The sequence below is a fragment of the Eubalaena glacialis genome, chromosome 8, assembly GCF_028564815.1.
Source record: "Eubalaena glacialis isolate mEubGla1 chromosome 8, mEubGla1.1.hap2.+ XY, whole genome shotgun sequence".
Taxonomy (NCBI): domain Eukaryota; kingdom Metazoa; phylum Chordata; class Mammalia; order Artiodactyla; family Balaenidae; genus Eubalaena; species Eubalaena glacialis.
Window position 1 is genome coordinate 24,454,629 of NC_083723.1, and position 126,477 is coordinate 24,581,105.

General features: G+C 35.6%; 1 protein-coding gene across 1 annotated transcript; it reads left to right on the forward strand.

The window, feature by feature from the left end:
* Positions 1–23,212: 23,212 nt before the first annotated feature.
* On the forward strand, positions 23,213–96,436 carry LOC133096166 (platelet glycoprotein 4). The gene is made up of 15 exons (XM_061197649.1): positions 23,213–23,444; positions 69,356–69,444; positions 69,954–70,161; positions 76,286–76,446; positions 80,575–80,722; positions 81,474–81,653; positions 82,901–82,992; positions 85,095–85,141; positions 87,869–87,938; positions 89,059–89,246; positions 90,275–90,393; positions 91,375–91,448; positions 92,001–92,055; positions 92,877–93,041; positions 95,551–96,436. The coding sequence occupies exons 3-14, from the start codon at positions 70,042–70,044 to the stop codon at positions 93,039–93,041; spliced, it is 1,419 nt and encodes a 472-aa protein (XP_061053632.1). The 5' UTR covers positions 23,213–23,444; positions 69,356–69,444; positions 69,954–70,041; the 3' UTR covers positions 95,551–96,436.
* Positions 96,437–126,477: the final 30,041 nt, after the last annotated feature.

Sequence of the window (126,477 nt, forward strand, 5' to 3'; positions counted from 1 at the left end):
GATATGGACAGAATAGTGTGGTTGGTTGGATCAGAACAATTCTAGAGATGTCGGTTAATGGTCAAGTCTAGATACTTACATATTTCCCAATTGCCACAGTAATGCTGATGAAGGCACCAATCCCCATTTTTAAAATTTTTATCATAAAAAAGAAAAAAAAGCCCAAGAATAAGAATACTCTAGATACACTCAGTGCTGATGACATAATTCGGAGTTAAAATAGAGAGTATAAACCATTTGGAGGGCTTCCCTGGTGGTGCAGTGGTTAAGAATCTGCCTGCCAAGGAAGGGAACACGGGTTCAAGCACTGGTCCAGGAAGATCCCACATGCCACAGAGCAACTAAGCCCCTGCGCCACAGGAACTGATCCTGCACTCTAGAGCCCGTGAGCCACAACTACTGAGCCCTCGTGCCATGACAACTGAAGCCTGTGCGCCTAGAGCCCGTGCTCCGCAACAAGAGAAGCCACTGCAATGAGAAGCCCTGCACTGCAACGAAGAGTAGCCCCCGCTCGCAGCAACTTAGAGAAAGCCCGCGCGCAGCAACGAAGACCCAGTGCAGCCAAAAATAAATAAGTTAAATAAATAAATAAAAATTTAAAAAAATAAAAACAATTTGGATGCCAATGAAGCTATAAGTTCCTAGATGGGACATGTCAAAGAGGAAGGGAGATCAGACTGGTAAATATCAGTCTTTAGGCTTGCTGTCACATGTGTGCGTCTAACACTGACCCCCACCACAAGAGGCCACAGGAAACACTCATTTAGGCTTTGAATGGCATTTGGTGGATAATATCAAGTTTTCTAGATGAAGTGGCCTATGTAAGCACCTTCATGTCTGGTGCAAATAGATAAATCAATATTCTTATATTAGGTACAATAATGTATCAGGGGATATCGATAGCAGCTGCCCAAGGCCCAATTAGGAGAAAACAAGTTTGGGGACTTTAGTTCATTCAAAGCGATTTTTGTGGTTAAAAAATTTAATCCCTAAAAGGATTTATGAAGACAAAATTATGGACTCAATTATTCAAGAACCAGGGAGCCACAGTATATACTATGCCTGTCTTCCTTACCAGACTTTGAACTTCTTAAGGTCCTGGAATATATATATTGCATCTTCCATGCCTGGAATGTAGAATGTACTAAATAAGTGTTTCTAGAATAAATGTACGGTTTCTTTTTCACTTCGCTTATTGCAGTAATGTTGTCCATTTTTCTCCGTTTTCCCCTATTTCCCAAGCACCTTTTGCCCCTTGGCCTTGATATTGAATATGTTTCATCATATTTTAAATAGACCCAGTCAGAGGTTCCCATGATAATCTCTGCCATAAGCATGTTGGCCAAGGTGCCAGGACGTCAGGAGGCGTGCCAGCACATTGCATGTGTGCCAGCACGTTGCCTAAGTGCCTGGATCATGTAATCAGATACTGTGACATGGGATAAAGTGAGCGGGGGGAGCCAAAGAAGTAAGACAGAGTGAAAGGGGAAAGGAGAAAACCAGAGAACCATTGCTACCACAACGCACTAGAAGCAGGGGAGGCTGTCGGCTCCTTCTGCAGCCATGCTGTCAGAGAGCTTACTGATAGAGAAAGGTGGAAATAAAATCCAGAATCTAACTGTGAGAAGAGTTATTAGACCACTTGATCAATGATCAAAGACAAGAAATAGACATATCCTTTTGCGGCCTAGAGCTTGTGATCTCCCTAGTATAGCTGGGACACGCAAAGCTATGGTAGAGGCCGGGATCACTCACTAATACTGTTTGTACTTCATTTTTCTCTGAAATTTGTTACAGATTTTGTTCCAAGGGATTATAGGAGAAATAAGAAAAGTTTTAGAATGTATTTTAATGCAATCTCTGAAATGTCATTTGTTTTAAAAATCTGAAAGGAAAAGGATTTCACTTCATAGCGCATTTTCCCCATTTTAGGCACTATTGTTTTCTGCTTACCCTCAAATGATTGTTTTCTAATACTCTTGCATATTTGGCAAAAAATGGATAACCAATACACTGTAATTTTATATACAGTAAAGATTAGAAAATGATTGTGGTAAGGGATGCCTGGTGAAGACACTAACATCTCTACGTGTTCCTGTAAAAGAGCCTTAAGATGATATTTTTTCAAATCATCTTGTTCAAACTTTGCTCTCAGAAACCTTAATGTCACCACTTACCTGTACCCGAGATTTTCTAAATAGATTTTCTAACATTACAGAAAGAAACGTTCTGGGAGCAGGTGTGTAAGAGATGTCTGGATGTCAGATAATTTAGGATCTGAGCTCATTCTGCTTATTTACGGCTTGATTTCTCTAGGGAGGAAATGTATTCCCTTTTTATTTACAAGATCTCCCAGGTAGAAGACAATTGTTCTTAAGTCGTTCTCCCAGCTCTTTCAATCAAAGTTCTTGGACTTAAAACAGAATTTTTTTTTTTCCCCAATGCTGTATATATCTTGGAGGAGGTAGATGATTTTGGGGAAGAAGGTACAAGATAGAAAAAAGGGTACACAGGCTATGAAGTGATTTGACATGCTATTTCTTGTAAAAGTCCTTAAGGAATCTTCACTTGCATGATCAACTTCCCCAAACTGAATGAATACTAATTTTATACTGAATTAATACTCATAAAGTAGTTATAAAAAAACCATAGAATATTGTTTATGAGGCACTGTTGGTTCTATTTCTTATTCTACTACAAGTAAATAAACATTTATATTTTTATTTCTTAGATTCTTACATAAACTAAGAATATAAGTGTAATTCTGGCAGGTAGCATAAAGTGACATTTCCTTAGAAAAATATTTAAACCATAGCATTCATACTGTCTTTTCATATTTTTTATTTTTTAATGTAATTAGGGAAATACTTAAAAATGAAAAACATATATATCTATTATTTGTTCCACTAACTAAAGGTGACCACTCTAAAGGTTTTGTACATTTTCTTCCAATGAAAAGCCTATTTCTTATTGCTTAAGAGTAGCACTTAATGAAGATCAATTACTGTAAAGTATCAAAAAATTAAGAAATCCAGTGTTACTAATTAGGATTTGAAAGAAATGATAGAAATACAATAGTCTTACTTAACTAAATTTATCATGACAACTTAGTTCTCATTCATTTAGGCTTTGCGTCCATTGGATTCATTTTTTTTTTCTGATTGGAATATTTTCTGATGTTCTAAATATCTGTTATTATGGTTCATTTTGACCACTATTCCTAGATATTATCATAGCAAATATCTATAGAGCATAGTAAAACAAACAAAACAAAACAAGACAAAAAAACAAAAAACACCCTTGATTCTGATTTCAGGCCCTTCACACATCTCAATTTCAAATTTATATAGTGATAAGTCCAAGGCCAAATTTAGAATCCATGTAACCCACAATCTAACCTTCAAGGGCCCAGGATTCATAGCTCTTGCTCATAGCTGAGGAAAAGTGGTCCTTGGTTTTAAAAGAAGGTGGGTTGGGGCAGCTGAGTATTGGGAAATCACCCAAGTGACTGTTTGGAAAACATAGATTCATGGGTGATCCATTAAAAATTCATTTCCTGTTCCAGAACTGTAGTTGTAAGGGTAAAGACAATAAGAACTGACTACCAGGATAAGGAAGGATGTTATTATCAAACTAGATTTTGACACCTAATGAGTAGCTCTTCTAATAGCAATGGTAATGAGCAATGTCTGGCTAATATATAGGATAGTTTCCTCATCTCATAGATTACCTGCACTATAGTGTTCTTTTCAAAGGAGACTTCATGAGGCTTAAATGAGATGGTTAATGCGTTAGTTCTGTGACTGCTAAGTAACTTAAAGGTGGGGTGTAGCAGCAGGGGTAGGAGTGGTAAAAGAGTAGTTATAAACTGCACATTGAAGGAACATCAGTCCTAAGTTATACCTTGAGACATAAACTCAGCGTAGTGTAGAGACCAGGAGTTTGTGATGGAGTTGTCCACTCATAGCTGTGGAACCTTGAGGAAGGCATTTAAGTTTCCTCCTCTGCCATATGTGTGACTTGAGTTTGCACTATTAATATGCATTCACCATGAATAAATTGCTTTACGTATATGTGTCAGCCAGTCTGGATTTTATGGTCACAAGTCATCAGAAGAGTTTTTCTTAAAATTCAGCCTTACTCTGCAAAGTGCAAACATAAGAAGTCACTAAGAATGGCTTGACATTGGAGAGAATTCTGAGATCCAAGGGGAGAGATCGTTTAGCTTGATCTTAAAGCTAAACTTTAAAATTGCTTGATTGTGCAATAGGAAATCCTTATACATGAGGGAGACCCACTGTACAGGATTCTGATAGAACAGAGGATCAGGATTCAAAGTATTGATTGATAATTGATTATTCCCTTAAAGTATTGATGAATCCATGTATTCAAAAATATTATTGAGCATCCACTCTGTTCTAGACACAGTGACGACTATGAAGCCACAATCACTTCCTTCCAGAGGCTTCTAATTTAGTGGATAATGATAATTAATAACACAAAACAGCATTCATTAATTTTCACATGAGTGTCACTGACAGTACATTCTCCAGGAGTTCATCAGAAGAAACAATCTCTTTGAATAGAGGGGCTCATAAAGTTTCTCTGCTTCCTGACAGTATTTTGTCCAGCCTCATGGGAAGCGAAATGTTCAGCCAAATGTAATTCTTCCCCAAGGAAAACCAGCTGGTGTTTATATAGAATTCCTTTTGGCTTTATTATTGCCATAAGCAACTTATTCTTTATTTGTGTTTTATAACATGGCTGGGAGCAGCAACAAACAAATGAAGACATTAGTAATATTCCCTGAACATATTTCATTTGTGTCTTTTAAAAACATATTTTTTAAGCCATGATGCAAAATTACTAGAAGTTTCTATTACCTGACTAAATGTGAAAAATTTTCTTGAAAAGGAAACTCTTACATCTCATAAGAAATACAGAAAAACAACAAGCCTACTGATAAACTAAATAATGTGAAGGTTTATCTAGGACCTAGGTTCTTGGTGAAAGAAAAAAGAAGTTGCTTTGATAATACATCTTGATCATTCTCTTACATTGCAGTTGTATAAATACATTAAAAAAATTTTTTTTAAGCCACCAGAACAGATAACCTAACTGTCCTTCCTGAGGGAAACCACGATAGAAAAGCATATGTGTCATGCTGTTTGTAAGGTAGTTATTCAAAGAACTGCAAAAGAAAGTTTGTGAATTCATAGAATGATGAATGGAAAGTTAGATGATGGCAATAATCTTCATTGACTCCATGAAATCATTCAAAGGCATACACTGAGATACCTCACATAATGTCGGGATATAATATCTTTTCTAATTTTTATGTACCATACCTAAATGCTTCTTCTTATAGTTTCTAGAGGATATCTAAGTGTTGATCAGTGATTCAAGACAAGTGACACAAGTGTTGAAACTCTCCTCAGGATATTTGCAAGCTCCTTACACATTAGATTGCTGTGCAAGTTACTGATTTTCTCTAGTTTCTTCCTGTGAAGTTGGGAATGAAATCCTCAGCATGGGAAAAGGAGGAAAGGGATCTAGAAATCTGATTCAGTTGTATGGTCTGGAAAGATTTTCAAAGATGGGGAAGGGAGGCTGGGTTTAGGTAGGAGAAAAGGAAGATGGAGAGTCACTGGTCACATACACCTTTTGTTCTTAGGGCTTCTATAATGCTCATTGGAGTGTGGGAAGGTTTGCTAATGTCATTGGGTGAGCTCAGCTACTTCACTCATAGAGCCAGTGCTGACATGGCTCAAAAATGTAAAGTGGGTGACTTTTGTCCTCAGAGTATGACCAGCCTTCCCTTTAATGGCTCTTGTCACCTTGGTAGCACATTAATCTCTCAATTGCCTATTCTGTTACCCAGGAACACGTTTTCTTACATGGCTCATTGAACTAATTTGTGCAGTAAATTTTCATGGAAAGCTTTCAGGGTGACAGGCTCTGTGCTAAACAAGGGTAAACTCACTAACGCTGGCAAAAAAAACTGAACCAAACCTCCAAGGGAATTTGTATTACAATGTGACAAACCCCTAGGTGACATTAAGGCAGTGGAATAGAATTCTCATTTGAGGTATCATCAAGAAAAGTAGAATTGCCATTTTTAGGTTCAGTGATTTATATCATCTCTCTGATCCTACAGATTTCTTAACACTATAGCATACTATTGTGAAATAGATCTACAGTGTCTTCTGGCTTGTGGATTGACATGCATACAAAACCAACATTACAGTTTATAACTGTTTTTTCCTGGTGACTCCAGACCTTGGTCTTTGTGACTTTAATCTAATCTCTGACTTAGCTACCAACTCCCAGTATTTACATAACCATTTATTTTGTGTGAGTCCTCCACGTTTCCTTTCGTTTTCGTCAAGGCCTTTAGGACTGAAGATCCAAAATTATTCGCTGTCCAAATGGTGAAATGTTGATAAACATTGAAGCTGGGGGATGGTCATACAAGGTCGTTATACCCTTATTTCCACTTTTGAAAAGTTCAAGAGAAAGTTAAAAGACAAAGAAAACCATAATATAAGTGATTTTCAGATATTGTGTATGAGAACCAGATGAGTATGAAATTGATGTTTAACTTTACAGGAAGAAGTTTAGAGAAAGACTCACAGGCCTAACTGTGCTACCTCTGTCTATCAAAAACCGCAAGGATTTTCTGCTTTAAGAAGTTTGTGTGCAATCAAGTCTTTACGTGAAAGACTATCAGTCTCTAATCGTTTCGAAGTTTCCTTGATGGAGTGGTGTCATATAAATCTTGGTCAACAGGCCTTGGAATCTTAACTGCTAAATTCACCAATTTCTATGTTGTGGTCGTTGTTGTTAACTTACATTTAAAATTATACAGGTCTGCATTTCTTTTTTAACATATCACTAACGTTAGGGACCAGATGTTTCCTCTAGATCAGGGTAGGGCGTCTTAGTTGCTTCCCTTGTTTTTCTTATAATATACATCTTCCACGAGGTTGTTTTAGAGACATTACAGTGTAGAGTCCTTGAGCTGGAAGCTTGGAATAGTGTCTCAGGGACAAGGAAGGAAGCTCTAAAAGAAAAATGTGGTGGAAAAGGAAGGGAAAAAAAAGGAAACAAGCACAGTGTATGGATATACCAGATGAAGCTAAGAAAAAAACATTCTCACAACTTGTTTGTGATCTTAATGTAGAAGGAAAAAAAAAAACCTTATGGGGAAACATTCCAATCTGCTTTCTTAGGTTACTTTAATATTCAGATAAACTTTTAATAATTTTCTTTTAGAATATGACTATTTCCATGGCTTAATATTCTCATTGCATCATTAAATTTTATATTATATATCATTTAGTGGGAAAAACAAAATACTGACAATGTTGTTCACTATGCTTCTTTTGATGTAACTTTTGTTCCATGTGATAAAATAGAATATATGCACCATCAAAAGGCATTCAGGATTATACTGGCTACTACAAAACCAAGTTCCTCAGGTCCTGTAAGTTATTATCTTTCTCCGCATTTTACAATTGATAAAATTAACATTTAGAGAGGGTAAGTAGCCTATGCTCACACATCTCAAAGTTGGAGAATCATACTCCCATTATAAGCACTCCCAGATCTCCTGATTCAGAACTGTTTAATTTTCAAGGGATGCCATTAATGAAAAGCACTTTTGTTTCCTTTGACAATAAAAGAAACATAGCATTTAAAAATGTATATTCCAGGTTTTTTTCCCCAGCTTTTCAAAAGTCTTCTACAGAAGATGTAAATGAATCACAACCAGGTTGTCATTTGATTTTCAAATGTGTTGAATGGTTGAGTGCTGAATTTTATCTAATCTCATTGCAAGTGGTTACATAATGTTTTTGCCTAAAAAACTACATTATTTCTTAAGAACCTATTAGATTTAGAAACAGGAAATTTCCAAAAGAAAAAAATGACAAGACAGTATCTTTTTTTTTTTTTTTTAAAGTAGATGCTATATTTTATGGATGAAGGCTAACTTAAAGTCTCATTGAAACTGTGATAAGGAATCACGTCACTAGGAAAAAACAGTCATTAAATTTTGTTTGTTTTGCATACATGCCAATTCACAACTCAGAGGAAACTGATTGGATTTATTTTGCTATCAAGTAACTTTATAGACACATACACAGTATATAAACAGATTCTTAAAACGCCTTTAAATACTCAAATATCTTTTTTTTTTTTATAAATTTATTTATTTATTTATTTATTTTTAGCTGTGTTGGGTCTTCGTTTCTGTGCGAGGGCTTTCTCCAGTTGCGGCAAGCGGGGGCCATTCTTCATCGCGGTGCGCGGGCCTCTCACTATCGCGGCCTCTCTTGTTGCGGAGCACGGGCTCCAGACGCGCAGGCTCAGTAGTTGTGGCTCACGGGCCTAGTTGCTCCACGGCATGTGGGATCTTCCCAGACCAGGGCTCGAACCCATGTCCCCTGCATTGGCAGGCAGATTCTCAACCACTGCGCCACCAGGGAAGCCCTCAAATATCTCTTTTGAAATGCATTTTAATAGGTGATAAATGAATTCAGGAGACCTATCTAGACTTTATTTTTAACCCCCAGACTGTACACAAGCTGGTCATTTGAAGCACCATCTGAGTGTCGAGAAAGAAGACTGATTTTTCCAAGGTCCAAGAACCTCATTGAAAATATCCCACTCAGAAATCTGGGAAACCCTATTTGCCAATGGCATGAACCTAAGCAAAGACCATAAGATAAAGCTGAGATCAATATTCCAGGCAAAGCACCTATGAACACCACATCCAGTGATGAAGCTTAAAGTTAAAATCAGAGAAGTATTCAGAGCTGGATGAGAGAATGTCATGAACACAGATTGGAAATGAGCAAACAGACTGGAAATGAGCAATGTCATGAACACACATTGGAAAGGAGCAAACAGGTCTGAGTTTCACAGGCTGTCTGAGCTGAGCAGCAGAGTTCAGATGCCAATGATGCAGACTAATTTCTCCCATTTTCTGAATGGAAATCTATGCTAGCGATTAGATGCAGTGATTTAGCAAAATTCTCTTTGCTTACTGCTGGGCTTTTTTTCCATCAGGAATAATAACCTATGTTCTCAATGAAGGCCTCAGACCCCCTAACTGCCCCCCCCCACCTCCACCCCACACACAAATCAGACCATTTAAAATGGAAGTAAAAGGAAAGAAATTACATTATTGCATGTTCAACAATTTCTTAACATCTGCCTGCTGGAAGGTTTGTGACAGTTACATCAGGCATATCACATAAAGTTTATATTCAATTATTTCTAGTGTCTTCAGTCACTGAAAAATGCATGGTAGGTCCCCACTGAGTGTATTGCACTCTCTGTGCTAGCTGTTGAAATATTATTTGGGGGAACATTAAAGAAAAAATATTCTCAAGTTTCAGAGTCATGATGTATCTCAGAACAAAAAGTCACCCAAGGAAAAGTTGCAGGGATCCAGGGTTAAAAAACTAGTGATTCACAACCAATGCACAGCAAAATGAGCCATCATGGGAAGGATACATTAACAAAACTGATAGGATCACAAAAAAATGTTTCCACGGTTCCATGGCTACAGTGGATCCATTTAGTTTTCAGACCTTTGACCTTTGCTCAAACGATGACCTAGTTAGTCATCTATGCTTTGGCCTTTATATTTTGTCTCTTTGGACTAACAGACATGTAGTAAATCTACAGTCATTCCATAAAGTTTCCCATTTATATCTGTGCACTTTCAAATATAATTTGACATGGCCTCCGTTCAGGCAGAATGATCACTGCTTCATTATGCCATTTTAGCCACCATCAGCAATTGTAGACAACAGTGTCCTTTGAGTACTGTGTATAAGTTAGTCAATCTATCTATTTGCACATGAAAAGGCAAAAAAAACACAAAGCAAATAACTTCTAGAAAAAAAGCAAAATAAAAACCTCATCAGAGATACATGAAATAAAGAACAGAAAACTGTTATTGGTGTCATATACCCTGAAAGGTATCTTATCTACAAATGAACAGGCAAAAGTTAAAACTGAATTTAGCTCACATCTTTCAGGAATGTATTACTGGAGTGCCAAAATTCGATAATAAACAAGTATGATCAGCAAACATACAGGCTTTCATTATCATCTAATAAAAGAGACTATTGTGATATGTTATGTAATTATTAAACAGTTACTTGACATTTACCTCATACAAAAATATAAAAACATCCTCTTATATAATATTATTATTAGGTCTTTAGGCTTTATGGCAAAACTGTTTCTCTTTCTTATACACTTATAGTTATGACTGATTTCTGGCTACTTGTTGAGTCTCCAGCTGAATCATGGACAGGACCAGTGATATGACCTGAACTCAGTAATAAGGTACATAGACTTCCCCTGGCTATCCCTTAGCTCCCTCTAGTAGTAAGTTGTTATAAACTATTTACTAAAATAAAAATACTCTTTACATGTACGTAGGTGATACTCAGAAAATGGTGTGGCAAAGAATATTCAATTTATATGCTTAGAGTTCTAAGGTAAAAAACAGAAATTTGGTACTTGAATGCCAATATGTGATTAAGGAAATAGACTATCATGGAGAGTAATGGATCGCAAAATTTAGGATAATAATAACAGCAATATCAGGGCAAAAGGTAGTATAGGCATCTTGAATATCATTCTAATGTTCTTTATTACTGTCCTGAGATACTTATAATTTTCAAGGAGAATAATGGGAGTTAAAAATAGCAAAGCAAAAAAAAAAAGGAAAGCAAAGGGAACATATGAGCCAAGATAATGCAGAGATTAAATTCTACCAACTTCTTTCATAAATCTTTGATATCTCCACAGTCCCTGAATGGATACTTTGGCCAAGCATTGAGCTGCTTCTGTGATCAGCAAACATACAGACTTTCTTTTCCTTTTTTTCCCTATTTAAAAATTATCTCCTACTTCTTGAGTTGGCAGAACTTCAGGCAAATTGATTGCCCATCTATTTTCTGCACACATCCCACACCTTTAAGGACCTCAGAAGTTTTCTTAACATTGTGTGCCCTACCTAGAAGCCCTTTTTTTTTGCCTCTTCCACTTGTTCAAATCCTACTCATTTTTCAAACCTTAACATAATAACCTGCTATCTCTGCATTTCCTTATCTCTCTCTGAGGTCTCAAAGCAAATTAGTTATGCATATCTTATGATTGTAAAACTAGCTACCTATCTATTACTGTAAAGCACTTTTTCCAACCACTGATTTAAAATACTCATGGATTAACAATGATAAAGATGGTAAATGTGTCCATTTCAATTGCAATTTTAAAATCAATTTGAAATATAACTGTTTAAAAGAGAAAAAAAAAAACAGTTTGAGGTCTCAAACACTGTCAAATGAATACCCATTCAGTTTATCAAAACTGAACAATGCCAGCTGAAAGGAAGAGCTTTAAACTCTATTCAGTTTTAAACTGCCATTATTCTTATTTTTAAAACTATTTTATAAATCATTGATTAAAGACATTGAGAGACCTAAGGGTATTGAAAACCAGAGGTGAAAGTAGAAGTAAGGAAGTTTGTATATCTGCAAATTTGCACCAACACCATCTTTATCAGGTTTGAAAAGTGCATTCAGGCAATTCACATTTCAGTAAAGAAGAAAGAGTTGTGTCTGGAAATTCAAGATCAGTAACCAAAGAAAATATATGTGTCACATATATTTAATCTTTTACTTGTTAGGTACAAAAGCAAGTCACATCCAAATAGTGTTATTGATGTAGAAGTGTTTTCATAAAGCAGCCTCTAACCTTCTTTCTTATCCCCTAATTAAGAAATTAAATAATAGAAATAAAAAAAATAGTATGATATAGTTTAAAAGTATGAAATACAAAAAGTCAAATATCAATTAAGGAAACGTTTTTGTCCATATTTGATGACAAAAAATTGTTAAATTTCAGGTCACCTTTCACTATATATTTGGTACTGAAACAATACATTAAAACTTTAGTTTATGCATTAACAAATTAAGCTTCTTATTACTTAATTATTTGGAGGGAAAATTTCCTTTTTTAGTAGAAAAAATCAAATTTAGTTTTCTATTATGGCTATATTAAAGAATACACAATCCTTAATAATTTCCTAATATAATTAGAAATCTGACTCTTCATATCATTAAAAATGAATAAAATTTTTTAACATGACAGGCTATAGATATAACTATGAAAATGGGTCACAGGTCTGAAAAGGTTTGGAAATGTTAGTTGATAAATAAAAATAATTAAAAACTGAATATAACAAATTAATACTTTACATTCACTTAGAAATGTGATATATAAATAAATCAATAGATGAATAAATACATGAATTAGAAGGAGGGAAGAGCAAGATTTGTTAGAGAAGAAATTGATTGTAAAGCCAGACAGCCCTGGTTTGAATTTTTAAAACTGCCACTTATGAGCTGTAGGTCCTTAGGAAAGATATCCCACCAAAAGTCTTTGAGCACAAGTTAATTATAAAAATAATAGATATGACAGTTCCAGTAATATACCTACCTATGTAGTAGTCCTTATGCAAAGTTTTTATCCCATTCTTTTCTTGCTCTACTTTGAGTGTAGTTTCAGCCTGCATGTGGTATACACATGGCTTCAACCTGTGTTGAAATGTTCAGGAGAAAGACACAAATCCTAGAAGTTAGTATTTCTTCCCAGCTTTCTTCTGTGTAATCCTCATTTATCCAAATTCAATTGCATTTTTTCCCACTGTTCTTTGATATCATCCATTACTTTCCTAGATGAGATGGAAGACTAAAAGACTAAGACTAATCTTTTAGTCTTCCATCTCATCTACCTTTTATAATACATTGTACCAAACTTTAAAAAAAATTTATAAAATTCAATCTAATAAACAATAATCATTCATCTAATTAAGGGAGGGAATTAGATATTATCACCTAGATATTTTTCATAAGCTCAGATAATCTTCTTAATTTTCTCATGCCTAAACCTCAAAGTCAGCAGCACCATTCTAGTTTCTTCTGTTATATTTGGCTGGATAGATCTATGGATTGGCCAAGAGATAGTAGAAGTCTTAGTTCTCTCTGTTCTTCTCCATTATTTCCCACAAACATGTCTGAGAATGCTGTTCTAAAAAGAGGAAATGGATTGAAATTACATTTAAATGTTGACTATCAAATAACAAAATATATCTATAATGACTGGAACTTTAGGATCAAAAGTTTCATTAGAATAAGAACGTATGTCTTAAAATTATGCAGTATGAGAGACTCTCCTGCTGGCTTTCAAGTAGTCATCTGCCATGTTTTGAGAGGATCACATATAGCTAGGACCTGAAGGCAGCCTCTAGTAGCTGTGGACAACACCTAGTCAACAGCAAGCAAGGAAGCAGGAATCCCAGTCCTACAACCACAAGGAACTCACTTTCTCCAGTAAACATACAAGTGTAGAAGATGACCTCAAGCCTCAAACGAGAAAGTAGCCCAGCAGAAACTGTGTGAAACTGTGAGAAGAGAATTCAGCCGCTCTATGCTCGAACTTTTTACATACAGAAGTGTGAGATAATAAATGGGTGTTATTTTAAGCCACTAAGTTTGTTATGAAGCAATAGAAAATTAATATGATAGGGTTTTTTGTTTTGTTTTGGTTTATTTTTTTGTTGCATTAATTCCCATTGTTTCTTATATCAAAACAAATAACCTGAAAGCTATTTCTGGGACTAAAGACTTTCCATTCCCCACAGAAATTCTTTCATGGAATTAAGGGTTCCATGTTAAATCTTAAACATTTTAGTTGCAGGTTAATGCCATAAATAAATATATAAAAATAGTTTATTCAACTAGTCAGCAAATATTTCTGGTATGCCTTCTACGTGTTGGGTACTCTTCTAAGCAATGTGGAATATGGCAGTGAACAAGACAGTGAAAATTCCCTGGCCCCAAGGACTTTACATCTTCATATAATATATATTAAAGATTTTAAAAATACCAAAGAAATATATGAGAAAATCAAGTAGCATAATAAATGCAACAAAGTGGAGTTAGAAGATAGAGTATGATGAGAGATTGCTGTTTTAAATACATTGGACACTAGAGAGATAACATTTGAGCAGAAAAGCTGAATAAAGAGGGGCAACAGAACCAACACACAAATATCTGGGAGAAGAGGGTTTCAGGTCTAGGGAGCAGCCGGTGGAAGGTCCAGAGGTAGGATGTATTTTGGCGTGTTCCAGAAAGGCCAGTATGGTGTGAGCAGAGTGAATGAAGTAGAACATAGTAAGAGTTAAAGATGGAGGAGAGGTCAATGGCCAACCATATGAGGTCTTTTAGATTCTGAACCTTTGAAGATATTTTCTACTTCTGAGCCTTTTGTTAGAACTCTTTGATGACACTGTCCATTTTAATGTATATCTCTTTTAAAGATCTAGTAATCAAGTTATCTTAAAATTTGGTTCATGAAGAAATTTGATGCCTTCTGAAGGACTGCTAAGTTTTCTTTTATGATGAGAGTTTTAAAACACATAACAGTACCCTTGTAGTCATGGCTGCCAGGAGACACCAAGCTTGGGCTTGAGTGAATTAATGTTCCTCAGCTAAGGTTTTGGGGTAAACTCATCTCTGCTCCTTCACGATTTTTTTTATTTGTCTCACATCTTCATTAATTTTCTGTTGTTTATTGTTGCTTTAAATACCTTTTGGAAATAGGTATAATACAAAAAAGACCAAATCTGTCAATCAGAGATCTTTCTATCTAAACCTATGATTCATATGACATCCATTTATTAAACAATTCATTAGTATTTAGAGACTATGGATTAAATTAAATGAATAAGCCCTTGATTCCATCAAAGAGATAAATTTGTATGCTAAGTATAATAAAATAAGATTTAAATTTACAGGAAATTAAAGTCTCATATATAACACTACAGGAGGTCAGTTCATGAAGAGCTTTTGTTGGCTAAGGGGAACTGAAGAAGAAACGACAGAGAGGAGGTGCTTAAAGGAAGACTCCTGCTGAATATGGTAAGACTCATTATACACTGAACAATACTAAATGGTGTCATTCATATTGTATATGTGATATTACATATATATGTGATATATATGATATAATATATGTACATATATAATGGAAATTTTCTTGTAGGGTACTTCAAAGTATTTTGAAGAAGTGGTTCCTTTCATTTGCACAAAGTAACCACATAGGCCAATAGTAGCATAAACAGTAATTTTTAAACATGAAAGTATCCATTAATTCCAGTTCAATATTTCTGGGATGAAGAATGAACATGTTATGTTTTTTAAAGCTTTCAGTGTCCACACCATGTTAAGGATCATTGAATTTGGAGAGTAACATTTAGGTAGAGAATTGAAAATTCTAGATAGAGGAAATATTTAAAGCAGTGAAAAATGCAACAAAAAAATGCAGAGAATATTTCATTGAAGAATAGACTTCATGCAGGAATAGGAATAATAGTTGAGAAACTTCCATACTGGTCTAAGGAGTTTAAAGTTCATTCTCTAGGAAATGGGTACTATTAATGTTTTATTTTAAATAAATAAATCATAAAATCAAATTTGGGTTTTAGAAAGATTACCCTGAAAGCAGTGAGAAGGATAAATGAGAGAGGAGTATTTCTTCATGCAGAAAAATCAATCAGGAGACCATGACAATGGTTAAAGGTAGGTGGTGATTGAAACCTGACTTAGGTAGAGGCAGTGAAAATAAAACACAGGAGACAAATGGAAAATATATGGTGACGTTAGAGTTGTTAGGAATTGGAAGATGATTGGGTGTATGGGGAACAGTTTTAGGCTGGGTAACAGGAGGTATGGTGATGTAATTTTACAGAGATGAAGAACACAGACATAAAGGTAGGAAAGGGGAGATGTGTTTAAGGCAGCGGGGTAGAGATGTGCACGGAAGGTTGACGTGCAGTTATATCACAGTGGGTCAATGAAAACACGGTGTTTAAGAGCTTAAGACCTGGAGCCATGGAGATCTGGGCCCAAATCCGGCTACTTGGAGCACTGTAACAGTGAAGTAAGTTATTTAACTTTACTAAACTTTCATTTAAATGTGTAAAATGGTAAATATTAGTTTTATATCCAGAATTTTAAAAACATGAGTTAATAGAGACACTTTAGTAGTGTATAGAGAATTCTCAAAAATGCTAAGTAAATTTACTATTAGGGTAGAATTTAGGGGTAAAAAATAGATTTGGGGATTAACTGTGCAGAGGTGCTAAATCGAGCCCATAGAGTAGTATACGTTGCCCAGGAAGAGAAGATACAGGAAGAAAAGAGAATGGATAGGACTAGAACATAGAAGATACCTATTTTTTAGAATGCAGATAGAGCAAGGGGAACACAAAAATGGACAGGGAAAGGACATGGGTATGAAGAATTTATGCAGAAACAGAGGAATCCTATTTGAAGTATGATCTAAGGACTGGAAATCTTGGTTCTAGAGCTTTGTTAGTACGTTTTGATTGGCCTCAGTATCCTCCTACTTAATCTTCCCCTGTCTCTCCCAAAGAAAACAGAGCTACAGCACACTAGATAGTGTTTTGTACAATTGCTCACCAAAAAAGTACATAAGAACTGTCTGATTATTAGCTGATTATCATGTGATAACATCAAAACAAAATTTCATAAACAGAAAGTGCTACAACATGTAAGTAATAATTATAAAAAACCAAAGCTGTGTCTGATTTAAAAACCAGTGGGACATCTGCTTGGTTGCTACCATAATTGGCCACCAGCCTGTTGTTTTGTTGTGCTAGAAGGACTATATGTCCTGTGGATATTATTTGCTCTTGGTCCAGGGGGACTCAAGTTTCCATTAGATTACAAGCTCTATACACAGAGCCAGATGTGTGCAAGACTCTTGCACAACTTCTAAGTCACTTAAAATTTTTTTGCTTTTAGTATTAGGTTCATTCAGTTTCCTTTGGTCCTTCCTCCGTGAGAATTAATCATCTCCCTGGACTTCCAGTCTCTAAGGTGTCACTTGTGTTGTGAATCTCCCTGCGACAGTCTTGTGAAAGCTTTGTAGGATAACCCAAACAAAAAAGATAAATTGACGTTGCAATAAGCGTTCACTCCTGTTCACATTGTACTCAGTTCCACTCAGTCACTCATTCATTTATATAATCTGTCATTCAAGAAATGTTGTTTCAGCACCAGCTGAAATATGCCAGTCATTGAGCTAGACATGTTCTCATATGTTAACTGAAGAATAAGTGTTCATGTTAGGGTGTAGAATAATTTCTAGAATAGCTTCAATTTAAACAGTTTATCAATTATTCTTCTTCCTCTTTCCTCACATACCACAACAGCAAACTCCGTTGATTTTACCTTCTAAATATTTCACAAATCCATGTTTTTTCCTCCATTTTTTTCAATCATTTTAGGACGTTACCATTAAAGTCAGTAATAGTTGCCTTGATGGTTTCCCCACATCCATCCTTACTTCTCTTTAATCCATTAACCATGAAGCTATCAGAGAGCTTGTTTTTAAATGTTATTGAGATCCAATCATGTATTTCTCTTGATTAAAATTTTTCAAAGGCTTCCCATTGTTCTTAGGATAAATCCCTACAAATCCCTGTGACATCTGGTTCTTCCCCAACTCTTCTGCCTCATCTCATATTACTCTTCCCTGTCCTCTTTCATCCAGTCACATTGGTCTTCTACCTTAGAGTTGCTGGACCCCTACCTTTGAATGTTTTCCTAATTCTTTGCCACTTAAAAGCAACTCATTTTTAGATATTTGTGTGTGTGTGTGTGTGTGTATGATATATATGATATACATATAAATATATGTCAATATTTATATATGGTTGAACTAAATGGTAAATAAAGGGCCAAGGTTAATGCTCTCAAGTATCTTATTGTTTAGACAAGCAGTATTTAAGACATCTTAATATATTATAATAAACTGAGATAAACAAGGATAAATTTTGAAGGAATTTACACTGTGATAAGCTGAGAGGTCAGAGACTTCCCTAATATATCTATATATAGGCTTCCCTATATAATATGTATATTTATATACATATATATACATAAACAATCAATATCTGCATATAGCCATATAGATATATACACACATACATATAAACAAATGCATACAATATATAGATGTATACATATATGCACATGTATATACATATATAAACAAATACATACAATGTATATATACATATACATATATGCACACATATATATACATTAAATGTATATGTATATTACGGAAAACTCTCTGCTCTTTTAGCTTAGCTTATCACAATAAAACTTTCCTTCATTATTTATCCCACTTTATGATAATACATTATGATTTGTGAAATACTGCTTGTGTCCCTTCACTAAACAATAAGATGCTGAGAGCACAAACTTTGGCCCTTTATTCACCATTTTTTCTCAAAGGAGTAACACAATACCATACACATAAACAGAATCTCAATGTGTTTTGCTGTTGGATGGATGAATGATTAAATGATCAACCATCCACCTTAGAAGGGAAGAATGTTGCTTTGGCGCTATAATATTTCATTGCAAATTATATTTTAAATTAATTTTTATTGGAGTATCCTTCACACTGCAAATTATTGGTAAGGCTTTTAGAACTAATGAAGATGAGATTGGAAGGGAGAAAAAAAATAAAGATATACAACTGAGCAATAATTTTAGACTTCAAAGACTTAAGAGGACTACTCCATTAGATCATTTTTAATAGTATAGATTTCCATCAATCCTCATTACTTTTGTTTTTTTAAAAAATATTTCTTTCTTTCTTGTTGGCTGCGTTGGGTCTTCGTTGCTGCACGCGGGCTTTCTCTAGTTGCCTCGAGTGGGGTCTATTCGTCGTTGCAGTGTGCGGGCTTCTCATTGCAGTGGCTTCTCTTGTTGTGGAGCACGGGCTCTAGGTGTGCGGGCTTCAGTAGTTGTGGCATGTGGGCTCAGTAGTTGTGGCTCGCGGGCTCCAGAGCGCAGGCTCAGTAGTTGTGACCCACGGGCTTAGTTCCTCCGCGGCATGTGGGATCTTCCCAGACCAGGGCTTGAACCCATGTCCCCTGCATTGGCAGGCGGATTCCCTGCAACACCAGCGAAGTCCCAATCCTCATTACTTTGGATGACAAACATAAAGCCAGCACTCGCCTCTAAAGTCAGCTTTGAGAGGAAATGGTGGTAAAACCTTTACCTCAGGCTGATGTTTGGAATAAAGACATTTCACACACGTATAGATTTGAGGAGAGCAAGGTAAGCAGAGAAGATTAATATTAAGACTTTTTCTCCATTGTATATTCTTTTCTCCTTTGTCACAGATTAGGTAAGTCAGAAAGAGGAAAACAAATATCGTATATTAACACATATATGTGGAATCTAGAAAAAATGGTACAGATGAACTTATTTGCAGGAATAGAGATGCAGACGTAGAGAATGGACGTGTGGACATGGAGGGGGGTAAGGATGGTGGGATGAATTGGGAGATTGGAATTGACATACATACACTACCATGTGCAAAACAGATAGCTAGTGGGAACCTGCCGTATAGCACAGGGAGCTCAGCTCGGTGCTCTGTGGTGACCTAGATGGGTGGGATGCGGGGAGGTGGGAGGTCCAAGAGGGAGTGGATATATGTATACATATAGCTGATTCACTTTGTTGTACAGCAGAAACTAAACACAATATTGTAGAGCAACTATACCCCAATTTTTTAATAAAAAGACTTTTCCCCAGCTTTTCTGCAAGAAAATGGTCCTTACAAAGAATGTCTGAGTGAAATTATTTATTCCATGCTAACATGGGAAAGCAAACAGACAAACAAACAGAAAAGCCTAGAAAGAAGGGTGTGTTACTGGAATCAGTGAAAAATTAGTCCTCAAAATGTCTTTCAGATCCTAAATATATACTTTACACAAGCTGATGATAATCCAAGGGTGTTTTTCAAATGTGTTTTTCCTAAAAACAAGTTAGCAAGGTTCACATGTTAAAATATATTGGTGAATATTCTCATTGTTTTCAAGTGTGTACAGGGGTTTATGCCAAAATCTCCTGACTAAGGCCACAACCATTCCTTCCCTGTTATGTTACAGAGCCAGGGACTCAAGAACAGATTGCAGTTAACACTTATACAGTGGACAGGAATATAAACAAAGGGGTGAATCACTGATTTAAAACTTGAATTTTTCTGAAGGGAATTTTTTTTTTTTTTTTTGGCTGCATTGGGTCTTCGTTGCTGCACACGGGATTTTCTCTAGTTGTGGCAAGCGGGGGCTACTCTTCATTGTGGTGCGCGGGCTTCTCATTGCGGTGGCTTCTCTTCGTTGCAGAGCATGGGCTCTAGGCACGTGGGCTTCAGTAGTTGTGGCATGCGGGCTCAGTAGTTGTGGATCGCGGGCTCTAGAGCGCAGGCTCAGTAGTTGTGGCACACAGGCTTAGTTGCTCCATGGCATGTGAGATCTTCCTGGACCAGGGCTCGAACCCGTGTCCCCTGCCTTGGCAGGCAGATTCTTAACCACTGCACTACCAGGGAAGTCCTGAAGGGAATTTTTAAAAAGCATCATATTATTAATTGAAAAGGCCTAAACACGTTCAGCAGGACATGGTACTTAGGGATGAAGTCATTGCTGTTAATAGTATTTGATGAAGCACCCTGGATGGTGCTGGTCGGATGGAGAAGAGATATCTGCAAGAGAGATGGCACCCTGAGGGCGTCAGGGAAACAGGATCTGGGGGCTGGGGCACTGGGAAGGACAGAAAATATGATTGTGACTACTGCCACTGTAACCATGATGCTATGTGTATGGATGGATTAATTTGATTGCTGTTCTGAGAAAAAAATTTCACATAGAAATGGGACATTTCACAATAATGTCTTGTAAAGAACATACTATCAACAGCTGGCAAAAGCTGCTGTTAGCAGCAGGACTGTTGGTTCAACTTTCATGCCTTACAGTTTATGGCATTCATTGTGCAACAAAAACTGGGAGAGGCTTTGATTTTGCCTAGTTTAATACTTTAGGTTCATGAACACTTGAAAGGCAACAATTTGGGGTGAAAAAGTCCTAGGTTTAATTAACATCCTGTGATGAAATGTATAATTTTGAAGATAGTTGCTGAAGAATGACGATTCTTTGGTTGAAGAGGGTCAGAGGTCTTGTCGGAGTTAGTTACCCCAGAGCCCAGTTATTTTTTAGCTCAATCCACCACTATTCTTCCCTCTCCCTCACCACCCACCCTTCAGAAGTCAGTGCCAGCAGGGAGTGAAAAATTTAATGATAATGAATATATAACTCATAGAAAGGAAATTCCACACTTCCTATTCTTATTTATAGGACATAATCCATATTCAAAGATAATGGTGCGTTGGGTGTGGGCATGCTATGATACTTACTGTGATTCATAGAAAGTATGTGTGATCCTGAGTTCACTGAATCTGTGGTTTGTCCTTTGACCTCTTTGATAAAACATTTTGTTTAACAAGTTCCTAGTTCAAGTAATAGAAAAACTTTTTATACATATAGAACATTTTTTTTTTCCTATAAAGAAAGGGATCACGTTCTATGATAGATGAGAACCTGGCCTTCCCTCTCATGCCAAAATCTCTCTGATCTCCCGACCTCACCAGCTGACTCCTTGCCACCTGGATGTCACTCCCCTATGCCAGTTATCCAACCTCCGACTGCCAAACATGATATTAATGGCTGAGAAGGGGCCATGAGACTGACCCTCAAGGCTCTGGTAGGTCAAACTCTGCTTATGCAAACTGACAAGGACAAGTTGAAAAAAGTAAATGCAAGAGATGAGAAATATCTCTGGTTGTAAGGTTGTGCCTTACAGATCTTCTGTCTTTTCCTTGTATTAGGGACATAGTACTTCTGGGGATTTCCTTGTGTCATAGCAATACTCCATAGGGACCATTTCCGTACTTTTCCTAACTTTGAAAAAAATTAAAGCAGCCTTGACATTCATTACTCATAGGATGGTTAATCTGACACAGATAAAGTGTGGATAAAATTCACTTTTAACCCGTAACTATATTTTAGGGTGGGAAAGAAACATGCTTTCAGTCAAAACTGTATGAGTTAGACTCTCATGTGAACTACTTATTAGCCATGTGTCCATTGTCAATATTTATCCTTTTGAGTTTGTTTTCTTTTCTGTAAACATTTGGACCTAAAAATATTAACTTGATTTGAAAGGATATTTGGGGATTAGGAAAAGAAAATGAGATTATACAATACCTAATTTAGCAAAGTGACAAGCATGTAGACAGTGCTCAATGCATGGGATCTATTATCAAGATATGAACATACCAGGTTTGGGTAATTTGAAAAAAGTCATTCTCTTTCCTGGGATGATAGATAATGTAGTAGGTAAGATCAGCTTCGTTTAGAAAGTGGTAACTCCAAAATCCATCATTTTTCTCTAATGCCATTCTGTAAAGACAATATTAACTGAAAATAATTAATACCTCAAAATCTCAGGAAAGCAGCATGACTTTTCTAGTTTCTCTAGTCACTTTGTTCTAATATATTATTATAGATCCTTAATGTATGAATCCCAGGAAGTGACTTATTGTTAGAAATCTTGCCATTATAGCTTCAGGGTAATAACTTTAATCATAGAGTCTGCTCAGGCTGAGGGTAGAGCCTTCTTCATATGCTTACCAACAGCACTAAGCAAAATTCAGTTTCAATCTACTACATTATACACCTATACCAAAAGATTAACTTAAAAACGAAGCACCCTGGCAATGCGTGACACTTTCTTCTGCCTTGTTAATTGAGGCAAACCAACATGGACCAAATTACTACTTAAACCATGCAGGATAAAAAATACTAGAAAGTTTACCAAATAGATATTCACGTTTCAGGGACTCATCTGCAAAATTTCCCCACAAAAGTTTGTTGAATAAATATCTAATATTCACTATTATGTTTCTTTCATACTTAATCAAGCAAGGAAAATTCAAACCTGTCTCTATCACAACAAATGCTAATCATAGAGGGAAGCAAATTGATTGTTTAAGATTGATGATGTGAATTCCCATGTTTCATAAGCAAAGCAGCTATCTGTTAAGGGGCATAACAGGTTTTAAAAGGAAAAGGATTAAGGGTTTTATTTTCCTCACCTGAGGCACAAAATGAGTGAGATTTTTTTTTTTCAAGTTAATTTTCATTTCATCTGGCTCAGGTGTCAGGGATCTATATTTATCTCGGTTTAGGCATGCGTCCGAAGCGCTGGAAGTCTCAGGATGTCAATGGCTTTCACATGTCAGGATAACCTTAAAGACAGAGGAATGGTCAAGACCCTGAGCCTCATTTCTGAGTTCTCAGCTGCTGTGCTGTGGAAATCATGTGTTTATTTTCTGCGTCTCCTCCTACAACAGTCACTCTGAAGCCAGTTTTAAGATCCTGCATCTGGGCAAGCAAGCTCCTCTAGAAGTTGGTGAGCACAATTATTTGTTTAGGGGTGTTGGCTATAAATGTCTTTGTGGTTGATGGACTATCATCTAGTAAATATTAGTAATTGTTATTTCTAACTCCTTAAGAAGATAAATATTAACTGATATAATAATTTAGTTTATGATGCTTCTTTTAACAGAGTTATAAACTTTCAACTAAATGGATAGACTTAACACAAATTTTTCATTTCCACTAGTCTCTCAGTTCATCCTATGAAATTTCCATTTGCATATATTCATACCTTTTGTTTAGAAAGTATCAGAAACTTGAACTAATTATGTTAAAAAGGACAATTTTAGTGGAAATTTTTCTTCCTTCAGATTCTCTTAGTTGATCTGGCATGTCCTAATCTAAACTGATTTCTTATTTTATTTAAATTTCTGTGCATCTTCTCTTAAAAATGTTACTCTTTTGAAAAGGATGCTCTAAAATTCTGACCAGTTCAATTTTTTGCTTCCAAACTGGAAAAACATTTTTTAAATGAGACTAGAAGTTGAATGACCTGTGTTCATGGGAGATAAAGATGTTTTTTGGTGTGTTGTCAAGACTGATAATTTAAAAGACTCAATCCTCTTTACAAACTGACTCCTAGAAGGAAAAAAAAATCATTCCATACATAATCTTATCGATCACTAGTGATCATAGAAATTGTATTGACTGTGGGCACCAGATATTTGAGGGGAGGGGATTTTGTTACGTAGCAGAATTTTTGTTACATGGTATGTTTCATACAATGGCTATATAAGACCAGGAAACACTTCAAAGAATGATAATGACTTACTCAGACAGGAAACTTAAGGATATACTTATTTAGAGACAAAATTAAGTGCTGATACAAAAAAAAGCAGTTCCCTCTGACTCTCTATGCTATGCTACAAAGTCTGAGAATGAATTGGACAGGTTTCTTTACCTTTAAAGGTCATTTCCTTTTATTCTTTGGAGAATGGTTTCTTGGAGCTGTGCTGAATTCAGGGGAAAGCATTCTAGACTGATACTTATAAAAGTATTAACTTCTTGTTCGCTTCCTGTGAGAGAATTCAGAACTCAGGATCAGATGAAGAGAAATAGGCAACCTGTCTTGTTCTCAGGTATACCTGACTAAGTGATGGAAGTGGGATTTGTGGGGCAATATATGAGACTCCTGCAATCCTGACAAGGGGAAAGGAGAGATATTTTCAGATGACGTACAACACAAACTGTAACTATTTGGAATCGGATCCTTTTGTAAAGGACAATCAGGACTTTGCAATGAACTGTTCTGAGAGTTTCAGAAAGAAAACAAACACCTGAGGATAATAAAACGATTTTCACCTGGGAAAAGGAGGTTAGCTCCTGAACTCAGAAGAATCATTGTTAGGAAAAAAAAAAGAAAAGAAAAGAAAAAGGAAAAAGCAAAAGGCTTTAAAGTGCTAACAAATTAGTGGCAAAGACCATGTAAGACTGCAGAGTGGACCAATCAAATGGAAGAATATGTTTTTCTTAGAGCGAAAAAATACATAGTAATATATTGCTGTTGATGTGACTAGGGCTAGTTTTGCTTTTAGCACAGATTGCTGACTGAGATGACTAATTAAGGAATTTAATAGTCTTAGTATTTACAAACGAAGCGTCACAGTTGAATTCTTTGAAAAAAGTTCATAAAATTTTGAAATGAAAAAGAAATGCTTTAAAATGACAAGTGTTTTTTATTGGTCAGTTGTTTATACGTTTTTGATGCTTTTGGATGAAAATTGAAAAGTGTGTCGCCACTTTACTACAACCTAAAAGATCTGGAGTAAGAAGCAGGGCGGTGCTGGTGGAGGAGTGATGCTATTTCCATATCAGATTCCTGGAATCTGAAATAATGCCTAATCCAAAGTGATTCTCTCAATCACAAACAATGAATTGTCAGGAAAAGGAAATAGTCTAAAGCTAGCTTAAGTGCACAGGGAATAAAAAAAGAAATATAGTTTAGTAAATAGTTTTACTGTTTCGTGTGTTTTATGTTGAAGTATATAGATATTGGCTAAGCCACTGGAAACTTTTTTCCATTACAAAGGGCAGTTAGTAGGTATGCCAGTGATTCCACAATGAACTTTCTAGCCATTTCTTTATGGAGAAGGGTAAGGTGAATTCTGCTTTGTGTCTTCTGACAAATTTAGTTGTGTGGAGAATAAATAACACTTTTAAATCGGTGCTCGATAGGACACTGTTAATAGTTTAAGATGTTTTGAAATATACCCAGAGACCTTTGTCACACAAACACTCGCATCTGAAGGAGGAAATGACAGATAATTGGCAAACATTCTGGAGGGGACACAGCAGACAGCTTGGCTACATTCACCAAGGTCTCCAGAGTGTGCTCAAATAGAAAAGCATTGTTCACCCTTCAGTGTTTGTGAAGTTTAAAAGTGGAATGAGACCAGTTTTAAAAATGATTAGTTTCATCTCTTAATGTTGTTTTTTTTCTTATTAAATCTTCCAAACTTAAATCTTACATTTCTCCCACTTTAATTTTTAGGAAATCAAAAGGGATATTAGTAGTCATGAGAACGCAGTCTTACTGAAATTCATTTGGAGGCTCGCTTTGTTCTATGTGGAACTTCATTATTACTCTATTTGAAATGTAACAGATGCTATTGTAAGGGGTCTTTCTTGTGTCTCACTCTAGGAAGCTTTAGAAATAAAGTAATAAGAGGTTATTCAGTACAGTGGGCCCAAAGCATGGACCCTAAACACGTCTTCTCAGAGCAGGCATACATTTTAATAAGTGGGATCTTTTCTATAAGTATTCTTACTTTAAGACAGAACCCTAAAACTGCAAAAAGCTATTTTGGTTGGATACATAATGGAGTCACTATCTTTCAGATACACTTATTCACTGATGCATTTGTTGAAAAATATTTATGAGCACTTACTGTGTGTCAGACAATGTTGTAGGCTACAGAGAACATTATTAGAAATCTTACCGTGCTGGACATTTATAAGGATCCAGGATCTTTTTTTCAGGTGGTGGTTCTACATTTTGTTTATATGGAATGAAACCTTTTGATGAAAATTAAAAAATAAAAAGTTAAGTTAGTAATTGATGAAGACAGAAGTTGAATTCTGTGGATACTTTCCCACCACTGCCCACAAACAGACCCCTTAAGCAGCGGTCAGTCTCCTGAAGAAAATAGGCCATTTTTAAGTGACTTAAAAATAATGCTATATGTACAGGACGAGTTGAAGGAAGATACCGGGCAGAGTTAGCTTCTTGCCATTGCCTTTCCAAATGCGTAATTGACTCTTAAAATTCTAAGTAACTAACATACAGCACATGGAAATACCTCCAGAAAAAAAGAACTGCACTGTGCACTCGGAAGCCTTAGGTTTCATAGCTTCCTAAATTTATTTCTGGTTGAACTATTTTTGTCTGAAATGGGGAACATATATAATCTAAATTGTAGCTGAGTCTCTTGGTTAGGGGGAAGACCTCTAGTTTGCATGGAAACCTCTAGTTGATATGAGCCCCATCCTTTTAAGAGCTGCTTGGTCAAAAGTCACATCCAAGCAGACAGGTAGACAGGCAATTACAATGCAAGAGAACGTGAGCTGTGATAAGCGCAATGCTCAGTGATAAGGGCTCTGTTTGGTGATAAGGGCTCTGTTCACAGAACTTTGCTATTAGGTAGAGTCTACACTTCCTGCTGGAGTCATTTGTAACTTAGTATCAGCAATATCCAATGCCGGACACATAGTAAGCACTCAATAGACAGATTGTATCCATTTATTCAAAAATAGGTCTAAATCTTTTTTTTAATTAATTTTTATTGGCGTACAGTTGCTTTAACAATGTTGTGTTAGTTTCTGCTGTACAGCAAAGTGAATCAGTGGTACGTATACATATAGTCGTTCTTTTTTAGATTTCCTTCCCATTTAGGTCCCCAGAGATCATTGAGTATGGTTCCCTGTGTTACACAGTACGTTCTCATTAGTTATCTATTTTATACATAGTAGTGTATATATGTCAACTAGGCCTAAATCTTTTCTAACCCAAAATGTCCACCTTCCAGTGAGGTCTATGAATAGAATTTTAAGAATTTTTAGTCATTTAAAATAATTTAAAATCTTTTTTTTTTTTACCCATCTCTTATGCTTAGCACTTTTTAAAATATCCAAATTGACATAAATCTCTACTATAAAGTAATATATAGATGTGTGCAGTTTTTTGATTGAGAAATTCTCAGGTAGGTAGTTTCATAGACGGTCACCATCACTAGCACCAACCCCGCCTTTCCCAGCATGTCTGTTTTTTTTGTTGGTGGAGGGGGGTGTATAGGGCAATCATCTATTAAAATGATAGGGCAGATCATCTATTAAAATTAATTATAAAATTTAACAGAGAAACATTCTATATTTCACATTACACTAAGTATGTAAACTCACAGACAGGGATAATTTCTCAGTGAGTCAAATCTATGAAGCTCATACATCTCAGCTAATGCCACTGCAGCTTTAGTCCTTTTCCCCAATCTACATGGAAAGCTTAGATGCGCTTGCTTGCGTGTTCAGTCTCTTAGATGTCTTCACTACATGTACCAAGTTTCTGGATAAAGCCAGAGAAAAGCTCTTTGCTCAGTTGTTCCACTCTGGGTCCAATGGTCATCTTTAAGATTTGCTAACAGGCAACGAATAGATTTTGATTTCTCTACTTCTTACTTGTTGGGAAACCACAGTATGTATAGTAGTTGTTCTTTGCTAGCCTGATCACACATACCTCCAAAACCCTCCCTTGGGGTGGATGTAGAAGCCAGTGGGTGGTAGAGATGCAGACATCATTATCTGTTCTCTTCCTCAATTCATTGGTCAGAGTTCCTTCCAGACCTCGTTGAGAGTTTCTTTGCCTCCAGTTAGCCACACTTCTGTGTTTTGTATTCTTATTCTGCAGTCCTATTACAGTATTTCAGCAAAATTCTATGTTTTACCAGACGAAGTCAGGAAAAACAGGATTAGGCAAGGAAAAAAGTAAATTCTAATATTGAGAGGCACGCAGAAAGGAAGCTTACTATAATGACTCCCACTATCTTCTCTACCCCATTAATATTCCTCCTGAGTACGAAAGATGCCATTTTGTTTTCTCTCTCACATCTCCCATGCAGAACTCTGTACATAGTAACAGCAAGAGCATTTCTGAAGCTGCAATCCTGTAGAATAAAGAAAAGCAATTGAAACCATCTGAATGGGCTTTTGTGAGAAGAAAACTTGGTTAATAATTATTTACCATGGCAGAGCAGCAGCTATGAAGCTTGGCTTTTTTCTGCGGCGTAAGGCTAGAAGTCAACTTTTAGCAGGTCTCCCGATGTTCACATTTGTTCATGGCAAAAGCTGCAAACATTGGAAGTGGGAATAGTTCTTGGCACAGTCTTAAACCAAGATCCACTCATTTTTATAAGTGAGGACTCTGAGGCCCATAGAAGTGAAGTGAGTTTTATGTCCTGGCCTAGCCATTGGATTGTCATTCTCGTTTCCCTTTCTGCAGTTTTTCTAGGTCCCCGCTTCCCATCAACACCAACATCTAGTTTTTATGGTTTCAACCTATAACCTAGATGTTGAAGAGACCCAAATCTACTTTTCATGACCCCAGTCTCTTCCCTGGGCTTTAGACTCATCCATTTATGTGCCTGCTGGTCAAGTTCTAGGCATGGATGCCCTATTCTTGAGCTGCAAGTATCTAACCTCTTTCAATACATAACCTTGTTACTCTGTTCTGATTCATGATGTGCATTTTATGCTCAAAATTAAATTGTAAACAAACCCAAGAGTGGTGTGTTTCTTACTCTGCTTGAATCTCTTGTAATGTTCAGTAAAATATGTGCACATGCATGTACTCTGCAAATACTTTTAAACAAATAGGATGGGTTAAATTAAAAGAGCTAATTATAACCTACTGGTGGGCTCAGGGCACTCTGATAATAATTATGCAAAATGCCTAGTATTTAATGAGAGGCAGTGTAAATTATTGGTTGAGATGCACTCGCAGCTAGATTGAAAAGGTTTGAAACTTGGGATCTGCCACTTTCCAGCTCTGTGACCTTGGGCAAAATAGTAAACCTCTTTGTGTCTCTGCTTCCTTGTCTGTTAAATAAGAATAATAAAAGTACCATCTTCATGGGTCAGTAGTTCAAAATAAACAAGTGACTATACGTAAAATACTTACACAAGTGCCTTGCACAAGTGCTATAGAAGGGTTAACTATTATTATTTAATTCTCACAATAATTTTAAATAGGCAGTGTTACCCTCACTTAAGACTGAGTAAACAGACTCACAGAGATTAAGATACTGGCCCAGGGTCCTGCAGCTAGTTTGTGAAAATGCTAGATAGAACTATCCTCTCCCTCCACCCAAATCTCTTTATTTCCTCTCCATTCTTTCCTTTTATCTTGTTACTCCGAGCCTGAAACCTAGAATCCATTTTTGATTTTTTACCTCTCTACCTAGCTCATTACTCACCAAAGCTTAGCTGTTCATGTTACCTTCTAAATATCTCCTCATCTCTACTAAATATCTCTGAAATCTTTCCCAATGTCTTCTTCTTCAACCACTGCGTGAATTCAGACCATATCATCTCCTACCTAGATTATTTCAAAAGACTTTCTCATGCCTTAGCTCCAATCTCTTCTCTATGGTACACCACAGCCATCTTCCTAAACCCAAATCTTATCATACACTCCTTCCCTAAAATGCCTAAGCAATTCTATATTGCTTTCAAGAGAAATTCCTGAGAGAATGAATTCCTAGGTGTTCAGGCACAACCCTCAGTGGTATATTATGCATTATGTTAGGGTTTCATGATGTCATTTGTGCCCACCTCTTCAATGTCCTTTCTTGTCTTTTCTAAAACTCGTACATTGAACCAAAACCATACCAAACTATTTATATTTCCGTAGTTTTACGTTTTCTTATGCATCTGTATTTTGGGGGTATGCCTTTGATCCCTTTGCTGTCTTTTCACATCCTTACATGACCCACCATTCTTCTCCCCACCTGGGTGTAGGTGTCACAATGTATTATAATTGTCTGTTTACAAATCTGTCTTCCTAGGCATGCTGTGAGCTACTTTCAGGAAAATATATCAGGTTTTTGTTTTGTCGATTCTCTCATTTTATCCCAATTAAAAGTCCAGGTTAAGAATGCATAAGGAATTTATTTTATTTTACTCTTGCAAGGGCTACAGGTTAATGAAACATGTGCGAGTGTCATTGGAGGAATAAAAGCATAAATAAATGAAAAGCAAAGTTAATGATTCAAACTGTTCTAGGAAAGTAGCTTCAAGAGTAATCTGAAATTTTCAAAAATGCGAAAGAGTTTGATAGGGGGAATGATCCAGTATGAGAACCAGTAAAGATCACTGCAAAAAGACTGCAGGCAGAATTTGCTTATTTTCTGGGTTGTGATCTGGCTGTGAAGGGAGCCAGATCAGAAGTTGGTTCAGGTTGCAGGCGTGACTGCCTGGCAGGTGCTTGCCATGTAGGCAAGAGGTTGAGGGCAAGATAAGATTAGGGAAGGACGTGTACTATGATCTGTAAGCCAAGTTCAGAGTCTGGTCTGGTTTTAAATTCTTCCTTCTCTTAGAAAGTAAGGACTAGCAAGTGAGTGCTGGAAACTAGAGAGTAAGAAGCATTATCTCATGGCACTCAGCTCAGTTTTAACAGTTGTTTAAATCAGTTTAGATTTTAGCACAGTAGATCTCAAAAACTCGGTGTGCATGAGAATAACCAAGAATGCTTTTATGATCAGGCCACGCAAGATGGCTGTTCTCTTGCTCTCTGTACATCCACTGCTCAACCAGTCCCTGCCCACCTACATCCTACTCACATGACTGACCTTCCCTGTTAATCATTGAGTCTAATGAATAAATGCCTACAAACTTGTCCCAGGCCCCAGCTAGTGATTGTTCTAATCTGTAGATCAGAACATCTCCACCAAGACAGCTTATCAAAGGGGGAAGTGAAGGATGTGCTCCTCTGCTGGTTTCTGTGGTAACCAACGACCCAACCTGATGTCAACTGGTAACCTCCCTCTCCCGCGCCACCCCCGCACCCAGCAAAGACTGCTGCCATGTCCTGCTCATTGTCTGCCGCACTGTCACTCCAGGACCTTGCTTCAGACATGTAAGGTCCCTCATCCATTGAACCACTGATGTCTCTGTCACTGACTCCAGGCTGTTTCTTCAGTCTTGAGGCTGGGCAAGCACAGGGCTTGCAGGCCTGCGGGGTGAAGCCCAACGCTGCTTAACTCAGTACTCATAGTGCCTGCTTTTAAGAAACCCATTGTTGTTATAATTATCTTCATCATCATTACTCTTATTGTTTTCCTAATCTACATTTGTACCCTGTTCTTCCCACCTCACTGATTACGTAAAATTTTAATCCCTTCTAAATACTGACTTTGTCTTAATCCCTTCTAAGTCATTTACAATTCACCTACTATTATCTTGATAGCCCTTTCCTGGGAGAGTCCCTAGTTCCCTAGTGATACTATGCTATTCTTTTGTGCTCTTTTACAGATATAAGAATAGTATAATATCTTCAACGTAGTGGCTGGGACTTGGTGATTCAGACTTAAAATTCTCTTCTAGCTATTGATACTTCTGAAACAGGGTTATAAAGCTCTTTGATGTTTCATGGTCCCTCGGCTGATGATCTGCCCCTCCCTGTGCCCTGGCCTGTGGTCCCCATCTCAGCAGGATCTTTTACTCCATACTTGAAACAGCTACTTTTACCTCAAAATCTTTGTCCAGTGTCATTTTGCACACCCCATAATAATCTCTCCTGTTCGTCATCACTATGTCATCTTCTAATTTTCCTTCTTTGAAGTTCTATTTACTCTGTTCCAAAATTCTAGGCAATTATGCTACCAAATATGTCAGAGCCTCCTGATAACATTGGCATGAGGAGTCAAGCTTTTTAGCTGCCTTATTACTGTACATGCCCTTCAACCAGGGACCACCAGAAAGATGCCTGTAGTTGAAAAAGTTGAATTCATTACTTATTGCAAAGAGGGAGAAGTGTATACCATATGGAACCAATGGTGACTTGGTCTGAGGTGTTAGAAAGGATGTCTTATAGAATTTGAACTTCGGTTGAGTGATTTGGGGAGAGGGTTTAAGGAAGTAGAGCATTGCTCTGAATTGAATCATTAGGAAGCAGGGTAATTTTTACAGTTTGGCGCCTTAATAAGTCTTATCTAGGAAGAGGAAAGAGGAGACTGGTTGGGTAATGAAGCAGCGGTGACCCATATTAGGGAGGAAAGGGGGACATGTGGTGTCTGTGGCTTAGACAGTGTTCATAATTGGGCTGTACTCAGACACAATTACAGAGTGTCTTGTTTTTGTCTTGATTCTTCATGATCATATAGTGCCCTCGCCTAGCGTCGATGTTCTGTGAAATTGTTTATGCTCAACAAGAGGATACCAAGGCCAGGCTGTGAGTGCCAGGCCAGTGTCCAGAAACAACAAGACCTAACAGATAGCACCGGGCCAGGTCCTGGATGTCAGGGGCCGTTTTCTCTATCTCATGATAACATTTTTTGCTACTTCAGTAATTAAACCTACTTCCATGAAATCCACTTTCCACTACTTTGGCAATAAGATTTTCATACAGTTTCTTTGTAATTTCCTCCCTAAGTGCTACGGTATGCTCAGCACATTGGGTATTTTAATACAAAATTTCATTCCCTTATGCTAGCAATACGATGATGACCAATAAGAACCACAAGAGAAGATTAATCTGGGTATAATAAAAGTATACAAATTGCTTAGGGAATTGATTAATTTTTTTGTACTTATACCATAAACACTGATTTGTTATATAAGTGAAAATATATACCATTGGCAGATAGGAAATAGATGGAATAAAATCTTAATTTTATTTAGTGAAAGTTACTCGTGAAGAAATTAGAGGGTCTTTCCACTTAATACAGAGAGAAAGAGCATAATAATCAGAGACTGTAGAATCTTGGAGTTGGGAATGATCATAAGTCAACATATCTCCAGAAATATACATCTAAGCTAAACTAATGTAAATGTGGTTAAAAAGCTTTCTACTTAGACATTCTAGATGCCTCCTAAAATAAATGGGATAATCTTACTTTTTCTCTTACATAATAGACTATCATTACCATAAGTTTTGCTTAAAGAAAAGAACATCTTGTAAGTGATCCAAGTTCATGACTGAGTAATATTCAATATTTAAGTAATGTATGGATTTAAAATAGGTAGAACCATTGACAAATGTCCTGTGCTGATAATTTGCTTTGTAACTTGTCATAGGTCTGTAGAGGCAGTGCTGTGGGGCTCTGGGGAGAGGAGGAGGTGAGATGAGGCTGTATAAACTAGACTTAGTCATGCACGAGAAAACATCTTTCCATAATGTAATATTTAAGGTATTTAGAATATTGTTAAATATAACACTTTCTTTGACTTACACATATATGCTCTTTAAACATGAGCTATATAATCAATTCAAGGTTACAATCCCATACGTAAAATTAAGTTTCTTCATCTTTGAGTTTTTTTGATTGGTTTTAAAATAGAATTAAGGCAGTACAGAAGAAATAGCTATTTATTTTCCAGCTCTGCTTTATTTATCATATTATCTTGTTAATAAGGAGAAGGTGTCTTGATTGAACTTCATGGAGTTTGCCCTTTAGTTACCCTTGAAGCTATGATCTAAACAAAGAAAGATGCTCATTTTTCACTTTCTCCTTATGGTTTACCCTTTTGTATGATCCTATTTCATCTTCCCTGTTTTCGAGTAAAACATGTAGCTACATTTTACGTGAGCCAGAAATAATAATTTACTGAATGGGAAACTGAAATTGAGAAGTTAAAGTTCCAGTTAAACATTTTAACTTTTAATTAAACAACAAGGTTTAAATCATTTTAAAGATTACAGATGCCTGTCACGGGCCTAGAGGTGGGTTTATTCAAGCCTCGTACAACCAATGGCAGCAATTTTGATACTTAAATCTGAATGGTTCAATAATTAAATTACATCTGAATCCTGATAACTGATTTAATTCTTTGTTAACAGTAATAAAAGGGGAATAATACCAATAAATATCCATTGGTTACTTGGGAACTTATTATTCTTGGAGTCGATTTTATGTGCTGTCAAATTTGTATAATGTGCTTTTGGATATGTATATTCTTTAATATTACTGTCTGGAAGTTTGCTGCAGATGAACATTTATTACTGCTTTTTGTCAAAAGGAGTATTTTGTGTACCCATTTTAGCAGTAGGTACCTATTTGAAATGAAAATAAAAGGATTAGAGTCAGTCAGTTTTCTTACCTGAAATATTCCTGCACATGGTGTGCTTCTGCAAATTCTTTCCACATCACAGATATTCTCAAAGTACTTATCGTATGACTTAAGCCAGAATAAAATGGCAGCTTTCTCTTTTTTGCTTACATATAATCCTTGCTTCTCAGAGCATATCAGGCTTGGAGGCAAACAGTGGCAATTGTTTTCAACTGCGAAAACCACCCAGATGATTTCTTGGAGAGTCTCCTTTCTTTCTGACTGTCTTTAGGCTTAGGTTCTCTTTCTCTCTTATCCTATCCTTTTTGAACTGTCTCATAATGCATTTACATTTTACACACCTACTGGCCAAACAAGATAAATTATAAATATGTTCAACAAAAAGTAGGTTCATATAATCATTCTATCCATTGCGTCTTCCTGACAAGGGCCAGTTACTGACTCTAGACTAAGTAAATCAAATGATCGATGTCTCCTGCTTACTGTTCCGTGGCCGTTTGCATCAGAGCGCTCCATCTCCTGACCTTTGTTCCTCACCCTCAGCCCCGACATATTTTCCCCCAACTTGGGGGAAAGATGTCAAACACGGCCCTAATTCCACAAACCTCAGCCTGGAATGTGAAGTGGGGAAATTGAGAAATTAGGAGATTAACTACTTCTTAATATCAACTGAAGTCTGTGCTTGCTCTTGTTATCTGGTCTGCTGTTTGTAGAGCAGATACTATGTTTGTCACTTCAACCAGAGCCAATATAAAAGAAGTGCTAAGTCCCTCAGTTCCTTTGATCTTTAGTGTATTGTCTCTGCTTGTACCAGGACTGTTACTTCAGTTTTTAGCCAGTTTTCATTGCTTCTCCTCTTTCTACCTCTGCTGTTATGCTCCAGAGTGCCATCAAAAACAAGCAAAAAACCTTAGCAAGCGTATTTCTCCCACTCATGATGATGGCTGTAAGGGCTTGCTTTTTGTTTTTACAGCCCTCTTTCCAACGGCTGCCGCCATAAACTGCACCCATTTTCCCACTAATCCAAACTCTGTCTGAAGGTGGACACTGTCTCTTCATTAGACTCAACACAAGTCTTAGTTCAGAGCTATATGTCTTTCCAGTATTATTTTATTAGTCTTCTATGTAGATTCTCATCCCAATTTACTGCTTTTAATTTGACCCTTTAAAAGTGAAAACACTCATCCTGTCCCTTTCCCTGATTACAATTACTTAACGATTCTGTTCTGCTTCCAGAATAAAGTTCACGCTCCTTGGAATATTATACAAGGAGCTTCAACATCTGGTCTTCACTCATTTGTCTCACTTTTTGCTATTGCCCTAAAAATCAAGGTTTATGATTTTCCAAATATGTCATTCCTTCCTGCCTCTGAATTTACGCATGTTGTTCTTTCTGCTTGTACTGACCTTTCTGCCTCCTGTGTGATTAAAAAATGTCTTTTATCACTGAAGCCCTTCCATTATTTTATAGTCTAACTTCTCTCAACAAAACCACAATCTATTAAAGACCCTATGTTATTCATCTTAATGTCCCAGTGCCAAGTTCAAAATCTGTATATAGTTGACGGTCAGTAAGTGTTCAGATGAATAAATTAGTTCCTGAACACCTTTCCTTTCTTTTAACCCAAAGCTTGGAACTGTGTTCACTTCTACTTTTTATAATTTCTCCCATGAAGGCTTAGTGAGGAAGCTTCAGTGGTTTTTCCTGATAGTAGTTCCCAAATGTAAAAACTAGAGGTTACATGGCATTGGATAGACTTGAGTTCAAGTGTTAACTACCACATATTAGTTTTGTGACCTTGAATCAATTATGTAACCTCTCAGTGTCTCAGATTTCCCATCTGTAAAATGGCTACAAAATTATCTTATGGTTAAGATTTTAAATCAAACTATATATGAACAATTGGGAACAATCTTGTTTCCTCATCAGAAAAATAAATCATTTAAATTATTTTTAATACCCCTTTCAGCTTTCAGAATTGGGAGACATTAACTTGGTCTCTGTTCTCTTACTATCTGTGACACTGAAAAAGTAATTTCTAACATCTTATCTCTGCTTCTTAGCTAAAATGAAGCAGTTGTACAAGATGATCTATAAAGAATCTTCCAATGCTAGGTTTATTTGATCATTTATTATGTGAATCTATGTTTCCGTTTCCTTCCTTTTGTGTATGTACTATTACACTAAAGTTTCCCAAGTACTTTTTTTTTTAAATTATTGACAAATGAACATAATTTCAATAGGAGAAAGTGTTCTAGATTTACAGGGCAGGTGACTGGGAGCTAGTAAGCAACTGGCTATAATATCTTGGCCAAATTCCAAAGAAAGAATTGCATTTTTGGTGTTGACTTTCTGATTATAGAATTATATAGCAACTGTTTGTGAAGACTTCAATAACATTTTTAGACTAAACAGAAATGATGTAAGCAAAATGGCCGTTATAGGAATTTCAACACCCATCACCTACCAGAAACATGAATTTAAAGAACTATCCATGCACAAAAATACCTTCACAAGAGCTCAGGATTCCAGGTGAGGGATTACAGTTTCTGGGTGAAGGAGGTACTGTATTTTAAAGAGATGTTAAGAGATACACAGTAGATGGCCTCAAACTTTTCAGTAAAGTAGAAAATAAAGCTGTATCCTGAGAACATAGGTTTCCAGGGAAATTCTTAGGAAAATGAAGAAGCCACAGCAAAGCCAAGAGAGTGAAGGTAAGAGTCACAAGATAGGAAAAAAAGTAAAGGATTGGTAAGCATGGCTCAGTTCAAATATAATCTTGTTTAAAAATGTATGCGGTTGTCAAATGAATGTTTGTTATTAAAAAAAAACAAATGGTCAAATAGTATTTCAAAGCTTGGAGAAAAATAAAGACAATTGCCCTATTTTTCCCACCGTCTCCCATTCCCCATGCTTTTTTTCAAGGAGGACACTGAACTATTTCTAGATAACATACTTAAAGTGTTACTCCTTGATTTAAAAAAACAAATTGTTTTGTTTTACACAATTTCCTCCTGTGGAAGAGAAGGATCTAACTTTTATAGTTATCACACACAATACCACTCCACCCACCACATCCATATACATGCTTCTCATCTTCCACCCAATCAATGTAGTTATTTTTTAATATTATTGACTGTTTAAATCATTATTATGAACTTTCTGAGAAGCAGAGCCAAGAAATAAACAATGAGTGCTTTCTTTCTGATACAATTTATGTTTTCCTGGTGATAATTGCATCGTTAAATCCTCTGTCCTCCTGGTGCAATACTAACTGGTTTTTTTTTCTTTCCCCCACTCGACCTGTAACATATTTCTTACCCTGAAGCTTCCTTTCAGCTCTTCCTGGAAATTCCCTCTGCCCCTCATTTGTCAGATTAGCTATTTCCTTAATCCCCTGTCTTCCAGTTTCTTGGTTTACTTCCTTGTTTCAGTAAAGTTTATATTCTGGGATTTCTTGGGCTCCTTAAGAAAGAGTAAAGGAGAAGTAAAATTTAGGACCTTGCATATATTAAAATGTCTCTATCCTCATTCTTGAAAATGTGTTTGCACATAGAATAACAGTTGGAAATCAGTTTTGAAGATTTTTGAAGAGATTGCTCATTTGACTTCTAAACTCCCAGTGCTGCTGTCTGCTGTCTTTCTGATTTATATGTGACTACTTCCAAACCCACCAGAGGGTTTTAAGATCTTCTGTTTATTCTTGGTACTTGTGACGTGAAGACAGGCAGGTAGACCATGTCCTGTGGCCCTTTTTATCCACTGTGCTGTAGTTGGGTGGCTTCCTGCACTCTGGAGACTTATGTCCTTTGATTCTAGAAAATATTCATGCACTGTGTCGTATTTCCCCACTTTCTGTCTGGTTTTATCTTGTTTTCTCAGGAAACCCTGTTATGTGGAGGTTGGATCTATTCTACGGCTACTCTAACGCTACTCCAGAGGCTCCTCTGTACTCAGATATTCCAACTGCTTGCTCTTTTGACTGTGTTATTTCTACAATCATGGTTTTAATTTTCCAGATTGCTGCCTTTTATTTCTCTGGGTTTCAGTATTTCGTGATTTCATGATGTAATATCGTCTCTTCGTTGTCTGAAGATATTAATCACAAAAATATTTAGTGTTTTTTATTCCCTTTTCTTGTATTCATCCTTATTGTTTGCTTATTTGCTTTCAACTTTTTTCATGCAAGTCAGAAGTATTCCTCAAATGTCTGGTGATTGTCCCTTTATATTTAAGATTGTGGCCAAATGAATACAGATTGCATTCTAGAGCTGCATTGTCCAATACGGTAGCCACTAGCCACTGGTGGCTATTGAGAACTTGAAATGTAGTTAATCCCAATGGAGGTGTCCTCCAAGAGTAAAGTAAAAACCAAACTTCAAGACTTCGCGCTGAAAAAAAAATCTCATTAATAATTTATATTGACTGAAATGATAGTAGTTATGATACTGGACTAAGTAATACATAATATTAAAATGAATATTACCTATTTACTTATACTTTCAATGTGGCTACTGGACATTTCAGAAGGATATTTAGCATGAGGCTCATATCACACTTCCACGGGGCAGTACTGCTCTGGAGTGATCAGATAAGGGCCTGACCATTTCATTATGCTCCCTGAACTCCCCACTTCCACTAAAAAGTAGTATCAATACTACTTTTGAATCCTGTAATCTTTTGCTTGGTAGAGTTCTGGAAGTGGCAGTGGAAGAGGAATCAGCATGTAGACTTTCACTTAAACTTATTTCAACATGGATCTCTCTCATACCCTTAGCTGGGCCTCCTGGTCTTAGGTCCAGAGATCTCTTACTCCAAGTCTCCAAAGAGGAAACACCCCACCTTCTGACAGGTGAGGAAGGAGAGTGAGCAGGCTGTGCAGAGTATATGGGGAGAAGATCTAGGGTTTAGGACTTCTAAAGATATTCAACCAACTTAGACTCTTCTTCCCATGCACCCATGGTCCTATCTGGGATTATATAGTAGATTCTTTTGGCTTCTGCTCTAGGTCTAGATGTTTAGACTATGACACGTTAAGCTGAGCAATTACCGTTAGTCCATTATGGCTTTCTCTATGTTGACTGGTTTCCTGTCTTCTCTCATCTAAATCTTTGAGCTGAACATGTGTGTTCATATTTTTGTAAATTCTATTAATTGCATTTTAATGAGATTTCAGGTGCAAGTGAAAATGTATTCAATCTGCCACGTTTAAACCTTAAAATCATCTTGTCATTCCCTTCTTCAATCTTTTCTGTCAGATTATGTTCAGATACTTAAGTCTCCTATAACCTAGTCTAATATACTTCCCTCTACTTGTAGATATGAACCTTCATGGCACAGCAGGCTTAGCTTGTGCACATGCCTTTTTCCAACCATCCCAGTTACATTTCTAAATGCTTTATGTGATTATCTAATTTTATTTGCTGAGAATCCCACTTCCTTCTACTTTTTCACATTTAACTAATCTTCTAGGGAAAATTAAGGATCTAAGAGTTCTGTGACCATATTCTTAGGAATTTAGTCCCCATTGATCTCTTCCTTAGCTAAACTTCTATCATGTGTTTGTTTCCCACAATTTATAGTTTTTATACTACAATAAAATGATATTGTGAGGTATTAATCCATATGGTTTTGTTCCTCCCACTTCATTCTCTTTTCTAACTGCAAGATATGAAGCCACAAATTGAGGGAGGACTTTTAGTGGAGACAAGGAACTGACATTATGTTACTATTTGGTTTTAATAAAGACTTGGAAAATAGTTATGGTCAACTTGAAACCATTATTTTCAACACTGTCCTAAAAAAGATAAAAGGGCCATAAGCTTGGATAGAAGTGAGAACGTGGGAGCTTAGATGTGAATAAATCCCAGAGAGCTGCTGTGATCTGCCCTGCTGCAGACTCACTCCTGAAGGCAAGTTCTTTCTCCCCTTTCACCCCACAAGTGTGAGGATCTCATAGTGGAAGTGTCGCTCAGAGAGAACAAGCCTCAGAAAACACTGCATCAGTCATGGCACCAGAGCAGTGGCGTATCCTGGGCTGTGTGTGGTGTGTAGGCAGCTATGTGTTATGGAGCCCCTGGGACCCCAACACTGAGCTTAAGGCCCTTGAAGTTTGTGCAAGTCAGCTGAGAAAAAGAGAGCCATCACCTGCAAAGTGCTCAAGGCCAGGATGAGGGAAAGTTATAGCCACAAATTTAGAGAGGGCATGCTCTGTGTTCTCATCTCCTCCTCTGAAAATAGCACCTATTGAGAAAAATATAACACAATTTTAAACTTGAAATGACTGAGAAATATCAAAAATGAAAAGTTTCTTAAAAGTGACTAAATTAATTATGCTGGATCAGGCAGAATGGAGGCTTGAGGTAAAATGAAATTTCATTTTTGCACACCTGAGTCTGTGACTATAAAACTTATTTCCATTTCAGTAATATACAGCCATCCCCAAAGTTTCTTTCTTGCCAAAACAAATGGAAAACCCTACCAGGTAACCATGATAGCTTCTCTTTGTTTTAGATTAGTTAATTTTATATTTCACATTCCCTTTGTCAGGATAGACAATTCTGTTTTCCGGGAGTGATGGAAACTTCGACTTGATTTTTATTTTGAACTTTGATTTGATTTTGAAAACTTAACATGTAATTTTTTCTCCCTTTAAAGAAATATACCCTTCTAGGTGACAGGAGAGGTGGTGGCATTTCTATGGCCTTTGTTTAACGTTGATTGCATATACATACACATGTGTGTGCAATTTGAGCAAATAATTGTATTATCAAGGTGGTATGACAGCCCAATATTGTAAAATGGCTGCTTTGGAGAAAAGCTAGCATTTTGGAAGCTGATAATTATTTCCTAATATTTATTATTTGACAAGTAGATTAGTTCCCACTATATTCTGATCTACTTTTATTGGAGTATTATGTTACTTGTAGACAAAAGCATCCTAATTGATACAACTGTAGCTCGGCACTCTTTGACCTTGAGCAGTTTACTTAACCTCAACCTCTCAGTCCTTTTGCCTCTCAGTGCTTTAGTGTTTTTGCCAGTTGTAATATTAGCAAAACAGTAATTCTTATTTCAAGTCATTTTTATGAAGATTAATTTAGATAATCCACATAGAGTCCTTAGAATGGTGTCTGGCCTATAGTAAGCACCCTTAGTGTCAGCCATTTGTATAACATGACATAATTTGGGTTTTTCAAAAAATGAGCTTCTAATAAGATTAAATGCCAAGTGATATTCCAAGGAATAAAAATGGTGATGTGGTTATTTTAAAAGTCAGTCAACACACAACAAGTATGTCAACTGCCCTCCAGACAGATTCTGGAGATAAGTTCAATGACTTTTAAAAGTACTCGCCAGAAAGAGCTTTGGTTACACTTAGCCTAAAGGAGGAAAGGGCACAAGATACCATTTAGGTGGTATTTACAGTTAGAGTTAAATAATTATTTGACCTGTTGTCTCATTCTACGAGGTTGCCCATGTACGTGAACATTGATTTGTGAGTTTAGACATTGAAGCTCAGTGAATTTCAAGGCAAGAAGAGTCCAGTCCCTGCCCCCAGGGACTCTGGAAGTTACCTATTAGATAGGCGAGAACAAGACTCTGCTTCTTCTTACTTAATCCAGTTGAGCAATAGAGAAGAGGGAGAGACTCCAGGACAAACTGCCAAACAGAGGCCAGAGGGAGGGTTACACATGGAGAGAGTGTGCTGTCCTCATGTTGCCTCTGAGTCTGGTAAGCTTAGTAGAGCTTGGAAGTGAATATAATCAGAAAGCATTATAATTGGGTGGTACCTGTAGAGCAGATTTTAAAATGAGTGATCTGAGTTTGTGAAAAAACTTTTAAAGTGAGGGGAATAAAGGAGATTAGAGGAAAAGCAGTACTTCCAAAAAGTCAACTTCCATGACATAGTGCTACAATCTAGGCTGTACATATTTTTTTTTTAACATCTTTATTGGAGTATAATTGCTTTACAGTGGTGTGTTAGTTTCTGCTTTATAACAAAGTGAATCAGTTATACATATACATATGATCCCATATCTCTTCCCTCTTGCATCTCCCTCCCTCCCACCCTCCCTATCCCACCCCTCTAGGTGGTCACAAAGCACCGAGCTGATCTCCCTGTGCTATGCGGTTGCTTCCCACTAGCTATCTATTTTACGTTTGGTAGTGTATATATGTCCATGCCACTCTCTCACTTTGTCACAGCTTACCCTTCCCCCTCCCCATATCCTCAAGTCCATTCTCTAGTAGGTCTGTGTCTTTATTCCCGTCTTGCCACTAGGTTCTTCATGAGTTTTTTTTTTTCTTCTTAGATTCCATATATATGTGTTAGCATACTATATTTGTTTTTCTCTTTCTGACTTACTTCACTCTGTATGACAGACTCTAACTCCATCCACCTCACTACAAATAACTCCATTTCGTTTCTTTTTATGGCTGAGTAATATTCCATTGTATATATGTGCCACATCTTCTTTATCCATTCATCTGATGATGGACACTTAGGTTGCTTCCATGTCCTGGCTATTGTAAATAGTGCTGCAATGAACATTTTGGTACATGACCCTTTTTGAATTATGGTTTCCTCAGGGTATATGCCCAGTAGTGGGATTGCTGGGTCGTATGGTAGTTCTATTTTTAGTTTTTTAAGGAACCTCCATACTGTTCTCCATAGTGGCTGTATCAATTTACATTCCCACCAACAGTGCAAGAGGGTTCCCTTTTCTCCACACCCTCTCCAGCATTTATTGTTTCTAGATTTTTTGGTGATGGCCATTCTGACTGGTGTGAGATGATATCTCATTGTAGTTTTGATTTGCATTTCTCTAATGATTAATGATGTTGAGCATTCTTTCATGTGTTTGTTGGCAATCTGTATATCTTCTTTGGAGAAATGTCTATTTAGGTCTTCTGCCCATTTTTGGATTGGTTTGTCTGTTTTTTTGTTATTGAGCTGCATGAGCTGCTTGTAAATATTGGAGATTAATCCTTTGTCAGTTGCTTCATTTGCAAATATTTTCTCCCATTCTGAGGGTTGTCTTTTGGCCTTCTTTATGCTTTCCTTTGCTGTGCAAAAGCTTTTAAGTTTCATTAGGTCCCATTTGTTTATTTTTGTTTGTATTTCCATTTCTCTAGGAGGTGGGTCAAAAAGGATCTTGCTGTGATTTATGTCATAGAGTGTTCTGCTTATGTTTTCCTCTAAGAGTTTAATAGTGTCTGGCCTTACATTTAAGTCTTTAATCCATTTTGAGTTTATTTTTGTGTGTGGTGTTAGGGACTGTTCTAATTTCATACTTTTACATGTAGCTGTCCAGTTTTCCCAGCACCACTTATTGAAGAGGCTGTCTTTTCTCCACTGTATATGCTTGCCTCCTTTATCAAAGATAAGGTGACCATATGTGCGTGGGTTTATCTCTGGGCTTTCTATCCTGTTCCATTGATCTGTATTTCTGTTTTTGTGCCAGTACCATACTGTCTTTATTACTGTAGCTTTGTAGTATAGTCTGAAGTCAGGGATAGGCTCTACATATTTTCAGAAAGTTTTATGGTGAAAAATAGAAGAACAAAGAAATTTTTATTTAAAAATATTTTTCCTCTGTGCTTTCAAATGGAAATAAGTTTCCCCCAGGTTTATTATTTTTTTAATAAGAATGCATTATTAATTTTCTATCTTACTGTGAATTAGTATTTATACAACCTCAGGTTTCTTATTTCCTTAGCCCTGAGTATGAATGTTTGCTTTCTCTAATCCCTAACATTCATAGTAAGGTGATAAGTTTTATCTATAATAAGAGGCATAGAGACATACTAAGATCTTTTTTAAAATTTACATTACTTAATACAGCAAAGAAATCTGTAACTATCTTAAACACTTACCTTTGATACATTTAGTCTGATTAGTTTTCAATTTAAAAATCATTGAAGTGCCTCCAAAGTTATGTATACACCTTTACTTTTAATCTCCATCATTTTCAAATTAAACTGGTAGGTTTTTATTATAACAGTCAACATATTTACTTTCATTTTCTAAATTTAAATGAGCCTTTCTTTATCTATAAAGGCACCAGATAGTAACAGACCAAAGATACTTGTAAAATGCATCCAGTATGGTTTTCTTCTTTTTTCAGTATGAAGTAAAATTTTTGTGCTTTGAAGCAGAATTTTTAGTTCTTACTTGTACTGCTTTTACACAATAAAAGATTATAACTTTTGCTAGTTTAATATAAATTTCTTTTAAATTCTAAGGTGAAACTACATTTTTTTCCCTAACAGTGCCTGGACATAGCAGACACTCAATTCATTTGCATTGAATTTCCTCTAATCTTATATATTTTGATGTCGCCACAGCAACTTTTCATATTTTCTTCCTTGAAGTCACTGGCTTCTGGTAAAAACTGCTGTATCCTTCAAAAGATAGAGAAATATTCTCTGCCTTTATGTTAGCCAATGTGTTCTCTGTGTTAGCCAATACATGGTAATTGTTCTCTGACTCATGCTTGAGGAAGAAGCTGGAATATCAGGTCCTCTGAGAAGTTTGTCATTTCTCCTTCTAAAACCTCCCCCCCTCTGTAGGTTTTCCACTGTACCATAAACCTTCCATTAGACCATGTATTGTATGATTTTATAATAATTTTTCTATATGTCTATCTGTCATTCCATGAAACTAGAGTTTTATTTATTTTCATAATTTCTGGACCCAGAAATATCTAGTGCAAGGAGGAATAGTTTATTAAATTAAGTAATTTTGTGAACAAATGAATTATTTTAACTATAATCTGTATATGAAAATAATGAAAATAATTCTGAAACATCAAAGTAGCATAGCACAATGCATTTGCTGAGAGATTTATATTGACACAAGGTAAGGATTTAGATATGGGCAAGAAAATGCCTTACATGATCATGCATCCTTATGTCTTCTGACTAATCTTTGATATTACTTGTCACCTGGATGCATAAACCCAAGGTGACCTATTTTATACAAATCCTGGAAATCTTAGCATTTATCTAATTTTCCTAATTTTCTCTGTCAGTTATGCCCTCTGTAAAAATGTGGTTAACAATACCTAATTATAGAATTTTCTGTAGACTTAAATAATGACATGGAAGCATTTAGCATGATAATATGTTAACAAATATTTGTCCTCCCCCTTATCCTTTCTTAGAACTTTTCAAGTGGTCCTTATAAGGGAGAAGAAATAGTATTCTACTTTTATATTTAATAATTTAATTTAAATAATTTAAAAAACATATTTAAAACAAAGTAAAATTTAAAAAGTCAAAAGAGCATTGGAACCAGAATAATTAAAAAAAACTAACTTCACTCTAGTAGCAGGGTACAGTGTATGGGAATCGAAGAGGTGTAAATTATTCCAATTATCCAGGAAATTAATATTAAAGTGACTAGCACTGCTGAAGAAGAACAGAGTACAATGACATACACAAAAAAACTAAAGTAATACATTAGCAAATATCAGGCCAGATCCTGGGACAAGATATGTGAAAAGGAGAAAAAGAGAGCAATATTCTAGCTGAAGGGTTTTGTTTTTTAACTGTCACTAAGGCAATGTAAAACGAGCATTTCCCCAGACCTCTGAACCTTCATCTGCTAAATGATCAAGACTAGATGATTCTTAAAATTCCTTCACATTTTGTAATATAAAGGTCACAAACGAGCGAGAGAAAAAATGTGTCATACATGGAAGTGGGTAAAAGGTCTTTGAACTAACAGTCACAGCTATTTATATCTGAGTAAATGTGGATGTCCTGTGAGCCTGGAGACTTGTGGTTGTTTACACTAGAATCTTTATGGAGAATTGTCCTCTGTGTCTGAGCTACACCTCTAAAATATGACCTCCTTGAAGGTAAGCGTTGCTAAACTATCCAAGCCAATTTGGGCACACACTATTATTGGGTTATCTTGGTAAATATTGGTAGCTTCCAATAAACAACAGTAGGGTGAGCTATAGATCTCTTCGAAAGACAGCTACAGAGAAACCTCAGAATTGGCTTCTGATGGAAGAAGTTAAGTAGCCAGCAGGAACCCGACCTGCTCCATGGGGTCTGTGAAGTCCCCACTCTGTCCTTTTAAGTATCCCAGTAGTTCTTGCATGGAAGATTCCTCAGAGGCACAGACTTAACATACTAACTACGGAATTCAGCTAACCATCCAATCCCAGTCAGGGAACCAGGAATGCCCTGAAATCAAGAGCTGGACAATGGGCCATTTCTGAACTGGGCTTAGTGGGTTTTTATAGCCTATAATGTAAGGGTAGAGACTCAAGCCAGTAATATTTCTAGCCAATTCTTAAATCTTTGAGACCATTAATTCCATCAGTAAAAACCTCATTGTTACATTTATGATGAAAATTTCCAGATTTTAGGAGATAAAGATAACTAAATTACAGATTTTGATTACACGCTAAGTAAACAGTTCTAGAATGAATGTTCACAACTAGGTTAGCTGCCCATTTCGAGATGGTAGATTAAAAGTATTCAGTACTTCCTCATTGCATTTTATATGCGAGTATTTGAAGTTCATTACAGAAAACCTCACTATAGGGGTCATGCTTTCTTCTTCTTTGTGACAGGATTCTAGGCACACAGTGGCCACATCATGAATCTTCATTGAGTATGTGTGTGTGTGTGTATGAGGATGCATGTCATCAACTTTAACCTTTACAGAATTATTGCCTTAAAAGATATGGGGAAAATCATACATTTTTTGTCTAATGGAGCATATACTGTAATGGCTTGATTTGCTTTTACAATATCTTTATTTTTGTCTTAGTTTCTTTATTCTTATGAGTTGCATATATAATAAGCATACTCACCAAATATTGCTAATCTTACATGGCGAAAGAATGTCATAACTATCATAAACCTGAACTTGTTCATTTTGCAAGACCCTGCCCAACGTTGCTAGCATCTCCAGCTTTCCACAAACTAGAATATTCACTGATGCTTTGTTTCTTATCCTAAACACCAGTGTGCATGTTGTTATGTGGTTCCTAGGAAGACTGTAATGTCCTAAACAAAGACAAAGGATGAAAAGAGTCAAGGGAATTGCTATGAGAAAATAAGTAGGGATATCCCTGGAGAAGGAGTTGCTTCTGTGTTCTTTTAAGTGTCGCAGAGTAATTGTTTCTTTTTTTAAGGAAAGAACCAGGGGGGAGAGCAGCTCATTTTCAAGCTGGAGAGCTTGGCAAATATAGGCTGCAGGGTTTACTTTGGTTTAAGAATCCCACTGCCTCACTGGAGGGTCAATCAAAGTTCCACAGCCCTTCTTGGATACTTGGAGGTGGCACTGATTGATGTACAGCGGTGACTTGACCCAACACTTGAGGCAAACACAACCAGAGTCATCAGTGTTAATTCCGTATCCTCCAACCAGCATTTTGAAAGTGCATTGACATTGGTGGCCTTGCACTTTTTCATCGGACTTCTAACTGGTAATTACACCTATATAATCACTGTGAAGTTATCTAGCCTAATAGTGTAGGACTCAAGACCAGTGCCTGCAATACTAAAATCTCTTACTTTGCTCTGAGTTTTGCTTTGTTCTTGTCCAGTTTAAGCTATACGTGCATTTTTCTCTTCTCTTAAGGAATAGAATATATGAGATGGTATAGACATTCAGGCACCCTGTCCCAAGCTTTTAGACAAGAAATTGTGTCTAAAAGAAAATGGAAGGAGTTGGTCAGGTGTTGTAATTTTACTATGATCTTGTCAGTAATAACTACAATACTAAGTGATAAGAGGGCATTCAAAAATATTTGAAATTGTCCAAACCCTCCAACTTACCTATGCTTGTATACATGCAACGATGGAATATCTTAATAGAGCACCATATTAAAAGGGCAAATTCATGTGCAGCTACCTTTTATTCTTAAGAAAATATATGCCCAGGAAGACTATTAAATTATAGATGGCCACTTTTACCCGAAGAGGCACTTAGAATGAATATTATTATATATGTTTTGGAGTCTCTTATATTAAGATTGTAAGGCAGAGTGGTTGTCTTCTCAGTCATGGAGAAAGAAGAATCTATCCTCCCCCATCTCATAGTCAACAGTAACCAGTAGAGGTCACAGGCGGTTTCTACTGGGGCATTCCTGGAATGGATCTAGTCAGCAAGTGGTCACTGTGACTTGCTAGAGAGGTGACTTTGCAATTTTATTTTACCCTCAGGTTAGGGAAACTTAGTCATCATCTTGTATACCTGACTTGGGCTACGGAATCTTTGATGCAACAGCTAACAGGATATAGGAAGTAACATCAAAAAATTAGCCATTAAATTAAAGCCAATTTTCCATTTGCAAATCATTCTATGGGAGGCATAGAAAACCAGGTGTAAGAATTAGGTAAAAATTTACAGATTCCAGACATAATCGTTTTATTGGTCTCAAATAACCATTACTATTAATGACATTTTATTTCAACCCATATTATGATACAGTGTTCTGTAGGAACAAACAACATTTGTATACCTTAACTTTATTTCACTGTGATTATCTTAAATAGTTGTAAACTGTGAAGTAAAATTGGAGGCAATGGTTTGCCTCAGTGGGTATTGTGTGAAGATAGCATACTAAAGAAAGTGTGTAACATAGACAGGGACAGGAAATGTCAATACAAGCTCATTCAAGGAATAATTCATAACCTTGCTTGCACCTCAGACCTATACAATTCTATTTGACATTTTGGTAGTTAATATTGTTATTTAAGCATTTCAGACAACCCATAATTAAATATATCGATCCAAGATCACAAAACAATTACTGACTTACAATTATGTATGTTACCTAAATGTAAATAATCAGAAAACAAAAAACTTGAAATGACATGCTGTATAGTAATGCTACTAAACAGATATATATATTTTTTATTTTTAACATCTTTATTGGAGTATAATTGCTTTACAGTGGTGTGTTAGTTTTTGCTTTATAACAAAGTGAATCAGCTATACATATACGTATATCCCCATATCCCCTCCCTCTTGCGTCTCCCACCCTCCCTATCCCACCCTTCTAGGTGGACACAAAGCACCGAGCTGATCTCCCTGTGTTATGCGGCTGCTTCCCACTAGCTATCTATTTTACATTTGGTGGTGTATATATGTCCATGCCACTCTCTCACTTTGTCCCAGCTTACCCTTCCCCCTCTCCGTGTCCTCAAGTCCATTCTCTACGTCTGCGTCTTTATTCCTGTCTTGCCCTTAGGGTCTTCAGAACCATTTTTTTTTTTTTTTTGATTCCATATATATGTGTTAGCATACGGTATTTGTTTTTCTCTTTCTGACTTACTTCACTCTGTATGACAGACTCTAGGTCCATCCACCTCACTACAAATAACTCAATTTCGTTTCTTTTTATGGCTGAGTAATATTCCATTGTATATATGTGCCACATCTTCTTCATCCATTCACAAACAGATATATTTTTATATGAAAAGTCAAGGACTTTGTGAATGTCAGCATTATGTAAATGACTTTGGAGAGCTGGATTATGTGTTGCATCTTGTTTATTCATTCAACAAATATTTGTCTGCCCATCACATACTGCACATTGACCATTTCCTGTACCTAATTTCATCCACTTAGCACTTTGAGTGATCAATTAATTCCCCAGCATAAATATCATTATTTAATAAATTAAATCTATCAATATAGGGGATGTTATATAGGGGTCACTGCTCTACTTGGTAATCAGGGAATCTTCCACTGAGTTTGGTACCACAGGTTCTCATGTTTTTCCCTTAAGGATGATGAAAGATTAGTGGACTCCTAAGTATCTGAAGTCTGTGGAGTCTTAGGTTGCTTAGAAACTCAGTGACTATGTGTTTGTGATGGCAACCCAATTTATCAGTGAATGCAAAAGTAACTTAGCTGGCATTTTGCCAAATCTCCATATTTTGCTAGTATGAATATTCAGATCAGCTCTTCTATCACATAAGTATTTATTATTCACACACTCAAACTAAATAATACTACAACTTACCAAATTTTGAAAAGAATAATTTATAGTTTATAATAGATAGCAAATACATGAAAATTTAGCTTAAATTCACTATGTAATTTTAGTTATTTCAAATTTGTTATGTCAGCTGGTTATTATCCCATTGCCTAAACTTCCTTATATACGTGTAAGATTTGCGCTAAATTAGAAGCGTGGGAAAGTTAGACTAGTACAGTATATAATCCATGTGTTAATAAAAAAGGCTCTATAAATTTGACTTCTATTAATCTATACAAATCCATAAATTTAACCATACATGTATATGTAGTACATTTTAATGATATTTTTATTTTACATTACTAACCCCTTTTTCACATATAAATATAATATATTAAAAATATTACTTACCATATTATTTCTCTTTAAAATCTTAAGTCTTAAGTAATATGCCATGTAATTTGTATACACAAATGCATTAGAAAATTAATGTATTAGAAAAGCACATTTTTGCAATAATGGAAAAGACATTAGGGAATGTACTCTCCACTTCAGTCTAAGTATTTGCTCCTTGCAGTACATTTTCAACTATTTTGCCCCTTCTAATTTAAGGCATGTTTTTAGCTTTCAATAATACCTTCTGTTTATTAGTTTTTTACATACTCATGCTATATATAAACTGTGATCTTCTCTGTACCTCTTCATATGTAGGCACTGTATTTATCTTATCTCCTTATTGATTCCAACTCTCATGTTTATCACAGCCGAAAGCACGGGTAGAGCCGGCAGCCTCTCCTGAGACTAGACTGCTACAAAGTTCTAGTTACCGTCATTTTCCCATGGGTTTTGGCATTTATGCATTTTGTTTTGATATTTAAGAGGTTATCATATTACAGGTTCTCTTGAGAATAAAAGAATCAGTGTGACTCAGGCTTTTATGTGACAAGGATGCATTCGGTGATATTTTCGATTTTTCATTATTCTTGATTTCTACAGAATTCTGCAATTGCTCAAATTTGTCAGTCCTCTAGTATGTCAGTTCATCTGGGCAGTGCCCATGTTACTGATGATATATCTCATTTCACAGATGGAAACAAGTATGAGGACAAAACTTGAATTGTTTTCCTTGAATTAACTGCCATCAGAACAGAAAAGCCAGTTCCCAGGGGTCCTTATTTAAGGCTCCAGTGACTAGGCTACATTGGCACCCTCAACAGAGGTGCATTTTGTTGTCAGATAAAGGCCTGCTGTTTTTTAACAAAATAAGTGAGCAGTCCGGTACAAATCCACTAAACAACCCAAAGGAATCAAACTATCAGCAAGGGATCACACATGTTAGTTTATAAAGAGATAGGAGATTGGCATGTAAAATTAGATGGTAGAGTAAAATATTAAGGAGACTTGGACTAGGCAAAAAAAACGCAGTACAAGGAATGATCTACATTTTATATTTAATCGTGGTTTTTGGTATGTGATTGAAGTACTGTCACAAATTTACAAAATCTTCAATTTAATCAATATGTCTATTCCTGGCAACTGGAGACATAAGCACAATTGGCCCATTTGATCATTTAAAACGTTTGGGAAAAAACTTATTGTGTAGTCGCATGTCATTTGTCCTTGTATTGCAGTTACTCAATAAATATCTGTGGAACAAAAGAAGTAAGCCCTTCTGAAGAATATTTTCCAATGTGGAAGAGTCAGACTGTTTAACACATTCAGATTCTTGCTTAAAGTAGACTACATCTGTTTTTCATTCCATTACATGCCTGGTGTCTACTAAATGTAAAAGATGCACATCTGGAAAATAACCAGTCCTTTTAAATTTGATGTCGGATAACCTGGAAAAGTAAATATACTCTTCCACCAAAGTATTTAACATACCCATGTCTCTTTGATGTATGTTGGGATACTTGTAGTATAGGTTTTTCAACATCTATTCAATGAATATTTGAGCACCTATTATGTGTCAGGCACTATTGTAGAATCTGGCATATTACCGAACACAGTTCCCAGTGAATACATTATAGGGAGTTTCATTGGGACTTACTCCCTTGCAACTCATTAGTGAGCAAATAAATAATGAATTGAACTTTTTTACGGTACTTTGTACAAGTAGGACACTAAAGTGTTCTGGAGATATAGAGATGAATAAAATATAGTCACGTGGTATTTTGTATGTGCTTAATATTAAAACCTCTGTTGCATATATTATAGAACACCATGTTGCAGGGTTTTTTTTTTTTTCTTTCTTTACTTTTTTTTAGGGACCTACTGATTAAATCATATTTCTTGACCACACTTAATGAGCGAGAAATTTGGTTATATGTTTAGTTGTTTAAAATGTATGTGATCTACAGTCCATATTTTACATAGAATCTCAGGGTATCAGTTTGAGTACTTTCAACTCAAACTAGCTGAATTGATACAGGGATATGAGGGGCCCACTTAATTGAAAACTTCACAGTTAGCACTCTTCAGGCACAGTTGGATCTAAGTGCTGTCTCTTCTGATTTTTCTTGGCTCGTCCCTTTATTTGGGTGTTGGCTTTAACCCTGGTTGGCCTTCCTTGAAGTTTTGAGATGGTTCCTGGCAGCATGAGTACATGTTCCCTTATTCTTACACAGTCTTACACATAGAGTATGTGAATGGGGAAAGATGATAGTGGGAAGATCAACTCCCACCCATATTGAACAAAGGAGCCTAGATTTTGTGAGTCCTGAGGAGACATATGTTCTTATAACACTAAACTTTTGATAACGCTTTAACTTATAACAAATAAATAGGGATTTAATTAAATGAAGGAAAATATTAAATAGAACACTGACATCTTTAGAGGCAATATCATGTTAGTACCATGTTAATACATGTTTTATAAATCAAAATATGGAGGTAGCTTTTGAATCTTTCCTTCTGTACTCAATATTAAGGGGCATCTCTGAAAGCAAAGTCAGCTGCTTGTGGCTTCTGGAACACTAGTTGCTTCTCACTACACAGGATGTACTAAGGATCTGAGGATAAGTTCTTGAAGAAACATGACTATCTTCCTTTCCTCTGGGAAATTCTTAAGCATGTAGAAATGTCCCCTCGAGATTATGATTTAGTCAATCAAAATGGGTGAATTTAGTTATATTTATTCATTATGTTTCATCTTTAAAAAATTGAAGCCAATCTCCTAAAACATGTCTTAACACGTGCATATTGGAATTTTTCAAAAAACAGATATTGTCTATTTTCAATTTTAATTTTATTCACCTAAGATTGGAGGAAGATTGCCTGAAAGGGTGACATCTTCAATGATAGAATGTTTTATCATAGAAAGAAAAGGTGTTCCCTGTAATTAATTGGTACCAATTAGACTTAAAACTTGAAAAGGAAAATCACCACAGTATTTTTTCCCTAACCTAAATGACATGGCAAATAAACCAGAGAAAGTTTAGTAAACAGTACGAATTTAGTTTAATCTTTATTTTTTTTAGTTTCATAGCTTGAAGAATTTAAATATTTTCTATTACACAGGATGGTAAATAAATATGAGCTTAAAAGAATAAGTGGCAGAATAAGGTTCAGTTATAACTAAAATATTTTTTGGTAATATTTGGAAACCCGTGATTGTGTATTGAACTGCCGTCAGGAGATGTCTTTCAAAACAGAAATACCCATTAAGTGGATAATGTGAGTGTACCAATAAAAGGAGTGAAGGAACAAATGAATTCATGGTTTCTGCTAATTTAGGAATAGCTGTAATTTTGTAAGTATAATTGCAGTAAGTTAATTTGGATGCAATTTCAAATGTACATACCTAAAACCACATTTAATTTTGAAAAACTATTAGAAAGATAAAAATGAGATGTCAAATAAAAAACAACTAGGACAGATAAATGCAAGGTAAACCAAGGAAGAAAAGAAGGAAAAATGAAAACTGAGAATCTTGTGGAGGAGAGAAGTCTATACTGAAACTTATTGTAAAAATAATGTTTGGGGACAGACTTCTTTATAACATGGGAAATATTTAGTGGTTTTTAATTTTGAGTTGCATGAAATGGTATGGTTTCCGTGTTTTTATGGGCTTATTTCACCTCCAAATATTACTCACTGCAGTCCTCATTTCTTCAACCTACTGTGATTATCCAGTTTTCCCTGAGGAGTTGTAGAAAATGAGAGGAAAAACAGGCCTGCAACAGTCTTGGATCACATCCAGAAAATGTTTTCAGTCCTTGGACTACATGGAGGATGGTGCCCCAAGCCTTATATACACAGATTGGGAAAACAATGAGAATCTCAGCGTATTCACTCTCAACAGGAAAGCCCTGTGTCCTTAACAAAGGGTGTACTACAGAGTACACTGAAACGCACTCGGATAACATAAGCATCTCAATTCACATTTGTATCTTTACCCATGAACAGGAGGCAACGTGGAGTAGGACAGTTTGCTTGCTAAATACCACAGTTGAGGGCCCTGGGCCCTGAAATCCAGGAGAACAGTTGTGTTAGCAATCTCTGAGGACAGATGTACTAATCAACCAGTGCAAAACTAGCAGGACCAGTAGAGTCATTTAGGGTGACATTCCATAGCAATTCAGATTCCATAACCTGCTACTGTTTACTTAAGTCACAACCTCCGGACGAAAGAGAAGAGCGACTTTCAGGAATCTGAAAGGGGATGGTCAGAATGAACATGATTTGAGTCCTTGGTCGCTTGTTGGAGAACGATGAGGATGACAGACACTTGCATAAAGACACGGCTGATGTTATTTAAACCTACTTCAGAATAGAAGATTTCTTTCTTCTTAACCATAAGGTAAATTCCTTTATCAAGTCCATTGTCAGTGCCCCCTAATGTGAAACAAACTTTAATGATGCTACTAAAACGTTAGGGCTAAAATGAAGTTTAATAGGTAAGTTGAACTTCTCTATTATTCAAAATTTAAGTGTGCAGATACTAAAGGGAAGGTTTTACTGTACCCCTGACTAGTTGTCATTTCTTTCATTCAAGCAGATAACCAACTGTCACAGAGAAACATGCAGAACAGTTGCAGGGTTCTGATATTTTAGAATTCTGAATTTTTATATCTACCTTATGCATGATAGAGTAGTAGTCTGTCACTTTTATCTGTTTGGATTTTAATGTTTATGATTTGTAGACTATAGTCATGAAAATAAGATATATAGAAAGAGATTTAAATGATTTATAACATTTCCAGGAAAATATTTGCTTCTAGAAGTTTTATTTGATATATTAGATAGATATATACCCACACACACCCATACACTCTATATGTGGGTATGTATGTGTGTTACACAGGTTTTTGTTTTGTTTTGTTTTTTACAGATTATTATACGAGGCTTTGTTCAAACTGAAAAATACATTTAGAGCAAGATGGTCCCACTTTGAATCCTTATGGATTCTTGGAGATCTTAAGAATTTATTTCAAGTTCTTCCAAGGAGTTCATTAGAGAAACAGCACTCTAAACCAAACCCTTTGGTCTTTTGGAAGACAGAAAACTCTGGCTTATCCACAAGCAAATCCTTCCCTTAAGCCCACTGAGAACCAACCTGGAAAATGATGATTTGATTTCACTATAGGGTTTGATAGGCTGTTTAATAGTTCTTTAAAGCTTCTAGCAGAAGCTGCTGTGCCACTCAAATGCAAGGTTTGTGCCAAATGTTTCTTCAAAGTGTCAGGTCAGAAGGATCAAAGTTTTCCATTTTCAAGCAAACAAACAGAAAAAGAAAGGCATCAAAAATATCTTATTTCCTGTGTGGTGATTTCTAAGATAAATTACTGTTACGTGACATACTTCTTAGAAAGTATTTTATTTCTCAGCTTTAAAAAAGAATTTAATTAGGTATGCTCCCATGTCCCTGGAAAAATGTGTGTGTGTGTGTGTGTGTGCGCGCGTGCCTGTGCATGCATGTATGTGAGTTTAACTCTTTCAGGAATCTGACACCCAAGTGCTGTGTATCTCCAAACTTAACAGATTGTCAGATGGCATAGATGTCAATATAATTGTTTAAAAGACAGACTAGAGAGTATGGTTAGTATGTCTGTTTATTTACTAAATGGAACAAAATCACTTTAAGTCTCATTATCCATCTGATTTCTTTTCTGTTTTTATACATTCATCACAATGAAAGCTTCTTAGCATTTCAAAGCATATCACCTTGATCAAACCATCAGCTAATGTGAATGTGTAAATTGATTTCTCTAACCCTTCTTAAAATTATTTTATTGATTTCCTTTTTAAGACCCCACTTCAGGGACTATTTATAGGGTAGATGACATTTCTCAACACAAAACTCTGTTGTACCCACAATTCAATGAATTTTATATTTCTGCCATTGAAATTACAAATTAATTGCTCACATAATTTTTTTCAACCTCTTTTTGGTATTTGGTAGCTAAATGCTTATTTTTGTAATTGATTATTGATTTTTTTCTTATTATTTCATAACAACATGCTTTGAGGCCTAGTTATTCTTTTACCTGAAGATTTCTGTTTTTTCCCCCTAATAATTTCCTTTCGAATGTATGAACACAAATTGTCCTGACAACTATGCTGATCTTAACACTTCCTTAAGGTTCTTAGTATCGTTTAAATGTTGACTTTTCCCCACTCTCCTTAGACAGTTAAGTCTGTTTTGCAAACAGTTCAAGTAAAGATAGGTGTGCCAACATATTTAGAAGGCCTGTGAAATTTACATATTGATCTGGCCCAGCCCACATTGAGAACTATCTACATATACAGAGGTGCTCTCTCTTTAATCTGTCTTTTACACACAGCTCCTACCATGACTTCTATGAGACATATGGGGAAGTTTACTTTATATCAGTAATGCAGTAAATTTACTTTCATCGTGTGCTCTATTCATTAGACGACATAGCTTAAGTCTAAACTTTAATGACCCTGATATTCTGCATTTTACCTTTAATGACGTCCTTTGAAATTTTCCTTTAAACCTGATATTAAAAACCTCCATTTTAATCTCTCAAACTTTCGCTGGCATTACCATGTACTGCTATGTCTTGTGCATTTAATATTTTCTTTTAAAGTTATGTACATATATATTTATTTTTATTCCTGCATGTGAAGCCCCCCCTCACCATATGAAGCAGGTAGAACCTGCCATTGGTTTAATACTTCCATAAATGTAAGGCAGCAATTGAAAAAATAGGTATTTGTTTATATAGCACACACAATCAGGTGTCTTATGCATGTGCATAAATATGTGTGTGTGTGTAAATCTTCATGATTAGTTACCCCAAGGATTAAAGTGATAAGAAGAATTTTGCCTTATGGTTTTACACTGGTAACTAATGTTTTGTGATACTTTACAGTGTTATGTGTTGCAGGTCTTCAGAATGAATTTTGTTTTAGCTAAACTCAAAATAATTCTGTTAACTGCCACTTACAGAATATGTTCACTGTTCACTCCTTGTTTATTGTACTTAGATATCATTTTCTAAGAGAAGGTTATTTAAAATTGCTATTCAATTTGAAAAATGTGTTGAAAAGAATACGTAAATGAGGTATTGATCAAGAACTTATTTATATATATATTTGTTTATTTCAGAAAAGAGTATAGGCTCTTCAGTCAGTCTTTCAGGGTTTTAATCCTTGTGTTGGCACACGTTAGCTGTGTGACCTCAACTAGTTGTCTAAAGAACATAGTAAGGTGGTGTGGTGGGTCAACGAGATAACCTATGTGAAACACTTATTTCAACAACTGGCAGACAGAAAGCCCCCAGTACATGTTAACTCTGTTACCTTATCATCATCATAATTTATAGGTCTTTGATTGCCCATACAATCTAGAATTGCAAAGCATATGATACTAAAATTCTTTTCATTTGCTAGACTGTAAAAAAAAAAAAAATGAATCACTTAAACATTTTTATCTACTATATAGAATCTGCATACATCTTTTCGTTTTAAATTTAAATCTACCATATGATTTGATCTTCAGCTTGAGGCTGTAGGTAGGCTCTGTAGTTATTCTCTTTGACAAGAAAGGAAATCAGGAATATGATGACTGTGTGCTGCCCAGTTCACAAAACCTATTATTATTAAAAGAGCTGTGGTCAGGACTTGGGCTGTGTGATTCCTCTTCTAGAACTCTTATTATGCATCCATTGTCTACTTCTCAAATATGTTGCAATGTTTATAATTACTCAACATACTTTACTCTTCCTCTTTTACTTCACAAGTGTTAAATTCCATGAATCAGCTCATCTAGAAATACTGTTCTAAAGGATTTTTTGAAACCGTACAAATGCTAGAAGAAAGTTTATTATTTTTTATATTCTTGGAGAAAGCCTTTCAAAGCATGACACAATACTTAAAAGGAATTGCTGTGAAAGTTAATGGCATAAAAATTGAAATTGTCAGTAATTTAAAAATACAATAAAAATAAAGTTTAAAATAGTCAAAAAAGTTTTAAAACCTGTCAAATGTCAGAAGACTGGCTATTTCCTTACTAGCTAATAAGGAAGGACAAACAAACCCACAGGGGAAAAAAAAAGATGAACAAAGATATTATCACAAATATTTAAAAATATAAATGCCAATGTGCTTAAGAAAATAGGTGAACCTTCACTCAATTAAATATTTACCGATAAAATAAGTACTTGTTAAAAACAAAGTTTAGTGTAAACCAGTGTGAGTGATGTATGGAGAGAGGCATTTTCACACATTGCTGTGTACATGTATGAACAGAAATTTGGTAAAACTCCCCCTGCCAAAAAAAGTACACACTTTTAAAATTCACTTTCTGCTGTTTACTAGTGTCCTAGCACAGTAAACAAAACTATATGGGGACTTCCCTGGTGGTCCAGTGGTTAAGACTTCACCTTCCAATGCAGGGGGTGTGGGTTTGATCCCTGGTCAGGGAGCTAAGATCCCACATGCCTCGCGGCCAGAAAACCAAAACATAAAACAGAAGCAATATTGTAACAAATACAATAAAGACTTCATTTTCCATTTTTTGATTAAGAAAATAAGAATAAGTAGTTATTTAACTCCTAACCCCCAGTCAATATAGCTAGCAGTGGTAACATCAGAAGTCATGGATGTCTGTCTGATTCCAAATTCTAAGTGGTCTTCCAGAAAAAGAAAGAGTTCCCAAAGCACTGTGCCTAAGCTTACTTAAGCATATTGACAGTTTTATCTTTCATTCTACTAAATTTGTCTAGTGCTGTAGTGGATTTACAGAAGGCAAGGTATAGCCTCATATAAAAATATCCCTTCAAAATACTGCACATACATTATATTTTTAAAATGAAGACCCCAACATGCATTACTCAGAAATGGGTGCAGCAGTTTTCTGCCTTGTTCAAGTGAATATTTTGCTCAAAATATAGATATATGGTTGCAGATTTTACTTAGCTCTAGGTTTCCTGGGTCTTGTGTGCTAAGCTACTCAGAACGGTTGTCTATGGGATTGAACACTTAACAGCTGCCTCTGGGAATGTAAATTTGATTCTTTGGGCTGCTCATGGGAGGGTGTGACATTTTCCTCTCCAGAGACAGAAGATTTGGTTGGCATTAGGCTACTGAGTAAATAGTGATCCAAGTAAGTTCAGTGTCAGCTTAGGCATCTATTTTACATGTATTTTTTCTGAATCATCTTTCTCTAACAGTGTTCAAATTTTCATTATAATTTAACTATCCTTGACTTCCCTGGTGGTCCAATGGTTAAGAATCCGCCTTCCAATGCAGGTGACGTGGGTTCGATCCCTGGTCAGGGAACTAAGATCCCACATGCTGTGGGGCAACTAAACCCGAGTTCCACAACTACTGAGTCCATGCGCCACAACGAAGAGCCCACGCACTGCAATGAAAGATCCCGCATGCCGTAACTAAGACCTGACACAGCCAAAATTAAAAAAAATAATAATTTAACTATCCTTTCAATATATTTAAGATATGCTGTTTAAAATGGCATCTGAACTCCTATGTTGGTGGGCTATTTCTGAATTGTCACACTGGAGGGTGTGTGTATTTGTGAGAAGGCTGAGAAGGAAATGTATCAAAGCAGCTTAAATACAATAAAATAGATACTCTTAATCAAAATAATTATTAAATTAGCTTTTACACTACCTTTTTATTAATACAACAAAGTTAAAAGGTCACAATTATAAGGGAATCATCTTTTTAAATTATCTGAAATCTCTGTAAGTTATTCTTTTTAAATGAAAAGCATCGATCATAATGAGATTACACAAGGCCATTTCTACTTTATCGTAATTAAATGATCAGATATTTTTTAAAAATTCCAATATACCTGAAGACTTTTATAACTTATTATTAATTTTTAAATAAATGTGTCTGTAAAAATATCCTGGAAAAAGAAAGCAATGCTTGAGGAAAAAGAGTGCTTTGGATTCCTTTCCAGTTGTATTGCACAGCTAGCAAATGAGAGGATCCAACACATGCCCAGAAGTGACAGCACATGCAATCCAGTGAGGACTGGTTTAAATACAATCTGATGGACTAAATGTATTTCTGCCTATTACTGTTAGGTTGTCTTTCAAGGCTGACTTAGAGGCATTTATTTAGCTGGTCTATCTGATAGATGACAGTTTAACCTTCTGAAGATTTTGATTTTTGCCTGTATGTTTCTGAGAATTTCTTTGTAAAAATGTATTTTTAATATTGAGGGTCTTTTTTTATCCTCCCAAAGTGCAAGATTTGGTTAGATTTTAAAATAATGACTTTCTTTTAAAGTAACTTTAGTATATGCTTTTTTATATTAAAAGGTCATCCTAAATAGTAGAATTATTTAAATGTTATGTAACAGTTGTCTTTTTTATCTGAAGAGATCTAAGAGAAATTTAATTTTGGGGGTTTTCGTAGAAGGATTTTGCTGTGCTTATGAAACTTCTATAAAACTAAGAGAAAATAATAAATAGTGAAGAACTTCCAGTTAGAACAATAAGCTATTTCCTTTTTTAAACGTCTGTTTGTCATCCTTGTTGATTGACAGAGTCTCCAGTCGTTTTCGCAATTATTAGCCTCAACACAATTTAGATTTATGATGCATAGAAAAGTGCATTTTGTTTAAACTTTATGAAATGAGGTTTTCAAGCAGGAAAGTTAGACTCTGATAATTCTGCCCAATCTACACTCTCCACCCCTGGGCCCAGTTTATCATCTGGAATAATGATTCTGCAGTAAAAGAGTATATTAGAGGCCACTCAACAAGCTAGTTCCTTTTGTCTCTCTGGCCTCTGACTTACTTGGATGGGAAAATGGCCAAAAGAAAAAAAAAGTACTGCAGAGGATCTCAGATATAGGTAATGGGTCCTTACCAGAACATAAAAATAGACCTGTAGGAGCCATATCAGTGGTGGGATGTGTGTGGGGTTTTTGTTTGTTTGTTTGTTTGTTTTAATTACTCTTGCAGCAAAACATTCACTGGGATCTGACGTCTGTCTGTCTGTCTGTCTCTTTTTTTTTTTCTTAAAGCATATTTAAACTCATACTTTTTATAATGGGGATTTCAGTGTAGGGTTTTCTGCAGAATACCATTTGATCCTACTAAGAATTGACCGTTCAAATGTTGGAGCATTTGATTGAAAAATCCTTCTTAGCCTTTTTAAAGGTAAGTCATAATGATTTTTTTTTTAATAAAAAGATTTCTATCTCCCAAATGATAGGAGCTGACACTACTATATAAACACCCGTTAGAAGTTATAGAACAGAACAGCAAGCAGGAACTGTTTTCTTGAAGTCATTAGGCTTTTTTTAAAAAGTAGGTTTGTGTTCTTTTCTAAGTTATCAATCTTCTTACCTTTTATGTTTAAAAAAATATTGAAACCTTGTCCACCAGCCTATGCCATTTTATTTCTTGATGTTTAAAATCTTGTTTATTTGTAAATATTTATTTGTTAATATTTAGAATGATGTACTATCCAATTTGATTATTGTAGAACTTTCATTGTCTACTTAGGCTATTTATACATGATTTTTAATTTAAATTATGAATGAAAATCAACATAAATAAACACCAGTATAGTAGGATTAGTTCTTATAAATGACTTGCCACTCTATGCCAACATGCTTTCTAATATGCAATTGTTAATTACCTATTATTTTAGAGAGTCATTATTTTGTTTAATCTTCTATCTTAATTTCACAACCTTTAGTGAACCTGACTTTGTCTACATGGTTAAAGGCAGTGCATCTTTTGGATATATTCTTATTAAGCATTTTTTAAAAATGAACAAAGATATTGTAATTGCTACTGGGGATGGTTAATTGTATTAATTCCAAATAATGATTCTGATTTATATAAATGTTTATAAATTATATAAAATTTGGTAACAGAATAAAAAAAAAACAAAATTAAAGTTTTTGGATATTTAGGAAGCTTATTACAAATATCAGCAAATTATTTTCTTGAATGATTATACAAAGTTTAAAGGACAAATCATTCTAGAGAAATTAAAAGTTTTAATTTATAGTAATTTATAGTAAGTGAATTCATACATAACTGTAAATGGCATAAATTCTCTAGAGTAAATTTCTAACAGTTTCTAGAATTGTAACATATTGAAAGATGTTTTTGAAATCTTTGCATGTACTTTTCAGTCCTTGACTGTGTAGTTTTAAATTAGTAAAAGAAACAGTGCTTTTAGTATTCATTCAAAAAATAACCAAAATAATAATTTTTAAAATTTTTGTTATGTAGAGAGTTCAGTGGTGGACTGGATTTATGAGAGAAAAAATACATAGAAATTTTTTTCATTTACCAAAATCATTATGAGACTGGAACAATAAATCCAATACAAAATCATCAGAAGTTAAGCTGGGAGGAATAACATAATTACAACTGGAGAGGTATTGGACAGAGTGTACTAAAAATTTTGGAATTTATTTTGGAAGTTATAGTTGCTACACTTAATTTTTAAGAAAATGTTAGTAAAAAATACGTGTGGATTTTTTTTTTCTTCCTGAAGGAATGGATTCTGTAACTATTTTCTGATTTAATCAAAACATGTTTTAATTCACTGGCCCAAGTCATGGCTGAAAGTTTCAAGGAGCATTAGTCTAACCTAGAAGTTGCCTTTTCACTTGCATGATATTCTAAATCCTGGTATACATAAGAATAAACCATTTCATCAGATTTTATTGTAACCTAAGAGTTTTGGAAATAATCATTCTTCTTTGTGTAACTTATACACATTTATTAGATTTTTAAAAAATAATACTTGGCCAATTTGCAATAACATTTTACTATTATGTTATGGTTGTTCAATATAATATTCCATAATATTTCAAATAACATAACATGTGCTATGATAGGAATTTTTATTCATTATCTCATTGAATTTTATTTGACATTTTTAACCATATATGATGTATTTATATCCATTTTAGAGAAAACTGAGCCACAGAAAACTATAATGTTAGACTGCAAATTGAACCTAATTATTTGAATTCAAAGCTCAGAGTCATAATTATTGCAAATCTTATAGTATTCTACTGTTTATAGTAAGAGTTGGGTTGGGAAAAAAGAGATAATAGCATTTCTATCTAGGACTCGACAATCAAGCATGGCTCTAGATAATCCTATTTAAACGGACATGACTCTAAGAGAATCATTTCAAACCTATAGTAATCTCTATACTCAAGTACTCCAAAAACTACTCCAGAAAGGTTGGTTTGCTTCTAGAAGAACATTTAGTGTAATAATGAAGTCAATGTAATTATTGTTTTAATTTTCTAAGACTACCACCAAAACAAGTTTTAAGTTGTTATATTTGAAAGGCATAATTTAGTAAAGTATGTTATTGTTTTGTATTATAGATGTCTATAAACTTTTTTCTATTATATACGTTTAGCTCCATATATTCTGATAGGATGGAAATGCCCATATAAATTAAAAGGATTATGGTAACTTGAATAAGAGAAGGTGTCGGAGATCTCCTAATCTAGTTATTTAAACATTTTCCACATAGCCGTTGGGTTCTGTGGGGATGACTCAGAGCCCAAATGAGATGTGACTGGAAGGGGAAAGGGCCACAGTCTTGCCAACTTTGACCAGAATAGCTTTGACCAGATAGTTCTTTTAACTATCTTTATATGTTGGGATTGTGTGTAAAATAAGTACTAGTCTAATGTCCTTCTGTTTCCACATAATGAAACACAACCAGATTTAAATGATTGATTTAACTAGCTTGATGTGAATCTGCATCTTACTCATGGCTAGGGAATCATGGCTTTGTAAACACACCTAGATATCATATAAAGTAAGAGTGTGAACAGGATCTTAATTTGGAAAGCTAATTTTCATCATTCATATTCAACCTGTTGTTGAATTAATCACCCCCAAAACTCTAAAACTGGGTTTTGTGGGCAGATACTGTATTTATTAGGTGAGGAAGACTGTGTATCAAAAGAATCACAGTGTGTGTCTAGTGGAAAACAGAGGTGTGTGATCTGGTTTCATATTCCAAGGAAAAGTGGAAGGAAGGCTTATGGATAGAATAGGAAATTTCTAACTCACTCATGAGTTAGAAAATGTCATCCAGGTCCTGGCACTCATTTATGGTACAAGTACATACTCTTATGATCTGAAACTGTTAAAGTTTCGTAGTTCACATCCCAGGAAACTGTACCTCTGGGCCATGCCTTTTCTGGGTGGAGTTTCCCAGGAAACACAGCTCTATCTGCACATGGGAATAATTACAGATTCTCTGGGAACTTTATTATTCTGACCTACTAATGGAGACGCTTCTTATAGCTCAGTCTCAGTTCCTACCACCAGGTTTCCAACATAGTGGAAAGGTATAACGCTCATAAGTTCATCTGGAAACACTTCGTAGATATGACAGCAAAAAAAGAAACAGCCATGTGAACATATACTCATGAATTCTACAAAAGGAACAAGATTTAATGTCTGTGAAATGACAGGATACAGCTGATCTCCATATAGACTCAAGAAAGTTATGGGATTAGTGATATCTTAAAACATTTCTTTTTATTTTCTCTTCCTTCTTCTTATAGGTCTCAAAAATATGTTTTCTTTCCTGTACCTTTGATTATTTTTTGTTTTCTAAATTTAAGTACTTTAAGCAAGCAGTAAGTTATTACAGACATCAATGTCTTATTATGAAGAAGAAATAACAGTGAAAAAAAAACTTAATCTAAAATTAGCAAGTAAAATAAATTTTATTATGTTAGAAGCTGTACTATTGAGAAAACCAAGTGTGCAAAACACAAATTTTATGTGCTCTAAATGGCTACATGTGAGAGGAGAGTGGGGAATAACTACACTTTTTTTATGAAGCTCTTGAATAGAATGTCCTGAGTAACCTGAACTTTTATGTATTCAGTGCATGTCCTACTTTATTTGTTGGTCCCTCCTTTGCTTCAGGTGAATAAAACTACAGTTGACCCTTGAACAGAACAGGTTTGAACTTTGTGGGTCCACTTTTACACAGAATTTTTTCAGTAGATACTACAGTACTACCTGATCCACAATGTGTAGTTGGTTGGATCCACAGATGCAGAACTACAGATAAGGAGGGCTGACTGTATAGTTATATGTGGATCTTCCACTGCCTGCAGGGTTCATAATCCCTCTGTGTTGTTCAAGGGTCATAAGGTTAAAGTATAATTATAATAGCAATACTTACTTATGGTGACAGGGCACTGAAGCATAATAAATGAATGCAAGTAAGTAGTTCCCCCATATTCACGGGTGTGGAGGATACCTTCTAAGACCCTCAGTGGGTGCCTGAACCCAGAGATAGCACCAAACCCTAAGTAGTCCTCCTGTAGCCAAGAGTTTGCTTTCTACAGGTTCAGTTACCTTCACTTGACCACTTTTGACCATGGGTAAGTGAAACTGTGGAAAGCAAAGCCATTGATAAAGGACTACACTACACATGTGAAATATCTTGCCTATTCTTAGAGAGAAAAAAAAATAGAAACTTACATCAAGGTAACAAAAGTATGTCGGCCAATAGAAAATGTGAAAAATTAGATAAACTCAATCTTTTTCTGTTGAAAATATCAGTACACACATGCAGGAATGTTAGAGTAACTCTTGTATCTTTGCTTATGCATCATCCAGACAGTGTCAGACTAAGAACTGTCTAACCATGCAATTCAACCCAATACATTATTGACACTTCTGTTTTCTGATGAACTTGACTCAACAGTAGTGGGCTGTGTATACTATCTCACTTCAGTTTTAAGTTCAAAGCAGACAGAGCCTAGGCAGTACCCAGGTCTGCCCATGACTTCACATCTCTGGGCTCAGGGTCCTTGGAAGTCATAATAATGAGTTTTCAGGTTTAAAGAGAGAGGCATTGAATAACCTGTTGCCCCCTGGGTCATCCAGTGGACTTTCTTGGGACTCTTTGCCCCTTGCAGAAACTCTTTCCTGTAGTCCATGGGGCTGCTTGAATAAAGGAGAATGATTCTGGGAAAGGTCAGGTAGATTCTTAACCAGGTGATGGCATAGATCTGGAAAGGGGCAAATAATACACACCTCTATCCATCTCAGAAACAATAGAATTGTAATGTTTAACTCATTTTATATTCCATCTGTCAGAATAGCAAATGACATTAATATTGAATAATTTTTAGTGGTGTTTATATAGAAAATACAGTATCTTTCTGAAAGAGATGATTTTATCTTTGAGTTGTATTTTTTAATAGATTCATGATGTTATAGAAACAAAACTAGAATTTGACCCTCGGGATTTCATGTCCCAATTTTTTAACGAATTGCAGTCCATAGGTTTCTACAGAGATTCTCCTCAAGTTTCCAAAACATGGGATAGGATAGTGTTAGTCGGGAATGGGGAGACCAAGTTAGGAATCAGGGTCTCGGGGTTCCCACCACTGCTGTAATCAAAGTCACTCAGCCTGGTCTTCCATGTAAGAATATGAGTGAAGAACCAGTTCAGCTGCCTAAATTAAAAACTGGGGATCTCATCTTAGCATCTTATTTTACACATGAGGAAATGGAGGACTAGAGTTATTAAGTGACTTGCCCAAGGTCAGCTGGCAAGAGAGTAGCCAATCACGCTTCGGTTTATTTATTCTCCAGTCTACCAGTCTCAATTACAGCAGGTTCGATCCCTGTATTTTGATGACTACCTTAAGTATAACTTGCAGATTTTGAACTGGAGAGTGTTCTATAAAATGGGCATTCAGTAAAATATTACTTGATAAGCTCCCCTGAATATGATCACTTGAATACAGTACAGAACACCTGGGTGACATTCTCTACTTAGCAATTACAATGATCGTTTAAAAGATGATGTTTCACAAAAATTTTAAGGTGCTGTACAATTATCCTTTGCAAAGGAGATCCTACTTGTGAATATCTAGTCATTATTATCAGGTTTAAATAATTTGTTCCATTGCATTATGACCATCCTGGCCAAAGCCATAGGAGGTAGCATATATTCTTCCCCCTCCACCCCCAAGCAATTAATAAAAAGCCAACTCTACTTGCTCAGGGACACATAAAATTCCACAGGAAAAATAAATCACTTGTTTAGGCTTGTGTGTTTTGTTTACATTGGAAAAAAACATGTGAGACTAATGACTATTCAAGCTTCTTAGCCACGAGGACCTCAGTGTGAATCAGTTTGCTCATCCTGATTTACAGTGGAAGTATCCTAGCTATAAGGCATTGGTAAAGGGAAATCCTAAAGGATGAAAAATAAATAAATTGCCATGAAAAAATTTTATAGCATCTTTTTCCATTTTGGGGAAAAGTCTTATTTTCTTAACATTAGTCTTAACACTATTTTCTTAGCTATGCAATGAATACTTTAAAAAAACTAAATGTTTCCTCAAGTGGAAAGAACTACTAATAAAATCATCAGAGTGGTACTTCAACCACAACAAAGCTATGGAGGGAAAATCTGAGACCATAACAAAATATAACTATTATTATACTTACAAGGTTGAGAAAAATATTGCGTGTGCCTCTTTTTTGTCTGTAGCCTCCATTCTGTTGGCATTTTTGATTTCCTTGGCCGGGGCATTTTGAAGTAGGGAATATTTGTTTATAAGCTACAAAGCACATTCTGTTTATTGATGTCAGGTCAATCCCATTATAAAAAATGCTATTGCAACCAAAATAGCTCAAATGAGTATGTTTTCAATATTTGAATAATAAAGTCTTATTAACTTTGTTACAATAGGATCTACTTATTCCACTAAGAGTTTTCTTCCAAAGATAAGACTGACTAAGTGAAATACATATTGACACAATCTAGTTGCTTTTAACAGAATTGGCATGAGTCAGTTGCCCATGACAAAATGAACAATATTGCCCTTGAATATGTTAAAATATATATATTTGAGACCAGCAAGAAAGCAATGTCTATCACAGAAACTAGACATCCTCTACATATTTTCTTTAAAGTCTTTTCACCTTTAGACTATCTAAAAATCAGTTATTAAAAAAAGAAATTGAAAATGAAGTACTCTTCTTTAAAATATTTCAATGTTTTCAACACCATGTATAAGAAAGAACACAGGCATGAACTCGATATTGATGAAAGTGGAATTTTCTTTTAATAGTGATTATAATTTTGATGATATTAGGGAGTAGTCTAGTGCTAATTTTCTGACAATGTATTTTCCCAATTTACTCATGCTTTTTTGTTTTAACAGATAGCTTACAATTGATTACAAGAATTGATTCCTCTGAGACTCAGCAGATCATTTCCTGTAAAATCCGTATCTTTCTATTTGTGAAAAAGGTAAAGAAAACATCTGTCACCAAACTTGCTTAGCATTTAGATGTGATGGACAGCAGTCCACCCACATTCAGTTTGCAGGAGAACTCCAGTTAGGGTGCAGATGGTTGTGTTGGGGTGGAGAAGCCAAATAGAGGGTGAAGATGCCCGTAAGTGTCCCAGGCTGATGCAAGGTAAGCAGAGGGCGAGAGTATAGTAAGCATATTCTCCTTAGATAAGATTTCAGAATATACAGTAAGCATATTCTCCTTAGATAATCATCCATAGAAGGAAAATTTTAAAGAGGAGAACTTTGAAGAACTGCTCTATGTGACATTATTTATTACTTCTACCACTGGTAGGTAGGTCAAATCAAGAAAGGACAAGACCTAGAAAGTTTTGTTTAAAAAAAAAAAAGCATCTGTTTATTTATAACTGGCAAAATGATCTGTTTCAGTTGCGTGTTTTCCTTGTACTTTGATCTTTTTGTATGATACTTATGCTTCTGTTTTATGATCTCCTTCTAATGATAGAACCAGACCTCTTGGAAACCACCTTCATCAGGCCCGGGAGCTTAAAAGAAGCAGGTGCTGAACCTTAGTGTTTCCCTGAACAAGAAAAATGGGCTGCGATCGAAACTGTGGGCTCATCGCTGGTGCTGTCATTGGTGCAGTCCTGGCTGTGTTTGGAGGTATTCTAATGCCAGTTGGAGACATGTTTATTGAGAAGACAATTAAAAAGGTACAAGTAATTTCAAGAATATTTCTTGCCGCCCTGATTCATTCTATCTTCCATCCCTTTTTGGCTTAGGGTGGCTGTTTGATATTTCATTGTAACTCGCAATAATGTGTCTCCAACACAAACGTGATTGTGAACTACTGAAACTCTACATGATAGAGAAGTGGTCACAGTATGATGTATATTCTACCATTCATATTCTATATGAATGCACTGTCATCTTAGGTCTAAATATTTAATTTCTGATAAAAAACTATTATAGGAATGCAGGTAAGTAGAAATAATTGCATTTAATTATGTCAAAAGAGTATGCTGATAAGCTTTTGAATGAGAAATGAGTATTATTTTGTGAGGGTACATTTATAAAATTGTTACACTTTCATTAATGTTGAGAAAGGCAAAATCATATTTAATATATATATAACTTAAACAAAATTGTGTTTAATATTGATGTAGGAATATTTGGTAAAACTGGTAAAAATTATTTTTGTTTGGTAAACTGCTCTATATGATATGTGTAATAATATATGATTGTCTTATAAACATTTCTTATTGATGAAGTTTGATAATTGACTTTTAGAAAATACTTCCAGAAATGTTATGTAGAACATATCCTGGTATATATATAACAAGTTGACTGTAATTTTAACAAAACTAAAAATAAAAGTGACGAAAATATAGTCACCTATATATTAAGTCACTATAAATAAAGTGACTTAATATATAGGCTTTGTACAACAAACTAGAATTCATCTCCCACCCTAGTTCCTTCTAATTCAGTTTCATACTCACCAACTTTAATTGATAAAGAAAAGGAAGACTAGAATACAGAAAAGTAGATCTGCTCAAGTCCTAAACCAGGGATGGCAAATTCAAATGGCTTCAGGGGTTTGGAGACAAGGTTTAAAAAAAAAAAAAAAAAAAAAAATGGGGATTTACCAAGAACAAGGTAAAAACAAGACAAGGACTATCGTGAATTTAAAAGTGTGTGCTCTGCCCAAAGGCATGTATGTTCATTTTTAAAATACAATGCTAGCCAAATAAAACATATCTGGATGCTGGCCTCAGCTCTCAGCCTGGTTCAGATGTCAGCGGTCTAGACGTTAGTAAGCACAGTGCACATGGAGAACGACAAGAACTGAATCTGAAAATGGGCTAGACTACCAACTCATACCGCGATTTCTGTTCCTGCTAAGACCTTGATCTGTCTCATCCATTCATCCATGTTTAACATCTTACTCTTACTAGGAGTATAAACACATACAATTATATTTCACTAAAGCACTGACCTAATTGACAAATAAATATGAAGATTTAATTTCAAATCTAGTTACCCAGGACAAGAAGTTACTATTTTCCAATGTTTTTTTTTGTTTGTTTAGCTAAAATGCTTAGACTTTAAATTTAAAAAATTTTCTCACTATACCATTATAGCTCTTGTCTTAGTATAATAGGTTTTTTAAAAATAGGACATTTTTAGGTACAGTTTCTATACTTGCATGCTATATTTGCTTAATAACAATATAGTCATTTCTATCCTTTCTCTTGCTAACAGACTGCAAAATTTTCAACCTCATGCATTTAAATTAAATTAAATTCCATCTCCTTCCTTGGAATTCCCAGTTTTCTTGATATTATTATTATTATATTTTATAAATTTATTTATTTATTTTTGGCTGTATTGGGTCTTTGTTGCTGCGCACGGGCTTTCTCTAGCTGTGGTGAGCAGGGGCTACGCTTCGTTGCGGTGCACGGGCTTCTCATTGCGGTGGCTTCTCTTGTTGAGGAGCACGGGTTCTAGGCGCGTGGGCTTCAGTAGTTGTGGCATGCAAGCTCAGTAGTTGTGGCTCGCAGACTCTAGAGTGCAGGCTCAGTAGTTGTGGCACACGGGTTTTGTTGCTCTGTGGCACGTGGGATCTTCCTGGACCAGGGCTCAAAACCATGTCCCCTACATTGGCAGGTGGATTCTTAACCACTGTGCCACCAGGGAAGCCCTATTTTTAATACAGTTCAATAGAGACAGACAGGTGATGGTGAGGTGGGGAGTATCTAATAGTGCGAGAGGGAATTGCCATTGTTCAGCACCCTTTCTGCTCTATAAACTTGCTTCTCTTCTGTATATTCTGTGGTGAGAGAACAGGATCAGTTCTAACACAGAGACTATAACTTATTTTTTGGAAAAATCTTCAGAATAGAAAAGTGACAGTAATCTTCCAGTGCACAGCATTTTAGACTAAGACTATTTTTTGATACATAATTGATCATCTGTAGCTGAATAGTGATCATCTATTCTTTCTTATTATTCAACAATATTATTCATTTAGACCCTGTTAGATGGCATGAGAGGTGCCAGCATCTATTTTAATTGTTTAATATTTATCTCTAAGTTCATAATGGCTAATCCTGAGGAAATAAGAGTTTTGAGCCATCAAAAATTGGCTTTTATATAGAGGCTAAGAGAGAATAAAATAAATATTTATCTCAAGAAATATAAATTTTAACTGGGGAAAAGCATATTGTAAAAAACTAGAGACCTGTGAAATTCTATAATTGAATTCTAAAGCATATATTATAGAAAATAAATATTATGTAGAAAGAGAACTTTCTCAGAGTATTCAATAACTTCAGGAAGAAGGTGAGACTTGAATTGGATTTTGAAGTATAAAATTTTGAAAGTCCAAAGAAGGCTCCAATAAAAGTGTCAAAGGACTGTCTAATACTATGGGAAAAGTTGTGGAAATGCAACTAAATGTTGTGACAAGGGAAGAAAGAATATTAAAAAATGTGCCAAAAATATAGGATTAACAGGAGAGACAATTAGAAAAATAATAACATGGGGTAAGAGACAATTAGAAAAATAATAACATGGGGTAAGATTTCTCAGGTAAGCCCTGAGAAATGGGACGATATATTTTCTACATATGTATTCTATATACTTCAGGCATAGGAAGATATCAAGGACATTTTAATAGTTACACTAAAGTTGATGAGTACTGTTTTCCCATAACAGCAATAATCAAGTGACCAGGTGACTAGATAGAGGGCATTACAGTCCCATATATCTGCCTTTAAATTAATGTAGCAAAATAGAAGTTTCAAGGTAAGTGGCTTTAAACTCAGCTGGAGACCATGCCATGTGACAGTCATCAGGCTGGCATCCACTCATTACTAGGGCTGGATAGTCTGAACACTTAAAGTCAGGGACAGATACTGATGTACATATTAGCCAAGTGAGAGGATGTTAAATATTACTTTTTCTGTATACATAATTATCACCTTTGTACTTCAAATTTAGTAAAAGATCTGCAAAATAGGGTAGAGAGTCCAAAGTCAACTTAAAATCAAGGCCTCCTAAATTCACAAAGAACATAAAAACTTTTGCTCCTTTTAGAGGAACTTATGATATATTTAGCCTTCGTAGTCAAAGAGGCCTATACAATTTTTTAGTACATTTGGTAATGTTAGGATCAGAAGAAATTCATTCCTATTGTGACTGCTTCAATATTTTTCTCTGTGTCTCTGAACAAACCATGGTGTTATGGAAACCACACAAGATTGGAGTGAAACGCCAGATTCTCCATTATCTACTACTAAATTGTCATACAACATTGAATCAGACATCTGCTTCTCTAGGACTCACTTCTACTTCTAAAAACTGGATGGGGTTAGATGACCCTAATTCTAAAGCTAGTAATTCAATGCATTCGTTTCAACTCTTAGTGTTTCAATTTCCCCATTAAAAAAAATCTCTAGGTCAACAAATAAGACAAAGTAATTCATGGCGTTAGAAGAAAGGCATGATACAGTTACAGTGTCTTTTGATATGAAATGCACAAGCATCAGAGTTAGGGAGTTTTCTGTCCTGCCAAGTACATTATTGAGTTCCTTTCATTAAGAACTGAAATAAAATATGTGCCTTGAGAGATACATGATAAACAATTGATACTATATATATTAGTCCTTAACATTCTATAGTGTGAGAGTAATAATGTGTATGTGTGTATGTTCGTGGGAGTTTTCCCCTCATAAAGTCTCTTGAAATGGGTAAATTAACACAGCTTTCAGCTTCCATATAGATTTCAGCTTCAAAAGCCCCATCATTTAGGGTAAACACCCTTACATTTAAAAGAATAGCATTAATACTTTATCTGTACACAATTTTGTCTTAATTTTGAGCTTGCTATGGAAATAGACTTTTTAGGAGCAAATAAAAAGATTTTCAAGGACAACTGCTTGTAAAAAGTAAGAAGATCTAACATCGCTTTAGCAGCTCCAATGTACCCAGTGTATATTGCAACAGCAATGATTGCAACAGCACAGGATTTTGTAAAGGCATTTTAGCTGATGCCTTGTTCTTCTCTAAGGAATTCCCTTATTCTCTCCACTAAGTAATAAGTAAAGTTTCCTGAAGATATGAAATTTAACTTGACTTCTACCAACTAAGTGCAGAGGTGACAGGAACAAAAATAGTAAAAACATGGTGTAAAAGAGGACCAGCCTAAGGGTCAGAGACTAGGATCCTCATCATGATTCTACTTCTAGGTATTTGCCTCGGTTACCCTTGGGTCAGACACCTGGTTTCTCAGAGCCTCAGCACGCTCTCCTAGAAAATGTGCTAATGTTCAATGTCCTTTCCTGATCCATCATTCTATGAATGGATGCTTGCAGGTGAAGGAAAGAAACAGGTCAGACTGTCCCTGTATTCATGGGTCTTGTTAGGCTCATTTTGTGTGAAATACTTTTCTCCCTCTTCCTCTAGCACTAAGGTAAGTTGGAACTTTACACCTGGGCATTCCTCCCAAGGTACTTACTTGGAAACACTGCCTGCTACAAAGTCACCTTTGTCTGCGTTAACTACTAGAGCTTCATAGGCTTCCTGCTCAGAGAGTGAAAGCCTTGGAAGGAATCCAGGAGAGCATCTATGATAATTCCCTCGTTTTACAGATACTGAAATTGACCCAAGGGGTTTGGTGACTTTCTATTCAGTCCCAGCTCCTGAAGCACAAGAGAGATTTCTAATGTAGGGTTTTCTGATTCTGTCATTGGTATTTTTTCTATTTGTCTATCTTTATTACAAGGAGCATCAAAGATTTTTAATGGATTTCACAAAAGGATAACATGAAAACTTCCTTATTTCATCCTTTTTTTAAAAAAAGTATTAACCTAATAATAATGAATTAAACTTGTAATTTTTAGAAGCATGTACTAGTATGTTTCTGCAAATGTATTGAGAGTTGGGAAAGCCTCATTTAGCAGGGTTTTGAAGGGGAGAAGTCAAATTTGTGTTTTTCTTAATTTAACAAATATTAAGTGATTTTCCCCTGAAGTATCCAACTTTTGAAGAAAATGAAAAAGCTTCCAATACCACTAGAATTTTCTCTCAGTTTTTCTATTTTGCCTCTTCAATCCATCTCACTGAGGGCAGAAGAGAAATTAATATTCAACCTGATAAGAAATTTTTGGAAAAGCTTTAAATTAGCTTAATAAATTGTGTTATAAACTGTTGCAATATTGCCATAAGGTCACTCTAAAGCTTGCTAATGGTTGGCCTTACAATCGACAGATATGTCTGTAATATTACACACTGATTCTCTTTGTAAAAGGTTGACGAGGGCTTCCCTGGTGGCGCAGTGTTTGAGAATCTGCCTGCCAATGCAGGGGACACGGGTTCGAGCCCTGGTCTGGGAAGATCCCACATGCCGCGGAGCAACTAGGCCCGTGAGCCACAATTGCTGAGCCTGCGCGTCTGGAGCCTGTGCTCCGCAACAAGAGAGGCCGCGATAGTGAGAGGCCCGCGCACCGCGATGAAGAGCGGCCCCCACTTGCCGCAATTAGAGAAAGCCCTCGCACAGAAACGAAGACCCAACACAGCCATAAATAAATAAATAAATAAATAAATAAAATTAAAAAAAAAATTCTTATCAGATTAAAAAAAAGGTTGACGAAAAGCTATTGCTATCAAATGTGTTGAAAACATTTCTGTTGCAACCTGTGGCAGGTTGCAGAGGTTCTCACAAACAAGATACTTGAGCTTGGTTCTTTCACTAACTCATTAATGGTTTTAAACTCCCACAAGTGCCCATATTTACTACAAAGAAATAACCCAAACTTGTTTTCTTTTTCATAGGAAACTGTACTTGAAGAAGGTACAATTGCTTTTAAAAATTGGGTTAAAACAGGCACAGCAGTTTACAGACAGTTTTGGATCTTTGATGTGCAGAATCCAGAGGAGGTGGCAGTTAACAGCAGCAAAATTAAAGTTAAGCAAAGAGGTCCTTACACGTACCGGTGAGCGAGTCCCCGCAATAAGTGGCACTCTTTCCTTGACCATATGTATTTCTGAAAAAGCTTCCACTTGACAAATGTCATTGTATTGAAATGTACTTGTTATTTTCTTACCATTAATATACACTGAAATTTTTGTTTCTGCCTATATAAAACCCTAATCTAAGGATTTAATGATGATAAGAAATATATATTTTATTATGAATTTATCAGCGTCAATTAACTGCCATACATTTAGGAAGTTACAGGAGTTTTACACTTGTGGCCTGTATTCTCAACAAGTCTAAAATATGCATGCTAAACAGAAAAAAATCTATCACAATTCTAAAACCAGAGCACTTTGAAATCCTAAAGTTGAAAGTGTAGGTTATACGAGTGGTTCTCCAAGGGTGGCTCCCGAACCAACAACATCAGCATCTCTTGGGAACTAAGTAGAAATGCAAATTCTCAGGCCCCTCCTTAGACCAAATGAATCAGAGACTCTTGGTTTGGAGCTCAGCAATGAGTTTTACAAATACTCTGGGGGATTTCAGTGCACGCTCAATTCTGAGAACCACAGCATTAAACTGATTCTACCTAACTACAATACCTGCTAAGGACTTCTATTCAAAATAATTTGCAGGTCATGTGGGTGTTTGTATTTATTCAGTAGTTTCATTCTTATGTTTTCTTCAGTACTGAGACTGAATAAGCTATACCTTTATCTACATGCCTTAACATACTTTTGAATAGAATCGTAGGCTATTGGAAGTAGGGGGAAATAATTAGCCAGAACTTTTCATTTTGTAAATTTAAAAACAAACTGACACCAGGGTAAGTGAAATGATTTGTCCATGTTCACACAAACCTAGGAACAGGTAACTCTTAGATATTTGTGTACATTTTCTCCTATCTAAATTATAGACTATGTGTATTTCCTAACTATCAAAGTAAGAAAAGGGGAGATTGAGGTGCTAAGAACACTAACCTTATCCAGGTATTAGGAATATATCTATGGTGTCCATATGTGAACATAGCTAATCCTACTGTATCATTTGTTATACACATGAGTGGTTTTTCCTCAAGAATAATACAACTACTCATATGCTATGATCAAGTATTATTACAAAATTTCATATTTGTAATGATTTCTTCTAATTCATAGTTTTACTTTCTTATCTGTTTCAGATAGTCTATGATTATATAATTTCTTTCCTTTCCATGCGTTAATATATTTCTAGATTGACAACTCACACTCAAATATAATGAAATAACAGTGTAGTTGGGAGGGTGATGCCTGCTGCCATAGCACATGATATGTAAGCTGCCAAGAGCCTTGGTGCCTATTCTGTCCTAATAATTATCCCCACGTCTCCTGTCTCCAGGCACAGGTCTGCGACTATTCACAGCTCTGTCATAGAAGACATGGTTTTCAATGTTACAAAAAAAAAAAACCAGAAAACAAAACAAAACAACACCTCACCTTGGAAAATATTTTTATTTTTTCATGGTCTTATAGTTCTTATGTTATTATGAAAAGCCTGTATGAATACCTTCGTCCAAAAAATGTTGTAGCTGTGATGTGTACCTATGAAAATGTAGAATTCACATATGACCTAGTAAGAATCTAAGCATAACTGATTAAAAATCATACCCTAAGAGAACCGAATACATGTGATAAAAGAGAATACTTAGAATCTGGGAACTCATCGCAGTTTTTAATTTTTTGTTTGTTTGGAGGGGTTTTTACTTTTAAAGATATTAATTGGGGTATGGAAAAACATAAACATAATGAATCTAGTCCTAATCCTGTTCTGATAGTTGACAGTTAATACATATTTTATTCTTGGAGGCTTAAACCTTGCTCTCTAAGGGATGAAAGGGGGTGGGTTAGAAATAATTGATTTACTTGGAGAAGCAGTGAGAGGAGGATTGGAGAAGAGAAGCTGGATTTGCAGCTAAAGTACATAAACAATAAACTCCTATTTATATAACAATGTTAAAGGAATTTGTGATCAACTACAAGTCATCTTGTCTCATGATGTCAACAAAACAGAGTCCTTAGTGTCTGCTTGGATGCCTTAAATGATGGGAAAATGACTGTTTACCTTTCCGAAAAAGTTAATAGTTTGAGAGTCTTCCACGTGTTGAGGTGATCCTGCTTGCCCATCAATTACACCCTGAACTCAGTTGAAATTCTAAGTGGAGGAGATGTCTCTCCTCAAACAGAACCACAGGCTTATTTGGCTTTTGGCTGCTAAAGTGAGCTTGATGAAACTTTGACAAGATGTGACATGAGTCAAAGCATAAAATAGCCTGGATAGAGATCTGAATTATATATGTTCCAACCTACACCATCTCTATGAAGACCTGGTAGCTCCTTCAGAATATTCTCAGATCCAATCTTTTTTTTTTTTTAATTACTTTGTTTTGGCAGGAGTACATAGAAAGCAAAATCTGAGGCAAATTTCTCCCTTTGGCCTTATTAACCAACACTTTCTGAAACCTGTATACATTCTAATTTTTAAACAAAAACTTTAGCGATTTAGGTTCTCTTTTTAAAAGTACCTTCTAAACACAGGCCTCAGTTTAAAGGATTTTTCTGTTAGTCAGTGCCATCTACTGGTACAATGTAAGTACAACTAAGTAGACTAGAATTTGGGTCACAATTATTTTGCTATTTCAATTATTTTATATATATATATATCTATATATATATATAATCCTGAAAATTAAAGTATTTTAATTTTAAATGTTAATATGTTATCTAATTTTAATATACAGTTATCTAATAGAAAACAGTAATTGATGAGTAGTAGATTCTCCAGGGAGATGTTCCAGATTTTTATATTCTTTGCATGTCTACAGTACTCCAAGAATAAATAATAAAGCTTGATGAAATTACATTAGAAATAAAATCTATTTCCATTTTTTGTGAATTCTCTTTTTAAAGAATGTGAACAATAAATTTATTCATTCAAAAATATTTACCAAGAACTTACCATGTAGCAGACACTGCTTGGGGATACAAAACACACATAATACCTATCTTATAGGAATTTACATTTTCATTATACCTGATTGAAATCAGGTCAGGTGTTTTTGGTTTGTTTTATTTTTTCCATTTCAGTCCCATGCTTTTTCAGTCTTTACCTTAGTTAGATAGCAACAGATAACTATTAGAACCTCACATAATAGACATTCAGATATATGATATAGCAATGAATAATGTATACCTTATTTCATCTCAGTAAATATCTTATACTTGCAAAAGATTTCTTTCCATATATAACCCTTCACCACATTCCTAAAAAGTAGTTGGTACTTTGCCTAGAGATTTTAGAGCCAGGAGCTTAGAACTAATAAGTATACAATATATGGGGCAGAGATGGAGGGGAATTGATCTCTAAAGTGGAAATTATATTCCATTAGTTATCTTTAATTCTCATTAAAATACTGGAAATTATGGAAAAGCCATGCTGGAAAGGCTGTGAACTTTGAAGTCTTTTCTAATATACGGAAATGTGCTGTTACTGTTCCTTTCCTTCAACCTCTCTGCTGTCTTCCTCTCGACCCTCAGGATAAAAAGCTAAATATCTGAGTACAGGGCACAACCCTTTTATGTTTGAGATCTTGTTTATTTTAGTGGCTTTATTTCCACCACTCTCCTTACTCTAACTCTGTAAACCAACCATAGTGAAATGTTTGCGTATCTAAAATTACACCATGTTCTTACTCCTTAATCTTCTACATGCTATTTTCTACCCTATTTTACCTAACTAAACTTCTCCTTGTCATTCAGACCACTTATGTGGAATTGTGTCTTGTCCATTATCCCCACCATAACCATCCCAAGCCTGGGTTTGTACCTGTTCTGTGTTTTCCCAGACTCTGTGCAAACTCCTATAATAACACGTTTTCCTTCTCCCCTGCTCTGCACCTCTAAGACACCTCCCCACCCACCCCACCCCGCCTTCTCTGATTTGCTAGAAACTCAGCATTTGCTTATATATCATTTTAACCTGCTTGTTTAGCCTAATTTCTGACATAGTCTATGCACTCAAAAATTATTTGTTGCATGAATGAACGGCATTTGAGACTTAAGGTTCACTTGAAACAATTATTTTGAATTTTATTTACTTTTTTTTTCAGAGTTCGTTATCTAGCCAAGGAAAATATAACCCAGGACCCTGAGACCCACACCGTCTCTTTCCTACAGCCCAATGGTGCCATCTTTGAACCCTCACTATCAGTTGGAACCGAGAACGACACTTTCACTGTTCTCAATCTGGCTGTAGCAGTGAGTAGACAAACAGCGAAATTACTGGTTTTGAAATACTTTAGAATCCTCTGTAATTAATCTCACGATTAGAACTACCATTAGATATCATTTATTTTGTCATTTTTATGAAAATGTGTTCTTACGGCATTATTTTGAATTACACTCATTTGGAAAGATAACAAGATTATAGAATAATCAACTGAATTAGAAAACTAAAGTGTATTATTTAGGACTTCCCTGGTGGCGCAGTAGTTAATAATCCGCCTGCCAATGCAGGGGACATGGGTTCGAGGCTTGGTCGGGGAAGATCCCACATGCCACGGAGCAACTAAGCCCGTGAGCCACAACTACTGAAGCCCACGCGCCTAGAGCCCGTGCTCCGCAACAAGAGAAGCCACCGCAATGAGAAGCCCGCGCACAGCAAAGAAGAGTAGCCCCCGCTCTCCGCAACTAGAGAAAGCCAGCACGCAGCAAAAAAGACCCAACACGGCCAAAAATAAATAAATAAATAACTTTTTTTTAAAGTGTATTTTTTAAAAAGTAGGATTTAACTTTGAAAGTCTTCTTCCTGTGGCTCACACTGAGGCAGAGAAATGTAATCATTCAGAGCTGAAGAAAAAATACACTTTTAGTCTTGGCAAGATTTGGCAGTCATTTTAAAGATACAGTTGAAAACTGTTTTATCAAGCTTAATTCTAGTATTTTCCATTTATTTGTTTAAAATCTGATACTGCAATTGGTGTCTTAAATGGTGATTTTTTTTTTGCAGGCTGCACCCCACCTCTACCCAAATGTATTTATTCAAGGAGTACTTAATTCACTTATCAAAAAGTCAAAATCGTCTATGTTTCAAAAGAGAACTTTGAAAGAACTATTGTGGGGCTATAAGGATCCATTCTTGAGTTTGGTTCCATACCCTATTACCACTACAGTTGGTGTGTTTTATCCTGTGAGTACGAAATATGAATGTCGATACTGTTAGACTTTAATTGGATAAATATAATGGCACTGGCAATTCATAATTTTATCATTTAGTGTGTTACCCTATTTCTGATCTGGGAATACATGTTCTAAGTTTTTAAAAGTCTCTACCTACATGAATTTAGTTTTCCTAGTTGGGAGAATTTACTTATCTGAATTTAGCACATTTAATCAAGTTTCCACTCTTAGATAAATATACAATTGTCAAAAATAAGGTTATAAGCTGGTAAGACTTTGAACACTGTTTTTCGTTTTGATTTCCTGTCTGATAAAATCAAGTTTAATACCATATTTTTGTTTTTGTTAATTGTATTCATCATATCATTCTTCCTTCTCTAGACCTGTTACAAATTTATTTCAATGTAAATTTAAAAGTCACCAGAAATTGCACAGCAGATTGATAAATCAGCAATGTCATATTTTCCCAGAATTAGTTGATAAGAACTTCTAGGAATCTACAAATGCCATGAAATGGCAGTTTGGAGATAAAGAAAAATGTGAACTTGGTTATGTACTTAGTTATAGCATAATGTTTTGAATTATAAATAGGACAAGGTGACTATTGCATTGAAAATATGACTGTGATTTCATTTGGCGTTATATGACGTATTAGTTATATTCTCCAGTTGATGGTTGTTATTTTACTTTAGATGGTTTTTAGGATTGCAAGTTCATATATCAATCAAATATGAATATAGAAAGCCTTAAGGGATAATAAATTCATTTACTATTATTTAACGCAAATATTCTTAATTCTTTCCTTGGCTAATTCTGTTTTAAATTTTGTGACCTAATCTTTCATAACCACTTATTATCTTATTAAAGATCATAACATTGAGACTACTTCTAGAAATCTGTCACTGTTCTCATAGGTTTTGTTCATTATCCCCTCACCTCAATAAAATAGGAGTAGTGATTAAGATGGCCTTTCTGGCTTAATTATGAAAAGTGTGCTAGAGTTGGATGTCAGCTTTGCTATTTGTTTCCTTCTGTCTCAGCACCTAGCACTTATTTCTCGGCACCTTTTATATTACGTCTTTTTAAAATGTTAAAGACCAAACATTTTAAAACTTTATTGCATATATATATTTCAAATCATATAAAATAATTATGAACAACCACTGAGAAATGTGTAAGTAAGTTAATTACATGTTTTATAACTTGGAAAATGTGGCTTGTTGTAGAAGTAATTTTTTCTTGTACATATCTTTTCAGTACAACAATACTGCAGACGGAGTTTATAAAGTTTTCAGCGGAAAGGATGACATAAGCAAAGTTGCCATAATCGACACATATAAAGGCAGAAAGTAAGTATCCAGGCAAAGTGTGTGTGTGTGTCACTAGGATACTCTACGGCAGGCAAGAAACTTATTTAACAACTGGTAATGTACAGGCACCAACCTATGGAACAGACCTGCCTGTATCTCAGCCCTAGAAACTCCCGTTCTGCCAGGTGTTAACCCTTTAGCTGTGACGACTGGTCACACTAGTGCATAGGTGCTGAGTGTCAGCCCCACGGAGGGTTGACCTTTATGCACAGGGTCTCTTACATGAAGAAATCTAAAGAAACTACTTCCATCTCTGCTGCATAACCAGCGTTATCGTGCACTCATACAATTACATAACCACAAATGAAAAGGAAGAAAATCAGTACATCAACTCCATCATCTAGTAAGTAGGAAAATATATCTTTCTGCTTTTTTTATTTTAACCGAGCATGTCAAATAAAAATTGTTCATTCCAAGGACATGACTAAATGTGCCTATAAAGGTGGAAGCTTAATGAATCCATGCCAACACTTTCATGACTTTTCCCTTCAAAATTTCCTTGAAATAATTTTCCATATTGATAACTTAGCTTTTAAAAACTTTATCAATGCAATAAGGGAAGTAGTATTTCAAGTGCTAAAACTGACATATTAAACTTGAAAATAAGGAGCATGCTTCCTGTGAAGTAGTAGTAGAATGAGATATGTTCATATAGCCATGATTTCCTACTTTCCCCTAGCTCGTGCCTGTTTATCTGGAGTACACCTAATTTATTCATCATACGTCTAAAATAGGAAGAACCCCAATAAATATCAAGGGAAAAGCCTTTTCTCCTCAACGTTAAAATGACTTTTAGGTCAATGATTTCCTGACAAAGAATAATCAAAATCAAAAGAGATGAAATATTTTTATTAATTAAGTAAACATTACCTCACACTGCGTTCCTATCTAAAAATTGCTTAAAACAGTTAAACACTCGTGTAGTCCTTTTTCTTCTACAGAGTTCATAGTCATGTATTTTTGTTGAAAATTCTAATGGAGGAAAATGAACACATCTAAATGCTCATTTTAGGGGAAATCACTATATATTGAGGCAAGTGAGCATTTCCTCTATTTCAATATTACAGAGAGTTTTTGAGGAGAGTTACTAAATGCTCCAAATTGGAATAAGAATTTCACGAGTTTAAGATTATGACAACGTTAATTTAACTGACCATGGCAAGACTGAGCACGATTAAGTTTACTCTGTTTAAAAAAGCAGGAGCAGTGGAGGTGATGGTGGTTGGATGAATTGGGAGATTGGGATTGACATATATACACTAATATGTATAAAATAGATAACTAATAAGAACCTGCTGTATAAAAATAAATAAATAAAATTAAATTAAAAAACAAAACAAAACAATAGCTTGCCTTGACATCTTATTGGATGGTATGTTGGGAGTGTGAAAAACCCATTTTCCATCACCAAAAAGTGGCTGAGTGTGCAGAGAAACTATCACTACTGTTGTTTTTATTGTTTCCAGATATATATGTCGATACATATATCTTATGTAGATACCAGAGTATAAATTAATAAACTCCATCCTACTTTAATGCCCACTCATGTAAGAGATAAAAGAGAGGAAAAGTATAAATTGATTATCTACATGTTTCTAATCTCTACTGATCAAACATCTGCTTCTTTCTGTCCTCCTCCACACTCCCCTGTTCCCTCATACTGAGTTTATACCAGTTATCTGGTTAATATTTTCCTCCTATTCAGTTGAACACACAAAACAAAAAACCTTTCCCCTAAGTAGAGAGCTAAATTTCTGATAAGTGCTTCTCAATTTCCTTTTTGCAGAACTCTGTTCCAAGTTGTTTCTAACTACCAACTTTTGGCAGCTTTTATTGTATAATCTGGCCACTTAATGGCATCAGGCACTTCATTTATCTCAACAAGATGCAAACTTCAAACGAAACATAGACCAAATGACTTAGGACATTTCTTAAACTTAGCATTTGACACATCTAGTCTAATCAATATTTATTATTTTTGCAGGAGTACTGACTCATAATAGACAATGTAATGTGAAAAGGTGCTGTTGAAATGAGACTGATCATTTTCTTTCTTTCTTTCTTTTTTTTTTATTCCTAAGGAATCTCTCCTATTGGCCAAGTTATTGTGACATGATTAATGGTACAGGTAAGGGCATTTGTTTTGTGGTAATAATCACAGTGAAACCAACTCCTTTCTCCTACAAATCCACCAGGGTACCTACAATGTTCTGGAGGTTGAGGGTATGCGTTTACCTATCTTCGTATCCCTACAACATAATTCAGAGTCTCTGTTCTTATGTAGGCTTAGTAAATGTCTGTCTAATGTGATGGGATTTCTGAAGATTAACCATTGAGGATGAGCCTTTACTGCATTCCCGGGGAAATGTTTGCTTCATAAAAGCTTTACTTAATTGAACTCCCTCCCTGGCCACAGAAGTCAGGGGTTAGAAAGTTTCAGAGTAGTAGTTACTGTCTGCCTCTTTTGTAAATACTGTGTAGATAACAGTTTAAAACTGAAAGAATTAAAAAATCAAGATAAGTACAAAAGTAAAACATGCATCCAAACTGAGGTTTCAATATGAGGTAGAATCAGTGAAGCTGTTAAGACAGAGCCATGGATTTTTGAATGAGATGATCAGAAATGAGAGAGAAAATAACAGCAGCAACAAAACAAGGTTATAAGTGTAGTAACCATGAAAAATGTATGCAGAAATGAACATTCTGAATTAGAGTTGTGAAGAAAGAAGGTACCATGAATTTAGATTTAGTGTGTGGTAGATCCAGGTTATTATTCTCCTTAAAGAAAAGCAAAGTACACATATGCCTATTATTTTAAGAATTAAGATGGTAAAAAGCAATGGGAATCGAATCCCATGAGGTAATTAAAATCAGAGGTGAACTTTCAGCTGCTAAGAAGCAGAAGCAGAGTATAATGTTTACAAAGCTAGTGAGACAATACTTTATAGGAAAGTAATATAATGAAGATGCAAAATGTTAAATACAAAAAGTTATGTAAAAGGCAGGGAATAAAAAGGAAACAGAGAATGTTCATTTTCACAAACGTATTGCTGAGTTTTGCATGTTTATTTAATTTTGTTAACACTCTTCTAGAAGAAAACAGCAAACCCAAACGTTGAGTTTGCTTTGTAGTGCTCTTTGTCAAGGGGATGGGTGAGGAAGTCCTTTCTCAGCAGTTCATTTCTGCAAATAGTCAAGTGTCCCAATACCACTAACTCTAGTAATTTCATAAGCATAAACTTCAGTCCTTAGATACAGAGAAAAATATACTGTGCTTCTTCTAAATAGTAAACTACTGTTTATGGGCTTAAAAATATATTTTAAAACTTTGTCCAAAACAGAGAAGTAGAGAAGTTTTAAAACAAGAATTAGAAGATTCGTTAATGACTATAATATAAATACATATGCATCAGGCATGAAGTTAAAAGGATCTAAGAAGAAAAAAGCAGTAAAACAAACTAGGAGTAAAGGTAGACTGAACAGGCCAGAGGACTCTGATGGAATCCCTGTGAGAGAGATTCTTAGTTATGGCACTAGGAAAGAGACTAATGAAATGGAAAATGTTCCAAGGTGTTTTTTATCACGATTTAGATGTACTTCTTCTACCTTCTTCGATAAGTTTAAAGAGACAGAAAGAAAATGAAAATATTGATTTACATTTGAATGTATTACAAAAAAGAGCCCTGCTAATATCAGCTATCTTATGGTCATGGCCCATGGTAATTGTTGGTGTCATTATGACACAATTTTCAATGATATTTCAGATCATTTTTAAAGCTTTTCAAGGTATTCTTTTCCTTGAATGGCTAAGGTGTTGGGACAGCAGTTGTAGACAATGCCCATACAGCGGCCTATCTGTGGAATTTAAGGTAATATTCAATATCCCATTCTCTCAATGTCAGTATCAAGTTCATTGAGATATTCTGTTACATTTCACTTATCAAAAGAATATAAATGAAATGTAATAAGATCACAAGGTTAGTGCAGTTACCAGAAAAAGAGCGTGGTATTCATAATTGAAGGATGGGTCTTACTGTTTTGAACAGACACATTCAGTGGTGGCTCATTTTGGTGATATTCATTTGTGGAGCAAATGGAGGCATAATCTCGTTATTTCGGCTTATATCCAGTGTGTGCTGTGCCATGGATCATAATCATAGTAGAGATTCAATAAATTCAACAAATGCCCTTTTTAATTTTATGTGTACATTTTCCAACCATTTGCATGAAATTCTGTTTAGTGAGAGAACTTCAATAAGTGACTTAAAAAATATTAATCAGACATTAGGGTAGGTGAATGAATCATTATTAAAAGTAAGAACAACATTTACCAAAATGAGTTCTAAAGGAACCTCAAGGTAAGAAAAGTGCCACTCTACTGATAGGTGGAGGATTTCAAAACACACAATCACAGTTTTAACAACGTGCGATTTTTAGTTTTCATTTATTTTTAAGGAGTGGGAAAATTTAGTATGAAATTGAATACCAGTGATTGTGTATAGTGTACAGACTGGTTCAATGTGGTAGCTGCTAGCACATGCCACAATTCGGCACTTGAAATGCAGCTAGTACAAACTGAAATGTGCTGTAAGTATACAGTACACGCTGGATTTTGAGATTTTTGTTAATTTTTATATTGATTGTATGTTAAAATGATGGTATTTTGGATATATTGGGTTAAATAAAATATACCAGATACTTTTTTCATTTTTAAAATGTGGCTACCGGAGAATTTTAATATTATATATACAGTTTGCATTATATTTCTCTTAACCCTGCTGGAATCAAGATTTCTAGATTTGTCTAGGACACACATTACACCTAATCCCTTGCCACTGGCTTGGTTTTTAAACAGACGCAGCATCATTTCCACCTTTCGTTGAGAAGACCCAGGTATTGCAATTCTTCTCCTCTGACATTTGCAGGTAAGACAAAGACATTGATGTATTTCTCGAAGTCACAGTTCTTTCCCTAAGAGATAAAACACAGACCAAGAAGCTCATACTTAATAATCATGTTATTTGAGAAAAATAAAGCACATTTAGGGAAGTCTATTCTTGATGTATTAAGAAGAAATATAATATGGAATTCATAATGTGTTCATAAGTCTTTAAAAAATTGAAAGATGTAGGAGGATATTTTCCATAATGCAAATCATTTTCTTCTTTATTTCTAAGCAAGAACTATATTTTCATTCTTTTACTAAACTAGTAGTATGTGTAATAACAGTCAAGTCTAGAAAGGCATGTTCAGTCTTTGTAAAGATGTCCAAAGAGGATGATACCACAGTCACAGAGCTATGTTAATATGCTCTACAGACAGTATAGCATCTTTTCAAATTGATGGGGCCTAGCAGCTATTACAAAAGCATTGGCACACACACCGGTATCCTTGAATCCTAGCCCTGATTCTAAACGCTTGTGGTGTGGGTAAGCATTTAATATCTCTGAATTTTTCCTTATCTGTAAAACTGAAAAGAGCAGCATTTCTTCAACTAGAGTTAACTAACTGGGGATTAGAAAACATGTATCGAGTCCCGGTACGTTGCCAGGGTTATGGTGGGCACTTGGTAAATGGGGGAGTGTAGGAGACATATATCAAAACCCGTATGCACACACCCCAGCAAGTGAGCAGCCTTTCTCTCCAGGATTAAGTGGTAGATGATTGAAATTTTATTTTTCTTTAATTTAAATTGGGCACAAATAGAGGACTTGAGGGAGTCATATAAATATTTAATCTATAAAGGAAACTCTGAGAAATGTCCTCAGTATAAACACTCCATGGTAGTTCACAAGCAAAAATTATTCTCAGAAGCTTTTGAAAACAAAGGTAAGAAGAGCTCATACTCAGGTATGGAGTTCTGGTATATCTTAGAATTTCACAAGAATTTTTTCCCTAAAAATTAAGCAAGAATTCCAACAAGATCATATCCAGTTTCTCTAATTGAAGGCAATAATATAAATTTAAGAGTAAGAAAAAAAAGAATGTCCAGAATGAAGTTCAGTTTCCCAGAATGAAGATCTTTCTTTATCTATCTGTGTTTAGGTCAATCTATGCTGTGTTTGGAGCCGAAATTAATCTGAAAGGAATCCCTGTGTATAGATTTATTCTTCCATCCTTGGCTTTTGCATCTCCACTTCAAAATCCAGACAACCACTGTTTCTGCACAGAAAAAATTATCTCCAAAAATTGTACTTCATATGGTGTGCTAGATATTGGCAAATGCAAAGACGGTGAGTAAAAGTTCTCGATGGCACAATCCATGCCATAATTTGTAGTTTTCTTTAAACTTCACCCAGGAATCCTTTCCACCAAAAATTTAAAGTGTGAAAGCAATAAGGGCAGAAAGTAAAGGCGGTGGTAGGATATTTTTATTTTGATTTTTGTACCACTTTCAAGGTCCCAGTTGTTTCAGTGTTGCAAAACTTAGTTATTATTAGGTAAAACCCTACTGATATTTCCCTGTGCTACTTTGGAAAATGTCTCTTCAGGCCCTTTGCTCATTTTTTAATTGGGTTATTTACTTTCTTGAGTTGTGTGAATTCCTTGCATATTTTAGATTTTAATCACTTATGGGATATGCGTTTTGCAAATATTTTCTCCCATCCCATAGGTAGGCTCTTCATTTTTGATGGTTTTCTTTGCTGTGCAGAATCCCTGTGCTTCTTTTAGATTTAGGGTAAAATGAAAATAGTTCCCAGAATATTCTGAGCATCCCAACTTACCCATCTGACGTTTGTCTAACCTTTTCTACCCTAGAAAATGGTAAATAAAAATAAGTATATTTCAGGGTGTCTCTGAGACAAGAATTGATTCAAACGTGAAATTTGGAGTCTATCTATCTTATTTTGCTTACCTTCTTCATGTTGGAATGGGTGATAATAAAGAAAGAAAAGCCTCTTAAATAAATTCTCAGTCCAGAGACATACTACTGCCTGAAACATGAAGGTATATGGTTGTAACTTTGTGTTCGGCAGCTAAGCATTACATATTGAAAATAAACACCTAAGGGATAAACAACAGACATCAACTGAATGGTTAGTAAGATGATGCAGAAATTTATATTTTATTTTTGATCAAAAAGCGATCAGATGATACAATAACTTTCCCTCACCCTCATCCCCCAATTAGTATTCAAAGCCAACTTTATGCATTTCTCTTTCTAACTTAAAAAGCTTTATTTTCAAGGAAGTCTTTCCTAAGTGGCATATGAAATGAGGAAAACAATTTATACCAATTGTCTCTTAAAACTTGTTTTCAGGAAAACCCGTGTATATTTCACTTCCTCATTTTCTATATGCAAGTCCTGAAATTTCACAACCTATTGAAGGCTTAAGTCCAAATGAAGAAGAACACAGCACGTACTTAGATGTTGAACCTGTAAGCAAATACATTATTTATCTCATTTGTTTTTTAAAAATGAAGGAAAAATTTAATTCTCTCCTTTTGTCAATCGCATCTATTGATCATATTTATTGTATCACAATCTTGATAAATTGCTTTTATTTCAATGAAAATTACGTTGATTTCTTCCTATTGTTGCTTATGAAATGTCAAGGTAATTCAATTTTAGTTTTTCAGCAAAGGTCAGGAATAACAATGATGGAAAAGATTCTAATCAATCAGTTTAAAACAATTTGGTATAAGGTACTCTTTTATGCTTCTTTTATACTTAACTGCAAGTATTGCTTACATGAAGGGACACTGTAGACTATGAGGGATTAAAAAATTTTATGGGTATATGTGCATTTGAGGCAAGATCTATGATATACTTAGTGTAAAAAAAAATCTATTAAATTTCCTATAGTGTAACAGTTTTAACTTTTAATATTCCCTTGTCAACAGTTAAATGAAATGCCAGGATTTTAGTAGTCACATTTCAGTTTAAATAATGACAGAAGTAGCATTATAATTATATGGACGATACATGGATTCTGACTGAATATATATTTGATAATATATAGTTCAGGATTTAAACTGACTACATGAGTTCTAGGTTTCACTACTGTTGTTGTTGTTGTTGTTGGTTCCCCAAAACCAGTTCAGATAAATATCAAAAATCTAACTAAAACCTTGACAGTAGTTTGCGCAAAAAATTGTGTGCGCGCACGTGCACATATATACGCATGTGTGAATACATCTGTATACGCACAGGTATATACACATAAAATGTAAAAATGTAATTATGGAGAGTTATGTATGTAATATTTAATAAGTCCAATTAATTATTTAATAAATTTCACAAGTTTTAAGTACAACAGTTTCACCTTAGGTTCTATATAACAGTAAAAATAAGTTTTGGATATTATAAAAGAATGTTTTTAAAATAAGTTGGTAATTTTTTAGTGTGTTCTTTTTTAGATAACTGGATTTACCTTACGATTCGCAAAACGGCTGCAGATCAACATATTGGTCAAGCCAGCAAGAAAAATTGAGTGAGTCCCTTGGAAAAAGTTTCATTATGATTTTTACTACCTCCTTGTAAGAATGTGGGTATATCTATGACAGGAAGTGGAAATAATAAAACTTTCACCTTCTATTTGGCTTTATGTCATTAAATAATTACTAAATGCTTATAACTTTTGTGGCACTGCTCATTTTGCTAGCTGCCCAAATATTTTCAAGAGACTAGTTTCTAGCATTCATATTTTAGTTTCCTGGGTATAATTTGTTGAAAGGACAAAACATATGCTTAGAAAAAGTCAGTCTAATTAGAAATCTGTATTAGAAAGATTTATAAGAGTGAAAGATGTCTGAGAAACAGGCATATTAAAATTTAAATGATTTTAATTTAAAATTAAATTTTAATTTAATTAAAATTTAATTTTAATTTAATTTAATTAAAATTTAATTTAATTAAATTAACCAAGTTTCAAGAGCAGCTAATTTCTGAACATTTATTTTCACTAATAATTACTAACATTTCTGTCATATATGGGTAGTATATTAGTATATATTTTCATAATTATTTTCAATGTTTATTACAGAGCTTTAAAGGGTCTGAAGCAGAACTATTTTGTGCCTATTCTTTGGCTTAATGAGGTTAGTATTTTTATTTCTTAGTCACTAAAAACAGTAAACTTCTCAGTAGATAGAAAAAGCTTTTGATGTTTGAAAACTGAATACACATATATAGTATTTGAACTTGTGTTTCCATTGCATATATGGGAGATTTATATATTATTAATTATATAATAATGATTTTGAGAGTACCAAATCACACAGTAGTATCACGATTATGTTAGATTTCCATGTTCTTATTTTCATAATGTGTTTGTTTATTAAACAATTTTTCCTGTCATAATGCACGTGTTAGGAAAGAGTCATGCAGATGTGTAACTCCAAATAACTGAATGTGAATGTTGTAGTGCTAATAAAAGCCAACCAAACTTATAAAAACCTGGTTAGAGTAGATATAGGCAGTCTATCTAGTGCCTGACAAGATATTTTTCGTACAAATCAGGGAACTGATTAGCCACAGGATTAGGAAATGAACTGCATAAGCCTTTAGTGGAAGAAAACTGTTGACCCTTGGCCTTTTCCTCTGCCACTAGGAAACAGCCTTTGGAAAATTGGAGACTATTCCAGTAAGACCATTGTATTTATCAATGAAATCAGTATATTGAAGAATGCTAGCTGACATGTTTCAAGGGAGGAAGATTATATTTCTCTCTCTAAATATTCTACCTTGGCATTTATTGCCTTCTTTGACATGCAAAGGGAATTCCATTGGCTTGTCTTACAGATAAAGATGACTAACATCTATGCAGTGTTTCAAAAAAAGAGTGATACACTTAAGTGGAGAGTTGAGTATTTTGTTCTCGAATCTAACCAAATAACGTTATTTATTAACTTGATTACAGACTGGTACCATTGGTGATGAGAAGGCAGAAATGTTCAGAAATCAAGTGACTGGAAAAATAAACCTCCTTGGCCTGGTAGAAATTACCTTACTCTGTGTTGGTGTGGTGATGTTTATTGCTTTTATGATTTCATACTGTGCATGCAGATCAAAGAGAGTAAATTAAGTAAGTATATAACAAAAATTATATATGGCTTTAATAACATTAGTTTATATATTACTTGTTTTCATTTTATCAAAAAGAGGTTATAAACTAGGCTGCAAATATTTCTGGATATGTCTAGTCACCTATCATTTTTAACACATCCTTGAAGTTTTGAGATGCTTAATGTAAATTATAAACAAAGCCTGAATGAGTAATAAGGCCTATTAATATTAAGCAGATCACTACATTTCATCTTTATTCTGGGAGGAATGGGCTAAATTATGAAATTGTCACCTTTGCAAAGTTAGAATGTTGCACAAAAGCTATACATGTACTAAATTTTATTTCTTAATTATTTCTAGCTAGTTATTTTAAAAAATCACAAATAATTAATATATCTCTGACTAGGAAAGGGTATGTGAAGCTGAAAATCGTAGATATTTGGGGAGACTGAAATTTACAAAGGAAAAGAAAATAAAAAGGAAAATTAGATAAGCTAAAAATTAATGAGAATTAAAAACTCAAATGATATAGATAAGATAAAAATATGCTGTTTTAAAATGAAGATAGCATATTAAAACAGAGTTGCTGCATATAGACATGCTGTCCAAAATCATGATGTGGAAGCCCTGATGAATGATTACAATTCAGGAGCTTACAATTCGGGAGCTAGAACCGAATACAACAGTACAAGAAAATAGAGACAAAAAATGTTCAACATAGTAAAACCAAATTACTCAGAGTTTACAGGAAAAATCAGGTAAATGTGGACAGATAGGAGTTTTAGCAAAAATGAAGAGACGGTTCAGGCCTCTGTGTTTTAGACGTTAGTGCCTGTGCCCCCTTGTACATAGAGGAATGAATTTCTAACTCTATCTTTCCTAAATGGAAGCCTTTCTTTAATGATCATACGTGGCACTGGTACGGCCTGAGGCGGCGGCAGGGGGGGGGATTTTCCACTTACCCATAGCTTCCATCCACCCTTCCTTCCCAGGAACATCCAAAAAAATATGGAATCTAAATAAAAGCAATATACTTGCTATGAAAAATCACAATTTCAAAACAAGTCTTCTTACTCTACTTTCAATCAGGTTGTTGACCGTAAGCTGTCTTATATAGAAATTCTGAAGCTGCCACTGATAATTATTGACCTTCTTAATGTGCCAAAATCATGCTAAATATTTTACATGAATTATCACAGCTAATCCCTAATAAAGTTTTATGAGTTTCCAATAGCCATGGATCCATCCTTCTATCTTTTGGAGACGTTCCAGAAAATTATAAATTTTAACTGCAAAATTATCCATTTTTAAAACGTGAATCAGTCAAATTGAAGATTAAAAAAATGAAGTGGCATTTTTGGACCAATATTTTTTGTGTGTGAGATTGAGAGCTTGGGCCTAGGAAGGCAACTCCATCTTTTGTTCTGATGCTTTTGGCCTATATTTATTCCCTGCAAAGAAGACTGAACAATTCTGCCTACAATCTTTTTGGACAGAATGTATTCAAAATGCTGACTTAATACATTCACATTATAATAAATAAAGGAAATACGGCATCACCATTAAGACCTGTCATCACTCCAGTAACAAATGAGTTATCATTCAACAAAGTACTTCATATGACCATTTATATAATAGATAGATCATTCACTGAAAAGCCAATTTACAACAAAACCTTGTTCTAGTAGGAGAATATGCTTTTCAAAATGAAGTATAGAGTAGTTGTAAAAATTTTCTGATACTATTCTCTATTAAAATTATATGATGTATTTCATCAGTGCTTAATGAGCCCTGAATGTCCAATATCTTGGGTCTCTATGTGGCTAAATTAAGGTGAAAGATTGAAAACTTTCTAGAGTGTCTTTATCAACAAGTATATTGACTTGGCTTAAACATTTGACTGTTACAAGGAAAAGTTACTGCTCTTTACACAATGATATGTCTGTTTTCTTTTCTTTACAAATAGAGAACACTGTTCTCTGTAGATTACCTAATTTACTAGATTTAGAAGAATCACAGATATAGATTTCCTTAAACAAGCTTCAGTTTCAAATATTATAATAAATTATGCCTTTGGGAAGATTTATAAACAATTGAAAAATAAGGAGATGGATGTACAAGAGGGAGTAAAGCAAAGATGGTGGAGCTAAGGTGTGAGTTTGCTTAATGGACCACAAAGAGAATAAGCCAATAGTCCTTTTGAAAGTACTATATACACTGCTAAATGGAGGATGGTCTGAAGGGACAGCAAAGAGTGGAAATGCTCATCCAGAGCAGATTTAACGAGCTACCCCTCCTTAGCTGGCCATGCGCAGCTCTTGAGAGCTGGGAAGCAGCCTTCCATGTATCCTGGAATGGGAAAGTAATTGCCTTATCCATGAAGTTCATCATAGAACTTTTCTCCACAGCTTGAGAAATTGGGCTAATTACTAGAAAACATGACATCTTCAGTACATAGAATTCGAATATTACCAGTTTCATTTTTCCACGACTTTCTGATAAGTACTTACCTTTCTTCTGCTTTCCAGGAAGCAAAGGAGTCGACATTTATGCACCAGCTACGTGAGGACCTTTTTTAATATCGACCTACAAAATGAAGATTTAATATGCTTTATTTTTGCAAAACACACCTTATCTTACAGTTGAAGAACTGGCGGCACTTTTGTTCTCTGCACTGAGCAGAGCAAAGGATTATTAAGATGTCATTAAAATCCCCACTTTGAACAAAAAACAGTAACTTTTAAAATTCAACATGTTCACAATGGAATGGATTTCAGTTTCTACAGATGTGGCTTCAGCATGATCCAGTTATTTTTATTTGGTACTGATTCACTGATTGGTTCCCTTTTGCTAAATTCAGAAGAGGGGTGGATGTTCTAAACAAATCCAGGACCCGGAACTCTTGTCTTCCTCATCGAAGGGAAAACATCACTACCCTCATCAGTGTCCCTGCAACACACAGACCCCAGGACTGTCAGGACATTGCTTTTCATGAGCATCAACCATTTTGAAAGACGTTTAAAAATGGAAACTAAATGACTGGCCTATGAACCATTTATTATACATTACTTAAGTTTCCTTCTCTATGGAATCCTTTGTACAGCATCAGTAGGCACTACCACCATGCTGTTTATAACAATATGGGCTTATATTTTTGTCAATGATTATACAAATGGACATGTTTGGGACTGTCATTTTCCATGTTCTGCAGTTCTTCTGGAAATCTGAGTAGATTTTGACCTTTTCACTCAGTTGCATACAACTTATGCTTGGCAACTTCAGAATGCTGTGCTAGTATTAAGAGATGTAAATGATAATACAGAAATTGTTGTGTGGGACGTTACAAAGAGTACAATGTGCATTCATAGTTATTTGTTGTAGTATTTCTTGCTTTCATAGTCACCACAGAAAGACTGGTTTCAAACATTAAAAGATGTCCTTCCTTAAATTCCTGTGCTTTGCCTAGTTCCTGTTGTGTCACAAAACATTTACTCTAGTTTTCTGACTGATGTATTCTATCTGAATTTTTATTTCTTTATGCATCTACGTTTCCTTCTGAAACATTTCTAAATTCAACCTTGACCACTTTTTCCTTAGGTAATTTTTTGAGCTAGTTGGGGGAAAAGGAAATAAAAAGATACTTGGTCATGCTTTAGAGTTGCAGTACTTAAAGTCTAGACTATGAAGGATCTTTCCTTTTTATTAGAAGACATATTGTTAGGTAACCCTGCTTTCTTTAGCAGGGGTTCACTTATGGCAGAGAGCACTAGGCCCCCTAAAAAGGCCCCCCATAGAAAGGGAAGGTGGACCACATTCTGTCTGTGTTTTATACACAGAGGCTTCTAGGATAAATTATTAGTAACTGGTTTGTTGAGATAATAAAATCAAGAATAATTAATCTCCTCATGTTAGCTGCCAGGATAAATACTGAAAACCCCAAACCAAGATACCACCAGTTCAGAAGGATCTTTTGAAAATCTGAAGCTACTCAAAACATACTGATGTAATAATGTCCTCTCATTTATTGGCAACAGAAAAAAGTATCCCCCTAAGATATAGACAGATGAGATCCTAGACATCCTCTTCTGATTCTTGAGTCTACTTTCGCCGCATTAGGATATTTGTGGACATGTTGTTCTAGGAGGAATATAAAGGATACTTCTTTAAATCTTAAACTGAGTAGGGCTGAATGATGTAAAGTAGAAACTGTTCAAAAGAATTGGTTGAGAAATTACATACCCACCTCATGGTAGAATTGCATAACCAATCAGTGACTCAGATTTTAACTCTTCATACAAGAATGCACCTCATAGTATTTGGGTATCAGTAAAAAGGTTTTGACTTATGTGTCTTTAGTACTGTTCAACTAAACACATGTATATTCTAACCTTTATCATTCCTCACCATATTTTCTCTGAATTCTATAAATTATGCAGAGGAAAAATAATCCATACACAGAGATAAGTGAAACACATTAAAAATACCCAGTAGAAAGTACAATACTTTCTTTAAAAAAATGGAAGATAGATTTTTTAATATGAAAAATGGGTTTGGATATGTGTGTGCTTGCCCACGTGCACGTGCTGAGGTGGGAGTGGAGCACTTTTTGGGAATGTACTAAACGTTGACCTGCTGATTGCCCCAGAGAAAGTGTAATTGTACACAAGGATGAATTTGCTTTGTTTCGTAGAAAAACTACCCCATATTTTAGAGAGGCATATTTTCATTCAAAATTGTTTAATCACCACAAAACTATTGGTGTTCAAAACTTAAGTTTGAAAATGTATAGTATCTGCAAAGGGGTTAACATAAATTAGAGAGTCTACAGTATCTTAAAATGGGTTGAGTCTTATTGTTGCTGAAAAGTACATGGAGAACAATCTATATAGCTTTCAGTTCTCAGAAAAAGAGAGGTAAAGGGGGTATCATTTCAGGAAAAAAAAGCATAGCTATACATTAGATTTTTACATGTGCAATTATCTGTCAATCTTAACCCATTATCAATGTCTGAGCTACACAATAATTATCTTTGGAGCTGGAGTTTGTTGCAGGTGTGTTCCATCTGTTACTTCAGTGTTTCTGGTTGAAGTTCTATGTATTAGAGACAGTGTGGCTGCTCTCTCTTCGTCTGCCTCTTCTGGCCCATCTACAACTCCACTTAAAGAATCACTGGACTTAAAGAATCACTTGACTTCAGACTATACTACAAAGCTACAGTAATCAAGACAATATGGTACTGGCACAAAAACAGAAATATAGATCAATGGAACAGGATAGAAAGCCCAGAGATAAACCCGTGTACATATGGTCACCTTATTTTTGATAAAGGAGGCAAGAATATACAATGGAGAAAAGACAGCCTCTTCAGTAAGTGGTGCTGGGAAAACTGGACAGCTACATATAAAAGAATGAAATTAGAACACTCCCTAACACCATACACAAAAAAACCTCAAAATGGATTAAAGACCTAAATGTAAGGCCAGACACTATAAAACTGTTAGAGGAAAACAAGGGCAGAACACTCTATGACATAAATCACAGCAAGATTCTTTTTCACCCACCTCCTAGAGAAATGGAAATAAAAACAAAAATAAACAAATGGGACCTAATGAAACTTCAAAGCTTTTGAACAGCAAAAGAAACCATAAACAAGATGAAAAGATAACCCTCAGGATGGGAGAAAATATTTGCAAATGAAGCAACTGACAAAGGATTAATCTCCAAAATTTACAAGCAGCTCATGCAGCTCAATATCAAATAAACGAACAACCCAATCCAAAAATGGGCAGAAGACCTAAATAGACATTTCTCCAAAGAAGATATACAGATTGCCAACAAACACATGAAAGGATGCTCAACATCACTAATCATTAGAGAAATGCAAATCAAAACTACAATGAGATATCATCTCACACCAGTCAGAATGGCCATCATCAAAAAATCTAGAAACAATAAATGCTGGAAAGGGTGTGGAGAAAAGGGAACCCTCTTGCACTGTTGGTGGGAATGTAAATTGATACAGCCACTATGGAGAACAGTATGGAGGTTCCTTAAAAAATTAAAGTAGAACTACCATACGACCCAGCAATCCCACTGCTGGGCATATACCCTGAGAACATAACTCAAAAAGAGTCATGTACCAAAATGTTCACTGCAGCACTATTTACAATAGCCAGGACATGGAAGCAACCTAAGTGTCCATCACCAGATGAATGTATAAAGAATATGTGGCACATATATACAATGGAATATTACTCAGCCATAAAGAGAAATGAAATTGAGTTATTTGTGGTGAGGTGGATGGACCTAGAGTCTGTCATACAGAGTGAAGTAAGTCAGAAAGAGAAAACAAATACCATATGCTAACACATATATATGGAATCTAAAAAAAAAAAAAAGGGTCATGAAGAACCTAGGGGCAAGATGGGAATAAAGACGCAGACCTACTAGAGAATGGACTTGAGGACACAGGGAGGGGGAAGGGTAAGCTGGGATGAAGTGAGAGTGACATGGACATATATATACTACCAAATGTCAAACAGATAGCTAGTGGGAAGCAGCCGCATAGCACAGGGAGATCAGCTCAGTGCTTTGTGACCACCTAGAGGGGTGGGATAGGGAGAGTGGGAGGGAGGGAGATGCAAGAGGTAAGAGATATAGGGATATATGTATACGTATAACTGACTCACTTTGTTATAAAGCAGAAACTAACACACCATTGTAAAGCAATTATACGGCAATAAAGATGTTAGAAAAAAAAAAAAGAATCACTGTCCATTACCCTTTTCTGCATACACTAACAGAAATACCTATGATTGTTTTTCTGAGCTATTTGTAGCAGGCTGAGCTAATGAACTAAAAGTGAGTTAGTGTTTAATATTGGTATCAAATACATACAGGCATACTCTACTTTTTTCTTTCCTGGCTCAAAGGTAGCTGCATTTTTAAACATTTGTGAAAATAAAAACTTCCTTTTTTAGAATAATGATTTGCTTTTCATTTATAATTTTTGAATGCGTTTGACATCAATGTTGTTTGATATTAATACTATAATTGTATATTAGCTGTTTTTGCCTGTGCATGAGTTATTGACCTATGAACTCCTATTTTCTTTTCCCAACTGTTCTCAGGTGCTAGTAAGCTTATGTTCACACATTTCAGAAATGCTCCATTCTACACACTCATGAAGGGGAACGCTGATGTAGTTAGGACAAATATAAATGTTTTAAAGTCTTGTTTCCTTTATTATGTGAAATCTGAATCAGGTGCCTCAGCGTCACCTGTGAACTTGTTAAAAATGCAGAATCTCAGGTTCTATCCTAGACCTACTGAATCAGAATCTGTAGTTTAATAGGATACCAAAGAGATTTCTATACACAAGAAAATTCTAGAGGTCCAGATTTAAGTCATACTGAAATCAGACTACCTGTGTAAAAAAGTTTTATTTGACTGGTTGCTGGTATTAGATTTATTAACAGAACAACTTAAGAGAGCAAAGCTATATAAGCATACTGAGATGAGAGGAAAGTCATCTCGCTTGACAATTTGCTATAAATATTCCACTAAGTTTTCTCATTTGCCCTGTTGAGCTCGTAAATGCTATTTTCAGATGGTAATATAGCTAATCTATTTGGCAGGGTAGAGGGTGAAGTGAAAGTAACTTTTCTCTCTGAATTTTCTGGAATGTGTTCTTTGATCACATATTTACTGCATGTGAAGTAGGAGATAGCTCAGGGCAGGTAAGGAATATTAAGACTGGAGATATTCCCCAGAATTTATGAGATGGAAATTATCCACTTGAATAAAGGGACTCTTCAGCATCCAGGAGTTTTACATATTATGGAAGTTATAAGGAATATATTAACAGCTATGGAGCTTCACTCTGGGCAAAATAATGGGCGGGATTGCTTGCTTGGAGGATGTCTAGAAAGGGGTAAGGAGCAGGGGCAAGGGGGGAGAATACAAAGATGAGGGTTTATTTCCAGAGAATGAGTATCTATGAAGTTATAGAAGAATAAATAAGGCCAGTGTGGAGGAGAGAACTGAGCTTGGAACTATCTAGGCTCAAAGAACCAAGTTGACAGCTACTATTCTGCTCTAATCCTACCCTCAGTCTACACAGTTGAGGACTATGGTCATTATGAAAAGATGGGCCTACATGAAAGGATAGGTAATTAGTAGCAGGTAGTTTTACAAACTCCACGTCCTAAGTACTAAAGAAGAGAATTTAGTTATTGAAGACGTCCAAGGAACCATCCTAAAATGGAAATACGGTTCGTGAGGAAGTGTTAAATATCTTCAGCTTTTGATATAGACTGGGGAACAGAATTCTAAAAATTTTCTCTTTTCTGGAACTTGTTTGAAATATCATCACATGTTAATGTTACATACTTCCCCGTAGATATCTGAATAATAATTTAAAATTAAAGGTCCTATAAGATTGTGAGAACTATCTGCACTGACTATTAAGTTAGCAACTTCCCTTTGCCCATCCCCCATTCCCTTCCCACCCCAGCTTGCCACGAGCACAGATGTAGCATGTTTACAGAAGTATAAGGAGGGGTATCAGTGGAGATAACCAACTGAATGGGCAGTTGAGTCACTAGGATTCAGAAACTTCTTCCACAAATAATTTCTTGCTGACATGTGTTATTTGCTGCATTATTTATGTTATTACTGAATAACATAAGCTCTGGTTCCAGTTGAAGATGGCAACATAGGAAGATCCTGAACTCACCTTCTCCCCCACATACTTCAAATCTAGAGCAAATAAGGAACAATTTTCTCTGAATAAACTAAAAACTAGCTGAGCAATTCCTACACATAGAGCAAATGAGAAAAAAAAACCCACACTGAAGCAGGTAGGAGAGGCTGAGACCCAATCTTGCCATTGGCGAGAAACATTCAGGAGGAAACTTAACCCGGAGCTTCTCTCCCTGAGGAGCAAAGAGTCTGAACCCCACACTGGGTACCCTAACTTTTAATATGTGCATCTGAGACATGGGTCCCCAAAACATCTCGGTCTGAAAGCCAATAGATCTTGCATCCATGAGACCCACAAAGGTATAACAAACTGAGAAATGACTCAGTCAAAGGGCTCACACGTTCAGACTCACCTCCCCCAGGGCCAGGTACAGAAGCCGCAGAACCAGAGGCACCCAGACTGTATATGAAAGAGGCTCATTTGCTAACCTTAGAATCTCAGACTGAGGTGCAGGCATCTCATTTGACACACACATAGGGGCCTGCTGGGATACTTTCTGGGGACAGAGGCTGGTGACACCACCTTCACACTCTTTTTCTGCTTTGTCCCAGCGGGCAGGTGCTACCTCCCCTGTCCCAACTTGGACACTATGCTTATCCTCCCCTTCTGCCTCACTCCAGCCAACAGATGCCAATTTCACACTCATGCTCTGCAGTGTGAAGGAGAGCAAGTATATCACAGAGGGGAGCTTTTACACACGTTTGGTGATCCAGGTTTTACATCTGGTGCCCTGGGTTTGGAGGGTGCTTCCCAGCGGATACCCCTTGATCACCTGGCTCTAGAGGCCAGAGGGCCTTGTGTTCCTGAGTCTCATGGGACTCTAACAATCAGACTGACAGTTCCTGGCAGACTACCACGCCGAGGACACTGCACAGACAACAGACTGAAACACTCCCATTCTTTCTGTGAAGGAGGTGTTTTTGCTTGACTTGGAGCTTTGACCGGAGGGGCAGGCTTCAGGATTGGCATATATCTAGAGTCCTATGGAGATACTCTCAGCGAACATAAGCTGGTGAACGCCATCTCTGTGCTCTCCCTCTGCCTCACTATATCTCACTGGTATCTCCCAGGAAAGAACTATTTTAACTTGTTTGGTGCCCTGATTTTTTCAACTGTCACCCAGGGCACACCTCCAAAACACTTGGTTTTGGAGGCCAAAACAGCATAAATCTGTGATCCCACCAGACAGTACAAATGTGCATAATTTAAAAGCTGCAGCCTAAGGTACTGCTTCCAAGCAGCCTGAATAAAAGTGCTCAATGAGCTCCTCCTATTTGGGAGAATGACAGGTCTTGCACACCTGCAATAACTTTGAGCTATTAAAAATAAAATAGGGGGCTTCCCTGGTGGCACAGTGGTTGAGACTCTGCCTGCCAATGCAGGGGACACGGGTTCGAGCCCTGGTCTGGGAAGATCCCACACGTCACAGAGCAACTAGGCCCGTGAGCCACAACTACTGAGCCTGCGCGTCTGGAGCTTGTGCTCCGCAACAAGAGAGGCCGCGATAGTGAGAGGCCCGCGCACCGCGATGAAGAGTGGCCCCCGCTCGCCACAACTAGAGAAAGCCCTCGCACAGAAACGAAGACCCAACACAGCCAAAAATTAATTAATTAATTAATTAATTAAATTTTAAAAACAATAAAATAGGCTGCTTGGACAATCACAAAGGTGTGAGAGAAAATCAAGAGCTAGGGCACAGATGAACAATATGGTTCATCTCCTACTCAAGACCAATCCTTTAAGACTGGGAGAGATGGCTATTACATCTCATGCATAGAAACCAACACAGAGAGAAAGGCAAAATAAAGAAGTAAAGGAATATATTCCCCAGAAAAGAATAAGGTAGAATGTCAGGAAAAAACCTTCCTGAAATGGAGAGAAGTAATTTACCTGATAAAGAGTTCAAAGTCATGGTCATAAGGAAGCTCACCGAATTCAAGACAACACAATGAGAAATTCAACATGGAGAAAGAAAATCTAAGAAAGTACGTTTTAAAGTACTTTGGAGGAGACTTTCAAGATGGCGGAGGAGTAAGACGTGGAGATCACCTTCCTCCCCACAAATACATCAGAAATACATCTACATGTGGAACAACTCCTACAGAACACCTACTGAACGCTGGCAGAAGACCTCAGACTTCCCAAAAGGCAAGAAACTCCAATGTACCTGGGTAGGGCAAAAGGAAAAAGAAATAACAGACACAAAAGAATAGGGACGGAACATGCACCTCTGGGAGGGAACAGTGAAGGAGGAAAGGTTTCCACACACTAGGAAGCCCCTTCACTGGCGGAGATGGGAGGGTGACAGGAGGGAAGCTTCGGAGCCATGGAGGAGAGCACAGCAACAGGGGTGCAGAGGGCAAAGCGGAGAGATTCCCGCACAGACGAGCGGTGCCGACCAGCACTCACCAGCCCGAGAGGCTTGTCTGCTCACACGCCGGGGCGGGCGGGGGCTGGGAGCTGAGGCTCGGGCTTCAGAGGTCAGACCCCAAGGACAGGACTGGGGTTGGCTGCATGAATACAGCCTGAAGGGGGCTAGTGCGCCACAGCTAGTCAAGAGGGAGTCCAGGAAAGAGTCTAGACCTGCCTAAGAGGCAAGAGACCATTGTTTCAGGGTGCGCGAGGAGAGCGCGAGCCGCAGCTATCAGAGCGGACCCCCAGAGACAGGCATGAAATGCTAAGGTGGCTGCTGCAGCCACCAAGAAGCCTGTGTGCAAGCACAGGTCACTATCCACACCTCCCCTCCCGGGAGCCTGTGCAGCCCGCCACTACCAGGGTCCTGTGAGGCAGGGACAACTTCCCCGGGAGAACACACAGCACGCCTCAGGCTATTGCAACCTCACACCAACCTCTGCCACTGCAGGCTCACCGCGCATTCCATACCCCTCCCTCCCCCCCCAGCCTGATGAGGCAGAGCCCCCTAATCAGATGCTACTTTAACCCCAGCCTGTCTGAGCGAAGAACAGATGCCCTCAGGTGACCTGCACGCAGAGGCGGGGCCAAATACAAAGCTGAACCCCAGGAGCTGTGCGAACAAAGAAGAGAAAGGGAAATCTCTCCCAGCAGCCTCAGGAGCAGCGGATTAAATCTCCACAATCAACTCGATGTACCCTGCATCTGTGGAATACCTGAAGAGACAATGAATCATCCCAAAATTCAGGTGCTAGACTTTGGGAGCAAAGGTAGACTTGGAGTTTGCCTTCGGCATCTAATTTGTTTTTGGTCTTATGTTTACCTTAGTTTAGTATTTAAAGTTTATTTTCATTGGTAGATTTGTTTATTGATTTGGTTGCTCTCTTCCTTTTTTCTTTTACTTTTTTATATATAGATATATATAGTTTTTTCCTTTTTTCTCTTTTGTGAGTGTGTATGTGTATGCTTCTTTGTGTGATTTTGTCTGTATAACTTTGCTTTTACCATTTGTCCTAGGGTTCTGTCTGTCCGTTTTTGTTTGTTTGTTTGTTTGTATTGTTTATAGCACTTGTTATCATTGGTGGATTTGTTTTTTGGTTTGGTTGCTATCTTCTTTCTTTCTTTCCTTTTTTTAATTACGTAAAAAAAATTTTTATTTTTTATTTTACTAACTTTCTTTTCTTTTCTATCTTTCTTTCTTTCTTTCTCCCTTTTCTTCTGAGCCGTGTGGCTGACAGGATCTTTATGATCCAGCCGGCTGTTAGGCCTGTGCCTCTGAGGTGGGAGAGCCAAGTTCAGGACATTGGACCACCAGAGACTTCCGGGTTCCATGTAATATCAAATGGTGAAAACTCTCCCAGAGATCTCCATCTCAATGCTAAGACCCAGCTCCACTCAACAACCAGCAAGCTACACTGATGGACACCCTATGCCAAACAACTAGCAAGACAGGAACACAACCCCACCCATTAGTAGAGAGGCTGCCTAAAATCATAATAAGGTCACAGACACCACAAAACACACCACCGGATGTGGTCCTGCCCACCAGAAAGACAAGATCCAGCCTCACCCACAAGAACACGAGCACCAGTGCCCTCCACAAGGAAGCCAACACAACCCACTGAACCAACCTCACCCACTGGGGGCAGACACCAAAAACAACGGGAACTCGGAATTTGCAGTCTGGAAAAGGAGACCCCAAACACAGTAAGTTAAGCAAAATGAGAAGAGAGAGAAACACACAGCAGATGAAGGAGCAAGGTAAAAACCACCAGACCAAACAAATGAAGAGGAAATAGGCAGTCTACCTGAAAAAGAATTCAGAGAAATGATAGTAAAGATGATCCAAAATCTTGCAAATAGAATGGAGAAAATACAAGAAACGTTTAACAAGGACCTAGAAGAATTAAAGAGCAAACAAATAATGAACAACACAATAAAGGAAAAAAAAAAAATCTCTAGAAGGAATCTATAGCAGAATAACTGAGGCAGAAGAATGGATAAGTGACCTGGAAGATAAAATAGTGGAAATACCTACTGCAGAGAAGAATAAAGAAAAAAGAATGAAAAGAATTGAGGACAGTCTCAGAGACCTGTGGGACAATATTAAATGCACCAACATTCGAATGATAGGGGTCCCAGAAGGAGAAGAGAAAAAGAAAGGGACTGAGAAAATATCTGAAGAGATTATAGTTGAAAACTTCCCAAATATGGGAAAGGAAATAGTTAATCAAGTCCAGGAAGCACAGAGAGTCCCATACAGGATAAACCCAAGGAGGAACATGCCAAGATACATATTAATCAAACTATCAAAAATTAAATACAAAGAAAACATATTAAAAGCAGCAAGGGAAAAACAACAAATAACATACAAGGGAATCCCCATAAGGTTAACAGCTGATCATTCAGAAGAAACTCTGCAAGCCAGAAGGGAGTGGCAGGACATATTTAAAGTGATGAAAGGGAAAAACCTACAACCAAGATTATTCTATGCAGCAAGGATCACATTCAGATTCAACAGAGAAATTAAAACCTTTACAGACAAGCAAAAGCTAAGAGAATTCAGCACCACCAAACCAGCTTTACAACAAATGCTAAAGGAACTTCTTTAGGCAGGAAACACAAGAGAAGGGAAAGACCTACAATAACAAACCCAAAACAACTAAGAAAATGGCAATAGGAACATACATATAGATAATTACCTTAAATGTAAATGGATTAAATGCTCCAACCAAAATACATAGACTGGCTGAATGGATACAAAAACAAGGCCCATATATATGCTGTCTACAAGAGGCCCACTTCAGACCTAGGGACACATATAGACTGAAAGTGAGGGGATGGGAAAAGATATTCCATGCAAATGGAAATCAAAAGAAAGCTGCAGTAGCAATTCTCACATCAGACAAAATAGACTTTAAATTTAAGACTATTACAAGAGACAAAGATGGACACTACATAATGATCAAGGGATCAATCCAAGAAGAAGATATAACAACTGTAAATATTTATGCACCCAACATAGGAGAACCTCAATACATAAGGCAAATGCTAACAGCCATAAAAGGGGAAATCAACAGTAACACAATCATAGTAGGGGATTTAACACCCCACTTTCACTAACGGACAAATCGCCCAAAATGAAAATAAATAAGGAAACACAAGCTTTAAATGATACATCAAACAACATGGACTTAATTGATATTTATAGGACATTCCATCCAAAAACAACATAATACACTTTCTTCTCAAGTGCACATGGAACATTCTCCAGGATAGATCATATCTTGGGTCACAAATCAAGCCCTGGTAAAGTTAAGAAAATTGAAATCGTATCAAGTATCTTTTCCGACACAATGCTTGTTACAGCTAACAACTACAGGAAAAATACTGTAAAAAATACAAACACATGGAGGCTAAACAATACACTACTAATTAACCAAGAGATCACTGAAAAAAATCAAAGAAGAAATCAAAAAATACCTAGAAACAAATGACAATGAGAACACAATGATCCAAAACCTATGGGATGCAGGAGAAGCAGTTCTAAGAGGGAAGTTTATAGCAATATAATCCTACCTCAAGAAACAAGAAACATCTCAAATAAACAACCTAAATTTACACCTAAAGCAATTAGAGAAAGTAGAACAAAAAAACCCCAAAGTTAGCAGAAGGAAAGAAATCATAAAGATCAGATCAGAAATAAATGAAAAAGAAATGAAGGAAACAATAGCAAAGGTCAATAAAACTAAAAGCTGGTTCTTTGAGAAGATAAACAAAAGAGATAAACCGTTATCCAGACTCATCAAGAAAAAATGGGAGAAGACTCAAATCAATAGAATTGGAAATGAAAAAGGAGACGTGACAACTGACAGTGCAGAAATACAAGGATCATGAGAGATTACTACAAGCAACTATATGCCAATAAAATGGACAACCTGGAAGAAATGGACAAATTCTTAGAAAAACACAAACTTCCGAGACTGAACCAGGAAGAAATAGAAAATATGAACAGACCAATCACAAGCACTGAAATTGAAACTGTAATTAAAAGTCTTCCAACAAACAAAAGCCCAGGATCAAACATTTAGAGAAGAGCTAACACCTATCCTTCTCAAACTCTTCTACCATATAGCAGAGGGAGGAATACTCCCAAACTCATTCCACGAGGCCACCATCACCCTGATACTGAATCCAGACAAAGATGTCAGAAAGAAAACTACAGGTCAATATCACTGATGGACATAGATGCAAAAATCCTCAACAAAATACTAGCAAACAGAACCCAACAGCACATTAAAAGGATCAGACCCCATGGTCAAGTGGGGTTTATCCCAGGAATGCAAGGATTATTCCATAAATGGAAATCAATCAATGTGATACACCATATTAACAAACTGAAGGAGAAAAACCATATGATCATCTCAATAGATGCAGAAAAAGCTTTTGACAAAATTCAACACCAATTTATGATAAAAACCCTCCAGAAGGTAGGCAGAGAGGTAACTTACCTCAACATAATAAAGGCCATATATGACAAACCAACAGCCAGCATCGTTCTCAATGGTGAAAAACTGAAACCATTTCCACTAAGATCAGGAACAAGACAAGGTGCCCACTCTCACCACTATTATTCAACATAGTTTTGGAAGTTTTAGCCACATCAATCAAAGAAGAAAAAGAAATAAAAGGAACCCAAATAGGAAGAGAAGAAGTAAAACGGTCACTGTTTGCAGATGACATGATACTATACATAGAGAATCCTAAAGATGCTACCAGAAAACTACTAGAGCTACTCAATGAATTTGGTAAAGTAGCAGGATACAAAATTAATGCACAGAAATCTCTTGCATTCTTATACACTAATGATGAAAAATCTGAAAGAGAAATTAAGAAAACACTCCCATTTACCATTGCAACAAAAAGAATACAATACCTAGGAATAAACCTACCTAAGGAGGCAAAAGACCTGTATGCAGAAAACTATAAGACACTGATGAAAGAAATTAAAGATGATACAAACAGATGGACAGACATACCATGTTCTTGGATTGGAAGAATCAACATTGTGAAAATTTCTATACTACCCAAAGTAATCCCTATCAACTACCAATGGCATTTTTCACAGAACTAGAACAAAAAATTTCACAGTTTGTATGGAAACACAAAAGACCCTGAATAACCAAAGCAATCTTGAGAAAGAAAACGGAGCTGGAGGAATCAGGCTCCTGGTCTTCAGACTATACTACAAAGCTACAGTAATCAAGACAGTATGGTACTGGCACAAAAACAGAACTATAGATCAATGGAACAGGACAGAAAGCCCAGAGATAAACCCGTGTACATATGGTCACCTTATTTTTGATAAAGGAGGCAAGAATATACAATGGAGAAAAGACAGCCTCTTCAATAAGTCGTGCTGGGAAAACTGGACAGCTACAGGTAAAAGAATGAAATTAGAACACTCCCTAACACCATACACAGAAATAAACTCAAAATGGATTAAAGACCTAAATGTAAGGCCAGACACTATCAAACTGTTAGAGGAAAACATAAGCAGAACACTCTATGTCATCAATCACAGCAAGATCCTTTTGGACCCACCTCCTAGAAAAATGGAAATAAAACCAAAAATAAACAAATGGGACCTAATGAAACTTCAAAGCTTTTGCACAGCAAAGGAAACCATAAACAAGATGAAAAGACAACCCTCAGAATGGGAAAAAATATTTGTCAATGAAGCAACTGACAAAGGATTAATCTCCAAGATTTACAAGCAGCTCATGCAGCTCAATAACAAAAAAACAAACAACCCAATCCAAAAATGGGCAGAAGACCTAAATAGACATTTCTCCAAAGAAGATATACAGATTGCCAACAAACACATGAAAGAATGCTCAACATCACTGATCATTAGAGAAATGCAAATCAAAACTACAATGAGGTATCACCTCACACCGGTCAGAATGGCCATCATCAAAAAATCTAGAAACAATAAATGCTGGAGAGGGTGTGGAGAAAAGGGAACACTCTTGCCCTGTTGGTGGGAATGTAAATTGATACAGCCACTATGGAGAACAGTATGGAGGTTCCTTAAAAAACTAAACATAGAACTACCATACGACCCAGCAATCCCACTACTGGGCATATACCCTGAGAAAACCATAATTCAAAAAGAGTCATGTACCAAAATGTTCATTGCAGCTCTATTTACAATAGCCAGGACATGGAAGCAACCTAAGTGTCCATCACCAGATGAATGGATAAAGAAGATGTGGCACATATATACAATGGAATATTACTCAGCCATACAAAGAAATGAAATGGAGGTATTTGTAATGAGGTGGATGGAGTTAGAGTCTGTCATACAGAGTGAAGTAAGTCAGAAAGAGAAAAACAAATACAGTATGCTAACACATATATATGGAATCTAAGGAAAAAAAAAAAAAAGGTCATGAAGAACTTAGTGGCAAGACGGGAATAAAGACACAGACCTACTAGAGAATGGACTTGAGGATATGGGGAGGGGGAGGGGTGAGATGTGACAGGGTGAGAGAGTGGCATGGACATATATACACTACCAAATGTAAAATAGATAGCTAGTGGGAAGCAGCCGCATAGCACAGGGAGATCAGCTCGGTGCTTTGTGATCACCTAGAGGTGTGGGATAGGGAGGGTGGGAGGGAGGGAGATGCAAGAGGGAAGAGATATGGGAACATATGTATATGTATAACTGATTCACTTTGTTATAAAGCAGAAACTAACACACCATTGTAAAGCAATTATACTTCAATAAAGATGTTTAAAAAAAAATCAAAATACAAAATTGTTGTTTCTACACGCTAATAACAAACTCTCAGAAAGAGAAATTAAGAAAACAATCCTATTTGCAATTCTATCCAGATGAACCAAATACCTAGGAATAATTTAACCAAGGAGGTGAAAGACCTGTACACTGAAAATATATGAGACACTGATGAAATAAATTGAAGAAGTCACAAAATAATAACTTCCATGCTCATGAGTTGGAAGAATTAATATTGTAAAAATGTCCATACTACTCCAAGCAAATTACAGATTCTTCCAATGGTATTTTTCTCAGAAATAGAGCAAATTGTCCTAAAATTTCTGTTGAACCATAAAAGACCCTGAATACTGAAAGCAATTTTGAGAAATAAGAGCAAAGCTGGAGGCATCATGCACCCTGATTTCAAACTATATTACAAAGTAATAGAAAGCAAAACAGGGTGTTATTAGCATAAAAACAGACACATATTAATGGAACAGAATAAAAGAGTGCAGCAATAAACCTATGCATATATGATCAATTAATTTACAACAAAGTAGCTCAGAATATACAATTGTGAAAGAACAGTCTCTTCAACAAATGTTGCTGTAAAAACTGGACAGCCACAAGCAAACGAATGAAACTAGACCACTATCTTACACCATACACAAAAATTAACTCAACATGCATTAAAGACTTGAATGTTAGGCCTGAAACCATAAAACTGTTGGAAGAAAAGATATGCAGTAAACTCTTTGACATCAATCTTGGTGATAATTTTTCAAATTTTACAACAAAAGCAAAAACAAACAAATAGAACTACATCAAACTCAAAAGTTTCTACACAGCAATGGAAACCAATAAAATAAAAAGGCAAATTATGGAATAAGAGAAAATATTTGCAAATCATATATGTGATAACGGGTTAATATGTGAAATACGTAAAGAATAAAAAAACTCATAACACTGAATACCAAAAAAAAAAAAAAAAAGAAAAAGAAAAGAAAAGAAAAAAAAACAATCTGGTTAAAAAAGTGGCAGAAGATCTGAATAGACATTTTTCAAAAGAAGAGATACAAATGGCCTAATAGTTACATTCAAAGATGCTCAACATCACTAATCATCAGGAAAATGCAAATCAAAACCACATTGAGATCTCACCACACACCTGTTAGAATGGCTGTCATCAAAAAGACAAGAAATAACAAGTTTTGGCTAGGATATGGAGGAAAGGAAACCATTGTGCACTGTTGTTGGAAATGTAAATTGGAACATCCACCGTGGAAAAACAGCTGGAGGTTCCTCAAAAAATTTAAAAAAAAAATGCCATAAGATCCAGCAATTCCACTTCTGGGCATTTTTTGAAGAAAACAAAAACACTAATTTTGAAAGATATATACATTCCCCATATTGTTAGAGCATTACTGACAATAGCCAAGATCTCGAAACAACCTAAGTGTTGATTAAGAAATGGATGGTTAGAGAAATTGTGACAGATAGACAAGCCGACATGGCTTTTCAACCATGAAAAGTGAAATCTTGCCATTTGTGACAACATGAACGAATCTTGAGGGCATTATGCTAAGTGAAATAAGTCAAACAGAGAAATACAAACACAGTATGATCTAATTTATATACGGAATCCAAAAGATAAAAGAAAAAAACAAGGTCATAAATACAGAAAATAGATTGGTGTTGCCAGCGGCAAGGGGTGGAGGGAGGTGAAGTCAGTAGGGGAATCAAAAAGTACAAACCTCCAGTTATAAAATAAGTAAGTCTTGGGCATGTATTGTACAGCATGATGACTCTAGTTAGTAATACTTTATTGCACATTTGAAAGCTGCTGAGACAGTACATCTCAAGAGTCTTTATAACAAGAAATAAATTGTAACTATTTACAGTGATAGTTGTTCACTAGACTTATTGTGGTGATCAGTTCACAGTGTATAAAAACATCGAATCATTATGTTGTACACCTGAACCTAAGGTAATGTTATACAGTCATCCCTAGGTATCTGCAGGGGATTGGTCCAGGACCTCCTCGGATACCAAAATCCAGGGATGCTCAAGTCCCTTATATAAAGTGGCATAGGGCCATCGGTCCTCCATGTCTACCATCCACATCCCCAGATTCAACCAACCACAGACTGAACTCCAAGTTTGGTTGAATCTGTGGATGGGGAACCCATGGATATGGAGAGATGACTGTGTCAATTATACAATTTTTTAAAAAGTGTACTCAGCTCTGCTAATCAGAGAACAAATAACAAGGACAGATGAAACTAAGTGTAAAAGCTAGTGTGACTCATTAGATACAAAGTAGAGCACTTGCTGAAAACAGAAGGGTGGAAATACCAAATATACGTGAGTCAGTCAATGTGTAAGACATTACATTTATAGGAGGCAAAAAGATATCCCATTTGTCCCCTGTCAGTAGCAAGTAAAAAACAGAAACAAAAACTATGCTGTCCATCAGGTCACTAGTTGTCTAGAGCTGTGGCTATACTTGTCCTTGTGTGTCTCCAATACAGCAAGGGTAGCATTTGACACCAAGCAGCTTCTGTATTTTGGACTCCCTTGCTCCTGAATCATGTACCTCAGGATCAGGTACAGTGAGGCTTTCACCCTGCTTGCAACCTGTCCTACATTTGTAAACCTACCCCACCTCTCTCTCCTAACTTCTCACTGTGTATTTTAAATTGATTTTAAAATTATAGTATTCAATCACCTAAAGTTCTCTGAGATTTTTTTGTTCTAAGACCTCTGGGAGAGTGCCTGGACATCTACTTGGAGGACACTATTGCCTCAAGGTAATTTTCTACACAACTCTATAGTTCTTATGTTGGGATCAAAAACAAGTGTCTGTTTATTTGGAATAATTTAGCATGCAAAATGTGAAGAAAGTATTCAACAGGCTTGCTAAATAAACAAAAAGTTACAAATAGCGTATGCAGTATAAGGCACAGATGGCAAATACGTTTCTTTCAACATCTATTTGATAGTAGTTACCTGAAATCATTTGGTGGAGAAAGACTTAAACTGGTTGAGAAAGTTAGATAGCCCAAATCTGTGTAGACCAAAGGCCATGAACAGTTAGTAAGCTCTATTATGAGAAAAGTTAAGTGAGAAAATTCATGGATCCCTAGGGGAAGGAAAAAATCCCTAAAGGTAACTATGAAATGGGCAAATTGATGTCTGGCTTTAACCACTGACATTGTTAAATGGAATAAACATTTATGGTCAACTAGTTTAATTCACTGTCACATTGTAGAAATACAAACAAAAACACTCAAAGTCCAGAGTGTATTGATAGTAGGGTTCACTTCGAAACATTAAAGCTCCATGTTTCACTCACTTTTATATACGTGCTGAATAAGGTATTTAAATATCATATGATATTGCTAATATGTGGAATCTAAAAAAAGGGTACAAATGAACTTATCTACAAAACAGAAATAGAGTTACAGATGAAGAAAACAAACTTACGGTTACCAGGAGTTAAGAGGGGTGGGAGGGATAAATTGGGAGACTGGGATTAACATATAAACACAACTATATATAAAATTAGATAACTAATAAGGACCTACTGTATAGCACAGGGAACTCTACTCAATTCTCTGTACTGGCCTATATGGGAAAAGAATCTAAAAAAGAATGGCTATATGTAGTATGTGTATAACTGATTCACTTTGCTGTACACCTGAAACTAACACAACATGGTAAATCAACTATACTCCAATAAAAATTAAAAACAAAACAAAGATATTTACCATTGATGAAAATGTGCTTAAGGTACTAAAACAGAAATCAGCAAACTTTTTCTGTAAAGGACCAGATAGGAAATATTGCAGGCTTTGCAGGTCATAGGGCCTCTGTAGCAGTTGCCCCTACTCAGCTCCGTCACTGCAGCACAAAACAGCCGTAGACGATACCCGACCAATGGGTGTGACTGTGTTCCAAGGAAGATCAATTTACAAAACAGAGGGTGGACTACAGTTGACCCACGTGCCACAGTTTGTTGATCCCTGTAGCTGAAGGTGCTTAATCTTGGTATCATGAGTAATCATTTTGAGTGGCTTGGTTAACCTGAGAGTTTCCTATAACACTACAATTATACTAACCTATCACAGCTATGTAAAGTATATGTTATGCAAAACTGGAGCTACACAAAATAGATATTCTTCAACCGACTGAATTGCTTTGCCATACCAACAATGAACTCTGGACTTTGGGGATTAGAGGCCTGTGTTACCATGTGAACGGGGCTGCTCTGCTCGATACGATCTGAATGATTAAGTAAGGAGTATTAACCGTATCTTGAATTGTGAGGCCCTCCCTTCTAGCTCAAAACTCACTTGCTCTCTTCTCAGGTATTCTTTACACTTGTTGGACAATAAAATTTTGATTTGCTTTTTTCTATGGGTAGACATTTGCAAACTCAGGTTTTTAATATTTTAAAAAATCCTTCTTTAATTGGGTTTTTATTATTTTTTTGTGACAATTGTTCTTGTTTCTATTGTGAATAAATTTAAAATTCCTATATCTCCTCTCTCTAAATGTGATGGATAGAAATTTGGTTCTGGTGCCTGGGGTTTGAATTCCAGGCCCACCACTTACTGTGTGACCTTATGAAATAATTAATCCCTTCGTGTCTTAGTTTCCTCATCTGTAAAATGAAGGTACTGATACCTCCATCATAGAGTGGCTTTGAGGATTAAACAAGTTAATGCATATAAAGTTCTTTCCACAGCAAATAAAAGAGTAAGCACTCAAATGTTAATTAAGACCTTGTAACTTTGGTAGATCATAGCATCTGTGAGTTGATTATCTCGTAAGTCATACTTCTCCTCTGGCAAAATTAGTAGCCCTGGAAAGATTATTCAAATTAATCAATTTATGGAAAGAGCTGAAAGTTTATTATTACCACGTTGTACTGTTATATCTTGGATTTGAAGTTACCCTACTTACAAGCTAATAAATTAGCCTAAATTGTTCATGGATGTTGGCAAAAGACTTTATTACAGTTCAGTACAAAGCACTCATCAGTTCCCCTGGACCTCAAGTCTCACAGGGGAGATGCAACAAGGTCAAAGGGATGCTGTGCACATCATGATACTGTACTGCAGCTCAGGAAGACTGAGTTTCAGGGATCCACCACTTTGAGAGCAAGCAGTAAGCAAGGCCTCTTATGGTTTGGTGGCAGGAGTGAGACATTACATCATTCCTCCAGGTTCACCACTGCAAACATAAGCCCAAGTAAAGGCTCATGTAACGAGCAGTTAGCGCCTTTCCTTCTTGGCATACCCAGCAAGACACGTAGGAAAACAAGAAGCCTCACGGCTACTACTTCTTTCAGTTCTACACCAGGCCCAGCAGTGTATGATAGGTTAATTTTTCTTTACTCTTTTTAGCTCTATGATAAAAAAAATTTGGTAAATTTGGGTTTAACAACATTAAACTGACTTCTTCTGGGGAGGCTTTTCAGAGTGATTAATATGCTGTAAATCTCCAAGAGGAAAAAAATTTTTTTAAGTTCTTTTTAATTGACTTATGGTTGACTTATAATGTTGTGTTAGTTTCATGTGTACAGCAAAGTGATTCAGTTATACACATATATTATTTTTCAGATTCCAGGAGGTAAAATTTACTGTACAGTGTTTCCCAAAGTTTTATGACCATGGATTCCTTTTACTTAAGAATAATTACTTACGAATACAAAGCGCATTTTTCAAAAGTACTGTTGGACGTTGATATGTTGCTTGCTTCACACAATTTATTTCCTGGTCGTTTAAGAAAAATCACTATAATACCCTTAATCTGTGCAGGAATATAAAGCACCTAGGGCAGAAAGAGGTACATATAAAGTGCTCAGTATTTGAAATACTTGCCTTCCCTCTTCTGTGGCTTCCACTGGCATGCTAACCTTAATCATCTGATCATGGTAGTAACTGCATTGTTTTATTAACTTTTCGTACCATATAACACATTCCTGGACTACACAGCTACCATTTTTAAGTGAATGCTAAACATTCCTTTAATTCCCTGCTGTAACTTTCTGAAATTCTTCTCTTACTCTTACATGTGGGATATCTCACTAATGATTATTCTTCCTTTACATTCAATACATCGTCACTCTGTGGCAAACTCTATGCACCATTGTACAATATTTAGATTACTGTATCATGATATTCAGGAGACATCAATCGGTTAACGCCATGGCAATTTCGCTCATAAAAAGAAGTTAGGGAGTGTTATTAGCTGTGGCAGATACAGTGGTAGCCCCAAATATTTTGTCCACTCCCCTGCATCTCTCAGACCCCTACAATTAGGAGCAGTTATGCAGTAAATTCTGGCTGATTGTCCATGGATGGAAGCGCCACAAAATACTTCCTCAGAAGCATTGCAGAGCATGCTTATCAGCTTATCAGCTGCTGCTACACCTGACAACGTGCAGATGAGATGGTGGGCTCCCATCAGCTTGACTTCCTGGGTGACCGTGTGGAGCACAGCCCCACCAGCTCTCAAGTGTGAGGCATGTGTTATGAGAAAGAAATCAACTGTTGTTGTGTCAAGCCATGGAGATGTTGCTAAGTTATATTATCATGAAAAGAAAACCAGTTTTGAATAATAAAAGATCCCCCAAAAGCTGGAAATTTTTAGGGTTCTCTTCGAAGCTACCAACAGCCTATATACTACCCGTTTGATAATGTGGAAACCTTGAAGATCCTTGTATTTGAGAATTAAGATATCCTGTAGTAATGTTAACTAAATGGTATCCTTTACAACACTAATTCTGGAATATAATAATACATACTATATGGGAAAATTTGGTCCTCTGGGGAAATATCTGGGAAATATGGCAAACTAAATAGCCCTCTTGGAGAGTCACTAAACATATAAGCATGATATATGTTCCAAGACACCAATATTCCTTTAATCCAATTTTCTAAACGTAAGAATGGAACACAGTTTTTTCCATTAAATATTTGGGGTAGTAACTTACAGAATTCCAATGTGGGAAAGCCAACATAAAGAAATGTTTAGTACTTCTTTTCAATAGGGCTGCTAAGTGATAGAGGGATTATGCATATTTTATATAGTTCAAGAGCTCCAGATAAATGGGTACAATACAGGGAAGATAAAGAAGATATATGTTAGCTCAAAAAAGAAGCCTCTTTACTCCTAAGAAAGTGCTTGGATGGAAATAAATGAGGACAACCCTCAACTTCAGCTGGCAGCAGTCAAGCTCCAAATGCAAATAGATTATTTGTGTGGGTCCCTAAAGTACCAGAACCTTAAATTCTCAGTCACGACAAAAATTTCCTGTTACATATAAAATTTTGAAGCAGATAAACAAAGGGAAGTACAAGATGCACACATACACACAAACATACATGTGTGTGCACACGTGTGCATATGTGAGTGCGTGTATATATATATGTGTATATACATATATACGGTGCATATAGATAAGAACATAAAAATGATTTTTTTCCCCTCTCCTTAGAGGGTTGAGTCAGCTTTGCAAACAAGTCAAGTAAAAATTAGGTCTGCCAAGATTATTAGGAGGCCTTTGACATTTACATATTGATCTAGCCCTGCTCACATGAGAACTATCCACGTATACAGAGGTGCTCTCAATTTAACCTGTCTTCTACACACAGTTCCTACCACGGCTTCTATGAAACATATGTGTAAGTTTATTTTATATCTTTGATGCAGTAGGTTTACTTTCATCCTGTGCTTTTGTTAATTAGACAACATGGCTTAAGTCTAAACTTTAATGACCTTGATATTCTGCATTTTATCTTTAATGACGTCCTTGAAATTTTCTTTTAAAAGTGATATAAAAACCTCAGTTTTAATCTCTCAAGCTTTCACTGGCATTGCTGTATACTGTTATGTCCTGTGCGTTTAATATTCTCTTTTTAAACTATGTATGTGTATATTTATTTTTATTCCTGCATGTGAAGCCCCTCCTCACCATATAAAGCAGATAGAACCTGCCATTGGTTTAATACTTCTGTAAATGAACAAGGCAGTGATTGAAAAAATAGATGTTTTTTTATGTATATATATACACAAACACAGCATGTGTGTTATGCATGTGCACAAATATATGTGTGTAAATCTCCATGATTAGTTATCCCAAGGATTAAAGTGATAAGATGAATTTTACCTTATCGTTTTGCACTGGTAACTAATGTTTTGAGGTACTTTACAGTGTATGTGTTACAGGTCTTTCGAATGAGTTTTGTTTTATTTAATCTCAAAATAATTCTATTATTTGCCACATACAGAATATGTTCATTGTCATTCCTTGTTTGTTGAGTTTAGATATAATTTTCTAACATAGGGTTATTTAAAATTGTTATTCAGTTTATACAAATGTCTTAAAAAGAATATGTAAAGTTAGGAATTGATCAAGAACTCATTTATGTATATTTTTTTCTTTTGGGAAAGAGTATAGGCTCTTCAGTCAGTCTATCAGGGTTTTAATCCTTGTTTTGGCACACGTTAGCTGTGTGACCTCAACTAGTTGTCTAAAGAACATAGTAAGGTGGTGTGGTGGGTCAACGAGATAACCTATGTGAAACACTTATTTCAACAACTGGCAGACAGAAAGCCCCCAGTACATGTTAACTCTGTTACCTTATCATCATCATAATTTATAGGTCTTTGATTGCCCATACAATCTAGAATTGCAAAGCATATGATACTAAAATTCTTTTCATTTGTTAGACTGCAAAAATAAAATGAATCAAACATTTTTATCTACTATATAGAACCTGCATACATCATTACATTTTAAATTTAAATATACCATATGATTTGATCTTCAGCTTGAGGCTGTAGGTAGGCTCTGTAGTTATTCTCTTTGACAAGAAAGGAAATCAGGAATATGATGACTGTGTGCTGCCCAGTTCACAAAACCTATTATTATTAAAAGAGCTGTGGTCAGGACTTGGGCTGTGTGATTCCTCTTCTAGAACTCTTATTATGCATCCATTGTCTACTTCTCAAATATGTTGCAATGTTTATAATTACTCAACATACTTTACTCTTCCTCTTTTACTTCACAAGTGATAAAGTCCATGAATCAGCTTATTTAGAAATACTGTTCTAAAGGATTTTTTGAAACCACACAAATGCTAGAAGAAAGTTTGTCTGTTATTTTTTATATTCTTGGAGAAAGCCTTTCAAAGCATGACACAATACTTAAAAGTGAAAGTTAATGGCATAAAAATTGAAATTTTCAGTAATTTTAAAATATAATAAAAATAAAGTTTAATATAGTCAAAAAAATGTTCAAGTGTCAAATGTAAGAAGAGCGGCTATTTCATTATTAGTTAATAAGGAAAGGACAAACAAACCCCCAAGGAAAAAAAAAAGATGAGCAAGTATATTCTCAGAAATATTTTAAAATATACATGCCAATATACTTAATAGGTTAGAACTTCACTCAATTAAATATTTACCAATAAAATAAGCACTTGTTAAAAACTTAAATTTCAGTATAAACCAGTGTGTGTGATGTATGGAAATAGGCATTTTCACACATTGCTGTGTACATGTAGGAACAGAAATTAGGTAAAACTCTTCCTACCAAAAAAATAAGTACGTATTTTTGACCCAGAAATTTCACTCTTGCTGTTTACTAGTGCCCAAGCACATAAACAAAATGATACAGACATGAATTTTTAGCATCATTTTTGTAAGATCAGAGAACTAGAAAAATCAAAAGTTCCATTAAACATGGTCATTTGAAAGAGAATACTACATTTATTATGGACTATTTTTCAATAATGGAAAAAGAGAGAGTTAACACTATCCATGACATGAGAATATCTCCAAGGCACCTGATATTAAAAGAGGCAAGTTGCAGAAAGTATGATTCAGTGTGTGTACTAGTCCGCATACATATGTATATAAGTTTAAAATTCTTAGAATTAATGGAGGGTATGAGGACACACCTGACATCGGTCACTTCTGAGGAATAGAACTGGTGGTTGAACGAGACATCTCATTTTATACCCCTCTATAATTTTCAATATTTTTTACTTGTCCATCCATATTACTTTAATGAATTTCCTAAAATAAAAATTTGCCAATGATCACATAACAATTATTTATTCAACAAATACTATACGTCAGCGTCTGTGCTAAGTCCTTCATATTACCACTCTCGATCTTTACAACAATGCTGAGAGGGAACTATTTCCACTATGACTAAGAGAGGTAAGGTAGTTAGCAACAAGTCACACACTGTAGGAAGGGAAGAATTCCAAATTCCACTTAGGTCCATTCACTTCCATAGCAGATGCCCTTCACCTCAAAGCACTGCCTACTTGTGTTACAAACTAGCAATATAATAACCTTTAATTTCTGGTCATTCTCACTCCTTTCAAAATATTATTGTGGTTGTGATAATCATGTGTGTGTCCATTCATTCAACTGATTAGCAGCTATGATCCTGCTTTGTGCTCTGGGGATTCAGCAGTGCACTAAACAGATAAAACTGTCTCCCCTCCCACGAAGCCAACATTCTAGTAGATGCGGAGACAGGACAAAAAAATAGGTCAAATGTATGTCTGATGAAGATATGTAATCTCCAGGAAACAGAGCAGAGAAGGGAGAAAAGGGGCAGGGGCCCGATGGGAAGGGAAGCATTTTGTTGCCTCATAATCAGGTCCCTGTCAAGTGTTGCACACGACTTGCCTTAGTTCGTTCTTATTGTTATGCTCTGATTTAGTTTTCTCCATTTTTTGATTAAGAAAATAAGAATAAGTTGTTAGTTAACTCCTAATCCCCAGTCAATATAGCTAGCGCCTGGTAACATCTGATTCCAAACCCTAAGTGGTCTTTCAGGGAAAAAGAGTTCCCAAAGCACTGTGCCTAAGGTGCCTTTAGCATGTGGACAATTTTAGCTTTCATTCTACTAAATTTGTCTAGAGCTCTAGTGGATTTACATAAGGCAAGGTATACCCTCATAAAAAATAACCCTTCAAAATATTGCACATGCATAATCTTTTAAAAATGGAAACCCCAACATACGTTAGAAATGGATACAGTATTTTTCTGCCTTATTGTTCAAGCAGAATATTTTGCTCGAAATATAAAAATATGGTTGCAGATTTTACATAGCTCTACGTTTTCAGAGTCTTGTGTGCTAAGCTACTCAGGAACTGTTGTCTATGGGACTGAACACTTAACAGCTGTCTCTGAGAATGTAAATTTGATTCTCTGGTTTGCTCATGGGAGGGTGTGACATTTTCCCCTCCAGAAACAGAGGATTTGGATGGCATTAAGCTACTGATTAAATAGTGATCCAAGCAAGTCCAGTGTCAGCTTAAGCATCTATTTTACATGTATTTTTTTCTGAAATATCTATCTCTAATAGTGTTCATATTTTCATTGTAATTTAACTATCCTTTCAATATATTTAAGATATGCTGTTTAAAATAGCATCTGAACTCCTGTGTTGGTAGGCTATTTCTGAATTGTCACAGAGGAGGGTGTGTGTATGTGTGTGTATTTGTGAGAATTAAGACTGAGAAAGAAATGTATCAAAGCAGTTTAACTACAAGAAAATACATATTCTTAATTAAAATATTTATTAAATTAGCCTTTATACTACCTTTTTATTAATACAACAAAGAAAAAGGTCACAGTTATAAGGGAATCATCTCCTTAAATTATCTGAAATCCCTGTAAGTTATTCTTTTTAAATGAAAAGCATAAATCATAATGAGATTACACAGGCCATTTCTACTTTTTCATAATTAAGTGATCTGACATTTGAAAAAACCCCAATATACCTAAAGAATTTTATAACTTATTAATTTTTAAATAAGTGTGTCAGTCAAAAAACCCTGGAGAAAGAAAGCAATGCTTGAGGAAAAAGAGTGCTTTGGATTTCTTTCCAGTTGTATTGCACAGCTAACAAATGAGAGGATCCAACGCAGGCCCAGAAGGGACAGCACAGGCAAAATCCAGTGAGGACTGGTTTAAACATGATCTAATGAACTAAATATATTTCTGCCTGTTATTGTTAGGTTGTTGTCTTTCAAGTTTGACTTAGAGGCATTTATTCAGCTAGTCTGTCTGATAGATGACAGTTTAACCTTCTGAAGATTTTGATTTTTGCCTGTATGTTTCTGAGAATTTCTTTGTAAAAATGTATTTTTAATATTGAGGGTCTTTTGTTCTCCCAAAGTGCAAGGCCTTTTATTTGGTTAGATTTTAAAATAATGACTTTCTTTTAAACTAACTTATGAATATGCTTTTTTATATTAAAGGGTCATCATAAATAGTAGAATTATTTAAATGTTATGTAACAGTTGTCTTTTTATCTGAAGAGATCTAAGAGAAATTTAATTTTTTTGGTTTTCATAGAAGGATTTTGCTGTGCTCATGAAACTTCTGTACAACTAACAGAAAATGATAGTGAAGAACTCCCAGTTAGAAAAATAGGCTATTTCCTTTTTAAAGTCTGTTTGTCACCCTTGTTGACTGACAGTCTCCAGTCATTTTCGCAATTATTAGCCTCAACACTCTTTAGATTAATGCTGTATAGAAAAGTACGTTTTATTTAAATGTCATGAAATGAGTTTTTCAAGCTAAATCATGCAGGAAAGTGACACTGATAATTCTCTTTAATTATTCACTTTAATTCCCCAGACCCAGTTTATCACCCGGAATAATGATTGTGTAGTAAAACAGAGTATATTAGAGGCTGCTCAGCAAGTTCGTTCCTTTTGTCTCTCTGGCATCTGATATACTTGGATAGAAAATGGCCAAAAAAACAAAAAACAAAAGTGCTGCAGAGGATCTCAGATATAGGTAATGGGTCCTTACCAGAACATAAAAATAGACCCATAGGAGTCATATCAGTGGTGGCATGTGTGTGGGGTTTTTTTGTTTTTAATTCCTCTTGTACCAAACCACTCACTGGGATCTGACGTCGTCATTTTTTTTTCTTAAAGCATATTTAAACTCTCACACTTTATGTAATGAGGATTTCAGTGTAGGGTTTTTCTGCAGAATACCATTTGGTCCTACTAAGAATTGACTGTTCAAATGTTGGAGCATTTGACTGAAAAATCCTTCTTAGCCTTTTTAAAGGTGAATCATAATGATTTTTTTTAAATAAAAAGATTTCTATTTCCCAAATTAATAGGAGATGACACTACTATATAAACACTCTTAAGAAGTTATAGAACAACAACAGCAAGCAGGAATTGTTTTCTTGAAGTTATTAGGCTTTTTTAAAAAATTAGGTTTGTGTTGTTTTCCAAGTTAGTAATCTTCTTACCTTTTATGTTTAAAAAAATATTAAAACCTTGTCCACTAGTCTATGGCATTTTGGTTCTTGATGTTTAAAATCTTATGTTTATCTGTACATATTTATTAATATTTAAAATGAGGTACTATCCAATTTGATTACTGCAGAAATTTCATTGTCTACTTAGGCTATTTATACATAATTTTTAATTTAAGTTATGAATAAAAGTCAACATTAATAAAAATTAGTGTAGTGGAATTAGTTCTTATAAATGATTTGACACTCTTATGCCAACATGTTTTCTAATATGCAATTATTAACTAATTATTTTAGAGAGTTATTAGTTTAACTTTCTATCTGAATTTCACAACTTTTGGTGAACCTGACTTTGTCTACATGGCTAAATGCAATGTGTTCTTTGGATATGTTCTTTTAAAGTGAACAAAGATACTGTAATTGCTACTGGGAATGGTAAATTATATTAATTCCAAATAAGGATTCTAGACTTAATAATTTTGTATAAATTACATAAAATTTGGTAGCAGAATAAAAACAACTCAGAATTAATGATTTTGGCTATTTAGGAAGCTTATTACAAATATCAGTGAATTATTTTCCCGAATGATGATACCAAGTTTAGATAACAAAAATCATTCTGAAGAAATTTAAAGTTTTAATTTAATTAGTAAGTGAATTCATACATAACTGTAAATGGCATAAATTCTCTATATCTCAGTTTCTGGAATTATCAAGTTACATATTGAAAGATGTTTTCTAAAATCTTTTGCATGCACTTTTCAGTCCTTTCTTTACTATGTAGTTTTAAATTAGTAAAAGAAACATTGTTTTTAATATTGGTTCAAAAAATAATCCAAAAAATTTACAAAAATTGTTATGTAGATAGTCCAGTGGTCGACTAGATTTTATGAGAGAAAAAATACATAGAAAAATTTTTTTCATTTATCAGAATCATTAAGAGGCTGGAAAAATAAATCCAATACATAATCATCAGATAGCAGGTTAACCTGGGAAGAATCTCAAAATTACAATTGGAGAGGTATTTGGACAGAGTGTACTGAAAATTTTGGAATTTACCTTGAAAGTTATAGTTGTTACCTGTATTTTTTATGAAAATATTTGGCAAAGTTTACTCAAACATATTTGAATCTTGTGGATTTTTTGGTCCTGAAGGAACTGATTCTGTAACTATTATCTGATTTAATCACAAGGTGTTTTAGTTCAAGTGGGTGTTTTAGGCCCAAGTCATAGCTGAAAATTTCAAGGAGCATTGTTCTAAGCCAGAAGCTGCCTTTTTATTTGAATGATAGTCTTAGTTCCTGTATACATAAAGAACAAATCATCTCATCAGATTCTATGGTAATCTAAGTGTTTTGCAAATAATCATTCCTACTCGTGTAAACTATATATATTTATTAGATTTTTAAAAAATAATACTTGGCCAATATGTGATAATATTTTACTGTTATGATTGTTCAAAATAACACATCATAATAACATTGGAAATAAAAATAACATGTGCTGTGATAGGAATCTTTATTCATTATCTCATTTAATTTGATCTGACATTTGCAATCTTATATGATGTATTCTATCTCCAGTTAGAGAAAATTGAGCCACAGAGAAATTATAATATTAAGACCCAGAATTGACCTAAATTACTTAACTTCATAGCCCAGAATCATAACTCTTGAAAACTGTATAGTATCTTATTATTTACAGTAAAACTTGAGATAGAAAAAAAACAGAGAATAGCATTTCTGTCTTGGATTCATCAAGAATGGCTCTAGATAATCCTATTTGAACCAACATGACTCTAAGAGAATCATTTCAAACTTATAGTAATCCCTGTAAATCAAGTACTGCAAAAAGTACTCTAAAAGATAGGCTTATTTCTAGAAGAATCCTTAGTATAATATAACAATATAACAATAAATATAGTATTTATTGTTTTAATTTTTTAAGACTGTGACCAAAACAAGCTGTAAGTTGTAATATTTGAGAGGCATAATTTAGTGAAGTGTATTATTTTATATTATAGATGTCTATAAATGTTTTTCTATTATATATTTTTAGCTCCACATATTCTGATAGGATGGAAATGCAAAAGTAAATTAGAAGGATTATGGTAACTTCAATAAGAAAAGGTGTTGGAGATCTCCTAATCTAATTATTTAAGTATTTTCTAC

Bases quoted from the DNA above. Each gene is read 5' to 3' on its own strand.
- LOC133096166 (XM_061197649.1), top strand. From the start codon at position 70,042: ATGGGCTGCGATCGAAACTGTGGGCTCATCGCTGGTGCTGTCATTGGT. The intron at 76,447-80,574 runs GTGAGCGAGTCC...TTTTTTTTTCAG, and splicing joins AGAGGTCCTTACACGTACCG to AGTTCGTTATCTAGCCAAGG. The intron at 90,394-91,374 runs GTAAGCAAATAC...GTTCTTTTTTAG, and splicing joins CGTACTTAGATGTTGAACCT to ATAACTGGATTTACCTTACG.